Genomic DNA, 144,179 nt, shown 5'->3' with positions numbered 1-144,179 from the left:
AAGCCCCATCTGGAAAGTCAGTTGCACAGCAACATAACGAAGGAAGTATTTGCAAGAAATGTTCATCCAGAAGACAACTAATTTCAGAGCTGCTTTGACCAACTTTCAGGCCATAGGGCATAGGGCTGCTCTGCTTCCTTTGCTACATTCGGCAAAGGCTGTCATGGACCATGCTACTCTGTCAGCATGTAAGGAGTCTCATTTTAAAAGTGCTAAAAAAAATCCATCTGCAAATCCTGATTTTAATGTGAGGCGAAAAAGAGTATTGGTTGATTCTAACAAGTAGTTAAATTAACATCAATAGAGACTCACATCCCCCATAAAGTGGCCCTGGTCACTTCTGTGACCGTACAGAAGTGGTGGCCCAGCTGCTCACCACCACTCCATTGCACGCTGTTATCTTTAAAAAGAACTTGCCACGATGGGAGCAATTCTACTTCTTTTTTGTTGAAACTGTCATTCTTACAGGGGTGACTTGTTTTTTATCAAAACAACATATTTTCTTTAAGATCATATTTGCTTTGAAAACTGTATGTTTTCTTCTGTGATTATTATATAGTGTAGTGTAAAAGACTTCTATAGTCGTCTTCCTCTGAAGCCATATGTGTGAAAAAGGGGTGAAAAACAGCAGCAACCACCACCAAAACCTGCCAGATAATCCTTGTGTATTTGCATTCATTCAGGGTATATGAGAAGCTCAAGCATGCTCTGCCATTAGAGAGAGATATCCAAAGTCATTCTTCACCGTGAGTCACACCAGGTGCCACTCTCATTGATTTCTACCAGAGACTTGATATTTTCTTCAATTATGATACAAAAACTAGTATCCAGTCTTTAAAACAGCAAAACTTAAATTACACTTGTATTATCTGCTCCTTCTTTGAAATTAAAAGACTAGCATGATATAAAGAACAACTTTCCATACTTAGCTGAGTTCAGGGATGTTTTAATAGTTAAAGTTTTCGAACTTTTAAAGTTCAGTATGTAAGCCCTGACTCTACTGAAGGGGAAGAAAGGCTGGCATGATGCTGATGGTAGGGCCGCCTTTTTCACCTACCTGCCTCCCTTCCCTGGGTACATTTAGAAGGGCTGCTTTAACCTGAAGCCACCGGTGTATTGCCTGGTGTATTGCTATACACTTTTCCTTCTTCCCTAGTTTGCTGGCCATCTCCTCCCTATGGCCTTCGTGTTCATTATGTGGTGGAGGATGCACAGCTGAAAAGCAGACCAAATGCATGACATTAATTTACATGATTTACACTACCAGCTTTACTGCAATAGAGACACAGACAGATGTCTGCAGGAGGAAAGTGTCGACTCAGGTGCAATACAGATCTGTACGCCAGAAAGCTTGGCCCAAGAATAGAGATGGATAGTCTTCATTTTGAAATGTGTCAAGGAGTGCATATCTCACATATTGTAAATTGCCCATCCCAAGGATGTTCAGAGGGGGAGGATAAATTTTCAGTTTAGACTGAAATATTCAAGAGAATTCAAGTGTTGAATTAGAAAATGTTTGACATACTAAATGTATTCTTATTATTCAGTTTAAAAAAATATCTAAATTACTTTTTTCTCTGCTTCAGCTTCAAGCTGACCTTAGGCTAAGGTGGGAAATGAAAGAGCATTGTTCTCCTTGTGATGCAGGAGCCTTTTTCAGGTGAAATATTTTAGAAAAGTCCCAAATACACATGGTTTCTAGACACCCTGACCTTGTTTCAGTGTTGGAAATGTCTAGAACTAGGATTCAAAAGAGCACAGTAAAAGGACTTTGTAATTGCACATCATAGTCTCTGTACAGAATATGGCATCTGTCATGAAACAAGTATTTTCCAAGGTACCTCAACTCTACTACATTAGATGATATGCAGCTGAATTCATATTCTTGCTAGGAAGAGAAAATAAATGTTTCTTCAGATCTGTGTAGACCCATACTTTTTGTCCACAGCAGACAAAAGTCTGGCATCGTGCTTGTGGTTAGAACATAAAACTTTTCCCATTACATTTTTGATAACATATCAAAAAAACACTTCTTGTTACAAGGAATTCAGAGTTGTGACTTAAGCAAAATAAATGGGAATTAAATGAAACCCTCCAAAAGTGCAAAACTAAAAATTATAAAACCACAGAGAACAAAACAAAAATTCTGAGTCTTCCCTAGGGACAGACACCAAGTGGGACAGGAGGTAGTGATATACTGTGTGCATATGTATATTAAAAGATGCTTATCCCTTGACACAAGGAATCAAGTTAGATTTATATTTGTTGGGGTTTTGGGTTTTTTTACTTTTAGCATTAATCTGCCTTACTCATTTTTACCATAGTGAGACTTTTGGATAAATCATCTTTATTTTGCTCTGTTGATTTCAGCATTGCTGAGCCCACCATATTTCTCCCCTCTGTGTGGATTTCTAGGGAAAAAATGGAACTGGAAAGCTATGGCCTTTTCTTTATTTCAGACATGGTTTTGTCCCTCTCTGAAAGAAACTGATTCAAGTTAAAGGAGATGCCTGCATTTACTGCATCCAATGAGTAGACGTGTCTCTAGCAATTCTCCCTACTTACAAAAGGTGAATTGGTGGGGTGATGGTAGGTCCAGGTCCAATGTGCTACCATGACCTTCCAGCCCCAACAACTTTTGTCCTACGCTGGCATGGGAGGGACCCTCAGATCTTCCCCAAGAGCAAAGGCAGGTGCAAGAGGCGTATGCCCTTGCTGCCTCTCGGTCGCACAGCCAGTAGCTGTATGGGGGAACAGCAGGGAAAGGTAAACAAATGTGTTTGCCTAGGTAGTGATGCATGGCAAGGGATCTGCTTCAGCAGCTGCAGCTGTAAGGAAGGCGGCAGGTTATCTGTGTAGGCAGCCATTTAAAGGTGAGCATAACCTTTGGGTTCAGTTAAAGTTCTGTTATGTTTTGTCAGTCTGATTCTCTGCTCTTCATTTTCCCAATGGGTGATTTTTTTTTATGTCTGACCACAATGACACAGAGAAATATTTATCCTATTTTTCAACTCATGGTTAGAAAGTATGGAGTATATTGGCTCCATGTAACACATCACATTGGTGACAGAGCCAAGCACTGAATGTGGAAATCTGGAATCTCAGGGCAGCCTTTAACCCACAAGATCTTTGTTGCACTTGGAAGGAGACCACAGAGCCAACAATGTCTCTGCTGAAGTATCACTGGGAGTTATAGATAGCCATAACCTTTATCATTCACTAGCATAGCTGGATGTTACTCTGAGTATATGTGAAATGTGACATAGAATAAGAAATGCTACATGGAGAGAAGTTGGTTTTCTGCCATAATTCTGATCTATATTGCTTCATTGAAATACAAATAGCTGAAAATTCATGTTAACAATGCATTTTCCTGTTTCCAATATACAGGCTTATTATTGCTGTGTTGATAGGATATTCCCACTTGTTACTAGAAGGTATAATTTTAACAGCTGAAAGTCAAGAAATCCAGGAGTTTGTCCTTTAAAATAACTTTTTTACTACAGTAACCCTATAAACTATTCAATATGACATCATGCTCATTTCATTCCTAAAGCTGAGAACAATCCTGCAATATGACTTTCTATATTTTCCCTCCCTCTTTGTGGCATTCCAAGATGATTTGAGATATACATACATATATATCTATTTCCCCTCCCATGGCATTCTATACAGTCTTTGCAATAAAAGCCATAAGATTTTCAAAGTATTAAACCAAAAGACATTTAGAAAAAGAAGTTGACTTATGTCCTGTGTTATATACTCTCACAATATTCAGCAGCAAGGAACTGATCTTTGATCGTACTTCCAGATGAAATATTTTTGTTACTTTTTTTTTACCATATGAACTATTAATTGAACAATGATGCTTTAAAAATGTGCATATGGAGACAGTTAGATCCACCCCTGTTATTGTAAAGTGACTTGTTTGATGTTTCATATTGTTCAGCACAAGAACATCATTAGAATATCCTGTCTGGCAAGAGAGGCTGTCATTTGGAAAATGAACCTTTGCCTCGGATTTAAACTGATTTTTTTTTATTTTGTCTTTATTGTCAGTCTAAATCCAAAACTCCCCAAATATGCTGCTGAACTGTGTGCATCAGGCTGGATTCAGAGATCCCTGCTGCTTCATATGGACCAGACTGTCTGTGCCCAGAGGGCACTGCAGGCCCTGCTGTCCCTGTCCCCAGGACTCCCCGACCCTGCCCACGGCCCAGGACCCCCCGTCAGTCCCCACGGCATCAGTCCCTGCCCCAGTGATGCCACACCAGGGCCTGTCTCCAGGTCCCCACAGCCCTGCCCTGACTAGGCCAATTGACGAACTGGTGGCGAAGAAACACGTAGAAAATTATTATCATATTGTGAATGCCATAAAAATGACAAACAGGGCAGGTGCTGAGCTGGTATAAACAGCACAGCCTCGATGTGCGCTAGCTGTGGATCTGCTTGGTTGGCACCAGCTAGCAGGTACCATGCAGGCGTAGCTGAGATGCAGCAAGATGCCCTTATACACCCAGTAGGGAACATTCAGGCATTTCTGAAGTACTGTAAGTGGTTGCTATAACACAGCATTGGCAAATGCGCCTTTCTAAGGGAGGTCACTGAAAATCAGAAGGGAATTCTACCAATTTAATATAGAATTAGAGCAGGAAGCCCCTTTCTGCCACAGAATGATGACTTTGAATTGTAGCTACAAACATAAGGTGAGAAAAGTCAATGTTGCTCCAGATGTGCTGTGAATCAGCCACGTGGCCCTGCTCTGCACCCACCAGTTCATGATGATGGGCCAGCTCTGGGAAAGCTCAAGTGATACTGCTGTGAGTGATGCAGAGATATGGGTCTGGCTCACTGCCGTCCTTGGAGGTTTCCCACCTTATGGTGGGGAAATGACTTCATTACAACGCCTATATCTGCTACTCCTTCTCAGAGCAGATCACATTATATAGATGCTTTCAATGCCTCTCAGGCAGCAAGAAGCTACTACTCTGTTGACTTCTTAGCTGATTTGCCCTACACTGGCAAAAGTAATGGAATTTTATGCTATAAAGTTTTGGGTTTTTTCCTGATTTTTCAATGTAATTTAGAATAGATGGTCCATATCATCTGCCCTGTATGTTTATTAACCATTTTTACCTGCAATGAACAGTTTGCTCAGTGAGCAAGTTAATGCCAATATATTGGTAGAAGATAAGACTAAGTGTTATGGAAACATACAGAAATTGCATTAATGAACATAGCGCTATGCTCCGTTTGCAAATCAGCTCCAGTGTTTTGGCATTAGCTTGCTGGGAACTGCACTCTGAATATGGAAAACATCCCATTACTTGTTATTCAAATATGGAATCCCAAATAAATAGAAATTTTTTTTAAAGACAATTACTATTTTGAGGTTGCATTACAATCTTTTTTACAAAGCAGGTTTCAAAAAAGGAAGGGGGAGGGATGGGAAGTTCAAGCCCACATTGGAGCTTTTCCAAAGATTTTTATAGACTTTGGTGGTTATCTCCTATTATAATTACTGCACTTGGGAAGGATATCTTGGATATTACTTGGGTAAATCCAATCTTTCACAGTCTAATAAACTGAGGATAGTCACTGAGATGGCTCAACAACATACTCACCAATGGTGTTTGACAGACACCTTAATATTTATCCACTTCACTTGGTACATTGGTGTATGTGCAGACCACATCCCAGCTGATGATGTTTTGGCTAGATCATAGTATTTTGTATGGGGACAGTGAATATATTTATATGGTTTGCCTGAGAAACAGACTACTTTTTAGAAAAAACCAGCTTCCAGATATGTATCTTTGCCACTGATTGGCAATTGAGCCAATGCACGTGATATTAAAATGCAGTCTGATGATTTCTCATGTTAATAAAGTGGAGAGAGTCCAAATTGCCCCAATAAAAGCTTTTTAGCAGACATGGAAATGAAAAGTCTATATTACCCTCCCTTGCAATCAGTGTTGACTCAAGAAATGCGTAGGGTAGACTACTGCCTAGCACAGAAGCCCATGGATCACCTCATCCTACCGATCCTTCTAGCCCTAAAGACCTGCTACTGTGTCCCCATAAAAGAAAGTGGTTCCATTTGCAGTAGCAGCAATTGCCCCTTCCTCTAACTCCACCAACAGCAGGAGAAGAATCTGCTTTATCTGGGGATTCCTGTCACTCCTGTCCCCATACTTCATGCTTTCCTTCACAGCTGCTATCACACAAAAGGGTAAGGGGCACTGGCTAGGAAGGAAGACAGGAGAGTTCCCTCGGGAGACTTTATAGAGTTGTTGGTGTGGGGGGCTGAATCCTAAAAGTTGGTCAGGGTTCTTTTTACAGGCAGTAACAGAGAAGTGTTGAGCTGAGGGAAGAGCAGAGAAAGCATGAGAATCCTCATTGTCACCCCTTTATTGTCACTGTCCTCTCCTGTCTCAGAGAGAGCCTTTGCCTTCAGATTTCACCAGCTCTTTCCGCATACCTCATCTACTCATCCCACTGATACTACCCACCCACATCTCTCTCTCCTCTCTCCTGAATGACATCCCAGGTTACTGCCACCACAAAATTGAGTTTCTCCCTTTCTGACCTAGGAGCCCTCAGCCAGCTCCATCTTACACACTTTATTCATAAATGAACCAACCATGCATAGGGGATAAACATCACCTTATGATTTTATTTTTGCCATAAACTTTCAATTTGTTTTATCAGGTTCTACTGATTTTGACATTGACTGATACAATCTCTGATGATGCAAGAAGTTTATTTGAGCTCTTAGGAGCTTAGTGTTTCTGTTTCCCATCTTCTGTACTGAATTCTTGCATTCAGCCCTTTTGCCTTTTGTTTCTTTAGTATTTGCTGAAATGGATTAGGAATTAAAAACTTCTTTCTCATTTCAGGCTATCCTTGTACTTGGATTTCATTTTGCCCTTGTCAGTCATCAGTAAGAACAGCATGTAAATACATCTCATCTCACATCTATTCTGATCAGGTGCAATATATAGTGCATGTAGCTCATTTTTATTTTCTCTGGTTAAGTAAGTGAATCTGCAGTATCTTCTACTGGATCTGAACCAATTTAAAGTTTCCTGTTTCCAAAAGTGCCAGAACTGAAGGACCCTAATTGTCAGGTAAGACTACAAACCATGTACGGCAAAGTACCTTATTCCACTTCTCCTCCACCAGAGATATGGAAATGGATAAAAATTCACATACGCTTAAATGTATTTCAAAATTTTGTTAGACGTAAAGTCACTCCCTCTTCTCTCCTTCTTCTTAATAATTTTTGATCAGACTAGGAACAAAGTCCTCCAACGTCACTGAACAAATTGTTTTCAGTCTTCTTTTGGCACAAGTAGACACTAGAAGCACTAAAATATTGTGATTTGCGTGGTCAAGAACTAACTAGCCAAGATAACTTGCTAATTTGGGGGTACCTTTACTAAGCAAATCTCTGAATTTTTGAGAGAGAAGTTATCCCTGAGAACTACATAATGCACATTCCATGTCCCTCCTGACTCCTTTAAACTCTTTAAGCTCTTCTGAAACATAAATATATACTTATTGTTTAATAATAGAATAATTTTTAATAATAGAAGGCTCAAGAGATTGCTATGATACTCCAGTGTTACATACTGCAGATCCATTGTAACTAGTTGGACCACAGAGCCATAAAGCTTGAATAAAATTGATGAGCTGTGCCCTAACTTTTTGTATATTGAGCTTTTAACAGAGATAATATTCAGCTTCTGATTGATTGTTTTTTAAAGCTGTGACCACACCTGAAGAGCAATCAATAAAATAATATTACTCTCTGTCATAATTTATTATTTTATGTATTCACAGAAGCAGCTACATTTTTTCAAATGGTTAAGTAATAGCGGATGGGGTTTCAGGCCTGTTAATCTGGCAAAAGTAACGCAGGTTTGGGATTCTGAGCTAGAATATATCCAATTTTGCCTATCAGCAGCAGAAATATTGGCAACTGGTGGTTAGTTACTGGTCACAGAATTTTTATTTTTAATGACGAATAGCAATGCTTGAATCACACATTTATCACTGGGCTTGTGCAGCTCTGTATATACCATCTTGATGGCAACTGGGAGGCTGTTTTAGCTCTCAGCTTGATGCAGGGCTCTGTGACAAAACCAAGAGAAATGTCTGTTTATCAAGTAAAAAGGGCAGTAACTGGCACAGACCACAGAAATAGTTCTCCTGTTACTGAGTTTGTGACAGACCTATTTCCTCTTTAAATGGGGGGTGTTGACTGGGAAGCTATATTTCATGGTTGATGGTTAGAAGGTTGGTTAGAGCTTTGAGTAAGCAAATGGAAAATATTTGAATCAGAAGGAAATGAAAGGCAATAAAAAAGGAATCCCACCACATCTTTCAGCAGGGTAGCTGCTCACAGTAAGTGAAGGAGACTCTCAACTGAAAAATCCAATGCATTTCTTTCATAAAAGCCCTAATCCTTAAGGAAGCTTTACTCTGGTCTCCTTTAGTGTAGGAACAGACACGGGGATATAAACTGAGGGTGAAGGAAACCGTCTGGTGGGAAAGGAGACACATTGCCTTGAAAGGCAGCACTAGTGTTGTCTTTTGAAGGCAAGCAAGGCTGCCAGGTTGCCAACAAGATCATGTTCACATGACCTAACCAGTAGTTGTTGTCCCACGCAGCCACACATGAAAGGCTGAAGGCCTTTTTGGTCTTTCTAGCTATGCCTTATAGCCTACAAATACATTATCTTGCCCTACAAATCACTTTTAGATTCTTAAGTCATCATTGTTACAATGGCACTGCTACTATAGCAGGGAATAACACATACAGCTCCTGCTGTTTTTAAACAGGAATTTGGCATCCAGCTCCTCATCCATCAGTTTCATAATTTACCATTTGTTGTCTTAAGATGTCAACATAATTTTAGAATTAGAGAGATCACTTTCCAATAAGTTGGTAGGTGACTGCGCCACTCGATACCAATCAGTGTTAATCTGAATTGTGTGGCTAAATGTTCTACCTACTATTCTATAAACTTACCCCAGATCTTGGAACGCTTCCTCGCTACTGCCTAGATAATGCAATGATGGTGAATTGTTTCCTTTGTACAGGTAGATTTCCCAATAAAAGTGGTGTTTTTTTCCTCTTTTAAAGTGGTCTTTAAAAACATCCTTCGATGCAAAATGCAGTAGATGCTACACATGATCTCAGTAGATGGTTCTTGTTTAGAGACTTCCTTGAAGACTCTCAGTGGCCTCTTCTGATATTAAAGTATGCCACTAGGAATATTAAATTACTGTCCCACCTGTTTCCTATATTGTGTTATGTACTCTAAAAGCTCTGCCAGAAACGTGAACAGTTACTGTGTTATCAATAAAAGACCTTGAAATTACATTATATCGCATGCACAGGTATTATTTTGATATGTTTACAGATGCCTTTTTCTGCACCATTATTAGAGATATGTAATCTATAAGGGTAATATAGCTGCATACATCTGTTTGTCACAAACAGTGAAAATATACACAGGTAAAAGTTACAGTATTTCTCTATAGCCTGTTCTTTGTTCTAGCAGAATGCTAAGCCTTCTGAGTATGGGAGGGCAGCTTATTACAGTCACCATAGCCAAATTGTTTTCATCAACATCATTTCAGGGGCAAATAGTTATTCCCTGGGTTAATCACCAAGTTCTGCCAAGTATTATCTGGCTGTTTCCCAAATTCTTTAGTTAGACCTCTGAACATCCATAAGTTCTAATCCACAAAGAAGCGAAGATGATTGATAACATCTAATCATGATACCAAACTATTTTCAATCAAGTCTTCATAAACTATTTTCTGTTCTGCAAGGAACAGAGAGTGGGGCTGAGCTCTACTTTCACTGCGATAAACCTTTTTTTTTCTGGAAAAGCCAAAGAACTTTTTCTTTTTAGCTCTCTGATGCTGTCCATTTCAGGAAGCTTGCAAGGTAAGAGTTCATCTTCATCAGAGGCTTTTTGCAATACAGTTTAGACAGGCCAAGTTTTGCTACCAATCACATTACGCAATCCTTCAGCTGAGAACAAGTTTGCATCTCTCTAAACTTGAACAGAATCTGACTCAATACTTAATTTTTCATTGCTATTAGCAAGGTAAACTGATGGATTGAGAGAAAAAAACCAACAACCCACCCAATACCCTTTCGGCTGTCAAAGTAAGAATGTCAAAAGGAACCAGAATAAGTACTGCCGTTGCCACAGTAACACAGGAATTGTAAAGAAATGACTAGCCCTCTAAAAGCTTAAATGCATCCATATGCAACAGCTTACACGTACATATGTGATTTAAAGGATTCTTGGTCTTTTCCGTGGTAAAATTATATGTCTCCAATTGGAGGTCTTTTAGTATGTCTTAGTTTCTTTAATGGAAACCAAACATGCTAGAAAATGGCACATAAATTGCCTTCACCACATTGTACCACTAAGAAGAGTATAACTAGGTACTAATTTAGGTCATGTAAGGTAAAAGGGAGCCAGAAGTGACGTCTAGTTAGTTTTCCTGCAAATATTTTGACTAGAGCAAAGAGAGCCTGGGAAAATCTGTGTGGTGAGCAAGCAAGATATTTTAGCAGATAAACCTTGCCAGGCTGAAAAGCTTAGGGAAGGAACAGGATCTCCAGAGAAAGCAGGAGAGAGGATAACACTTCATCAGAAACCAAGGACAGAAGATAGAGCAACAAGAAAAAAAACATACAATATTCCCTGATTGAACACACTGGCTGGTCCCTCCATGAGTGATCTTTTAGACAACCCAGCAAAGGAGCTAATCTACCTGGGACCTTCTTCAAAGGCAGAATGGCAGTGGCCCATATAGAAACATGCATATTTGTTATGAAGGTATCTAATTTTTAAATAGCCGGAAGGAAAGTTTACTGAGAGAATCAAACTTTTTTTTCCTACAAAGCAAAAACAGTCTGTAAAATTCCTATTCCACAGGAAGCTGTGTTCTTGATCCAAAACAGCTATTTCCTATATTTACCCTTTTCTGGGTCAAGATCAGATTCTCTGAACTTTTCCACAGTCAGATTTAAACTAGCTGAAAATAAATGGGAGTAGATGCTCCTTTCATTTTCTCATAACTTTTCAAAATGCCTGGTGCTCTGTAGTTCTCGTTACACAGCTCAAGTCTTTTCCACTCAATTCAGCATGGCTTGTCTGTGAGCCTGGATTCATTTAATGGTAATTACACAAGTAGTCAGGGGTGCTCAGTCAGGACAAATAGGCAGCAGGCCTATGGTAACCTGGAGGCATGCAGCACGTGGAAAGGCAGGCTTGGCACACAGTGCCACAGCCAGCACTCCAAGGTTGTGGAGACAGATAAAGAGTGCCTAAGCACCCCAGTTTTGTGTTTCATGCCAGCAATACGCTATGATTACATGCCATCTGCCCACATTACAATCACTAACTCCATTTGCTGTGCTCTGCAACATATTGATCTCCCATCCCCGACCAAACTGTAGTTCTCTCCCTTGCTACAAAAGTTCTGCTCAGTAGGTTGTTTCCCTCTGTCACACTGTTTCCACATACGCTGCTTCTTATTCTTTCTCCACCCTTCTTCCATTCACTCTTCATTTGTTCCCATTCGCACCATTGCCCTGCTTCTCAGCCCTCTCCTTGTACACAGCCCCTCTGGAGGAGACAAGCCCAAGCAAGGTGAACCCAGCTCAGCTGGCACCAACGCTGGGCCCAAAACACTACAGCTGTCCCCCAGACCCTCTGCTTCCATACGCACATCCCTCTCATCCAGCACTTCCTAGCAGTACAGTTTTCCAAAGTCCCCCATGCAGTCATAGGCAAGAGTCCCTGTGGGAAACCTGTCTGTGGCACGTTTCCTTTGTTGTATTTACCTGAGAGAGTGGGTTGTGGTTATTTCAAAATCAACATCTACAAGATAGAACGTTAAGTATAATAGTCATGACCACCATAACCCACTCTCTCACGCAGATTTTGAAATCTACATCTTATATAGCTATGAATTAGACGTATTGAAGTTGAAAATAAACTTTATTAACTAGTTCTTCATTTTTTGGAGTGTTTTGGAAGGTACACACCACAATATCATACAAAATATCATGTATACCTTCCAAAGAGTATTTTGGCATGGGTTTGCATCCTTCTTGTACTGACCAAAGACTTTTTGTGGGTTTTTTTCTCCGTTTTCCTGCGGCACTCTTTTGAGAATCTACCATTGGCTCAAGATGCTGTGTTCCTTCCAGACCTCACTGACCAGGCTCAACGGAGCATATGGTTCACTATTCTCCCTGTCTGTGCTTTTTATCTTGTATTTTCAGGGTAGACTTTCCAGGAAAATACATATGATATCACTCATGTTATATTAATGATAATTAGCTAATTCTATGGCCATCTGCCATGCAATTGCATGGCTTGACCTAGCAAAATAATGTGACTCGGACTATTCTGCCTCATGCGTAGTTTCTGGAGTCTTTCACTTGCTGGTTGCAGTAGATTCTCAAATTATTTTTTTAATTGCATGACTTCTGACTGTAGCTCTGTACTTGTGTGGGTCTATAAGCATCAAGCCATATGTATGTCTTAACACGATGTGCTGTATCAGACTGCTGCTAACGCCTTGGGAGGGAGTGCTTCTCCACACTGGAGAGGCTGCTGATACTTTTTTCTTCAGCACTCTTTAACAGAATTAGAGCAATTGTAACTGTCTCTTCACCTTGGCCTTTTGCCCGTCTGTTTATGTTGACGACGCGATGTGATTGAATTCCCATTCACAGGTAAACTGTACAAATTCACTGGAATCACATTCCTCTGGGTCCTACTTTTTGGGCTATTTTAGCAGCTGAAAGGCTTTAATGTTTTCTTTAGTGGTAGCTGCAGGCGTGTCTGACAGCTTGCCTGATTCCCCAAAGCTTGAATATGTGCATTATAGTGAGGATTTCCCACTTTTCCTTCAAAGCGAGCTACGAATGCTGGGTATGCTGGGGAGAGGGAGGCTGGGTGTTCTGATGTGTTGGTCTGGATTTTCTCTGCTGCCTGTTGGCCTGCATTGCCCCACATAACAACCCTGGTCAGCTTTGATCACATTTGGAGAGTAAGTAGTGCATCTGGCTTTTGGGAGAAACTCCCTTCTCTGAGCTGGCTTACAAGTATTTTTGTGACTAATTCCTCTTCCCAGTGATGGGGGTACGATTACTTAAGTGCTTGTATATATGATGCTATGCTGGACACTTGGTTTAAGAGTCCGGTATCCTTAGGCAGCAGGTAAGGCTTCTCTCCTACTGTCTGGCTGTTCTGGCAATATGATGGACATGAGCACTTGTAAACCTACTTCGTGTAGTTTGCTCTAGCATTCCTACTAGCCACTGTGCAGAAACTGGCCTATATTGATGTTTGCTATGCACATTGTATTTCATGCAGATTTTATCACATTGCAAGTCTCATTTTCCTTTCTTGTTGCCATATTTTCATGCCACGAGGCTAATTGGATAAAATTTCATTTACAAATTTTTCAGCTCCTCCCTGCTCCTAAGCTATGGCATTGCCATATCAGTAGACTGTAGTAAAGGTGTTTTGGGCAATTAGGAGCAACTTCAGAACTATGTTTCCTTAACAGTTTACCATCCCTTCTTCTTTATATTGTTTCTTCTGCTTGAAGGGTTCCAGTCATGTTTTTCTTGTGTAAACACCATCTTGCAAAATAGTATTTTTCTAGTCTGGACATGCCTGTTGCACTCTGGGGAAAATTTTATACCTTAGCACTGATTTCTCCCAGGAATAGTATCCTCATTTTTGTGTTCTCTTCTTTCTTTGCCTCTGGTCCTGGTTTGTTTGAAAAAACATTTGTTTTTGCTGCTTTGCACTGCACCCCTGTCAGTTACAAGTAAAACCCCACCTTCTGAACCACCATATCACCCCTCAGCATCCTGCATTTTTATCTTTTGCAGAACTTTGACACAGTTTCTGTTGCCATAGTTACATGACCTAAAAGCAAGGCACTTACCAAGATACTACACTTTCTCTGAAAAACATATAGGTCATAGTTTTATCTCTTTTGCTCCCAATTGTTGATTTTGTTTCAGTGTGTTTTTTCTTGTAATTTCATGCCTTTTCTGTGCTACTTGATGACCTCTAGCTTCATCTACTCGATTCATGGTTAGCCTTTAGATGTGTTTTGTTCATTGACCTATCTCCAGTGATAGGTTTTCGATGGCTCTTTGAGTTTTTGCATCTTTTGTCTATTTCCCTATTTGCTAATTTCACAAGACAGGCCTCAACCATTCAGCTTAGGGTGGTTGTTCACTTGCTTTTCCAGATTTTTGAGCTTTAGTGCCTAAAGACATTTTTCATTTCTTACACAAGACATTTCTTAGGAACATCATGTATTACCTCAAGGATTTCACATGGCTTATCTATGTCTTCTCCAACATTTCTTGTCCATTACACATAATCCTGTCACTGTTCATATTTTCATTTTGCTTCTTTTCTAAGCCTTTGTCAGAAATTCTTCCATCAGGATCTAAAAAAATATCCAATTTATAAACCACAGGCCTTCATGAGATTTGGTTGCGGATCTGGGATGTTACCATGACAATATTTTCTCTCATTTATTTCAGAAATGTCCTTTTGCAACATTCTTCTATTCCTTCATTTCTGCAGCATTCCTACGTTCTGACTCCATCAACCTGCTGAGTTGGTTCACTTCTCCTACCTTATTCATTTTTATAACATAACAATGATACCAAAAGCCAAGGCAGTGGAATACTCAGGCTTTACTTCCCCTCTTATGCACGCCACTACTTATTCCCAAATCCCTGTTTTAAGTAGTAGTTTTAAATACTTAATTAATCCTTTGGAAAAATGCAAATAAGTCATCCTAGGAATAAAGTCTAGAAACAGCTGGCTTTGCTTCCCCTATTGACCCCAGTGAGGTGCATACCCTACCCACCAGCCTAGAAGATCATTCCTTTGCTAAACCTTTGTCTGTGATAGCCTCAATTTATAATAATTCCCTTCATGTTGTAACAGCTTTACTAAGGGAAAGAGCCATCACACTACTACATAGCCTATGACTGAACAAGTAACTACACAGCCCTCAGTGGAGTGTCCTGAGTCCCATCAAGGATAAAAGTTAGTCTTGGGTGTTCCTATATAAAAGGAGAGTATCAGTCCAACAGTTATTTGAAATGAAGGAATGTCTCACTCCTGGTTACTGAACGAGTTACGTGCTTGCCACCAGAAGACCATTCAATGCTGTTTATTCTGAGTTTTACAAGTGTTTATCTTGCCTCTTTCAGGGCTCTAATCTTCACTTTCCTTGGAGCTGATTTATCCTTCTTTTCCGTGGTGGTGTATTTTCCCATTGTATTGTGAAGGGGGATAGTGCCTAGGTCAAGACTGTGAATTCTCTTGCGGGAGCAGAGGGCACCAAGTTGTGGTTTCTCAACTTGCGGGAGCAGAGGGCACCAAGTTGTGGTTTCTCAACTTGCAGGTAGAATTAGAAAAAGCTGTATTTGGTAGCGTAGAAGCAAGCTAATACTGGCTGCAACTTTTTACGCTACATGGAGAGCTACAAATTGTCCTTAGTTATTCATTGCTCATTTCTCTCACCTGGAAGAGTGTCCACACCTACAGGAAATAATCACAGCTTCTCCCATCTCCACTACCATGCAGCAATGACACTGCTGGGAGGGACTGCGCTAAAAGAGATTACTCAAAAGGGAATAACACATTTAAATGTCTGCGAAACACTGTATTAGGCATTGCAATTTGTAGCGTCACAGTGCCTAGAATCCTCTGTGGAGAAAGGCTCACTTTCCTATTTAGCATCATATCAAAGTGCCTCCTAATGGAAAACTTATGGATTATAACTCTCTACATAATGCCCAACGGGAGTTTGAACATAGTGTCGCATGACCAAAGGCCAAGTGCCTGTTGCCTGCCGTATCCCACCCAAAACCCTCCTCTTTTTGCAGGACCACACAGCTTTGAGGGTTGCACAGTCAACATACCTGTCAAAAACCTACAATGTGTGAGCCAGTTCTATCCAGGTTGTTCTTGTGCAACTGAGCCGGCATAGGCAGGATGCAGGAACAACCACAAAACCATGGATGAAATGCAAAAAGTAAATTATTTATTTTCGTTACCTCACCAACCATGGGATCCCCGAAGCAGCACCCAGGCACAGGCATGCAAGTGGGGATGCAGGCACCACGGAGCTCAGTCCTTGCTAGAGGATGAGCGAACCTGCTGTTTTCACCTGTATTTCAGGGATTTGCGCAGGCGTAGTTTACCAATGTGCTTTGATCTTTCCCACAGCAGGGCAGGAATCTCAAGCATGTTTGATAGGGTGCCTCTAAGTCTATCACAGGCCTATGTTATCTAAACACAGATGTTCTACTTGTCCAATACAAAAGGCCAAACAACAATTAGTATGATATATGTGGTTTTTGACACCCCAGCTGCAAGTCACTTGAGCATGTTTACAATCCCCCTCACCAATCTTCCATTATTTTCCCACAGCAACTCATCCACTCCGCATGCGGAGGGAGGACCCAGTCCAGGGCACTACTCCCATCCTTCCCCTACCAGTGTCTTCAACCTGATGCTGCAGTATCTGCTGCTTGCCCAAAGCACTGTTACAACAGTCCTCTAGCTGCTTTAAAATAAATAAGCTTGAAATGACAATACTTGAGAAGATAGCCCAAGATGAGAATGGTTTTGCTCTCGCATAAGTTCTCACCAGGCCTGTGTGTAAGAGGAAAAGAATTTACAGTCATGACATATCCTTGAGCTTTCACTTTGGAAGCAACCCATTCAGTCCTGAGTCATCTGCACTTGTCTGATTTGATGCTTTTCTTCAAGCTCCTTGGCCCCAAAAAGGAGAGGGATCATAATGGAAGACAGTATTGTAGAGGGTTGGTGTGTTTAAAATAGCTGCCCTAGAAACAAAAAAAAATCCTTATTCTTTGCCTCAAGCTGGTGTGATTTTATTTAATGTTTTCAGCATAGCTTTAAGATTTCGGGGTTCATTTTGGCCTTCCCTTCCCTTCCCTTTCTTGCGAGCTGTACGAGTGTCTTGTGATTTTGGCAGGTGTTCTGGGCTTGTTCTTTAGCACAAACTCTGGACAATGAGCTCGTGAGTTCAGAAGCATTTGCTTGTCTGAGTTGGGATCTCTGGCTTGCACCTCATTCCAGCACTAGTTTTAGTGCCATACAGAGCATGCTGGCTGGTTTGAAATGATGACACAGGCAACACTGTGTGCTTAGAGGAGAGTCATTCCAACTGTCCAGGCGGGAAAACTAGGCCACAAAACTGACAAAACCAGATCTAACCTGCAGCTGAATGCTCAGGGCCAGATCCTCAGATAGATTAAATCATCATTAGGTCATTCATGTTAATGGAAGGATGTGCTGAAGGTTTTAGCTGGCCTGTGTATGTGCCTGTTGAAATGAAGAGGGCTTTCCAATAAGTGATGTGATTTTGAGTCATTTGTTTAGTACATTTTTTCTTTTATTCCATTTTTACTGTCTGTCCTTCACTTACCAGGGCACAGTCACCCCCTCGCTGGCCCACTCAAAGATTACAACTTTCCCCTTTCCAGGTCTTGGATAATCAAGCATTAAATAATTGCTAATACCAAGACAGTATATAGATTATTTAGTATCAAAAAGTAACCCTTGCTGGTACAGCTCTTAGTGCTTTCCTGTAAACAATGTGAAGTTTAAGTCCCTTTGCCCCAGCCACTGTCTGGGCAATTTATACAGAGCTTAGATCTTAACCAGACAACAAGGTTTCAGCTACAGAAGAGAACCAAACATATTACTGCTATTCAGGATATTTGTTTTGGCTTCTCTTTGCAAACAAGTATGAAGATAAAAGAACTCCAGTACGTAATTCTTTCTTACAAACTGTTTAGAAAATAATGCTCTTTGTACATTGGATGCTTCCAGCTTTCCACTCTGTCATCATGAGAATGTAAAGAAAGGCAACACATTTACCCTTGACAAAAACCACATCTTCTTCACAATGCCTGATTAACCTGTGGAAGTCGCTGTCATAAAATACTACCGAGGCTTTAAGAAATAGGATCATTTCAGTTATTAGAGCCAGACACATACTAGAAGCAAAATACTCAGTACTTCAGAAAACAGCCATGAAGCATTGAGCAGGCTTTTCTGCTCGCTGCATTTGAAATTTATTTCTGTCTAAAGCATTTGGTAGAGGCCTTCTCAAGAAATTAGTTTCATGCTATGATTCAGCCTGCCATAGAAAGTCTTGTATTTCTATGTTTTGATATGCTTATACAATATGCCTTTGCCAACTAAGTAGCAGAACAGTATTCAGGATTTGTATAAGACTTTTTATTCACATATCAAAATACTTTCCAAATAAAATTTATGGATATAGAAACTAAGGCTTAAAGGAAAAACTCAATTATTTTGGTGTAATAGATCACAAATAAAATACAGGTTTCTTAAATTAATCTAAAGACTTTTTCAATTCTTCCTGCTTGAAGATTGACTTGGAAAATTCATGTGCATTCTTAATTAACTTTGCTTTGAAAAGTCACATTATTTTTATCAAAAGCAATTTAAGATAGAATAAATTTTTCAAGAATAATTAATAATCTTACATGGTGCTAATGGTAATTAATACATTCTAACATAGCTGCAATGTCTTTTGGAAATGTGAATAGTTTCAATGTAAAGGTCCAATGATGTAATGATAGCAAGGCTTTTTGATAAAATTGTATGGTAGACTAACAGGCTTTTTAGTAGAAGGCGTACAGGGACATTAGAAAGTAAAACCAGGGGTTAGTAGACTTCTGGGAATCCACAGACTATTGCTAATTAAGATACAAGCTGTCACTAAGAACAATAAGCCTATTATCACTAGGATTAATTTGCTATATGGCAAAATGCAGCTCCACTGGAAAATGTGCAGGGACCTGCAAATCAAACAGGAGTGAAGGGTACTGCTCTAAACAGATCGCGTGTTCCTGCTACGCAACAGGCACAGAACTTGAGAGAGCCATGACTTTCTCTTTTCTTGTCTTTTACTTTCAAAATCCAAATCATGGCTGCCAAAGGCTGTACAAGTTCAAAAACATAACTGAAGACACTCGTGTTAGAAGATCCACTGAAGGCTATGAGGTACAAAGAAAGAGGCAGTCAGCTGCAGATCACTGGAGGCAGAGAAGGTATGCTGGGGAGTGGCATCGCATGGTTGTCCTGCTCTTGTGCTGCTTTCTATAGGCATCCACTGGATGTCAGGGATGGGATACTGGAAAAGAGAGATTTCTGGTCTGCCATGATAGAGCTGTTCTTCTGTTACGTGCCTTCACAGACAGGCATTGTCAGGGTAGATTCTTCTTGCACAAGAAAACTGTATCACCGCTTGCATGCTCTGTCTTCTATGTTCAGTTTTGTTTTGCTTTGTTGTTTTTTTACAACATCGCGTCCTGCCCCGTTTCTTTCAAGGACTGGAGAAACAATCATTGTTGTCGTTTGTGGATCAGTAACATCTTTTTGATTCTCTTAATTTCAGAGTGCTAAAAGCCTGAAAAGTGGGATGAAAGCAACATTTCTGGTAAGGAGTTTCCAAATGGTACTGCACACAGTGGCCACCAAATTGGGAAATCTGGCAGCAGTCCCCTCAGACAAATTTGCTTGACATTACAGTATGTGCATGGCCTCTGAGAATAGATTTCATAGTGGTGCTGGTCAACTTTCTCATCTGAGGTAACCCCTTTTGTCACTGACGCTGTTCCTCCACACTGGGCAATAAGTCAGAAAGTCACTGTCTCTGGACTGTTTGCTGAGCTTTAGTCTAGACTTAGAATCAAAAGTCTCTAGTTTCTGTGCTGCCCTCATAAAAGTCATTTCCTAGAACAATAAATAACTAGTCCAGGGTATCAGATACTTTAAAAGCTACGCTTTCAGTTACAGTTGGACAAATACTGCACATTTTTAATGTAAATAACCGTATAAAGTTTTAAATGGTGCATGGGTCAATCTCACACTCCTTTTACATTTGTTTCTTTGGAAACATAAAAGTGATGGAGTTTTAGCAGCACTTACGTTTGTGGGAACAAATTTTTGAGGTCATATACACTAACATATGAGCATTCATGAAAACTAGACTGCATATGTAACTACTCAGATCAGAAGGGCCTTTGGTTCACATCCCTACTCCAACTCAGTATTTGTTTGTGCAAGCTAATCATACCCAGAACTGCAAAGGTTTTTTGTTACCCCAAGGTGTGCATAAGCACCTAATAAGAACTTCAAAGCTTTGAGAAATTTCACTCTTAGGTTTAGGTCCTTAAAGGACTTAGATATGTAAAGATTGGCTTAGACACTCAAGTCTAAAATGTAGATTCTCAAAATCCTCAGTAGGTGTTTATGTGTTAAAGTCTGTCAGTGCTTAGGCTTCTGATATGAAAGCTTCACAGGTGCCCAGAAATCCACCTGCTGGATTAACAACCTTTCTCTGAGAGAAAGGAGTGACTCTCCTCTGGTTTTCAGATGTATGGCCTCACACACCATCCTTTAACAGACTGCAGTGTAATGAATCCAAAGTAGAAAAGATCAACCCATCAAAGGAAGGACTTAACGCTTGCTGCTGCCTGAATGTCTTTTTTATTGATGAGTTTCACTGTCGTCTTGACCTGAAGCTCCCAACTCTGTGCAATGTGTGAAGAGCCTCAGCATCTAGTCTGGACTATGGGTTCTGCTTGAGGTTACTCTTGTATCAGATGCCATAAAGCCCATGTTCTTTAATGGGCTTAAATCTCTGTACTCACCTGCATCTTGGGGAGCTAAGTGCCTATGCGTGTCTGGCAATTCTGCAAAGTGTCTTTCTGAATCTTTAAGCACCTTGTTATCTTGGAAAGTATGACTAGCAACTTTGCCTGTATCTGATCTGAACAGATCTAAGGGATCATCTTCCTGCCTCACAGAGTTCTTCCACTTCATTATTTTTATAAAGCACTAAACTATATTTCTGATGAGAAGAGGGGGTGAGCTGGCAAATACTGAACTGATCACTAGTGTGCAGCAGCAAAAAAATTAGATTATGCTGATCAGATACATTTGTTATAAATTATTCCCCAATTATGACTTGTTGTATAAATGCACCAGTGTGTAGTCTCTCCATAATTCCCATCTTGTCTCTTGGATGCTTTAGCACAGGAACAACAAAAGCAAAAGCATCTGTAAGATTAGGTGTCAGTGGTGAAATCCCTCAAGTAAAAACTTGCATTGACGTTGAGCTGCTATTTTCCCTTCCAGACTTAAATCTTGATTTTTTGGGGTCGTCTCAAACATAGGATCCAAAAATCGCTGACTGAAAGGACATCAGAACTGTAGGATATAACGGCTGATCCTCCAGCGTGCTGTCTGCAGGGTCTTGGTACAGAACACAAGGGCTTTTAGGAGTTTAGCACCTTGCCAGAGTAATCCGAAAAATGAAGAAAGAATATAATTCTACTGAATACAGAGCCCAAGTTTACTTCCCTTTATGTTAGCAGGCCTTTTATCAAACAGTAGTGGGGAAAAAATAAGGACTAACCTATGAAGCCATTTAAAGAGCAAAGTGAATGGGGCATACACGTGAATAGCAATGGAAGTAAGGATCAGAGCGTAGTTTTGGAAAGGTTTTCTAAATGTGCTGCAGACATTCTTGGCTGCCTGCAATCATCAGATAAGAGCCTACATAAGGATGGTGAAAAGAAGAATAATAGCCACATTTAGAGGATTTGCATGCCTAGATTAATAACTCAAGGCTAGAAGTTAAGTTGATCTGTAAGCGAGCAATATTTAGTAGGTGTGAGAAAGCAATTCCAATCATGTCTTGAACTGGAACATAGTTCAAATCCATGAAAAGCAATCAGTGACTCAGTACCATCAGCTTAGAAATGAAATGTAATGAAGCATTGAAGTTCAAAGAAATCTCCAGGCCATATTGAAGAGATCAGGCAGAGCCAGAAATAGGTAATAGAGCCTTGGCAGAACTTTGTTGTAAACAGTTCAGCCTCAGCTATCATCTGACATTCTGAAGACAGGACAGCAAAATGGCAACTGTTCTCTCCAAAGTGAAAATAAATGTATGGTTTTTTTCAATTTAAAGTGGCACTTGGTTCCGTAACCAAACAACATGAAACTCAAAGACATGCTAAAGGTACAAGCAGATGGATTTACTACATATAACAGTTCAGAATACCTAGAGCAAAATGACTGGTTACAGGAAGAAAAGTCACCAGTAAAGCCAAGAAAACTATCAGATGTGAGTCACAATAATAGAAAGACACAACAGTTTTTGTTATTTAATGATTTAGAGATATCCACTACTTACACTTGCAGAAGACTTGTAAAAGAAATAAATAAGCATTATTTTTTCCATTCTACTGATGTATAAACTCAGGCACAGACAGGTTTCTCTAGTTTCTCTCATCAGCAATGCTGTCCCCTGAGACACATGGCTTATCATAGGCTTGGCGCAACAGGTTTTTTGTGGGAGCTCTTTAGTAAATTACTAGGGGCATAACACTGATTTGACCCTGTTTATTCAATGGTTATCATAAACCATGAACTGTTCTGGGATATGCAAGCTAATATTACCTTCCCTAATCTCATTTGGCCTCAGCGTTAGACACCTGAGCCAACAGCTATTCTTTTCTGTCAGGAAGAGATTGATCGAAATGACAAATTGCAAATAAAGTTTACAGATTTTTCCTTTTAAACAGGACCAAACCAAGCGCTGTGGGGAGATTTTTCCTTTGATCTATTGGAATAGTCATTGGAAAGAAAAAACACCCTACTCCAAACTGAACATGTTGCTTCAAATCTCCTTAACAATGCAAGAGATGTATTGGCAGAACCTGTTTTGCTCCTGAAAAATAGCATCCAAAGAGTGAAGTCCTGACAATTCTTGTTTACATTTTTCAGCAGAAATTTGGTTTGCCAAAAACTGCACTACAGAAGAAAAGGCCTCAGTAACTGAAAATTTAGGCTTGTATTCATTTAATGATTTCTCCTGTCCTCCAGATGCCATTTTAAATGATCTCCATTCCTTATATTTTTAAGTAATTTCTAAGAACATTTTAAAATCCTATTCATTTAACTGGTTAGGATGTGGAAAAATGGAACACCGCACAGGGCAATGAAACTAAGGGGCCATTAAGTTTGCTAAGTGATTTTCTGCAAATTCATAGGTTCCTGAGCTCTTTTGTCCATGCTGAAGATGGCTGACTGGCTGCAAGCCTGATCGAAACCAGACTGGGAAATCAACAGGCAAGCAGGCAGGAGATGGGTAGACGAGTGACAAAAAGCACAGAGGTGGTAAGGTAGATAGATAGCTTACATTTATACAAAGTGCAGTCTGGCTTAAAGGCAGTCTTGCTTGGAAATATCCGTGGAGTATAGGAAGTGATGTCCTTATACTCACACATACACCCACCTCTACATATGCACAGAAGTAGTTTTTCATACTGCAACATGTTAGAATTCAACCCTGATAGCAACTGTGTAAAGCAAACTTCTGACTTCTCCCCACAAGGCTTGCAAATCATTTGCAGGCCCTCATTAAAGAGAACTTTGTTTAGCACAGTATGCTAAGAAAGCATTGCCACTAGATGAGAGCATGCTAAAGCTACAGCGAACCATTAGAATCAGGTATCACTTTTTCCATGTGCAATGCAAGATTTTCCAAGTCAGTGTCTGGAATTCAAACCCAAATATGTCTGAATCTCAGATGAGGCTTTTATCTGGAGGAAAAATACTCCCACGAGACAAGATTTCAAACTAAGAAGGGGGCAGGCATAAAAAGCAGGAATGCTTTACCTTCAGTCTCATCTCCATATTGGCTTGTTTGCCAGGATTGCAAAGCCTGCAGTATATCAGTGCAAGCCCTCCCCAACAACAACAAAAATGCCATGAAACTACTGAATATACAAGATTTCTACAATACCTGTACCTGTTCCTTTGCAGTTTTCTATGGTTGAATTCCATAAAAAATGCAGAGTGCTGTTGGCCCTAATCATTGTAAGCCCTAAAGCCTGACAGCTGATTGGCTTTGTTACGGTGCCTCCGTATTTGGAAGGTAACCAACACAGCACTGAACACACGCTAGCGTTCAACCTGCTAAAAGGGACTTTGAGAGTCTGATAGAGGTTCCCGGAGAGGGACTGCGGTACAGAAAACTCCTGCGCAGTGAGTTTAAGTGTTTGGCCACAGAAAGGTAGAAGATTATACAAGGGTGACTTTCCAAAATGAAGACTGTTCTTTTCTCCCCTACAATGTTGTCAGAAGGCTGCATGGACACTGGAAAAGTCCAAAGTCATCAGAAGCCGTTGGTAGAATGAAATGCGAATGAGATGAAAAGCGATTCCCAAATTCCAGCTACAACCAGAAACTACAAAACACCTCAAGCTCCTGCTTTCCTGATGTTTGAGAGTCTGCAGATAAGAATTAGGACAAGTGATGAGTTCAGTGGGGTAAAGCTCCTCCACGTTCTCCAGTGTATGAGGGAAACAGGGAGAGACATCTCTTGGAGCCAGTTACTGGTTCCAGACAGCAGGGTTCATCCTCTGGCACCCATCCAGACTATGTCAACCAATCAATTTAAAAAAGGGAAAAATGCAACACTGTCTTCCAGAGGACAAACAGCAGTTCTTGGAAACACAGCAAGGAAGAGGCCACATGGTGCACCACAAAAGGACCTAGCCCCATTAACCTTCCCCAGCCTCCAGGAGAGAAATCTTTCTGTGGCGATGATCACACCTCCCTGCTTCAGGTGATCACCTTAGATGCCAAAATTAGCAGTCTAGGGACTGCAGGTGTCTACACTTGATGAGGGAAGAGAGGTTCCCAGAGTGCATAAAATGAGCTCCTCCACTGCCTTGCTCTGCAATACCTTTCACCTTTCTCTGTTGACTACAGAAGGATCATAGATGATGAGTTGACTGACTTCTACTGAGCTTAGATCGACTTCTCTTCTACTGCTGCTCTGTGCAATGAACACTGAAAGAAATTCCAACTGAGCGAGTGAAATCAATATGCAGCTTCATAAACATTTCCACACACTTAACACCTTCTTCCCTCCCCACTCCTCAATTTCTCAAGGGTATTCTGGAAAGCTTTTTTTTTTTTTTTTTTTTTTTTTGAAGGAAAGCACATAAATGTTTCTCTTCCAACAGACTATCCTGACTTAACACCTTCTTTTGCAGGCCCTGGGATGGGAAATGCAGAGATTTCTCAACATGTCACTTTTTCAGACTGAAGAGCTTTTGCTCACAGCTGAGCGCAGCTGTTGCCGATAGGACTCAGAACTAGTGTTTGTGAGATTCTATAAACAATTCCAGGTTGCAGTGAATTGTGAGTCTTATTATTTGATAAATCATTTTAAAATACATAAAGCATAGCTTTACTTTAAGGCATAAATACAAGGGTTGGAATTAAAGCAGAGTTTTCAAACTTCACCCTGCATTTCCTGCCTGCTTGATTTCACAGTCTTTGCTTTGCTTTAGTGTTGGTTTTGTTTAGAACAGAAAGTGCTGTATCCTGATTTGTCAGCCCCAAATTAATAGCTTAGACCTCTTTCTCCCCCAGATCACTTAAAAACACCATCAGATTGGTTTAAAATCAAAATACTTAAACAAAAATAACATCACATTATCTTTTCATCTGCCTCCTTAATTTCCAAGCAGTTAATGAGCCTTTCTCAGTTGGATAGGTGGCAAATTCCCAAATATGTTCTATGCTGGCTGTACTCCCAGGTGTCTGGGGTGTTAGGATTCACAAAGACCCAGCAAGGACAAGATGATGGGTAAGGATATAGTGGGATGAAGAAAAAAAGTTCCTAGGATGCTGTGGACTACATGTTGGCTAGAAACATGTTCTACAGGTTTCACATGACAAAAGTTAAGACAGATCTGAGTTTCTGGAAGCTGTTACACGTTTAGGACAACATTAGACTTTTTATGATCAGTACCTGCTGGTCTTGGAAAAGATGGTGCATAAAGGCAAAAACAAATTTCAAAACCACAGGGCTGCTGAGGGAATTCAATAGCAAATCTATCCGAAGTTTGATTTTTTTCCAGGGATTTCTGAGCCTGCTTGGTGAGATGAATGAGGGCTGATAACATTACAAAGTGCATGGCTAGCTACTCTCATCTCTTTTTATGTCATTCAGGCATCTAAGAATGTTCCCTAAGACATCCTAGAAAGATGTGAAGGTCCTGAAGCACGACCACAGAAGAATACAGATGATCATTTGGCATCCTTGCTGTGCACTGTATGTCTCATTTCAGAAGGTGAAACTATTAGATGCTTCACCAAAATTCATTGACTGATCTTCAACAATCTGGTACAGGACATACACAGGGAGAGCCTCAGTGAAGACCCTGGAGTAGAAGAATGGCTGCAAGGGTAAGTGGACTTCATCCCTAGATCTTATTAACTCCTATTAGTCACTTCATTACTTAGTGTATTTGAGAACTTAGCCTCTTTGATAAGTATCAAGGCAAGTTGGTAGCAGCTTGTGCATAGAGTTGAAAAGCAACCAGACACTTTGCAGTGAAATGCTCAGACACCCAGAGCATTGGTGTAGTCTTATAAACCTTTATTATGAGAGTGCTTTGTTGCATCTATACTTAAGGTAAAACTGAATGGGAAGAATACAGCACACCCTCTCCAAACTTACAACAAATGTTTACATGACATTCCCAGTGTTTAGAAAGACAGCCTGAAATCATCTGAAATGAAGTAAAAATGAGTTCTTTTAAGAATGTTAGATCCTTTTTTTCATCTTTTTTTCCAACAGTTGATACTTTCAAACTTTCAGTAGTTGTTCTGTCATGGACCCGAGCACATCTCCTCCCTCCTGGGCCTTTGGCACCCTGGGCTCAGGGCCAATTTTGATAACAGAGGTGTCTAGCCTTAAACCAGTGCTGTGAGAAGCTGCAGTGGGGGCCTGCCCCTCTTTCAGGTGGTACATGCTCAAGGACTCAGGCTCTTGCTCTCCGCCTGAGCTATGTTGCTGGTTCACCTGTGCCCATTCTTGTACCTCCCTGATTCTGGCCCTGATCGTTACCCACTGGCTTGATGTTCTGTCTTGACCTTGAACCTGCCCCCTCCCTAATGGAATTCTGGTGATCTGGACTGTTACCTCAAGCTGGTTGTCATTGCAGGCCTGCTCTGTGAGATAAGATGAGGTGGGAGCCAAGAGTCACACCAAGGCAGGCAGAGGCAGTGACTGTACCCACACAGGCGCAGATCCATAGCAGTCAAGCAGGAGGAGCAGAGCAGGTCCAGTGTTGGCAAGATCTACTACTCAACATCTTTTTTACTTCAGACATGGGCAGCATTGCCTTCTGGCTTCCTCTAGGGCTAATGAAATACAACATCTTATGGATGATGCTGGTCAAAAGAGGGACTTGTCTCATATAAAATCTCATCTATATCCAGCACTGGTCCTTAGATCAGGTCATTGTACAGACTTTTGGCCTGCTGGACTCCTTTAACTATCATATGGGAACATATCTTGTGGAGAGGCAAAAATAATGGTGACAATTTACAAAAGACCCAGACATTGTGTCATTTCCTATTGGGGTCAGAACTAGCCATAATGATTCACAGTTACTATGAAGCCATAGAAACTCAGGAAGACCCATATGCTATATGAGATATGGCAGCCAACTTGCTAGCAGAACAGGTTGCTTGAAAAAAAACATATTACTGCTTTCTCCCCTGTGAAGCCCCCACTGTAACAGACTCATGTTTAAGATGTCCGTCCTAGACACTTAAAGCTTTCTATTTGTTGAGATGTAGATGTGCCAGGTACTATCTCTCTTTCTATAACTACCAGTTTCAAAGGTAGTTGTGTTCCCCTGGAATTATAAAGCCATTCGGCTTGTGACATACACCAGAAAGTACATGCTGAAGCTACTGTCTGCAGTTTATTCCCATAAAGAAGAAAAAGATGTCATTATAATCTGGACTATAACATCCTCACTCTTTTAATTTGATTTTCTCTCCGAAAGGACTTCACTTAGGACACTTGGGAAGCGTCCTGGAAAAGACTGGAGCACTCTTCTTGCAGTCTCAGAGTTAGGACTGGGCCCGATAGCAGATACTGTGCCACTGGGATGAAGCAATTTTTTTCTTTTCCCACGACAAAACCTTGTATTAAATGGCCAAAATGACCCTCTGTCATTAGAAGAATATGATGTGACTGTTCTGTAGTATCCCATAATGCTCTTTCTGGGCTTTGAAAGAACAGAAGACACACTCTGAAAAATAGGTTTGAGATGAACCTTAGAAGAATTTTATAAAAAGTAAAATCACGAGGACAGCACTTCTCTACTCCATTTCTTTTTGAACTGAACGTTTATGATCCACCCATGACAAAGAACTGCATCTCCATGTTAAAGACACACACTTCCCTGGCACTGTCTGGCTTCCATACGCTTTTTAGTCTAGAGGAGCATTTTTTCCTTTTGTGTAAAGAAAAGTACAACCTAAAATGTCAACTTGCTAAGCAGAGTGAAAGAGATTGTTACCTGTGTTATTTTGACACATCTATGCTAAATTAGCTCTGGTAGACCAAAATACGATTTTGGTTTTGAACTACGGCATACCAGCGTTTCCCTGTCTGCAGCATGTGCAGGGCTGAATCTTTTTCTAAAAAACAGGAAGAATCAAAAAAACTGTAACAGTCTTTGCCCATCAATGTTATTTCATTATTAACTTGGCCCTGCCTGATTTTTACAGCCGTGGTGTTGAGCTTGATTCTTTTGTCATCCTTCTTTATTTACTCCTCCAACAGTAGTTACTCATTGCCAGAAATTACATATGCTGGGCAGATGCAGAATCCAGATATTATTGTGAGTTTTATTTCTCCAGGACTGATATCTGATTTTACCTTTTGCTCCTTTCCTTGTTTGTTTGAAAGACCTTCTACTGCCCTTTTTGGCTGGTATCATGGCTTTGCAACAGCAATTTCACGTACAGTGCCAGCTTCTGGGGTCAGCTGAAAAGAATCTGAATGCTGTGACTCCACACCATCTCTGAAAAAAATAGATGTATAACTGCAGTCTTTGCTTAAACAATTCAGAAGCAGCCATTTTAGGATCTGCTCTTGTTCAGACTATAAGTAAGAGAGAATTTTACTGCTAATTTTTGGGAAGCAGGATGATCCCTTATGGTCTAGTTTCAAAATTTGGGGAAGAGTTTACTTTCGGATTTAAAGAAACTTTAGAGGAGCCCAATTATGAAGGATGAGCACAGAGGAATTTAACCAACAATCTTAGTAATCTCCAATTCTGTTGTTTCCTTTATGGGCTCTGAAACAGCCTGAGCAAGACACACAATATTCTATCACATAGCATTCATGTCTGTAGTGCAAGACTATCATTAGTGTGCAACAGAAACAAATTAATGTCTCACATTCTATTCTGGAGGACATCTGAGACAATAAATCATCTTATTTGGATTTGTATGTGCTTGCAAACAGCTTACTTGCTCTTTACTAAGCAGTACAGCTTACTTATCGTTCATTGATGTATTTCATCCCAAGTAATGGGTACTGTTACAGCAGGCTTATACTTTGATATTATTTATTCCATCCCTCCTCCTTCCTGAATTCTGATGACATTGTTGCAAGATGCATCCATGCCGTTCCAGAGTAAGAGCAATTCTGCAATGGTCCTTAAGTCCCATTGATTTTGACAGAGCTATTTATACTTATGCTGGGCACATGCTTGAGTATCTTGCTAAATTAAGACTTTAAGCCACTACATTCACCCGTTGCTTTCTTTCATCCTTGCATAAAAACACAAAACCTCTTAAATCTGATATTTGAGCATAATTTTTAAGACACAGACATCTGGGACAGCTTCTATTATAAATGTATCATTAAGCAATTCAGTGACTGGAGTATTACGCAGTTATCCTAGGCAGTTAATAGGTTTACTCAGCTGGTACAACAACCCACACATTACTCTGTACTAACTTCACTGCTGCTGAGTGAATATCATAAATCATTCATCTCTACCATTGTCTAAATAATAAACGACTCATCTCCAAGATGACATTCTGGGAGTGAGAAGCTGAACTTCCTCACTGTATCCAGATGGAGCTGGAAAAAGTTACATCAAGGTACACCTGGAAAGGGGTTATACAGAGACGTGTGAGGAATGACTAATGTAAATATTGCATTGCCTGGTCCTTCTAATGCAATCCAATAAGAATGCATAAACTATTTAAACAATAATGCTTTGAAAATTGTTATTATTAATGACACATACTGATGCTGGCAAAACAATAAGAAGGTACTTTCGAACTTTCCGGATTTGTTTTAGCACAAAAACAGGTGCAACCACAGGTAAGCGTTACTGAACTTGTCTTATGATGAGTGAATCCAAAATACAGAGAGGTCAACTTGTAGCCGAAAGTGATGTTAGTTTTCCTGATTCCCGGTAAAACCACTAAATATTGAAACAGATCCTCTGTGTTCTCACATCCCTACTGTGGCAATCAAAGTAGAATAACATGTGCCTTGAGGAGGAAAGTGAGGATTGCCCTCCTAGCTCCATCTCTCTCCCAAAGGACAAGGAATCCTGGAGAGATGGCGTGGTCAGATGTCTTCTGTTTCCTAACAGGGCAATCATTTCTGGATGGTTTAACTTTCAGTAGGTGCCATTTTTTGCCTTGTTTTGGTAGAAAACACTTTATCCCAAAATTAAACTATTAAAATTTATTTTGCTTTATGCAAATCAGCTAAGATAGTTAGCTGATGTAAAGCTTGGTTTGGGTTCTGGTAGCTCTCTCTAGTGAGACTGAGTCATCACCGTCAGCCTCAAGAGCAAAGCTATAAAACTTTTCATTACATAGTCTTTTTTCAATGAAAACTTCCAATTTTTTCCTATTTTTTTTTTAATTTTCAGAAATAAACTTAATTTGAATGTCAAAGAGATTTTTTTTCTCTTTTTTCCCCTCTTTTTTGCCTCCTCCTATAAGAAATAGTTGCCTACCACCTTCCCTCTGTTCTTTTATTTTTAGACACACTTCTTTGCTGTGCTGGGAATTTTTCAGCACTGCCATACCTTTGGAAAAATACGTGAGTGCAGATCTGATAACTGTTTCAGAATTGGAGCAAGTTTGAATAGTTGTAGAATAGCAAAGAAGAAAACTAGTTGGAAAAAAAAAAACAACCCAAAATAAACCTTGAACTTTGTTCATTTTTTACACTCAACGGAAAAAAGTAGAAACAGGAAAAAATAACTATTTGAATATTCTTTTCTGAAAGGTCACAAACATGTGGGTGGAAAAACTAAAGTCTCTACTCTTAAACCTTCAGAATCAAAGAAACTTCAGAATGGCAATACATTTTGTAAAATTATTTTTCCATGATTTGAACCAGGTCAGGACTAAATGTTCAATTCTGGACAAAACTCACGTCAACCCCTGTAGTAATGTTTAATGGTTAGAGAACTTGTATGAATCATACTATGATTTATACTTTATTATGTGCAGAGCAGTTAATAGGATATTGGGGCAATCGTCAGGGAACTGGTACAGTATCTTTTGTGTAGCTTGCCAGCAGGACTTAAGAGTTTGGATGATGTGTTAAAATACTCTTACCTTAAATCACAGAGATAGATACAGCAGTAAGCTGAATAGTCCCTATCCAGGAAAAAAAAATTGCCCAATCAGATACTAATGAAAAAATAGTATTGTGTGTGTTCAGTCTCAAAATGTTCTTTCTTAATGAGTACAGATTCATGCAAGATGCGCAATTGTCAAACCTGGGATTCAGATTTCCTCAAATTTTGCCATGTTTGAAATCCAGAACCAGATCTGAAGAATGATACAGTTCAAGCCTAATAAAATAAACACAGGTGAAGTCCATGAAGCTTACAGAAATCAGTGGAAGTTTTATTATGTGCTCCAATGGAGAAAGAATTTCACTCAAAGATGCGCTTGGAATCAGGGAGCCTCATTGTATTACAGTTATGCAAAAATATAACTGTGCATGACTGTGAATTGGTCCACAATCAGAGAAATGGATGAAGAATGAAAGGCCTATTAACTTTGTCATTAAAGTCCAAAGAAAATGTGTGTGGACTACATCTGTTACACCCAGGCTTTTCTAGATGAATGAACACCAGGATTAAATCAAGCTAAATTTCAGAAAGCTACATGTATATGGGATGGCAGGAATGCCTCTAATCATGCATTTTCATTCCCAAAAGGATTTTGGAGTTCTGCCATTTCAGAAGGGTCATCAGGCAGTAGCATCCCGTAAGGACAAACTGAAAACTCATATAACTGAATTATAATAATAAGTTAGCAGTTATTTATCATTATTCCTGTTAGGAATTCACAACAAAACAATTTTGATTACAATGTATAACACAAAAAAATCCATGGAAAAATGTGAAAAGAACAGTCTAGAAATCAAAACAAAACGAGTCTGACTTTTGGTGCAAATAACTTCGTCTGTAATCTTCTTTCTGTCTTGTAAATAATAAACGTATTTCTAACACTTGTAGGATTTGGATTCCTGTTGATACAGAGCTCTAACAGCAAGCCATGTGTGACTCCAATAAGACATGATAATATTCTGTCAGCTCATCAGTTGGACCTTTATACTGGAAATACCTGGCTCAGCCATTATGTGAGAAATCATGCCAAGGCATGAAAATAATGTGATTCTTTTAAAGAGAAAAGTTGTTTAAAATGTCCTGTCCTGGTTTATAGGCCAAATTCCTGCACTAAACCATCCAAGAATAATTATAATACTTTGGAGCTATTGGAAGGCAGATAAGCTGAAAGCATGTTTATTTTTAAATGGTATACTATATAAAAAGCATTACACGTCTCAGTAATTTTGACACATTCCTGTTTATTTTGAGCAATGCCTTCTGCAAATTACTTTGTAAATGCTAATCGATGTGATGTTTTGAAATCAGTCAGAGCCGGTGAACCTGACAGACCGCTTCAAACTGTCTGAGCGTACATTTAACAATATTTTGTGACAACGCATTGTTGTGCCAGAGCATTTTTTGGGAACACAATGATTCATCCTATTTACTTAGCTCAATGTAACAGCTAACAACCAGTATTTACACCATGCAGAACCGCAGCTGTCGTAAGCGGCGTGTGACAGGACCTCGACTCGGCCAGAGTGTTGGCGTGGAGCTGTGTCACTGCCTGATCGCTGCCCGAAAGCACCGCTCAGATAAAAGGAGACCTGGACGGTATCTAACTGATTAGACGATTCTGGTTTGCACTGGAAAGCCAAGGAAGCATAAATAGTTACCACATGGGGGGGTCCTACCTGAAAGCAGTGCTAAATGAGACCTGACCTACATCTGCCCTCTCCAATGGCTTAGGTATGTGCTGGGAGAACCAGGTAGTGTGATATATGGAATGAAAGGGATTTTTTGTTATTATTATTCTTTAAACATCAAAGAAACACTGTCTGCAAAATACAGCTAACAACTATCTGCTCTTTCACGCTCATGGAAATTTATTATTTTTCAGTTGTGCTTTCTCAAATTGAAATAAAACTAGTAGGGAGTGGAGAAATATGTTTTTCTTTGTGTATTAAAAATACTGTGGCTAAATCCAGCTTTCCTTGCACAGCTCAGCACGAAATCCATAGTACAATTCACATAAGTAGCCTTAGCAGGATCTGGTGCTCAATCTTCTATACAGGTAAAACCAAATTCCTATGTGAGTAGTGTGGTTCAGCAGAATACATTCTGCAACTACCCTGTCCATACAGCTACCCTTGACAAGGATGGGATGTGCTCATTAAAAGCAGAGCATATAATAGAAAATTTCCTCCATAAAAGGAGACTACACTTCCATGTAGTCTCACTGAAATTAATGGAAATTGCACATAAGCAAATGATTGATAGAATATTTTGACTACAGCATCACAGGGAGGAATGTCTTGTGAATGAGAGAGGAAGAGGTTTAACTCTCCCAGTCAAAACACGGTATTTAGTTTAAAGCAGTCATAATTTTAAAAGTATGTTAAAATTAATTTTTTTTCCCCTGTTCATTTAAAACTGTGACATTTTTCCTTGTTGCTTTTCTAGAGAAAAATCCAGCTACGGATATTTACAAGAATGATTACTCAACACATCATTACCGAATTATATATTTTCAGCTGACAGCTAATGCAGAATTTGTTTATCAAGAATAAGATAGTTTCCCTAGCGATGGTAAAATCCTGCAAAAGCTCTTTGTGTCACACTTTTATCCACTTAGGTATGTAAAGCCTTAGGATGGAGGACAGAATATATCTCTCAAATTGACTGGCCTGCAATAACAGTAGAGTACACTCTACGCCCTCAGGTTTCAAGCTGACATATATTTTGTAGTGTACATCACACCAGCCTCGTGCAGTAGCAACACCGAAGCAAGAATGAGCATCTAAAATGATGTTATTGTTCGGGAATGAACTACAGACCTTAGATAAAGTTGGCATTAGCAATTTTTTGACCAGAAGAGGTCATATTCTGAGAGGTTAAATAACTGCAGTTGTTAAAGGGAGTGACTTATTTAAAATAACCTAGAGTCTCAAGGGTAAATGAGTTGGAACTAGTCTTCCAGGTGGTTTGTGCAATGTGAGTTTTTTAGCTTACAGAGGTTTAGTATCATTTTAGTTTTTATGATGAAAACTGCTGTATCAGATGCGTATAGGCCAGGATTTGCCAGCCTGGAAAAGTGATGACAGAGTGGTGATAACAGAAGTCTGTGAGCAGCAGTAGGAATGGAGAAATTGAGTAGGAAGTGATTATTTATGGTTCCTTGCAATACAAAAAATGGGGGTAATTAATTGAAGTTACCAGCAATTTAAAAAAAAAAAAAAAAAAAGGAAGCAAGTTTTATGAGACTAAAATTAAACTCTGGAATCCATTGTTACAGGATAATTGTGGAGATCAAAGTAAAACTGGATTTAGAAAGGAATTAGAAAAATTCAAGGAAGAAAATCCATCAAACACAGGGATATAACTTCAGACAGGAAATATTTTGTTACTGAAATGGTATCTGCACACACTATTCCAATAAAGGAAATATATTTTCTATTTGTGACCAGATCATAACTGTTCCTAAAACTGCTTCACGCTAGATATAAATACTTTTGTATCATACATTTTTATAGATAACCATTTTTAATATCTAATTTAAGTTATTTCTTAAAATTGCCTTTTGGGGACAGGGTTTTTTTTTTTCTTTCTTCCTTTTTTCATCTTTGCTACTGAATGTAAAGAGAAGAATATTTCTTACTCTTTTTTCCCCCTGATTTTTACCATTTTACTTTGTTTTCTTAGTTTTGGTTTGGTTTGGTGGGGGTTTCTGGCAATTTGAGTATTTTTTTCCAAAATTTTGTAACTGGGTAAACACTACCAGAAGGGAAGGAAACAGGGGTGGGGTTTGGTTTTTGTTTTTTTTTTTTTTTTTTAGAAAACTGAAGAAAATCACAGTGCAAAAGAAATATAATGGTACTGATGTCAGGGGAAAATCGTAGTGGACCATTCCTAACTGTAGTCGGAAGAGAGATGCCTAAATCATAACTCAATCAGATGTTGACAGAGAAGGAGAGGAGAGACAGACACAGTCAAAAAAGAATCCCCAGAGAAGATGATAAGTCTGTAGCTTGACAGGGTCCTGCTCTCAGCCTTTCGGCCTTTAAACCTCTCGCACTGTAGCTAGCCATTAGTAAACAGATTGCTCAGAAGAGGCAGAGGAGGAACACGACAAGAACAGGGCCACGGGAGCCAGAAACACCATGATTAATGATGTTCTGCAGACATGCAAAAGCAAACGCACTCCATGTTCACGGCATCAAACTCAGCTGCAGTCTAACAATGATTCCTTAATTGTTCTCTTGGCATACGGCACATAGCTTTTCTTCTAAAAATCATTTTATATTAAAATTCCTGGTAAACCTTTTATCCGGACCAGCAGTGAACTAAGCAGTGAAGCTTGTCCTGGGAAAGAAATAAATTTGAGCAAAATGGCTGGAGAAGTGGTGGAGGAGAAGATTCAATCTGGAACAAAGACTAAGTATCATGCTGTAGCTACCTGTGCCACCTGAATCACTTGAGGAGTAGAGAAGTGAAGGAACAGTGAACTTCACACATGCCCTGTCTAAGGAGGCCATCTTCCTGCCAGCGAAAATTTGCCTTTGGCAGGAGCAAGTTTTCTCCTGAGGCAAGCGTGAAGGGTAAGGCTGGAAGTGGCAGGGCAGAACCTGAGGTGCTCTCCTGACCCCCAGCCAGTAGACCTACTCCTCTGCTACCAAATCACAACCACCCTGCTGCAGTGCTAGGTAGAGTCAAGGTCTGCCTTGCTGCCCCAGGGTTGGGAGAAAGAATATAAAGGCTCAGTTTTACATTTACAGTCACCCTTCCCCAAAACCAGAAACATCAAAAAATCTCACATTTTTGCTGTCCTTTTGGCAGTCACATGCCACCAAGTTTGTTGACAGTTGGTGTTCAGGCAGAAAATGAATGTTGTTGTTTTCCTGTCATGATCTTTGCCAGCATGGCTATCTCGCTGTAGTTTTAAGGTATCTAGGTGGCTCCTTTTGGAAGAATAAATTGATAGCCCTATCCTGCAGCCCTCAAATTGGGAGCCATTTTTACCTTTCACTAGCCTAGCTCTTGGAGCTCCCACCACCACAAGGTGCAATTCCAGTGAAGAAGTTTAACACAGAAAGCTCTAAAATATTCCAAAAACAATCTAGATGCAGAATAGTTAGTCAATAACTTAAGCTTTCAACTGAATGGTTATTCATTACATATCTTCAGCTATTACATCCCTGGTTAAAGAATAAAGAAAAAACTTGCTTTTCAATCTGCTGTCTTCAGAAGATGTTTGCTTGGAAGCCCTTGGTTTTCTTCTAGGATATTTTATCCAAAGATTGCTTTCAGGGTCTCTATTCTATTGTTTCACCATGAAAGCTTTTCCCTAGAATACCTTTTCCATTTCTTAAAGCATAATTTTGCATTGGTCTGCCCAAGACACAAAGGTTAAGAGAGTCTCTGAGGTCTGATCACAGAAGTGATGCCCAGTCACTCTGCCAGTGGGGTTGGCTACAGCTGAGGATGTTATTCATGGGAAGGCTGTAACCCTAGCAAAGCTGCAAACGCAGGTAACTGCAAGCAGTGGAGGTGGTCTTTCTCACTACAGTTGGAAGGGAGCTGCTCTCTTCTCTGCTTCTTTGAGGTGGATGCTTTGTTTTGGCACCTCCTTTCCTCTTGGACTGAACAGGCATTCAGGATTGACTTTCCAGGCACGCTGCAAGATCTGCCTAAGCTTTGGGAGGGCTGTGATAGGGTCTGGAATTTACCGGTGAAGGTAATTACAGTTTGGGATTGATTTAATCTCAGGCCTGTTGGTTTCTTACACTCATTTGTGAGAGAAGAAAGCAGATGGCTTTTTCTTCTATGCTGTTTTTCTCTAGCAGTCTAGAAAAACACTTACAACCCAGAAAAGATCCATTTTCTTATTAATGGAAAAAGGTAAATAATTGATAAAAAGGCAAACTTTATAATCTGTAAACCAGTATTTGCAGAACAAAGTGGAATACCAACCAGTCTTGCTACAGACATCAGCTTTGCATCCAGCACTCCTTAATGAAAATAAAATCCAGTGGCCACATCTAACTTATCAACTGATAACTTGGAGCTGCAATCAGAGGTTCTACCTGAGTAGCACCTGGTGGCACACAAAGCATTTATCTGAGATGCGTCGTCAGAACCTCTCATTTACCACACACACACAGAGTAAAAAGCGTTCGTTAAACAAATAAGAGTAGAAATGGGAAGATTTATTCTGGAGACTGTTGAAAGTCTAACAGGAAAGCAGATTTTATTCTTATCAGCTGGGAAAACAATTGCAAAATATAATCTTGTTTTGCCTGGCTTGCATTTTGCTCTCTTTCTTTTCATTTTTAAGATGATACCAGCTCTGACTTCTGTGAAACTTTTTCATTTGTTTCACAGTCCATTTTTTTCAGAAATTCTTTCACTGGCAGCTACCTTTGTGTCACTTTTAATTTCAAAGTTGCTGCTTAAAATCTGTTCTGTGGTACCAATACAATTAGTGGCATGTTGACTGCTATTCCTTCTGTTTTTTAGTACTCTATCAGATAAATTTTACAGTCCAAGCAGAGAATATGGAGCTAAATGGATCTTTTTACAGCAAACTGGAAGAAATATATTGCTAGCAATGTTACTGTGACAATATATGTACTGTAATATTAAAGCTATATTTTAAACTGAGAGTAGTTTGTAATCAATACCAAAGGTAAATGTAAAAAATCAGTGAATGTTAGTTGTATGTAATTTGAACCTCTGTAAAGTATTTCTTAGATTATGCACAATGCAATTGCAAAATAGAAAAGACAGTCACTCAAATCAATAAGGGCTCATTTGAAAGCTCGTTCCTACTCCCTTGGCAAATACTGCCATCGGCAAAAGCAAAAGCAGGACCCAGTGTGCTTCAACGTGCAGTTCATTGCACTGCAGTGTTCACAGCATCATGTGCCTATCCACGTCGAGATTAGAATAATAATCTTGAGTGTAGGGAAAGCTCCACCAATGTTGGCTGAATTCCATTTTAGCTTAAATCTGGTGGTCTAGGATATGCATTTAAGATGTATGCTTGCCAGTGACTGACTGCACACTGATATCAGTGAGAGAGGCATGGGCTGTACAAACTGGAGGTGAACTCCAAACACTACTGTTGGACTGCTATACAGTGGTGTTGTTCTGCTGAGGTCGCTGACGGTATATAGGCTCATTGGTACCAGTATAAGAAAGATGAGAATCGCCTTGCTATAAACAAGAAACTCAGATCATGAGTTTACGAGTTAAAAAAAGGAGGAAAAAAGGATTGGAGACCTCAGTCTGGCCTTGTCATGCTGAGAATGGCTTAAAATTTCACTTACAATACAGACCTGCCCCATTCTGCCACAAGCCTGATGGCCTCTTGATGTCAAATACTGTTTTCAGTGGTTTACCAACTCTCAGAGTATGCTAAGACTGAAAGCATTTGGCTATGCATCTGGACATCACAGGGATCTATAAAATTTCCTGCCTTTTTCAACTGTTAATCTAATTTCTATGTGTGAGGGTGAAAATAGAACTGCAAGTCATGTTTCAGTGCCTGAGTGATTCCTGCTCCAAGCAGCAAATTGGTCTTAGGCTGGTAAATTTTCCACTCTAAAAGGTCAAAGTTTGAGGGGAGAGAGGGCAGCATCGACTTTCTGGTATTTTTCATGCTGAATGGGAGATGACCCTTAGGAATTTTTAGCAGGCTCTTTTAAGGCTTGAAGCTATGACAGGGTACAGCTGACAAGTGGAGAATGCTAACGAGTAAATGCCACAATGGCAGATAGCAAAGACAGACACATCAGAATGAGGACATTTGGCAGCCATGCATTTCTCAGAGGTATTATGCAGTAAAATGAGGTGCTTACCATATAGACACAGGAGATGTCAACTCAGGACCATTGTCTACGGTGTGTGGTTACCCTCAGTACACATAAAAAGCTTCAGATTTAAAAAAAACAACAGGCTTGCAGTCATTGCAGGGGTGGGATTTCAGTTCATTTTCAGTACAAATCATACAGTTAACTGGAAGCAAGCATTGATTGCTTGGGGTGAGCCAAATTTCTTGATGATATCATATGAAGTCTGCTGGCATAGTCCTAATACCTTACGAGACCAATGGAACTGATGCAGCTCAAGGCTTGCTGGAGTTCCCTCCTTATAAAAGAAATAATACAGGCAGTTCTGGCAGTCAATACCTCCCTGTCCTGCCAAGTTCTTCTGATGCCATTTCATATTCATAATGCCCAGATTACTTTCTTGAGCTTTTTTGAATATCCAGGGTGGGAAGGGATGCTGAAAAGATGGTCTGTCAAGTACAAGCAAACTGAGATCTGTCTTAACATGGAGAAATTATCTACTTTATGTGACCAATTGTTGTGTTTTGAAAACAATATCACTCTAAGTTTTATTTCATCTTATTGAAATACGTATTTATCTGCAGAAAATCTTATCTACCTGTACCATGAGGACTGTGTTCAAACACACAGCTCATCATCCTTCTTTCTTAAAATGCTTTGAGTGATTCCCAGGTCAGACAGCTGGATTATTTCATTCATTTATTCATGAAACAAGAATAACTTTGATCACAGCTAAATAGGTCTGATTCAAAATACCAGGCAGTAACCAAGAGCTATACAATGAGAAATTGCTTCTACATTATTTAAATATGCTTTAAAATCTTTTTATTCTTTTTTATCTCAGCCCTGAAGAGAGATGAGAGGACTATCTGGAAATCGGTTCTGAATTGATGATCAGCACCATCGCGTCGTGCAAGCTGAAAATGTAAGGAACTGCTTAAATTTACATCACTGATATGAAGTTCCCCTGGGGAGACATTCTTTCCGCCATCTTCTGCCAGGGCCACAGTGAGAGTGGTATTACTATAGCCAGGCAATAGCAGAAGTTGTTGTGAGGGACAGAAGTTTACTTCAGGCACTTCATATCAGTGGAGTTCCTTTCTGCAAAGTAAAAACAGATTATATGTATCTTAACAGTGTAAATCGTTAGTGTGCACCCATCCCTTGATCATACAGAAGAATACTCCAGTCCATAGCACTGTTATGTACACTTTATTGAATCTCCACATTTTCTTTGAGGAGTGTTAAAAAAAATTGATTTTTGCCTACACCGTGAAACTTACTGAAGGAATTCTAGTACATAATGATTACATGACAAGTTCCTTACTTAAAGGGACTATGCAGGTCTTGGATTTCTTCCACATTCTGACTTTTAAGTGATCTTTGATAATCTATCTCGAAAATAAGAAGGTATTACATGACATTTTTGATTTTCAGAACTGTATAGTACTGTTATTGTTGGATATCTGCTGAAAGGGCAACACAGCAGGGTGCAAGAATCCAGGAAATTTCTGGAGTTTAGATACCATTCTTTAATACAGGTGCTGGATGGGTCAAGCATTGGAGGTGCCTCTGTTGGATTCCTTACTGGTGGATAAGTAAGTAGTACTGGTTGAAGTTATGATACTCAATTACAATCTTGGCTGTGATTACCGTGAGAGGATAGAGCTTGAAATCCCTTCAAGATGGGCAAGAAGGGGGAAACCAGGCAGCTACCTGCTACTCAGCCTAACCTCAGGCTCCAGGAAATTTATGGAGCAAATCCTCCCGGAAACCACATCCAGGCACATGAAGGCCTACCACACAGTATCCCACAATACCTTTCTAGGAACTCAGTGAGACATAGACTAGTGAAGCGGACTACCAGGTGGTGGAACAGGCTCTAAAGTTTGTGATGAATGGTACAAAGTCCTATTGATGGTCAGTCATTAGGTGTGTCCCACGGGAGGGACCTGAGGCCAATACTGGGATCAATACTGGTTAATGCCTACCAAAGACCTAGGCAAGGAGACGGCATGTACTCTCAGCAAGTTTGCAGCTGACAGCACGTTGGTGGGCAGATGGGGAGGTGGGGGAAGGCAGTCAATGCACTGGAGGGCAGGGCAGCCATTCAGATGGGCCTCAACAGAAACATCATGAAGCTCAAGAGAGAAAAGTGCAGAGTCCTGGGGCTCTGCAATGCGGGTGCTGCAGAGTCCTGGGGCTGAGGCTAGGCTGGCTGAGGAGAAGCCCTGCAGGAAAGAACTCTCAGGTCCTGGTGGCAGCAAGTGAAACAGGTATGAGTAGTGAGCCTATGTTACGATGGAAGATCATTCCTTACTGGGCAGTATTATTGCACCATCGTCAGGTCAAAGGAAGGGATTCTTGCCCTCTGCTTGGGACTTGTGAGACTATACCTGGACAACTGTGTCTGGCTTTGGGTTCCTCAGTACAGAGAAAAAAGAAAAAACTGAGAAAGTCTCACAAAAGGACACCAGGATGGTTAAGGTGACATACAGACAGAGACAAGGGACCCGTGTTTATTTGGCTTGATGAAAAGAAGGCTACAGAAGGATTTAATTTCAGTCTTCAGTTACAGAGAAGGCAGGTCCACACTCTTTTGGAGGTGCACAGGGAGAGGCTGAGAGGCTATAAATTACTTGAAGGAAAAAGGAGGAGATAAGAATGAAACTGTATCTGCTATTTCTAAACCACTAGTGACACCTAGTTTCCAAGAAAAATACCGGCAGCTACATTAACACTGCAACTTAGAAAAATGCATCAGATATTGTGTTTACGATGCTAGATTTGAAGGTGCTGGATAACCCCAAAGTAATAGATCCTGATATTAAAAATACGTTCATTAAATCTCTGCTCCAACAATAAAGGACACAGAGCTTGCAGTAGAAGGCACTGATGCTATAGCATATCAGAGACATTTCCATGTCTGTATTTGTGCTGTCAGACTAAATCATTCATTTCTCATTAAGGACTCACTCCCTGATTGTCCACACACTGTCCGTATTGACGTGCACTGACGACAACCTTTGGGGTGCTACCATCTGGCTTCTCAGGTGGGAACTCTTGAAGTGGAAGCAGCTTACTCATGTGCAACTCCTACCCTCACAGGCAAAAGAGATGCAGTTGAGCCAGGTTTGGCTTGAGCTGCTCTGCTTATGGTACTCCAAAGACACTAGAGCACTGCAAAGCCCGTGAGCCTCCTTTCCCTCACACCGGCCCCAGGTCAAGTTAAAACAAAAGCAAAGCGAATGTCCACTCTGGGCCCTGGAGGACCATCCAGGAACAGTAGGGTTCTCCTTTCTGGGACAAGAGCAAATCTCTGGCAAGCATGTTGGTTTGGAAATTCTGTTCACTGGGCACAGAAAGCCACAGGTATGTGACAGAGCACACAGGTTCTGACGGACAGAAGAGGGGAAATGTCAGACAACAATGCCATCCTCACTTTGCTTCCAAACTTTCCTGCCTGTTGCTCACCATCTCCCAAGAGAAATCAGAATCCCACTTCCATAGAAATGAGGGGCATTTACCCTAACTGGGCAGCAGCTGTGGCCAGATGTGACAGGATAGGAGAGTCACCTAGTGACAAAGCATATGGTGGCTTGGACCACTACCAGACAACGACAGCGTGTCTGGTTACTACATTATAATCAGCAGACGTCTGAAGAAACACGGACTTTCCAGTGCATTCACAGCTGACTCCCACACACAACTGCTTATCCATCACCAACCCTGACTACATTTTGAGTCAGATATGACAAAATGATGCCACAGAAAACAAGTACAGCAGAGGACCATGTCACTAACAAAAACTGGCAAAATTACTGTGCTTGAGTCATGTTCCTGAAGATGTTGCAAGAGCAAACTAAGAACCCCTACTGCCTGCACAATTTTCCTTTCTACATACCCTCGCCTCGTTTATTGTTCTTTCCTCAAAAAGCTCAAAAATACAGTTTTAATAAAATAAACATCCCTGGGGAACAGCCACCTAGCACTCTGGCAATTCTCAGGTGTGCCTTCAGTGCAAGGAACAGAGAAGAGCTAGTATGCATCAAAAAATACATGGATTTTATTTATGGACCCCTCATACATTTGGGGAAACTGTGGCTACTGAAGTAATTGATGTTTTTGACAACATAACTGAGAGCTAGCATGTAGAAGATATGGCTGATGGCTGTGTAGTAAGAATTCCAATAGACTTTTCCATCCCACTCTGCCTGGTCATTGATCAGCAGGAGTTTGGGGGTAAGCACGCTCCAGAAGACAAGAAGTACCCTCTGTACGGAAGGATCACACTGGCACACAAGTTAACCTGAGGTGCTCCACATGATAGGAGAGTCATGTTGTGTAGCAGGACAACCTATTGTGTTATGCGTCTCCAACTGATACGAGCCAAGCAAGCGAAGCCCTACGGTGTGGATTTGTACTTGAACTTGTACAAGTACAAACCAAGTTGTACAAGTATATTGCTCAGCAAATGTGAATAGTATAGTATATAGTCTAGAGCACTACTCCACCATCCTCCTGCTCAAAGCAGGGTCACATATGAGGTCAGACCAGGGTGGTCAGGGCTTTATCCAGCCAAGTCTTGAAAATCTCCAAGGATGGAGACTGCACAACCTTTCTGGGCAACCTGTTCCATTGTCTGACTGTCCTTGTGGTGAAAAAACTTTTTCTTTATATCTAGTTGGAACCTTCCATTTCGGTTTATGACTATTGCTTGTCAGCCTCTCCTCATGCATGTCCATGAACGGCTCCATTTTCTCAGTAACCTCCTCAGAGGTATTGGAAAGCTGCCATTAGGTTGCCTTTACTTCTCCAGGTTAAACAAGCCCGGTTTCCTCTGTCTCTCCTTCTGGGTTCTGTGCTCCAACCATCTGACCATCTTGGTGGCCTTCTGCTGGACTTGCTCAAGCTTATAAATATTTTTATTCCAGATGTGGTTTAATGAGTACCAAGTAAAGGTGAATTAGCGCTTCTCTCAACCCTCTGGCTATGCTTGTGGTAGCACAGCACAGTATGCTGGCAGCTGCCATCTCCAAAACCATGAGCTGAGTACACAGGAACAAAAATAAAGTGTCTGCTTCCTACGGTTGAATGGTTTCTGGGACATCGTGTCCTCTACTGGATCACAAAGGTGAATCAGCCTGTTTCCTTTGATTTAAAGTCAAATTTAAATTTGCATTTTCAGAATTTTTAAGAAGGATCTTCACACAGTATATCAACACATTACAGAGTTTTCCTTTTCCTTGCAAAGATAACATTATTTATTGTTAGGAATGTGCTTTATTACTTTTATGCTGTGACTAAGAGCTATATACACTCTAGGGCACATATTAATGATCCATTAATATATTGCTCAGATGTTTAAAATTACTCAGCCTAATGTTTCATGCCTTTCTGCACACCTGAGTTAATACATACCCTGGCGTGCTTTCTTGCCTAGTTACGGCACTCTCTCTACTAAGGAACACTGGGACTTGATTGCATCCATATATTAATCACAGTGTATGTTTACATAGTATGACTTCACTTAATAGCGTAATGATGAAGAAGCTGGATGTACATAGCTGTCTGGCTGAATGCCTGACTTAGGAAAAAGGGAAGGTTTTCTACAAATATCTTTACATGTCCACAGAGGGCCAAAGAAATCACAGAAATGCTAAAGAGATTTTTTTTTTTTTCAGATTGTACAATCTATCTTTCTGCATAAAATATGGGAATGTCTTGCTGGATCATATAGACATATCTCAGTGAGTGGTTTTTGTTAGTCTCCTAAGTAGCAAATAATTTCTGCCTTTAATGAATTACATTAAAAGGTGAAGTGCTTAGTGGCAGGAATTCATGAAAAAGAACCATTATTCACCCCGAGGATTTTGGCTCCAGTAGGCAGCTCCTGTAAGTGACTTCAATGGGCTTCTTCCTTCCATTTAAGCTTTCTTTTGTTCTCTGCCTTCAGGACTTCACACTGGTTCAACTCAAATTTTATTTATTTATTTATAATTTCTGCCAGGGATATGCCTTCTTGTTATACAGGTAACAAATGGGGTTTAATGTTTCTGAAGAAATGACCTATATGAATTATCATCTCTCAGTCAGGAATCACTTTACAGCTATATTTTGGGGTCTTCTTTTCGCATTTCTCCATTTTTCCTGCCCTTATTGGGATGTGGAAGTAGGATCGTTTACACAGAATTGAGTCGTAGGACACAGAAGCATATTGTGAGAGATGGAAAAATATTTTTGAGTACGAAACTTCAGAAACGGTTATACTGGATGGACTGGACACTTGGAACAATAAAAAAGAACTGATATGCCAGTGTTGTATTTTTGAGATCCAGGTAGCAATTGGTATGCTGACTAACACAAATTCTCAGACAGGAAACAAGACCAGAGAAACCTCATTTCTCCTTTAATACTATTGCATCTCCTGGGTGGGACTATTTGAGAAAAAGCTAAAAACATAGGTAAAAATGGCAAAAGGCCAGCCTCAAACAGAGAAAGATCTGGTCTGTTCTGATGCAAGAGCTGATTTCAGCTCAAATCCCACATGGCTGATGAGCAATGTTTAGTAAACCAGGATATACATAAACTGTTTTACTGCTCTATGTAGTGGTGTAAAATAAGGGTTCCTAAATAATTCCAGTGAAGCATAGAATATTATTAAGGATAAATAAATCACCCGGTTACATCTCTGGGCTTCAAGAGAAAATGAAAGGTGACAGCTGTTTGGGGGGAGTACCAGACTGGAGAGCCCTGGAAGAAACAATTACAGTTAAAATGGAGTCTGAGACTAAGACATGTTCATATCAACAAACCATGCAATGAGATCCGTAGGCTTGGTGAACAGCAAAGTAGTCAGGTGGCGTATATTTTTAACATAGTCTATACCTTTTGGATTTGGCAGGTGGAGTGCTGTTCTGGAGAGCAACAGCTGCCAATTCACACTGAACTACGTGATCACTGGAGTACAGACAATGCCCAGGCTTTGCCCATTTTGCCTCTCTGGGCACTCTCTTAACCAACACAAACTGACGCCTTTGCCATTCCTCTGGCCCTGTCTGAAAGATGAGAGATAAGAGATTCAGTATAGACAATCTGCTTTACGTATCTTAAGGTAGAGCTCATTTTAAATTTTGCCTTTTCTTGCCAGTTTCAGAGAAAATACCTAAACCTATATTATCTTTTGTTATCCTACCTTTAAAATGCTTAGTGATAAAAAGTCATGCTCCTGTCTTGTGGCAATTTCATTTTGATCATGCCTCCAAGAATACCAGGAGCTAAGCCCAGCTAGATTTTTGAGGGGCAGTCCAAGAAACAGGGTTCAATGTTCTGATGATCAGCTGGAGTGGTTCAGGCAGAGAAAGAGCACATGTACAGGTTTGTGGCTTGGAAGAGGTAATTTTGAGAAAGCCCTATAGCAGAGTCAAGATGCTGTGTGCCCCAGCACCTCAGTAGAACCAAGCCTTCTCTTTGAATTAAGATCGGATAATAGAAATGCTCAGATATTTGGAAAAAAAAATGCAAAGATGTGGACTGATGTGGTTTGTTTTTCTTTTTTTTACCTTTCCCACAATGCACCATAAGCATTGCTATTTTAGACACAGATCAGCCCTTCTAGTGCTTAAACACTTCCTAGGATTCCCTCAAGGTAACAGAACTTAAAGCTTCCAATTGTTGCTAGGGTTAAATTTCCCGCTTACGAAAGGTTTTATGTGGATGTCCTTGGGTGAGGCAAAAAGAGAAACAAAAAAATTTTTAAAGGCAGGTGAATAACATATGAATTGTTTCTGAATGAAAGCTGAGGTTTTCAAAGCTCCGCAGCAAACAAACCCTCCATTGTGAATAGTTCCTGTCTGAGAATCACTTCACTTTGAGTACGTCTCGTGGTAAATCTCCATTCACTCTCTGGATAAGCATAGCTTTTAAAATTACATTACTGATGTAAACATTTATGATTACAAATTTAAAATGTGATATAAAGATTTATGGGGAAAGTAAAATCTCAATTTTGCTGTATATTATGTTATACACTATATTATACATAGATGATAAATCACTCTCTCAGTGTTTAAGTATATTTATTTACAGAACAAACACTTATCTCAGATGATTTATTCTTGTTTGTAAAAGGTTCTGATAATCTGGGATGAAAGATGCAGAGGAATAAGTAATAAACATTTCTACAATCACTGCTAAAATTCTCTACCAATTTCCTGCTCTTTTTCCTTATCTTTCTGCTTTAACATCTAAATTTCACTGTTTGTTGCTACATACTTTTTAATCTAGCCTTGTATGTGAGAGAAATGTTTCTTTTTCCATAGTTGCCCACAAGTTTCTCCTGCTAACATCAGAACATATGCCTCCAGAAAATGGTATTTGAATGTTAGTTACTAGATTACCATTCATACTTCATTTTTCTAATGCTTGCATCTGTGTTAGCTCTGTCTTAATTTTACTTCACTGCCCAGTTCTACTTAATGCTAGAGTGTCCTCTGCTGTACATAGCAAAAATAGCAATATATTACAGGTTCTTCCATTCATGATGATCAAAATGCAGTGAATTGATAGAAAATGAGACTCTGTAGGGATCTGTGCACCTTCTCACTTAAATTTCTCTGTCAAAGCATTTTTTGCAAAATCCTTTCTAGTTCTGCAAAAATCATCCATGCTACAGATGATTTTGTGAAGAGAATTCACATTAAAACCGCCTAACACTCCCACCTCACCAATTTTTTATGTTTAAAAGGAAGATTTCACTAAGAACCAATATCAGGAAAATTGCCTGAAAACAATCCTCTGGAACATCTTCTCTGAATGTCAGACATGAAATAGGGAGGAAACTTTGTAACGTTCTAAAAATACTCTCCAGATTTTTTTCTCATAATTAGCTTTCTGCTGTTTGGTGGATATGTGAAAGGTTATAGGAATACTCTGTTTTAAGGGTGGATACTTAACCACTGCCAGGATGTCCCACGAGTAAGGTATATGCATATTTTTCTAATTAATACACACATAATTTTATAGAAATATTAACAATACTATCTGAGGAAGACAATAACTGCAGTCATAACTATTAGCTACAGAAAGAGGATTTGGGATAGACCTGTAAGAGTTAAGGTGGATAGTTCTCTGGAAATGTCAGTTAGTTGGTAATGTTGAAAATAAGAAGTGATGTCAGGTGTTTTCTGGAAGAGCAGCAGGAAGGCTAGAAATGCTCACACTAAGACTAGAAATGCTACTTGTATACAGCAGCATAGAGCACCTTCCATGCAAGGAGAACTGACTTGGATCCTTCAGCTTGAAAAATCACTGAAGATGATGCAATACAAATTCTATGAAAAAATGCAAAGAAAGGGAGCAGAGAACCATTTTTTTTTTTCACTATTTCCACAACAGTAGAAGTAGCAAGCATCCAATAAAGCTTTAAGGTTTGAATCAACTAAGAGGAAGCACTTTTGCACATCATCTTGCCATTGAACAGTGGAATTCTGACACAGTACTGTCAATGCCAGAAATTAAAAAAGAAGAGACAGGTTTTAAAAATGAGGCCAGACACATTTGTGGAGCACATGTCCGTCTGCAAATATGAAATACCATGCACTCCCTGTCACAGCAAGTTCCTTAACCTGCTAGGTGAAAGACATTGGTAGGCCTGGGTTGCCTTGGGGCCTTATTTGTGTCTGCTTTTTTATGTTATTTCCCAGGGCAAAACGCTGATGTCCCCGTTCTTTTGTAGTAGCCCAGCTCTGTTTCTGCTGGCCACGTCCCGCGCCCCCAGCCCTCATGAGGAAACGCCCTCCCGGGACAGCGGCTGAGGCACGGTTGGCGCGCAAAGGCTTCTGGGAGGGCGGCCACCTGGCGCGAGCCCGGCCGGCGAAGCGAGTCGGGCCGAGGGAAGCCACCCCCGGGCGGCCCCGCTCCCCGGCCCCCGCCTGAGGCGGGGCGGGGCGGGGCGGGGCGGGACGGGACGGGACGGGACGAGCGCCGCCCGCCGGTACCCACCCAGCCGCCCCGGAGCCCAGCCCCACCGCCCCGCCCCGCCCGGCTGTGGGCCTCTGCCGGAAGTGAGGACAGGAGGAGAAGGGGGGCGGGGCCGCGCCGGGCCGGGCGGCTCTCCGGGAGGTTCGGCCGCCGCCATTTTGTTAGCGCCGGGCTGCCGGGGCCCGCGGAAGTGGCGGCCGGCGAGGTGAGGCGGGAAGGGACGGGGCTCTCCCGGCTCCTCCCCCGCTGGGGCGGAGAGGCGGGGACTGAGCGCGGCCGAGCCGGGCCGGGTCGGCGGGGCCGAGGCTGAGCGCGGCCCGGCTATGTCGGCGTTCTCGGAGACGGCGCTGGAGCGGAAGCTGTCGGAGCTGAGCAACTCGCAGCAGAGCGTGCAGACCCTGAGCCTGTGGCTCATCCACCACCGCAAGCACTCGGCGCTCATCGTCAGCGTGTGGGAGCGGGAGCTGCGAAAAGGTGAGGCTGGCGGGGCCGCCGCCGCCGTGCCGCCGCCGCCGTGGCGCCGCGGTGCCGCCGCCAGGCCTTTCCCGCCCTCGGGTGCCGGGTGGGGCCTGCCTCGGGGGCGGCGGGTTTGGGGGAGGCGGCGGCCGCGGTAGGAGGAGGCCGCCCTTGGGTGTGCGGCTGCTGAGGGGAGGATGGCGGGGCTCCTCGGCCTGTCCAGCCGGGGAAGGAGGGAGGGAAGGAGAAAGGGCGGGCGGGCCAGCCCGCCTCAGCGCCTGGGGAGAACGGGGCTACTGGGGCAAGTGTTAAACCCCGGATCTCGATTTCGTGATGACTGTGGGCTGGGAGGTGCTTCTCTTCACTCTTTTTTTTTTTTTTTTTTTTTTTTTCTTCTCTCCGCTCCCCTGGCTCCTTTCTTCTCCCTTCCCCATTCCCCCTCAGTGAGATACGTCTGAGGAGGCGACTTTTCATATTTTACTCCCCTTCTTTGTGGAAGGAGAGAGGAAAGTGGGAAAAAGGAAGGAAGGCGGCAAGAACGTATTTTAAGGCTTTTTATTGTAATACTAATAGTTACACCTCTTCCAAGACGACCCTTTTTAGGCACTGTCTTTCATCATCTGTAACGATGGTTAGCTGTAATACTATTTGAGTTTCCTGACACGGTGGCTTTGTCCACTTATGGCAACAGCTATTCTTGTAGGGTAGTTGAGGATGGGAATACTCTGGGGGAAGAGCAATTAAATGTGTCCAAAGTGGTTTTCACTTCCTGTTCTTGCCAGATGGCTAATACCCATGTTAGCATAATAAAGATGTGCGTTTCTTTAGCTGTATTATTTGATATTGAGTGTGCAGACTTAGATTCTTACGTGGCTTTCCTTTTAACAGGAAAGAGCTTGCAGCTGTAGGCAGTGGTTCAGGGACCGAAAGGCAGAAATAGCATGTGAAGGTTTATTTGACCTGACTGGAAAATAACTTGATCTTAAGTGGACTCATTTAAGAAAAAGAAAAATCACTTGCTAGAACTCTACCTTGCTCTAGGAAATCTTCCTGTATTCCAGTAGCTTCCTTTGGAGCCCCATTAATATGTGGATCTTTAATGGGAAAAGTAGAAGGCTAGATTTTCAAGAGGAGAGGAAAAATAGGACTAAACCGTTACAGGACTTACGAAAGAGAAACCACTCCCTTAGTTTCATGCAACTAAGAGGAATAATTGACTTGCAGAAATGATGTGTAATGGAATATAAAGAGTGCATGGCTGGATCACAACTACTTCTTGGTTAGGGGGCGTAACTTCATAGCAAATGGATTGAACCACCATTAAAATAAAAATCTTGAGTATGAAGTAATACTAAACTTCACAGTATAGTCTGGAAATATGTTCCTATAAACTCCGTAGATTTTCACATGGCTGCTGTGTTTTTGTTTAAAATATGCTTTTTGTGTGAAACATTATCTTTTGAACTTTCAAGTGTGAGCTAGACTTTTTTTCTGTTGCCTAAAGAAAGACTTATTTGGTGACGTATTTCCTTTTATGAAATAAACATATTTTCACTATATGTTTGTTGCAAGTTTTCTTTCTTGTTCCAAGAACAAATAAATGGATCTCCTGTCTGCATCTGAAACATTTCACATTTCTGGGCCTTCTGAACAAACAAGTCAAATGTTTGGTGTTCTGAATGGTATCAGAAAGGTGTCTTAAACGAATTGGCACATAGCCAGAGTTTTGTTTGCTTGTCTTAACATGCACAATACCAGTTCATAATAATCTAGAATATTAATGCTTAGTCCTTAACTTCAGTATTAACATAATTTTCCTGTTATGCTGTTTGACTAATTGGGGAAATGAAATGTTTGAAACATGGGCTACGTGTTTGAAGGTGGCAAGGATAATGAGCTTCTTAAGAACTCATGGGAATGCTTTGCTTTTTCTCAGCTTTCAATGTCTGGCTTCCACTTTTAAGCCTGTTTTGAGGATGTAGCTCAGGAGCTTTGGATGAGTATAGTTGCTATAATTGGTTTTATCTTCAGTTTGTTGAAGTTGTCATCCAGCTTTTGCTGCTTCAAAGTTCTGGTGACCTCTTTTTGGAAGCCAGCCTTCAAGGGTCTGCGGAAAGCATGTGATAGTCTACCTCCGGTAGGAGTGGATTAGTTGCTTTCAAGGTCCTGCACCTTTTCTTCTGGGCTTTTAGGCCTTACGTGAAGTGTTTCTTATTTCATATGTTCCTCTACCGCTTCATTTGAAGCTGGCATAGTTAAGATACATGGAATGTATTTTAATTTTCCATCTCTGATAATAGCACCTGAGCTTCATAAATGTTAGCTTACATTTGCCTGGTGCTAACTTTTTGCTAATTGCAGCACAGAATTGTATGATGGTCCCTAATCCCCAAAGGGTGTATTTACTGGTCTAAGTAGACAGCACATTGAAGATGAGTATGCTGTGGCGAAGTGACTTGCATAAAACATCATAAAGCAGAATGCTGGCAATGAGGCCATAAATAGAGTAAGTTTAAGGTTCCTGACTTGCCCACCATCCAAGCCATAGAAACATGATTTCCTTCCTACCCGAGAGGAAAATTATCTCTATTTGGGGAATATGGACACAAAAATTACTGGCACTTGCTGTTATTGCCAGCCAGTAGTGTCCTGGAACTGAAAATTGAACCTTGCCTTTCTAAATTTCATTTCCTCTCATTGTATCCCTTTTTTATTGTCACCCCTGTCTCCATACCTTCCTTCTAGCCTGCTCCCTTTCAGGCTCATGGAACATTGTATAACAGAGTTGAACACAATACACTGTGATGCTACATTTTTTTCTGGATGCTTTCAGTTTTGATAAAAGATCCCTTGCGTCAGATCAGCTTGCATGAACCTTTCTGAAGATATCTCTAGTTATTCATAAAACAAGTGCTAGGATCACAGCTTTTTTGTTCCTAAATGTTTGGTTCTGATTCTTTTATTTTTAAAATAGTTGTTGTCTTTATACAATGTTGGAGTAGAGGTGAAAAAGCAGCTTTTCAAATGTGCATGTAACTTAGGCAACATGAAATCTTAGTCCCTTTCTGTTTACTTGGATTAATTGGTAGCAGCGTTCAGGTTCCATATTGGGGCATCTCTACAGATCATTGGTTCCATACTCCTTCATCTACAGGTTTTCTGCAGTTGACGTTTCATTGATTCTCTTGGTGAATTCTTGCATTGAGATGCAAACTTGGAGAATGGGCAAAAATTGCACATCTTTGTCATAACTTGGAGCAGTTATGTAACATTGGATTTGTCTTGCTGAACTCCAGTGTTGCTAAAGTTGTATCAAGACAGTCGATATAACTCTGATTAGTGAGAGTAATGCATATATGCTTTTTTCCTAATGCTACCATAACTTTTATATGTAGTTCTTAAAACACTGGCATGTAGAATGCATAAGGTCGTTCTTAGAAATAATAAAAAATTGGAGGAAAGCTAGTATAATGTATTCTACAATTGGTTGTGTTGTGATAGTACTGATAACTCTGAATTGTCCAGACATTCCTAGTAACTGTCACAAATATTTAAGGAAAGGATGTCATCTTCCACAACCAGTAGTTTGATGAAATTATGATACGGAGTTGCATATTATATGATTCAAGAGACTGAGTGTAGAGACGTGCTGTTTAATGACTGACCTCAAATATGTGCTAAGGAAAAATGTGTGAATGAACTGTGCCACTAGGGTGGGGCTGTGGCAGAGCTGGTGCTCTGCCTGGGGTATTAAGTGTTCCTGATTCTGCATCTGTGCAAGACCATTCAGGTGTCACTCCAGGTACTTCACGTTTTAGTGTATGTAGTGGTTTTTTTTTTTTCACTATATTACTATGATTAGTGGAGAATAGATTCTGTAGTTCATTGATCTTTTGCTCATTGATGAGTAAAATGATGAGAAAAGATTAATAGAATGCCTTTAACTTAAATGACAACTGTAATGAAATAACAAAGATTTCTCCTGTTTTGACAGATAAGCAGAAGTCTGCAATGACAACAGAACAGCTCCTTTTCCACTCTGCTGTTGGTTAAATATGTCTTTAAATATTTCTGATGCTTTTTTTGCTGACAGTGTCTTGTGCTGTGCTGCTGCTGAAAACCCAGCAAAACCAATAATTAGTTTTGAAATAGATGAGTTCCCTGATGGAAAGCTGGTGCTGGCGTAAAGACGACTGTGAGGATAGTGTCAGCCCTTTAGGCCACAGCCTGTGTTAGCACTGGCTTATGCTGATCATGAAATCATGAGTCTGCATTCTTTTGAATTTCATAGTTGATTTATGGAGCAAATAATTTGGTGAGGAGGCTTCTCTTTCAGTACTTTGTTTGTAGTAAATGTCTTGCATGAGAATCTCATGCAGTTTAGATTTTTATTCTAGAAAATTGTGGCTTTTTTTTCTTTAGTACTTGTGATATGGCAGCCTCAATATTGCTTCAAAGTAACTTGTGTGGATTAATTTTTGTGATAATGTTGCCACATAACCTAATTATTTTACAGAGACCTTTTGAGTGGGGGTTAGGTAGAATTTTGTAAAGGCTTGAAAAGCGTGCACTGAGGAAAATGATTCCGATTCAGCTAGATTTCAGATGTATGAAATGTAACACTCAAAGTTAAATAGTTAATTACTTAGTAGTCATAAGGTTACTCAGTATTTGAGTAGTTAAGTAGTAATAATTAATTAACTGTAATGTGAATACATCAGTCATTCCCTAAATGCAACTGGTGGGCCTGTTAAAACTACTTAGTTTTGTGTATCCATAAAGGCATTGACTTACAGGGTTTTTTTTAAACTAAGTAGTAGCATTACACATACAGTTTTGCTGTGTAAGCCTGCAGCTGCTGAGTGGCTGCTGAGAAAACCCTTAGGAACCCCCTTGAAGAGGGTCTTCTGAGATGGAGACTGTTGAGACTTATTTTTTTGTTATTTGCAAATCAGGTATGTTCTTTTGCATACATCTCTTGCTTCCTGGTTTCAGGATTGTCTGCAACTGTAGAGGTTTATTGTTTCTTTGTGTGTTTTGTTTTGAAATGAAAAATTTCAATTCCATAATTCAAAGCATCAGCCTTCAAGGGTGAATAGTAAGCAGTTGTTTAGTAGGCTCCATGTGATATTTGCTGTACTAGGTTAAAATGTGGTCTATTTAAAAGGGAAAAAATAAAATAAAATTGCTAAATTTTTGAGTTTGGTAATATGGGACTCTTTATTTTAAGTTCCAGTGAGTTGTCTGTAATAGCTTTTTTCCTGTCAACTGATTTTCTGTCAGCTTTTCCAGGTCCAGCTCTGTCACTTGTTAGATATTTACATGCTAGTGATACTTTGGTAGTTGTGTTGTATCTTTAAACCTAGTTTCAGATTCAGATATATGTTTCCTCAGAGCCTGACATGGCATCTCATAGATTAGTCTCAGAAACTGATGCTGAACACCGCCCCCCCCCCCCAATCATTTGACCACTTGTTTTGACTGTCATCTGTCACCCCACCCGTGTCACACTGATCACTGTCTTCACTGCAAAGCTTATCTAGGTTAGCAGAGCCATTGTATATTAAGACAGCTACAATTGTGTAAGTACATCTGGGCAGCTACAGAGGGACATATGTTTAGCGCTCGACTCTGCCGGTTTACCTGCTATTCCAGTTTATTATGCTTGAATTTTATTTTTTTGTTTTGGGATGTTGAAGTCATTCAGTGGTATAAGAAGCAACTATTTTTGCTTATTTATGGCTGTTTGTCTACAGCTTCTGCTGCAGGGACATATGCTAGTGTTTGGGTCCTCACTCATTATAGCTGCTGGCATTGATGCAATACATTTTTCTTAAGCTAGTGACTGTTGTGGCAGTTGCTCAATGCTGCTGAAAATTGGAAGACAGAGTATCTTAGCAGGCAAATTGAGAAGCCCTAGCAACATTGAAACCAGATTTGAAAGTTGTACTACATGTGAATTACTCTGATACTCAGTCAACTGCTTTGGAGCAGAACCACAGCCAAAAGTGGTGGAAATATATTGCCCTGCAGATGTGAAGTGGATTTCAGGAAACAAGTTCCTGATTTAAAGCAATTGTTTTCTGTACTATGTAATGTAGTTTTTCTGCCAAGAGAAGGAATCTTTCTCTACTGGTGGTAGTAAAATTATTTTACTTGGTGGTGGTATAGTGTAATTGGCCAATGTGATGCACTTGAGAGAATAAATAGGTTTTGTTTTCTTTTGTTTAAAAGAAACAAAACTATGGCTTATTGATTTCACTGGTTAGTAGGTGTTCTTGAGGAGGCCAGTAAGATTCTTAAGATGAAGGTGCTTGTGGGTACCTTCCTGCTTATCCACATGAATCTTCTCATCTATGCAAAAAGGGTTGAACATCAACCAACAGCAGACAAAACTTCGGGTGAACGTGAGTTGTTGAGTCAAGTTAGAGACATGTATTTGCTACATGTATGATTTACAAAATGACCTGCAGTCAGGAGCAACAGATTAGCAATATAAGAATCCTTCACTTAAAATAGTCACATTTGGATTGTGTAATCCAGCCTGACTAGTTGACTCTGTAGCATTAGTCTTGAAAGAATGCAGTGTATACAAATCTATGTTTATTTATTACTGTACCACTCGTGTCCTGGTATCTTACCTGTACCTGTCTTTCATCCTTCTGGTTCTGAATACTTAAGTTCAGTGTCTTTTTCCTGTCCTAAAACTGTTGTTGTTGCAGTCGATTCATGTCCATCTTGGTATTGCACCAGCCAGTCCAGGCAATGAAAGCAATTGGTTTGTTTCATGTGTTCAGGTGATTCAAGATACATTAAGTGCAGTGGGATGCTTCTGCAGGGTAATTACGTAGGAATGGTTCCCTTGGGTTTTGCCCAGCTTTCTGTCATCCCCATGGTAATTTGATGCTGACGGCCTCTTTCCCAGCAGTGGCTGTATGCTGTGTTCCCTTTGACTCCTAGCCGCCAAACTCAAAAGTCAAGATACTTGGACCTTCAAACCTTGAATGCACATTCTGTGGGCAATCTCATTCCCCTCTTTGAAAAGGAAACAGAGCAGTTCTCAAACTTTGGTAAAATTCAGTGACTGTGCAATGTTGAACACTTAGTTTAACTTTTTCATGACAGAAGGTTAATGAATTTTAAGATTAAGTTCTTGTTGTACAACATGCCTTTTATGGATTGTATTATCTTTGAATTGTTCTTTCTGGTGGTAGCCTCTGAAGTGACTTTTTACAGACATACTTTCAATCATGTTACCGAAGATGATGCACTTAAACAGCTTGCATAAAAACTCAGGTTACCTCTCGGTGTGAAGGGTCAGTGATCTTGCACTCAAGTTTCAGTTCTGCTTGACTTGAAAAAAATGAGTTGGATCTTGTGATAAAAAGCTTGAAAGCCTGTCAGATGTTTACAAAGATGTCATCTAACTTCTCATGCAAAGGTATGAAGCACGCTATGACACAGGAATTGTCCCAGGGATTTTGGGAGAAATGCTGACACTCATGTACTCTGCTGCATGTATGTAGACTAATGTAATTCAAAAGCAGTTGAGCCAAATCTTTATTTGAATCCATATTAGAGAACTTCGGTAAAAAGAAACTGTTTAGTGCTGATAACTGTTGTGGGATTTTAACCTACTGATGCTCATTTTCTGAAAATCTCTTGTTAAATGATATTTTCATTCAAGGTCAGTTGGCATAGCAAAGCCGGCCTGTAGAAGGTTAAAGCCTGATGTAACATTTTCAGATAGGTCAATAGTCTATACACTTGTAGTGGGATGTAAGTTCCTGTGTGTGTTTCTGTGGTTTCTTCTGGTATGTCTAAGACAGCAAATGTCTCTCAGCTCTCGGGAAGAGGTATAGAACAGCGTGAAACTAATGGGCATGTTTCTAGCAGTCTTCATGGGAGCTCAATTTCCAATGCCAGGAGGTAAACCTGGAGAAGACAAATACAGGTGATTATGCTGGCTTTGATTGCCAGAGTTAACCTCGGTGAAAATAACATGCTTACTGCCTTTCAAGGTAAAATAGTAGAGTTTCTTGCATTAAAGTGGTGGCTCTTCAGTGTTAGAGTTCTCTAAGTATAATCGACTCAAACATGCAATGTCAGGGTGTTTATATTGGACTGGTAGAGAACCAGGAATACCCAGGCTGGGCTAACAAGTATGTGTTCCTACGAAATATAGATTACCGAAAACTAAGGCTTGATAATGAGGATGCTAAGTCTCTCCACTGTAGATGCCTGATTACGCTAGTTGCCAGTGAAATACCATGAATACCTGCAGAGTATTTATTGGCATTTAAATGTCAGATACATTTTTGGGACAGACTTAGTTTCTGTTGCGAGGTGCCAATCCCAGCTAGTATCATTGTGGATGCTTTAAGAGTAATCTGCTTAATATGGCCCTTATACCAGCCAGCACTGTTGACCTGTTAAAATATTTCAGAATTCAGCACTTCAGGGAGCTGCTTTGACTGCTTTGGTGGGTAAATGGTAAATCTAACTGAAACAAGCACAAGAGTTACATGAACACTGCACAGAGCTTCTGAAAAGATGACTCAGTCCAACATGGATGCTTTCTTAGCAGTTTTATGTTTGCAGACTGTACTGTTGGTGTATCAGAGATGCTGTGGCTACCTACTTCTAACACTATACACTCTGACAGAATGTGCCTTTCAGATCCTTCTTTAAGATAATACCTTTTTTCTTTCATTTTCTTCTGACAGAGTGCTTTTGCTAATAGCCTTGCCATGTGTTGAGGACACTTTTTAAAGCAGTCTAACTGTTCTTTGATCCGTTTTGGTGTTCTGAGGTATATCAAAGCCCAGGGCTGAAAAGTTAAGTGTCACTGCTACTGAAGAGAGATGCTTTAAACAGATAATTTTCTTCAGAACATATCTGTCTGGCCTGGAATTTAATTTTGCATTTCAGACTTCAGTAGTTAATTTACAGTCATAGTAGCAATAGAACACTTCGGGTTTTTTCAGCTCAGAGTTATCAACCTCAGTTGCTAAAGGTTACGTTGCACTTTAGTCTCGTATGTAAGGCAGAGCAGTAGTAGGCCAGTATGTAACTCCTGAAGATTTGTGAAGTGAAAGGGAACGCTTGAGATGCGGCGTGATTTTTAGCTTTGGAATTTTGCGCAGAGCGTTCTTGCAGCAAGAGAAATTAAATTTTACGTCAAAATATTCTGTGTGAACATATGGATAGAATATTAGTCAAATTTCTAACCAAAGCCACAGATAGCTTAATAGTGTTTTGAGGATTTTTGTTCATTAAATGCAGCTTGCTTTCTGTTGAATTGCAGTAGGAAGCTGAAAAGGTAATATTAAAGGAAATAAGGTTGAAAGTTACTTTCTGGGTTTTAGCATGCTTTTTCCAAACACAGTACATTGATCTGTTTACTGCGGTGAATAGATAAAGCCTAGGCTTTGTGAGAAGCAACGTCACCTGACTTCATGGCACTGCCTACATCTCCTGTCAGTTGATTTGGTTACTTGTTGGAAACAAGGGAGTTGAGGTCTGTCACAAATGAGTTACATCACTGAGGATTAAAACATAACTTTTTTTTTCTGTGAAATGGGTGGACAAGGATCTATCCTGCATGCAGTTCAGAGGACATAGTATGGGGAACAGTCTGCTTCATTAGATCTTGAGTCCTAATTCTGGGCTCATTTAAGAAATTGCAGTAGGGCAGGGTCAGCTTTGGTAAATGCTAGTTAATTTTGGTGCATCCATGAGGCAAGACGTGTTTTCTAAGAATTTCTCTTTGAATAATTAAAAGCTTTCTATGTGTCAGAACTATGATTGACCTGAAGCATAGATAGGAGATGTGTTGCTATATTGTCATTCTGTTTTTAATAAAGAAACTAACTAGTGTAAGTTTATAAAATCTACGTTTTAGTTCAGCCAGATTTTGACCCAAATAGGTGAATTTCTGGAGTGTTTGCATGTGGTGACTTCACTCTTTGGAGCAGACTTTTAATAGATCCACCTTTTATCTGGCACTTCCAAACTGATTTTTTTTGCCACTTTTTAGTTTGCCTTCATTCTAAGAGATAAGTGCATTTTTACTTTTAATGCAGGGTTTTTTCCCCCCACTTAATCCAGAACTCTCTTAACTTGTTGGATATGTCTGTCCAAGAGGATGGGAAAAATTCAGTACTCCAAGGAGAAATCCTTCAGAGGAGTCCTTATATAGTGCAAAATTTATTCTCAAAAACATTTCCTTAGAATGGAAGCATGTCAACATTGAATTTTCTGTTTGTATGTGAGGGTGGTGGTTCTGCATGTTTGAGAGTGGAATGGAAATTGACAGAATCAAATCATATTGGGAACTAAGAACAAGTTTCAAGAAATCCTAGATTGGCTTTACCATAGTGCTGCTTTCCTCGAGAGGGCAGAAAAAACTTAAATCTTGTCTTTCAAGAGAAACCTCTTTTTAAAGTCAGAGCATACATACTGAGATTGTGTGGTGGTAATGGATATTGAAAGTTTTTCTGGTGTTAAGACAAGGTTAGAAGTGTTACAATAAGAGTTGCAGCTGTAAGAAACCTGTAGAAGATGAAGATTAGATGAAGTGTGATGGTAAATGAAAACAGCTGAGTAGGAACACTTAGAAAACACAGAATAGATTTTCAAAAGGAACTTGTAAATTGGAAGCTTGTAATCTATCGCACGCTAATGGGAATGGGGTAAAATGCTTAAGATGCTTGGAGAAGAGATATACGACAACAGCCTGAAAGTGATTTTTTGAAAATGTTTTCTTGATATTACAGCTGCAGGCAGCTGCATTACAGCTGATTAGGAGATGAGGGAGAGGAGTATCACAGTGATATGGAGAGATTGACTAGGGATTGACTGTTCAGTTTGCTCAAATACAAGAATGAGGGACGGTTATATAAGACTGAGTGAAATTCAAACCAAAAGACGGAGGTTCTTCACATGAATGATTGTGGATCTGTGAAGCTCCTTGTCAGAGGACTTCATGGGTGTAACAAATTTATGCAGGCTCAAAGGGAAGCTGAAGTACGTGGAAGAAATCCATGAAGGCTACCAAACAGGCAAATCACACTGGGCTCAGGAAGACACCTGAAAATAGTTGGGGGCTGAAGAACACTTTGGAATATCATGGTTTTTTTCTGTTTATTTTTGGAGATGGGGCTAGAGGGAACTTGTGTCATATTATGAAGGAGGAAGAATCTGAGCAAAGGGTTACAGTAGAAAAGAGAAAAAAAGCCAATGGGTGACCAAAGTCTTTTCTCATTTTTAAATACAAAATCAGAGTGAAATGTTGTAAGCAGTAATGAGAATAGGAAAAATACATTTGATTTGGGGTTTTTTTGTGTTTAGTATAAATGTGGATAAATAGGTATTAGTTGGAGGAACTAGAATTTCTGATTTTCTTGTTTATCACTCTTTTTATTAGCAAAACCAAATAGGAAGCTGACATTCCTCTACTTGGCCAACGATGTCATACAGAACAGCAAAAGGAAAGGACCAGAATTTACGAAAGACTTTGCTCCAGTGATAGTGGAGGCTTTTAAGCATGTTTCAAGGTACAGTAAACCATTATGTGCAGTACCCTTCATCATACTGTATTTGAGGGGGGTTTAGAGAAGTCCTCAGTTCATCTCTTCTGACCCAGCTAGTCCTTGTGTGCTGTTTCTGTACTTGAAGTCTTGTTAATTCAATTTATTCAATGTTCATTTGATCTTGGATAGTCTTAATGCTGTTGGATGAAGTTATGTAGTGAATTCATCTGCATTCAGTCCCATTTGCCTTAGAAGCTGTTAGCTATGCCCTACATTAAGACTTGCTTTCAGTCTGTGTTTATACGCTACAACAGTTTGATATGTTTCATTACTAGTTTTGCATGATTTGTTTTTTCCCAGCAGCCGTTCATCTAGTTCCATGAGGATGCTAGAGTCTTGATACAGAATTATTTTCACATGGTACACAGCAGTTGAAGCAACACAAACCTATTTGCAGTGTTTGCATAATAGGGTTACAGACCTACAGATTTATGGATTGAGCAAGCAAACACAAAGAGGGAATTGGGCGTTGGCTTTTATTTTTACGTGCTTGATAAGACACCTTGAGCTGATCTTTGCTTTCTTTTCTTTAAAATGTGATTTTGTTATTTTCTGAGATGATTGGACTTATGATACTTTGGTATTGAGAAAGTATGCCAAGGTACATCTGTGCAAGATAATCATACGGTGGCGCTGTACTTCTACCTAGTGCTGATTTTTGCTTTCTTTCTTGTAACAGTGAGTCTGATGAGAGTTGTAAGAAACACCTTGGCCGAGTGCTCTCTATCTGGGAAGAAAGGTCTGTTTATGAAAATGATGTATTAGAACAACTTAGGCAAGCTTTGTGTAAGTATTTTGTGTGTGTATGAAGATTCAGCGTCTTGTTTGAAATATTATTTCTCTGACTCCTCTGTTTGTTTTCATTTAGATGGAGACAGAAAGGTGAGGAAGCGCACATATGAACAGATAAAAGTTGATGAAAATAACTGTTCACCTCGAAGTTCTCCCACTGACCCTCCACAGGTAAAAACATGTTTATAAAATTCTGTATTTGCATATGGTTTGATATAGAATTTTTCAGTTACTCTTGGTTTTGAATGGTCTCTGGTTTTCTTTTTAATGAAGTACTGTTTCTGAGCAAAGGTGACTACACCTGAAACTTTTCTTCACAGTACTTTAGGTTACAAGTGGAGCTAAGAAGTTGAGCATGCTGTAACTTTAGCCACTTTAACACTAAACCAGAATATATGAACTATATGTCAGCTTTGTCCAAATCTGGATTTCAGCATTAGTTTCTACAATGTTTTAGGTTCTCATTTGGTTTCCAGGGTGGTAACCAGTAACACATGTATTAGAATAAGATTGTTACCGGTTTATCAGTAAAATATTTCTCAATGTTGCAATCATGATGGTTGGGAAAAGTCTTGTCTACCTTGCAAGGTTATGGCTTTTATAATTCTCGTGGGTTTTTTGTTATGGTACTGCCCCATCTCAAAAGGCTTTTTGTTATGGTAAGGAATGACTGTCCTCAAATAATCAAAATTTAGTATGTTTCTCTGTAACAGACATCTGGGCTTCTATGAACATCAGCCCTACTTCCAAAAGAAGTGCACTGATCTAGTCTGATGCGATAGTGAAGCAAAACTACAAGAAAAATAATTTCAAAAATATGTAGTAAAATGAAAGGTACTGTAAAGTAATCACTACTGTCAAAAATAAAAGATTTATAAGTAGTCCTATGCCAAGAATTTAAACGAAAAATCTATTTTAGGAAGGTGCCCTTTAAAACTGGGAACACTGCAATGTTTTTCTGAGAATTAATGGCTTAGTTTTCTTTTGTTTTCAGTCTGAGACAGGATAGAGCGTTGCTATAATGCTGATATCATAAATGCTTTTAAAATTACCTTCAAACTGATTCCATAAGCTTACTGTGAAAATCTGTTTTGTACTAGGATCTGTTTATTTAAACTAGTTCTCAATCTTGCATGCTTTTTTCAGACCACAGATCTCATTAGAGCATTACAAGAACTAGAAAACGCTGCCTCTGGGGATGCAGCAGTTCATCAGAGAATAGCTTCTTTGCCTATAGAGGTGCAAGATGTGTCCCTGTTAGACAGAATAACAGGTGAGGGTTGGGGATCCAGTAACTGAAATGCTGTTCTGAGAACTTAACAGTGTATAATGAAATCATGCTTTACTTGTTTTTCTCTCCTTGCTTTTTAGATAAGGAATCTGGAGAGCAACTTTCCAAAATGGTAGATGATGCATGTATGTTGCTGGCGGATTACAATGGCAGGTTGGCAGCTGAAATAGATGATAGAAAACAGCTAACTCGAATGTTGTCGGACTTTCTCCGATGTCAAAAAGAATTCCTTGCAGAGAAAGAACATAAGCTGGAAGTGCGTAATGTTTTGTTTTAGTCCATTCTTCACTAAAGCTTGTTCTTGCAAATGTTTTTAGTTTGCCTAAACAAATTTTCTCTCCAAAGGTAAATATTTAATCACCACTGTTAGGTCTTTGCTTCCAGCACATTTTTAACAAGATTTTTTTTTTGGTTCTAGTGTTCTGAATCTATTAAACCAGCTCAACATTAGGTAATGTTACAACTGTAATCACTTCAGTGTTTGTCTTTCTGTTTTTTAGCCTATTTAGTCTTCATTGTATGTACAGACTTAGTTTTAGTAGTACAGTTAGAAAGTCTAATCTTGAATGGTACAAACTTAATTCTTCATAGAGTAAATTTTTTCTTGTTCTTTTCATTCGTTGTTGTAAGTCTTAGTTATGTATTACATTGTTTAATATCCTTTTTGTAAATAGAATGGTCTTTCCAGTAGTTGGAGGTTTGTGAAGCCACATGAAGGATAAGAATTCAATTCCTGGTTTCAGCACAACTTTTTAACTTGACTCAAGCATACATTAAACCCAGTAAAATGTAGTTTTAGGTTCTACAGCCTCTAACACAGCTGGTTAGCAGCATTTTTAGCACTAGCACCATTGGGACAGGACAAATCATTAATAAAAGAAGGATGCAGAGTGAACAGCTCATTATGAGCAAATGATCCCCTAAGTTATTCTGTTCTTCACTATTACCAGTCATCTATTTTCCTTTCCTACCACACAATACTGTCAAGCCTCCTATTGAACATCCCACGTATGCTAAATAGGCCCATAATTTCATGTCCATTGCTTCCCAAATCCCTTGTCTCAGCTTTGACACATAGGTTCCAGCGCTAGCTTGGGTATTACAGCAATAGAACTGAAGCTGCACCCTTTTGCAAGGGGAGATAGCTGAACAGTTGCGGTGCCCTGTAACTGCAGCATATACATGTAGTCCTTGCATGATGCACAAATCAATTGCTCTTCATGTTTCATATCATACAGGCCTGTCAAGAACATTTTCTTCACTCTGTGGTTTCTTTGCCCTTTTATAACTTCATAACTTAAATTCTGATTTTGTGGTGTCTTTGTTCAGGAAAATGCTGTTCACAATGTATCTGAAGTGATCATTCAGAGCAGTTGTGTCATTCCTAGACTACTCTTATTTCCTGACTTCCTTCCTTTGCTCTGTGCCTCACAGAAAAGCAATTGATGAAGGTTCTTCCTATCAACTTCACTGTGTTTATCCTGTGGGAAGAATATCAACCAACTTCACGTAAGATAGATAGTATGCACGGTAGTGCTGATTGCAGTAGCAACTGATCCAACTGTACAATGGAACCTGGAAGATTAAAAAACAAGAAGCCATAAGCTTTTAATCACCTGCCCTACCTTTCCTCTGTCTGTGTGATGTGTTTGAAGGACAAGTTCTCGCAGTACCAGTGTAGCACTGATTGTCTTGAGACACTTGCTTCTTTTTGTAGATCATTACCAGCAATTAGACCCTGTTTAGGTATAGTAGACCACCGGGATAGTAAGTTGCTCAAAAGGCAGTGACTTAGTCCTTCAGACAAAAAAAAAAAAAGCTTGATTAATCAGAAATTACAAATGGAGTGCAGCTGTGAACAGATTCCACTCTTGTTGGTTGTTTTCAACAAATGCAAACCAGTTTAATTTCCTGATATTACTAGATCAAAGAGTTCATAGCTGTAAGAGAAAGCAGTTGCTTATTCCCAGGACATCATGGTCCGTAAAACTGGATTTCTTGGCTGAATTATTTAAACTATTAAAGAATCTCATTCTAATACAGCACCCTTCTGGTTTTAGACTGGTTTCAGAGGTCTTTCTTCAGAAAGCAGGAGCCAGTCTTCAGTATCTGTAGCAGTCTGTTTTAAACAGATGAAGTCCTAGGATGTTGAGGTATACTGTAAGAATGTCAGTGTGGTATAAATGCAGGTTACTAATAAAGAACTGTGAGCCAAGATGGTGTCAACCCAAGGTACTAATAAAGAGCTATGAGCCAAGAGATTGTAAAGAACAAGAACCTTAAAATCAAGCTTCTAAACTTGCGTTGAGTGAAGTGACTTTATGCTCACTACCAGTAGTGCCTTTTGGTTTTGGAAGTGCAGCCTGATAAACATTCTGAAGTTTTGAAATGTAAGATCAGGATGTCTTCGTGATACTGTCTGCAGGGCCAGATGACTTAGTTTCTCTGGTGTTTTTTGTTGGTTTTTTTTTTTATTTATTTTATTTTATTTTTAAGAAATGGCTATCTTCTGATGTAAATACCAAATACCTGTAGCCAGATGCAGTTGTTTTCTGAAGCAAGGACTCTTTTTACAGTCTTGGGAAATACCATACCTCAGATCGAGCCTTGCTTCTTGGCTTCTCATTTGAAGTAGCACTGGGAAAGGGCCTGTCACCTATTTCTTTGAGAATGTATTTCCTGGACTGTCTGTCCCTAGGTTTTGCTGCTCAAGATTAATTTCTGGTGAAATTTAATTTGTTCTAGATGAGCTTGTTTCCTTTGTTAGACTTCTGGCTATTGACTTTTTTTTTTGAGTATAACATGGTCTCTGGGTTGTAACGTACCAAGTCTTCATTTCTTTCTGAATTAGTATCACCCATCTGTAAGTATATTGCTGAGATCCTACCTTATTGCTTTGTCAAACACCCCGGTACGGTAGGACACAAGTGGTTGTATTCTTAGTAGAATCTAGAAACGTTACCTGCTGTTGACCTGGTTTAACAGTATTAGAATTTGAATTCCCAGCGGATTCTTGCTAACTTTAAACTTTAGCTGGGAGCTTTAGACCTAAATTTGCAGATCTTTTATCTTCTGAAGAAAATTTACAGGTAAGTAACTTTGAATAACCAGTCTTTCCATGAGTACTTTTTTAAAAAATAAGAGTTTCTCTAATAGTTATTTCTAAACAGAAGTGCATGATGCCCATCAAAATCAAGGTAATGTATGCATTAAATCTTGACAGGAAATTTTGACAACAGATAAATAATATGAGCTATCATGTCTGCATCAAAAGCTAACTGTACTGCTTAGTAGGTGACTTTCATAAGTCTGCTCTGGGTAAGTAGTGTCATCTTTAACTCTTAAATTGTTTTCTTTAACATCTGTCTAGCTTCTGTTGCAGGTGGTGGACATGGACCTATCTTCTAATGATGTCACCATCCATTAGTACACACATCCTGCTAAAAATAAATTTAAGAATCAAAATCTTGTATTGTCTGTTGTTTTTGAAAACTGAAGAGGAGGAATTCTATAACTACTCATACCAAACCTCTGCTATTTTCATCTATATTCTCACAAACATTACTGAGTTTATGCCTGAGATGGATAAGTATTTATCCACTGTGATTCATTTTTCTCGAGGGTTAAAACCTTCACATGGTTGTTCCTAAAACTCACAAGTCCTTTCGGTTAAATCATTTGAAATTCCAAATGCAGAAGTTTGGGTGTCACTTGCATTGAAGCTGCCATTACCAAAAGGAAAGAGCTGTGAAAACAAGACTTTCAGACTTTCGCTTTTTAATTTACACTCTAGTTCTTGGGCTTACATAAACATCAGAAATGAGAAGTGGTGGATGTAGAACTTGTCCTTCACAAGCACAATGAAGAACTTTGCTAATGTACACCTATCTTACATTTTTTTGTAGGTAACAGAGATGTATTTTAGAATTATTCTTATGCCCTGTTAGAGCCCCCCTCAAATTTAGGATTGTCCTAAATAGCATTTCCCCTTCACTTTTGTAAGTTATTGAAAGGTATAAATATTTAAGGTTCAGTGTACTGTAGCTGTATATGGAAACTTGTATAGAATTTATAGGTAGATGTGATTCTATCTCCTAGAGAAAATTGAACATTTTGCAGAAAGATTTTTGTAGGAACTCTTATCTCAGAACTTTGAGGACTAATATAATTCCCTGTTTTCTACTACTTTGGCTGACTCTTCCCTCTAAGCTTCCTTGTTGTGTTCCCCTCCTACCTCCCTGCCTGTTCCCTAGTTTTTGAACAGAACTGTTGGTTGATCTGTTGATCTCACTCAAGGCTGATTAAAAGAGCTTTTTATGTTATGCAGGAACAGAGAATTAGGTATACATAAATTAATACCCAGGTGTGCTAATCTCCTTGTGATAAAGACTGTCCTGTAGACATTCTAGAATTAATGTGGCCTTAAAAATACAGGGATGACATGAACAAGAGAATGACTTTATTTACTGTTTTTTCATATTGCTTTGCTTTTGCCTTTTCCACAATCTCATTGATTAGAGAGTAAATAGACTCTGCGTAAATTTCAAATAAAGGCTTTGATAGTTCAAAATCTTACACAACTTATTAACAAGTGTGGGCAGGGGATCATATGACTTTTTTCTATAAAAACAAGACAGCCTCCTCTCACCTTCCTTTTCATGTTATGGAAAAACATAGCATCGCTACACTTAGCATATACTAGATGACCCAGTTTCTTACATACTGTTTCTGTAAACTTACCACTGTAAATGGGGGAACATCTTGTCACTAAATCCAAATTTTTATGAAGGAAATGCTAGCCTGGGAGGCCTGCTGTGTTTTAGCAGCTTGCATTTAATTAAGACACTTTTATTGATGATGTTGCCATCTTGCATTCCTTATTTTCTACAGCTGTATAAACAATATTCATATCCTTGCACTCACACATCTGGTTATAATTGTTTGTGGTTTCTTAGCATGTTGAGAGAATATTATATGTTCAATGCACTTTTATTTCATGATTGAGCTTTATAGCTCAATATAGCTTGACTTGTCTTCCTAGAGGGTTTAATTTTGTCATTGGATTTTATGAGTAAATCGCAAGCAGTTAGTCATCCTAGTGTGTAGCTATGGAGTCAAAGGCTTTTTTTTTTTCCTGTTCAGTTCCAGCTTAATGTTTCAAATGCAGACAAAAATGTTAAGCAAAGAATTTGGGGATGGCAGTGGTATAACAGGCCTCTTGGGTTTAGGTTTTGTTTCTCAGTGCAAGACTGGATGGATATCCCTCCACCATGGCCTTCATGTTATCACAGGGTGTAGTGCTTTTCTTGCTGTTTTTTGTTTGTTTGTTTGTTTTTTAGACCCCTTATACCTAGTACCTTTGTATGCCAGCTTCTTTCTTTCAGTGCCAGATGAACTTAGGGTAATATATTCAGTAGTGCTGCTTACTTTGCAAGTCCACTTAAAATAATTAGGATTCATTTCTTCATAACCTTGCAGCTGAGCAGTTAAAGTATTTTGCTGAGCTTTGGTTGAAGTTGAGGAAGATTGATCTGTAGCATGAATCCTACGCTGCTTTCTGTTATGGGGTGGAATTTGCAGCATTGTAGGGGAAGTACCAGCATGAACGTGGCAGCACCACAGTAACTCAAATCTTGAGTTAGAACTGAGCTGTGCTGTACCTGCTGCTAACAATGCGATGATTACAGAACTGGTAGCCAGCAAATATCAGGAAGCGGGCAATAAAGTTCATCCATGCTCATCAGGACTGTTTTGAGTATTTAAGATCTGATATATGCTTGGCAGCAGAAGACTCCCTGTAGTGATACCAAACAGACCATGTTGTGTAGTCTCTTGACATTATGAGCCATCACATTCATTTCTGTTCAGGGTTACAGCTTCAGAAATTGAAGCTGGGTTGACAGTGCTTCCAGTCCAGGGAGTATATGACTTCTGCTGAAAGAGGTGTTTGAATCGATCCGGATATTCTTGGGCTGAGGGGAGCATGACTGTGGATCTCTTTATAATAAAAAAAGGCAGGAGAGCCTTCTCCAGAATTATTTTCTTTCTTTTGGGGGCCAATTTGAAGTAACTTAAACTGTTTTTAGAGAAACGTATGTAGCTCTTAACCATCAGGTGGGAAATGTGGGCTAAGGATCTCTAATGGACTGATTCTTTTCATTCTAGTTATCCCCATTTCTACCCTGTACTAAGTGGAATGTGATCCAGAAACAGGCCTCTGCTTCGAGATTTGTGTAGATTGGTTCAAAGCCCTTGCTCATAGGTTGGCTTTGAATGGCCGTGTGAGGTGCTTTGTGTAGTATAAATGCTCTGTTATCTTAAAGTTGAGTTGCACAGTGCAAGTCCTTTAGTGAATACAGTCAATGGGGTTTTAGTGTTTCTTAAAAAACAAAACAAAAAACCCCTAAAAAAATCACAAAACCAAAACCAACTCCCCTCCAAAAAAACCTCAACCAAACTTCAGTAAGCTCAGTAGTTTGGATTATCTACCTGAAGACGACTGGGGAGGATTAAGCAATCACTGCAATGCTCATCTCTCCTTAAGGTTTATTAGGTTAGAAGTTAAAGAACATGAGGGGATGTTTAAAATGAGACATGGGTTGTGTCTCTTATCTGCGATAGAAGTAGGCTTGCTAAGCATGCTTACAGGTTGCTAACCTGTCTTTTAAATGTGGTGGTTCTTTTATTTGAATGAGTGTTTTTTTTCAATGGCAGGAGATACAGTTGTAAAGGTTGTGTTATAGAAGTAATTTGCTGGACTAAAGTGGAGAACAGCAGCCTTACATCAAACACAGCAAAGCAAAGTCAAGTGGTCAGTGCATTTTGTTCTGCTGTGCTGTACCCATTTTATGAGAATAATGCTTATTTGCCCCATTTCTTATAACAAGCTTACAACCTCTCTGTACTTGAGCAATAAATATTCCCTTTTTATATTGTAACTTAACGACTGCAGCCTCAGATACCGTGGTACATAGTTTCTCAATTTGTACCTGAAAGAGTATTAGACTTCAGAGCTCTATGTTGTCATTCAGAGCAACAGAAACACTTGAAGACTTCCACTTTCTAAATTGAATTACCAGGTATTTGAGTATAAATCCTGGATTTTCTAACAGATTGGGCAGGTTGTAGGTTGTACTTTGCTCATCTTTGTAAAGTAAGGATAACCTTTTTCTTCAGTCCATCATGTTCTAAAGCATTGCTTGTCACATTGAAGATGCTCTGCTTTTGAAACGGGGTAATAAAAATTTACAACTTTTGTATTTATAAAACTTTTTACCAGTTTCACCCTTATGATTTGTGAAGGGTAGGGTTTTTTAACCATCACTTTGCAGCTTACCTGTTACTTTTTATTTGAAAGGAAAAAGAAAAAAGAGGAGGTACAAGATCCAGGTACTTTAATACCATTGAGGTACCTTTTGAATTCCTCATTAAAAAATATTGAGAGAAGATATTGGTCTTATCTAGGTGGGACTTGCTGTTGTTTATGAGACTTTTAGACAGAATGTTCCTGGCTGTTGCAAGCCAAAAACTTGATACTGTTAACCAAAATGAATGGATCTATTTGTTTCATCCTCAGAAGAACAAGTTTTGCAGGTATGTAATGGATTCGGTTTTTGTGCAAACATCTGAGATGATGGGAAATTGAAAACAGAATAATCAGTGCTCTATCTAGACCTTCTTAAGTTTTTGAAGGACAGCCGTAGATTGGCAAGTGACTTTGGTGCTTTCTGCAGCAGACATTCCCTTTGCTTTGATCAGATGTTTGCTGGAAGAAAAAAAAAACACAACTGGATATAAGAAATGGATGTAAGAACTGGATGTAAATACTGAAACTGTAGCACCTACGTATGTCAGTAGTAGCAATGTCTTTTCAAGTTAAGACTACGCTTTTTCTACAAGCCTTAATTTCCCATGCTAATATTGTTGCTGTTTAGACTTTTTAAAATTCTGATGTTTGTGTGGCTAGACCTATTAAATTTTAAGAACATATTTTTTTAATCTGTATTGTGAATACCAAGTCGGCAGAACTGTAAAGCCTGCGTGTAACCCTCCCACAACTAGAAACTTGCTTTTGGAACTGTTATTTGTTGAAGCAACTCTAAATAGAAACGTAAGACTACACTGGAATGACAGGTAGTAACTACACAGAGTAAACGTTGGGCTTTCTCACTCAGTTTGAGAGTTACAAAGGAAATGTTTGTAATCTAGTTTCAGAAAAGAAACTGAACCTTGTGGATGGAAAGGGAAGGGGAGCTATCAGAAAGCTGTGCTCCACGATTTGAGATGCCTTGTATAAACAAAACAGTAGAAATCTGTTGCTTTAGCTAATGTCTTCCAGCAGTTCTGTTTAACAGGAAAATAAGCCTATGTGTATTCGAGGTACTTGTGTTCAACTCAAACGCTGTGCTCCTTAGTGTTGTCTTTAAATTGTGTCCTAATTAAAGCCTGTGTCGTTAGGCTGATAGTCAAAAGTTACACTTGGAAAATTTTTCTGCCATCATTAAGATCTAGAAACTTTTTTATAAATTTTTTGCTCTAACAAGCTTCTATATGAAGCCTAAAGGAAGGACCGCACTCAAGTTACTCTTTACTATGACCTATACTGGTAGTTAGATTTTTGCTGCATTTCTGAGAGTGATTTGGCTGGCTGATTGGAAGGGCTGACGAGAAGTGCTTCTAGGAATCTCTGACAGAAGAAGGAAGAGAAATGGCTAGAACATCAGCTTGCCTTTTCTCTCAGCCTTCCTGAAACAACACAAAGCAGATTTCATTCTATCTCACAAACTTTTTATGTTTCCACTTAAAACCAGTATAGCATTAGACAGAAAAAATTATTTGCATGAAATCCGATGCAGAACGTAGTAGCACTCATGCATTTGTGGACAGGGCTGATACCTTTTTGAAAACTTGGAATGGGCACAGCAAGGAAACAGTCCGCAAGTGGACAACAACTAGCTGTTCATGAGCCAGCATTTAAAGAAAATTTGCATCCAGTGTAGTTACTGTACATCTTGGGCAGAGTGCTCATATTTACCTATGTCCTCACGTATACATAGGAAGACAATTCATCAGCTTCTGTAATGGTCTGAAGTGGCAAATATTTTGAGAGCCTGTTAATGAAATAATAAATTACCTTTTATTAGTTGTATTTTAATGTCGGCATAGGTGAAAGTAAAGTTCTTAGTGGAAGAAACATTAACTGGTGCAAACTAATGAGTAAATATAGGTGATACCTTTATGACAAAAACCTGTTTGCATTTAAAAAAAAATTTGCATTAGGAGTGAAATATTCTTGTTTTAGAATATGTCAACATTTTGTGGTATGTAGGGAGAGTGCACTTTCCATGGTTGATTTTTTTGAAACCCAGAGCTTGAATTGAAATTTATCTATTACTAAATTCATCAGTTATAGGTAAAATATCACTGAAAATAAGAACATTGAAGAATTAATATGAATTTCGCATGACTGAGATATGGATCATTTTTAGTTTTAATAATTCCATTGTCAAATCAAAATTATTTGAGTTCATATGAATCAAAATGAATGAGTTCATAGTTGAGCTGCTTTAATCAGGCACCAAAACTATTTTGTTTCCCTAGTTTAAATTAATGATGATCTTATGTAGTGGTCCTACTAAACTAGTCACAAGGTTTATTGTGACCATTTCAGACATCTTTTGTGGTCTGTATGCTCTTTTCAAATAGCTACTGATGATCTGAAGGACACCTTCAACTTTTCTGTTATTATAAATTCTCCACCTGCAGTTCTTAATAAGGATAGGAATAAGCAGACAGACATTAGCCAACAGATAGTTTTAACATATCACAGTAGTGAGGTCTTTTTGTTTGACCGGTAGCTCTCCAGTGTGCTTTTTTTAAGTAACTGCTGCTAATTGCTTAAGTAGCAGATCATGGAAGTTAGTAGCTTCCCTATCTTTTCAGCTAAGGCTAAGTGTAGAGGGCAGAATTACTGTTTGGTAGGACTCAAAGTGAAGCTGAATTTTATAGATCAAAAACATCACACTTACACCGATGTCTAAGTCAGTATAGTAAACCTGGGGAATTTTACTTCAAAAAATAAAATCCAGACACTTTATAAAACTGGCTACTCCTGGTTCTTGAAAAGAGCTCAGACTAGTAGGCCACTTCGTGGAGCAGTAGGCCAAGAGCCCCAGCTAAGAAGAGATGACAACTGTTAGGGAAAACAATGCTTCTCTTAGCTGGGCTGTTGCTGAAAAATCCAGTTCTTAAAAACTGTCTTTATCTTTCTATTAAAGAATGCAGGTGAAATACAGAGTTTTGAATAATGTTTCCTTTCAGCTATTAGAAACTGTAGTTTAGTTAATACTGGCCTGATTCTGAAAATTAATCTCCACGAACAATGATGGCCCTTTTCCCTGGAGAAGCCCATCTGGAAGGCTTACCTCCATACTGAAACAGACGCACAATGTGTGTGCTCTGAATCAAAATGCTGAGAGGGGAACGGGAAGAAGAGAACTGCAGGGCTTTCACACGATGCTACAGCTACTTGGTAGAAGTGTTTATTCTTGCATTGATTGGCTTTGGAAGCTAAGATTTACAATCATGTTTATGTTTATACACACACAAACTCTTAGTTCTTTTTTTTTCCTAGCACCTTGTTTCAAAATGTGTTGTTCTAGAAGGTGGATTATTTTCTTCATACCTAGATTTCCCTGATTGAGCAGGGTATGGTACAGGTGTCTGCAGAGGGGGAGAACAACTTGGAAGCTATGAATTAAACCATAGCCGAGGACAATGTGAAAACACCAGCTCATTATTGACTGTTTCTTGAAGCTGTATGCATTAGTTATGCTGGGGGGTGTAATGGAACAGTAAGAGAGCAGTTGGGAGAGCTATTTCAGCAGCAGTGAGGAAATAATGTATTCCACATCTGTTGCACTTGCTGAGAATTGGTCTCTTTGCTGGGGAGAAATGGGAGGAGATCATTGTCACAGGAGTGCTCAACATCGCCCAATAAGGGTGTGAAGGGGTCCTTACACTTGCCCTAAAATGTAATTCTAGATCAAAGGAACGGCCAGGGTACATTTACTTCTGCATGCAGGCTGAAGCAGTTGCGATGTTTTTCAGTTTTGCCAAAAGTAAAAGGATACTTCGGAGTTGTTGGTGAAGTTTTTCCACTGCCCGAATCTGGAATGCTGTGGACAAAAAATTATGGAAACAAAGAGAAACAGAACGCAGGGAAACAACTCAGGATGACGTATAGGTCCTGTAAATGAACTCTTCCGTTGTCTTGGAACTTCCTTCTACTAATGTAGTATGAAGATGTATTTCTGAGATACAAAGTGCATTAAGTTGACTTGATTAGAGGGCAAAACATTTTTCTGACACTTCTCAGCTACTGCTGGCAGTGATTGGTGGAAGAGGAGAGAGTGAATGGCTGTTACAGAAGGCTTATAGGTATTGTGGTAGGCGGATTTCCTGGGGGACTTGACTGTCGCAGTCATGCTGCTAGTCTGTCAATTCTTCTTTCTTTTGACAGGGAAACAGTCTTAATAATTCAGTTCCTTAGAAGTTTGATAAAATTAGTTTTGTGAACAAGTGGACAGAAGAGGGGCCCAAAGGAATGCTTCAGTAGCTCTCCTCCCCTCAGTCTGCTATCCAGTCGGCCTGTGTAGCGTGGAACCAGCCATAACCTCCGCTGCTCTTTGCCACAAGAATAGTTGGGCAATGTAGAAGACATCAAGGGGTATTGGGGTGGGAGGGGAGGGTTGGAGAGCACACAGTGGGTGGGAGTTACTGTGGGATGGAGAATTGGGCTAACTGGGATGGAGCTAGGACATTTAGCCGTTTCTTTACAGGAAGCTATTAGCATCACCATTCACTGAACGTCCTTTTACCACTGTGCTGCCTCGTCTTGAATAAATGGTACTATTGAGGGTGTAAAATATTTGGATGTGATAATAGGATTGAAACAGTATTTCTCTGAAAGTGTTAGTCTGAAGAGCCAGTGTTTTGAGCTGCTCTCTTCAACATCACTAGCTGCTTTATCGTCTTGCCTGATTTGCTATTAGATTAAATTCTTGTTTGTTTTTCACAAAAGCATCTTTCTGTTTAATTTTCTTTATCTGTGAAATTGACCTCAGAGCAGGTTCTAAATTCTCAGTGTTTTGGTAATTCAGAAATATATTATGAATTCAAATTGATTTAAAAAAACCCTTTTGCACAGTTATCAAATAAAGTACACTTCTCCATCAAGAAAATGAAGAAAAATCTGCTGTCATAACTTTTTCAAATTGAAGAAGAGCTTCAGTATTTGAAATGGGATGGTACATATTTAAATGGGAATAATTGGAACACTGTTGTCTAAGTGTCAAAAAGGAATTTTAGTTCCTTGTGTTTCCACACTTTTACACTACCAAACTTGTAAAACCCCACTTTTTTTAAGCCAATGAGAATGGCATTTTTGAGGGGCAGGAGAGGAATGCACTGTGACTTTTTGGACAGAAAATTTAATTAACATAAGAGACAAATATGTTTCACGTTTTTGTTAGTGGACAAAATAAGGACTCTGAGGAGATAAATTACTGTTAACAGCATTATCTGGCCCCAGCCTTAAGCCCCTGAATCAGACTGGTTTCTCAGTGCAAAAGAGATCAGTTCTCTGCATAGCTGCACGCGTTTGCCATAGCGTACGCATCATTTGTAACGGGGGGGTGAGGGAGGAAGCTGAGAAGTAGAAAGAATGCCACATGCTTTTTAAAATAATTGTAGAAGTTACAGTAAATGTACACCAGAGGGCTGGAATATTAATCAGTATTTTGTGATTTAGTACAAGTCCTGAAGTATTTGAAGGTATTCTGTGAGTCTTTGATTTAAGTGTAGGCCAGCATTACCTAATAGATAGAAGTCACTGTAAAATTAAGCCTTTGATCTTCCTGCAAATGAAATGCTTCCCTCTGTTTTGTTTTTTTTGTTTTGTTTTGTTTTTTTCCTCCTCCCCATGCATCCAAACCAGATTTTTGTATGCTGCTCCATCTTTGAGGCCCTGTAAACCAGATGCGGAGGTTCAGTTTTACAGTCAGCACATGCAACAGTTCTAAAGCTCTGATGCATTCAGAGTTCGGGGGTAGGAAACGTGTAGTGGCTGATTTGTTACTTATTACATTGCAAGAGGGAGAGAATCAAGTTTTGAAAGACACAGAACTGAAGGTTGGAGATAAGCATTTGAGCTTTGAGTTCCACCAAAATATTTTTGTTTTGAAGTCAATTCTGAAAATCACACATTAATGGCATGTCAAAAATAGCAATAAAACAATGTGAAGAAGGCTGGAGAAGCAAGATTTACATCTGACTGTGGTCCTAGAGGTCAAGTAGATACTTACTTCTCTCTAGTTCCTCACATGTTAGATTCTCATTACCCCTTTCCATTCCTAATTGTGTATTTCTTTTCATCCTTTGTTTCTCTTCAGTCGATAGCATTCAGATAAGGTTCGTTTTACTCCAGCCCAAGTACTTCATTCGTCAGACGGCAAAGGAGGTAGAGGGACAATATCGTTTGTTTGTTCCAGATTTGTGCCTGTAAACAAGTCCTTGGATTTTATGTGGAGTGCTGAGCTCCTTGTAACTTCTTTAAAAACAAGCCTCGGAGCTGTCCTGATCTCGATAAATGTGAGCCCTTTGATCGTGAAGACAGTAGAAGGCAGAAGACAGAGCAGACGGTATAACTCCCCCAAGTGTTACACCTGGCAATGTTTCAAACACACAAAAGTTTTAATGTAATTTATTTCTAGGTTGCTAGTAACTACCAGAGTAGGAGGAATGATTCTGCAAGGGCAGTAGCTAAGAAATCGGTCGTTTCCTGCGTCACTTCCCAATTCGCTATTTGTAATCTGACCCGTTGCTTTATTTCTTCTTTTCTGCACTGTCACTTATTCTGCTTTCTCCTCAAACCATGGTCACTAAGAAAACACTGACAACGTTGCATTCATATAAAATCTCTTCCTTTCCCTCACTCCACCTCGTCTTAGCTGTCTTACACATCAAGGCTCAACAGTGAAGCTGAAGCTGGTGCTATTCATTGCCTAAGAGTTCAGAATATCAAGGTGAAGCCTGGTTAAATTCTAGATTTATTCTAGAAACATAAAATCTCCCATTTTAAGTTACCCATTTTCTGATGGAGTTAATTGACATCCATCAGCCATAGCGCACTGTGGTCAAAAGGTGGTGGTTCATTTATAAGGCCAGTTTATCTGATAGATAAATTGAGCAAGCTGTGCCATCATTGTACCAACTTCCATTCTGGAATATTTGGCATCCCACATACTGATAATCATTTGGCATCCAGAAAAAATTAGGAGTTTAGTTAAACTGATATTTCATGGGTAGCTTCCAGCCTATCTTTTCAGTCTTTCACTCATCTATGATTCCATAATAACCAATGCAAGCAACAGATACTGCATGGGTGCCCGTAAATCATGTTTTCCTCTTTCCCCATTTTCTGCTTTCTGCCCCAGGAAAACTTTTTGTTGTTGGTGGTGATTTTTGTTGCTGCTGTTGTTTTTTAAACCAGTGGTACCTTAAACAACCTTTCGTTTTAAACGATTTAGATCTAGAAGCTGTATCACTGTAATTAGTATTGCGTACACTGACTGTTTAGCAAAACAATTTAGTATGCCATCTTGAAAGCCAGGCATTTCTTGTACTTGCTGTCACAGGTCATGTAGTGAACTGAGTGCCATTTCCAGTAGAAAAACACATCGTTTGGCTTAGGATGATATTGAATGCAACTTCTGTAGGGAGAATTCAGTTCTGTCTATGTGTATACCTATTAATTTGCTTTCTTGGCCGTAACACAATTACTGTGCTTAGCTATGGCATTACCTGAAGATGTAGGACCGGAAAGTCCCTATTTATAATATTCTTATCTGTGGAAGAAATTCAGTGTTCTTGCTCAGCATTGTTATCTCAAAGCCTTTTTATCCTAAGGCTGAAAGATCATGGAATAAAGCACAAACAGTGGTGCAGGTACAAACCCAAAGCAGAAAGTACAGTCGCTACACGCTGGTTTGGTTCTGGGGAACCTGCATGAACTTTTTCAGGCAACACGTTGCTCTCGAGCACTAATAATTCCTGATTTTCTTGATTTCTTCTTGTGCAGTAGTGCTGTCTTAGAACACAGACAGCAGCAAGAAATTGAACGTGATTAGGCTACCCTCCAGAAAGTAATCTTTAAGCCACTACTCTTGGTTTCCTGCCTAGCTTCTCGCCTGTAATTTAAATGGATTGTCAATGCATTCTCTTGCTGCAGTGCCTGTAAGCAAAAGTCATCCTAATGCCATTGAAAATGTAATGGGCTGTTTCTTCTGCAGCCATTTTGTACCCATGTTCTCAGCATTTCTAGAAAGAAGCACCTTAAAACTTCTTTTTTTTACCTCCTGGCTGATTAGTATCTTCTGCTTTATGCAGAGAGAAGAATCCAGGGTAGTTTTGTGGGACACCGAGATCTTCCTTTATTCCCAACCCATGCTCCAGTAGAGCTGTTACACTTAGTGCTAATCCTTGAGTCCTAGAAGGGTGCTGCTTTATTATCGGGCTAATCAGTGTTACTAAGATTGGACTCCAAAGGATCATGAAACTGCTTTCAAGCCAGGTAGTTGAAAATTGTTGTTTTGATGCATATGCAAAACAGAAAACTATTATTAGCATAATTTTTTTCAAATCTTACAGTTCGAGATAGAGAAGCTTCCTGTCACTGTGCTGACTAGGAGCATCTCATTTATTCCATTCGTGTCCTCTGCACTCTATGTATGCATGTACAACTTGGCAAATATCCTAGCCCCAAATCCTTGAAGCCATGCTGGATAACAGCCACTGTAGTCAGTGGAAAATTAATGTTTTTTTCATGCAACATGATCAGAAAAATTGTACACACTCAATAGCAGCTGTAGGTTTTAACTTTTAATAGTAGGGGTTTTTTTTCTAACAGTAAGCAATAATTCTTAGGCTTCTGAGGGTAATTCAGTATGTGGGCTGTAGAATAATCTTGATCACTTAAACTTCAGTTTTGGAGTTGCCTGCAAGTATTCATTGTCTTCTGGTATCTGAATAGCTAACATCCAGTTAGATAATAACTAAAAGAGCAAGAGAGTTTACGGAAGCTACTCTTAAACACCAAAATTAATAAAGACCCAAATGTATAATCTAGGTTTTAGCTATCTTCAGTTCTAAAATACAAATGTAAAGGCTTAGCATTTAAATATGTATTTGTTAATTTAAGAAATCATAATTGTATTATGTGATTTAAGATTTAGAGCAAATTTATTTTCTGCATGTGAGCCAGTGCCCAAGTTTCAGTTGGAGAAAGTTGCTGGAAAATACTGAACTTCATTAGAACGCCTATATAAACAACGCTACCAAAAACGTAAACACCCAGACGAACTGTTGTGAGGGAGAGCAGGCAGGCTCTCCGTGCTGCAGCAGAGGGAGGGATGCCGTACAATTCTGACATCTCTGCGAGGTCCAGACTTGCATTAGAACAGTTTCCGCAGGAGACGTGTTCTACACAGCCTGCAGAGTGTTTCGTGGCAGAAAAGCTTTCTCTCATGCTGCTGCGTGCAGACTGATTTGTTAAAGCGTGTTGCCGCTTTTTCATGGCACGTGTGTGTTTAACAGTATTTTTTCTTCCAATATTTGAGTGTCTAGCACGCTTTAATGCTACGTCAGGTTTTGCCATTTTGCACAATGAACTTTCTCCTCCAAAGTTCAGTTGGTCTGGGAACGTAATGAAATAAGCCCTACACAGTTGCAGTTTTCAACCTACGTATGAATGAGTGTGAGGAGGAGTTTTTTGCTGGCTTTACTTGGCCCCCTTGTCTTGACTCCTCTTGATAACGTAGCTGCGAGCAAGTCACTTTCCCTGAACAGTGGCAAAAGCGTGGTTTTGTAGGTTCTTTTTATCTGTGGAAGGAGGGACAGCTGTGCTCTCTCTGCGCTATCAGCAGTTACTTGCCCTCTCTCAGTTGTTGCTGCAATACTAAGGACATGCTAGAGCTGGTTGGGAGTCACTGAGGGGCTCATCTGGGCTGCTAACTTGCGGTGCCTGGCTAGCTTGATTTTTTTCACCTGCAGGGTGCCAGTAGAGAAATAACCTTTTACCTTTCAAGGTGAGCCCTTTGGAAAAAAAAAAAAAAAAAATGACTACATGGTGACATTTATGGTCACTCTTTAAGATGGTATTTTAAGTTTGGGTGCAAGTCTATATTTTATTATAAGCCATGGTTAAATCATAAATCATTTACCATAAGCGTACCTTGGATTTAGTGCTGTTCATTATCATACGTTTCTCTTCCTACATGGGGGAAATGTTGCCCCTTTGCATGACAGTTGCACTGCAGACTGAAAGCAAAGTGGCATACCCAGGCCTAATACTCAAGCCCTCTCCCTCATAGCAGGCTGGAAACATATACCCACAGGGCATTTATGTTGTTCTTCTTAAACGCTTACTCTACCCCACAACTGATTGTGTCCAGCAGACCAGAAATCTTAAAACATGTCCTAGCAGGCTGGTTTTGCTGTGCCAGCCACTTGATCCAGCTCTTGCCTGAACTTTAGCTGTAGGTTCAGACCTGCTGGTTTTGTTTCCCTTGATGGAAGTCCCAGTCATCAGATGCTAGGCATAGGTGGTTTTGGGGTTTGGTTGGTTGGTTGGTTGGTTTTTTAAATCATGTTTACAAGAGATCTGGAAACATGAGCTTATGGACAGACCAGTCATAATGGTTTACTGAACAAGTAGGGAAGAGATGGACAAGTGTTTTAAAAGTTCTTAAATTGCCCTACAAGCCACGTATATTCAATTTGTATTCAAGTCAATTTGCCACAATGGTAAGCCCTTTTCTGCAGCAAGAGTAGTCTCCATTGCTACTTCAGGTCTTGTTTTCTCAGGGAATTTGAAGCAGCTCACCAGCGAAATGAGACAGATGTAATTATTTTGCAATTTGGACATCAAATCTGATAAAACCCTTGTACTTCTCTGCTTTCCTGAGGTATTGTAAGGAAAAACAACATTTTAAAAGATTTTAGGTTCTTATTTTAGCTTGTACAAATGGAAGTAGAGCCTGAGTTTTTCTCTGGAACCTTTGATACAAATTTAAAACAGTATCAAGTTTGTGAGAGTGAATTTTGTATGAATAAGAGAGAAATTTGGAGTGTCTGTCATGCAGAAAAACCCAGGGTACTGTACCTGGTGAAAATGTACCGAAGTGACTTGCATACTGACATGCAAGAAGCACATGACAAAACAGGGAATTTAAGTGATTTACTACTCTGTATAATTCCATTTTTTTCAACACTCTGGAAACCCAAATAACCAGTTTAGGAAAAACAGTAAAAGAACTGATGAAGAAGAGTACCTGTGTTCAGATATTTTATTGCTGCCTACTGAATAGTCAGAAACTCAGTCATTAGAATCTTTATCGGGAATCTGAAATGCTGTGCTTTGTAAACAATTATTCTTCCCTGTGTTCCCCTCCATTCCAAAACTACACATTTATTAAAAATTGGATTAAAATTGAAAAAACGAAAGATTTTTTCACATTATTTGCATTTTCCTCTGTAACATGTCTACTGAATTACTCATGATTCCATTTGTAAATATCTTAGTAATACATTAACAACATTTAACTTATTATGTTCTGATGACCTGATCTTCCAAGGTCACTTCATCCACAACTGGATAGAAATACAGACCTACAAAACAGAAGACCCCACAGGTACTCTTAGAGCTTCTATATAAACCAGAATAATAATTTTAAAGACCTTTTTAATGAAATACAGATAGCTTGAATGGATGAAAGATGTTTTAAAAAGCTAAGACATTTCAGATAGAAATGATTGCTAACCTCTGGTACATGTTTTCTTTTTTCAGTAGGATGTGCATTAGTGGGGTTATTGCAAGCTGCAGGCTTTTGGGAAAATAGTTCATAATGGGAAAGAAAACTTAAGGAAAAAGACTGTACATGTCTTTCCTTGTTCATTTTAATGTTGTTTACTTGTTCTGTGTTCTGCTTTCTCTATAGACTTTTTCTGCTCTGGTTGCTCATAATTTCTGCCCTGACAACCTCTTTTTACACCCTTTTTATTATAAAATAAAACTAGCTATTTGAGCAATTCAGAATTGGGTAAGTAATGTCAAAAATGGGTGGATGTGCCAAATTTGCTGCCTCAAATTGGTTGTTTGATAAGGGTCTTTTACATTGTGAATTTTTCTTATAATTGCTCTATGCTTTCTATTGGTATCCCTTCCCTTACGCAAAACTTTCTCATCATAATATTTTAATACTAAAGCATGAGGGTAAGCACTGTTTTTAAATGATAGAACTTGTATCTATGTGCATTGTTAGGAAATGAAGATTCTGCTCCTTTCTTGTTGGCTGTAGAAGGGGTGCAGTTGCTTGCTTGCTTCTTGCATGGTAGAGTTTTCATTGGAGATATTCCCACAGGACATATGAGGGGCAGTTTCAAGAAGTAAGCCAGAATATCTACTGCTGCTGTGTAGTTCTCCCTTTCCAGCTTTACCTTTCTCACGCTCCCATCCCCATCACTAAACACTGCGTTTGAAGTATCTATTTCACGCTCACGAAAGGAGAGAAAACCAAAATTACCATGCAGCATATCAATAGTTTGTCTTACACAGATAATTATTCTCATTAGTCAAGTAAAGTATAGTTTCAATTCTCAAGTGATGCTGAGCACTTTCAACTACATTAAAGCAAATCAGGTTCGTGAATGCTTATCTTTGAGCTGTAACTAAATCCTCTTCTTTAGAATCCATGTCTCTAAAGTGGATGTTTCAACCTACTTAATGAAATTGTGAGAATGAGTTGACAAGTGTAATATGAAACTGTCTAGCTGATAAAATGTATTAAAATGTACACACATTGGATGACCCCCTGGCATTTCTTGGCTTATTTTGAGAACCATTCTTTAAAAGTCTCTTTAAGAAATAGCCACATGCTCTTCAGGTAAGACTGTTCTAGAATTGTAAGGTGGCTGTCCTTCACAGCTGTTTCTTCAGGTTGGATAGGAGTCATTTATGAACTGGGAAAATAAAAGACAGAAATAAATAATTTAAAAAAAATTAGTTTGAACAGCTTGTTCAAAACATCCAAGACCAGTTTTGCACAGATAGACCTGCACCGATAGATTACTTAAATGAACCAGGTCAACAGCCTGGGCTCGCCTGTAGCAGAAAGTTGAGGTCTTCTCTATCTGTATTATTTTTATTTATTTCACTTGAAATATAGCTAATACCCAATCTCGGGTCAATAAAACACTTTTGATTCAAACACTTCTCATTCATTTTCTTTCTTGCTCACAGGTTAACACTGAGTGGCTCTACACTGCAGTTGCAAAAGCTATATACATTAGCCTGCTTTAAGCTCTCTGCTGCTTGGATTAGACTGCTACTAGTACTTAGCCTTGCTACAATAAAACTAGGTCTCATGGTTCTACTTTCTGTAGATCTGTCTTTGACAAAAGAAAAGGATCTGAAACAGTGGTCTCTTGGCTAGTTATAGATAAATGCCCTACCTAGTGACCTACAGTGTTACTTACATTCTCGGATTCACTTTTCATCTTCAGAATAGTTACATGTAGTCTTGGCTTTACAGAATGTTCATACTTTAAGATGTCCATTTGTCTCTGTTAAATAATGAACATCAAAGTCCACGTTTCTGTGGTTCAACACCCCACAGCATTAGCTGTAGTAAGATGAGTTGCACATGTGGAATCTGAAGTTGGAACCAAGACTGTTGTAATGACCTGCAGGCAAGGGTTGCGTGAAATGAGGAATGTGTGTCTGGCGTACACAATTTTTACAGTTCAGCTGTTATGTACAGTAAATATTTGAGCCTGAAGACTTTACACAACCGTTCTTAAATGCATTGCTAAAGCCATGTTTTTTCTAATAGACCATCAAAATTTTTCATTCATAGATTCTTTTAAAATTGAACCCTGATATCCTTTAATGTAGATTTCCTTCAGGTCATTTGTGAATAGGTGAAACTTTAAGAAGCTATGTCTAAGCCTGCAGCCATTTAATTTTTTTATTTTCTAATTTTCAAAACTGTTCTGCTTTTTCCCTTTTAAGTGTGTCTGTATAGAGTATCAACTTGAATACTTGTTTAAGCACAATTGCTCAGAATTGTTCTGAAGTGCCTGACTGCTTGTCATCAGAAGTTTTCCAAAACTTCATTCTGTCAGCCAAGATTTGAAACTTAAGAATTCAGTGTAATTGAAGCATCTCTTGGAAATGTGTAGCTTTGAGTTTATTATAATAGCTAAATTTTCAATCAGATAAAAGTGCTGTATCAGATAATAAAACACAAGGAGACCAAATTTAACCTCAAGCAGGCATCTTTCATTTGAGCTGCTGCTCATATCTGCCATCCTGAAATGCTTTAAATTAAATCATTGTCCCATAGACATTCTCTAATGAAATCAGTATCTTTAAATAGTGGTTTATTTTATAAATTAATATTCGTCACTGTGGACCTTTCATGATTGAATGGAGGTAAATCTAAACTAAGTAAGCCTAGTAATACTCCTGGTAATTAAGCTTATAAATCCCTGTTTTCTTTTCTTTAACTTCCCCAAACATTGACCAACTTTTTGCCAACACAATCTTGAAGAATAAATCTAGGGACAAGTTTGTAATAAAACAATCTTCAAAAATTACTTTTTCTTTGAGATGATGTAATTCATGTTCTTTCTCAAAGTATTATGGAATGGGGAAATCCTTCCTTCTGTCAGGGGCATGCATTTTGATATACTAATGAATATCAACCTGAATTTAATGAAATGAAATTGGAAAAATCTTACTCTTAATATGCTCACCAGAGATTTATTAAAACATTACTAACTTCCATGAGGAGTTTCTCTGCCAGAGAGTTTTCCAGCTTGGGCTAAAGAAGACTTCTCCTGCAATTGCCACTGTATACAGTTGTTCTCTAGGCTGACCATGGGCCAAGCATCTGACGTCAGTGCAGAGGAACTTCTTTCACGGGTGGGTTGTCCATGGCTCCCATGAGTCTAAGTAATGGGGAGGTGAAAGCTGATAGGTTTGAATGCAAAACTTGGACAATTTCCCATGGAACTTGACATCAGAGGCTGCAGAGATTAAGAAGGGATCGAGGACTAGGCATTACAGTAAAGAATGGAATAGGAGATCAGCTGGCTGAGAAGAAAGGGAGTGACCAGCCAGAAAAGCATGTCATGTAGGACTGAAATGGCAGGAACTGGAATTCCTTTCGACTAAGAGAATGGAAGCAAAAAATGGTATGAGGTGATAGATCTGATGGAGATACTATATAGGCAGAGAACAGGGACAGGCTGTAGGAGAACAGGACTGTATAGGACTCCCCTGTATAGGACTGGGGAGAAATCGGTGGAACTGGAACCAGACGCCACCAAAACTATAGACAAAGTGATAAGTGCAGACCAGGACTAGAGGGGGAGGAATTCAGATATGGAGTCAGGAAGGAAGGAAATGGGAGCAGGTAGGCAAGAACCAGTTGTGAGGGTTTGTAGTGCATGTGAATACAGGCATGATGGGAGTCTGAGAGGCATTGAATGGCCTTGCTGGGTAAAGAGGTTGGTTCTAGGAACAGCATTCAAGGAATGGAGATGGAGACCAGGAGTCAAGACGGGTGAACGAGATTTGAGACCCACGTTTAGGCTGGAAGGAGCTGGACAAAGAAATTGCATTTTCAAGGAATGGGAAGAATAGTTTGTCACCACTGTGAAGGACTTCACATTTCTGATAATCACCCTTCAGATGGGAAATCTCCTGGTAAAATGCTTTCTTCCTATTTACTACTGCTGCACTCAGGAAGTTATGATTTGAAGATGTGCCATGTATTCCTGTCCGTACCACAGCCTAACAGTTGATAGTAGACCAAGCCACTTAATCAAGCTTTCCCCAGACACTCACTAATTTAGTCTGTGGGTTTCAAATTCTGAGTTCATTGCTTCCTGTTGCTTCATTTGCAGACAAGCTGAAGAGTCTCTAATATTTTAACTTAATTTAGAAAATTTGCTTTGAAGCATTAAGTTCTTGGTAATTTTAAGTACTAAGAAAAATGGGATACTCAGAGGATGCATTTAATTTTGAACTGTCAGCTCAAAGAAGTTTTCCGAAGAATAAATTGTGTTTTGTAATGGTGAAGTATGCCATTAGAAAACCTATGAGAATATTAGTAAATCTGCATACAGAGCAATGCGTACAGTAAGTAATGCATGGGGCAATGCATAGAACAATAAGGAATAAACAAAGCAGTCGCTCATTGCTTCAGTGCTATTTATTTTGCTCTAAATGCGGTAAGGCCTAGTGGAAAACTGATAGATGCTAATATACTGGAAAGTTGAAGATTTCTTCCAAACATCTGTTTTCTAGTAAACAAGCAAAATGTGTAATGGAAGGTTAGCCAAGTCAGTCCTTTCCTAAGCTGGTCATAACTGTCCTTGATTTTTCAACCTTGTGTGTGTGTGTGTGAAGCATATAGATGTGTTCAGACTCTGTCCAGTGTCTTAAATGAAAGTTACTTCAGGGTTTTGTTCATCCTTAACACTGGTGAATAGGTTGAGCCTTTAAACATACCGGTGAAGAACGTGAGCCATGCCAAATTTTTAAAGGCAGCACAAAATTTAACCCTGCTCATCTCTTTTCCATAGTGATAGTGAGGCTTGTCTGACTCCTTCAAGTCTAGTTGTCTGTCTTCCTTGCAGAAAAATACCCAGACTGGGTGAGGCATTAGATTTCAACAAGGTGGAGTCTATAAACAAATACTGTGTTTCTGAACTTGAAAATCTAGATATCAGGGTATCACATGCCATTTGCCTTCGACTGAGCCTTTGAAGATTTCTAGTGGTTTCTGTGCTGTTGGACACAGCACATGAGAAGCCTTTGCTCTGTGACACAGCTCCAGCATCTGCACCTGAAACTGGAAGGTTGGAACGGACCTAGAAAGTCAGAGATCTCAGTTTTAAATACAATGTACGTACAGGCCATGGATGCTGATGTACACACATGCCCTCAACACCTTAAAAGCCTTTTAAGCCTTTTGGGTTTTGTATTTCTGTACTGAGGGTATTTATTTCCACCTTACCTTTCTTTCTGTAGCTAACAAGGGTGCAGATTAAATATTTGTGTTTTCTGCAAACCTTTTATTCTTGCTTTGGAATCAGACTTTGCTTCTTTCACTTTGCTATACATTTTCTGCCACACAGTATTTTGATGCATGCCATAGCCTTAGTGATCAGATGAGGGTTCCAAGTCATATTAATGTTGTAAAGGGAAAGCATATCCATGAAGTTTCAAGTTGTTTTAGCTGTAGCACCTCTCTACGGTAACTGCAGAAACTCTTAACTAAGATCTATTTCAGCGTATTTCAGTTGGAAGGGAAAATATTCTCTGCAGTCTCGCAGCCTGTTTGGCCTTCCCACACTTTTATTATTCATGATGATTGTAGTGTCTAATTTAAAATTATTTGGCTTTTTTGCCTAGTACTTATTTGATAGAGATTTACTATTAATCTAGGTGTGGAATCCATATGTTGTTAGCATTTCTTTCACAAAATATCCGTGTTCTACACTGTCGACTAATGGAAACTGTAGTAATCAGTGGGATTCTAATGAGCAAAATAAGTTCTTCTAATTATCTCATAAACCTACTTTTATGACTGGAAGTACAAAAAAAATATTGCTTGAAAGTAGTGTTACCTTAGCTGAAGAAATTGAAGAGACTTTAGTTCCATACATCAGGTTGCCCATATATCCCAAGAGTAAAGTTCTCCATAGGTAGCAAGCAATGCAAATTATGCTCAGTGTAGCAAAAGAAATCATACTTCTGCCTGTTCTTGACTGTTTGAAGTAAATAGCTTGAATCTTGCCTGATTTACACAGGGGTAATTTGAAGTGTATCTTAAAATCAACATAATGAAAATGAAATTTAAATTCTCCGTGAGGATTTCTGCAGTTAGAAGTCTCAACAATATGGGTAAATTGGTACTCACTTGTATGGTATACAGCATTTCTAATGGAGCAACAATATCAGAAATAACACCTAGATATCCCCAGTCCTGCTCCTCTGCTTTCATTAAGTCACACTCTCAACATATAGACTGAGGAGAAAAGTTGTAGGTACATGTGCATGCTATTATGATAAAATAATAAAGGCTGTACGTGTAACAAGTGTTGCTGATAATGAGTACTTGATACCTGTATTCCAGCAGTCCAGGGCTACTTAGGTCATGCCAGGACTATATTAGCAGCCTTGAAAATGTATAAGCAAACCCTTTCAGAAGTGACTAGTGATTTCAAATAGAATCGAACTGTGAAAAGCAGCCCCTTTGAAAGTACCTCACTGTACTTGAAAATCAGCCCTCTTTTGAACTTGCTCATCAATCACAAAGACTGGACATTTCCAGTGATTTCTAGAATGATTTGGGGAGTGTCATGGAAAATGAGGTGCTCTGGATAAGGTGAACAATATCTCTACTTGTAGGGGAGGACTGTCATGGACATCTAACCTGTAGTTGCAGATCTCACATATGCTTTGGATTACCAAAATTGCATTAAAATTGCATTCTGTAGCTTATACTGCATCAATAATATAATGAACTATAAAACCTTATGTAATTTTTTTTATTTACTCTGAGCAAACTTCCTCAGAGGTCTCTATTTCTGAGAAGGCACAAAGAACAAGTTTTGACTCCCTGAGAGTGTGCGTCATGCTAAAGGTGTTGGTGAGAGGAAGAAGACTGCATTACCTGGGAGACGGAATTTATGAGGACATTTTCCTTAGTGAGAAAAAGCAACCTACTGTCAGTAATATTGATCAAGCTGATATTCACTAGGCAACAAGTCCCAGGCAAAATTTATATGGAAGATGCTGGATGTCAGAAATGTGATGTTACTATGGAAATGATTTATTATCAGCTAAAAGGAATTTTAATGGATCAAGCAACTGGCAATCTAATTTAAGGCACATTTCAGGTTTTGGAGTAAAGTCTTGAGAGAATGTAGCTGCTGAGTGTGTTCTGTGCGTATATGCCTAGCATGACGCTTCAAGCTTATGAAGGGATACTGATTTGCTGCTTCACATTCTTCATTGACAGAGAATGAACTTAGTCAGGATTCAGCTGATTCAAACACGATTTACAAGAATTAACTGCTGGAATCATTTTATAGTTAATTTTTTTTACTAATTTTGGGCCTTTTGACTGTTTTGATTCTGCTTACAGTTCTACTCTTCCTCTTCTGTACAGCAGTACGTCTTTCACCATGGAGGCCAGATCTCCTAGCTTTAAGCTTGCTCAAAGCCCTCGTTGCCCAATGCTCAATCTCCAGCCCTCCTGCTTCTGAAAATAGTGATTCTGGTTAACTAGTGTTCTGTATATTGCCAAATTGTTTGTTTTACTAAACTATGAAACCTATCTTTTCTTCTGACATTAAAATCTATTCCCTAAAATAATAGTCAGGAGTGTATCTCTGCAATCCGGACTAAAAGAGATAGTGAAAAGGGCAAGAAGTATTCTGTTACTGGCTTTTTACATGCTGGCAAAGGACTACGACTCTTGGACAGAATCAGCTCACTGAGGCCTCTGGATGCTGCTGTAATACTAGATATGAAACAGTAAAGTATTTGTGGCCTTTGAGCATTATTGTAAGGATACAGCATCAGGATACAGCCCTTCATTTCCACAGCCGCGTCCTGAAGTCACTTGCGCCAGAGAGAATGTTTTGGGCAAGTGTGAGCAAGTGACGGTTTTCCTAGGACCACAGGACTTGCAGTTGTAAGACTTTTTTAGTCGTCTATCATAAAAGGAACGCTGTTTTGCCCTGTGTGCCATCACCAAGTGTTTACAGTTCTGCTGACTAGGCATCTGTAGTATTTTCACTGTGTTTAGTATCTCCTAAGACTCTGAACTGTATGTAATATTTAATTTTTAAATATAAATAATATCAAGGAATTGATGATCTTAATTCAGGGACACTTTTTTGTCTCTTTCTATGTAAAGATTTAATTATTTTTTTTTAGCTATGCATTACCTTCTCATTAAGAATTTAAGATTCCTTGTGGTTCTCTTACTGCCCTTGGTAAGAAGGCCACACTGCTGCTAATAGTCACAACTTTGTTTTTATGTGTGTTGGACCTTGTCCAATAATCTTGATCATGCCCCAGGTAGTTAACATTTGTACTACTGTATTGGGTTCTACTACCAAAAGATCTTTTCATTGGCCTTCCTTTTTACTCCATGATATTAACAGTGTAGAAAAATGTTTAAAATTATGTTTAGACCTTGTAAATAGCGTGATTATTATCTTTTATAGACATTTGCGCAGTGTTTTTATACTCGCTGGAACTTTCATGTGTTTATATTTGGCACTTTTACAGGATGATGTAGATTTTTTTTCCCCATTATTATTTAGAAGTGCTTATAATCATGAGATCTTCGTTATCCACGGGCTGATTATCCAAGTTGTAGGTTAACTATTTCTTGTTATTTCCAGCCACTCACAGGCTGCAGCAAAATCTGCAGCCACACTAGAAAGCGTCTGCATTTGATGTGTTGTGAATTGCAGTATATTTTCACGAAGCACCGTTTTGCCTGCTAATGCTTAGTCTCTTCTGCTCTCCAAAGAAATGTGTTTCCAAGTTTTTGAAATGTAAATATTCCTGTAAATTGTACCCTAATCTTCCTACATATTGGAGTAACTGTTTTCATTTTATACAAGCTGGTATTCTTCATTATGTCTCGTATTCTTGATAGATGGGCACTAACTATATTCTAGTGCATTGGTTTATAATATTAAATACTTCATCGTGTATAATGTTGTTTCTTATGAAAAGTGCCTCATAATCGTTAAATATATGAATTATGAGTGGTTTGACCTGTATTCCAACACAATGTGAAATCCTAAGTCCCAAATTCAAAAAGTTTCTGAAAACTCAGGGTTAGATCCATAAATGTACTGATACAATATTATATTATATTAACTTATAACAGTTAATACAAAATGCTTATGATTGGTCAACTTGGTGGGGCTGATCAACAGGCCTGATTAGGTGGTATTTGGTTGTTTTTTATTCTTTCATCAGTATGAGCTGAAAGCAACTTGTTTGACATAGTAAGTTTATACTCTATGACTGATAGTAGAGTATGTGTATCAGTTATCCTTAATACAGTTTCTAAGAATAATCCCCTTCTACTAGTCGCATAGAGAAACACATGTAGTTGTGTTAACTGGAATTGTGTTTTTTGTTTAGCATTTATGTACTTACAATTCAAAGCAAAATAATCCCATGGCTATGCTTCCGAAGTCAGATGCTGAGAAAATGCTAGAGCTGATGCCTCTGCCTCCAAAATACCCAGTTCTCTGCGTTCGCACCTGTTAAAGGATGTTTAGTCATCTAACTTGCAGAAGGAATACTTTATTTGGAAAACGCAAAGTGCAGTAAGTAGTAGGGATGGTATTAGCAAAAGAACCTCATGTTAACTTCTTCTGCATTACAGGAGTACAAACGCAAGCTAGCCAGAGTGTCCCAAGTACGGAAAGAACTCAGGTCACGCATCCAGAACCTGCCTGATCTCTCTCGACTTCCCAACGTCACGGGCAGCCACGTACACCTGCCGTTTGCAGGAGACATATACAGCGATGATTGATTACAAGAACATCCTTCCATAACCTCTACTTTTCTGTGAAATGAGGGGTAGGTTAGACTGATTGGTACTCTTGTAGTATTATTTTTGTATATTGTTGGAGAGTGTCAGTAAAAATACTCTAATAATTTATAAAAAATGGTTTAAAAAGTTGATTTGTTTACTATTTTATTGGCGAGTGAACATAAGGGTACATTTATAAAAGTGGCATCTGTGTCTATTACATTGAAGAATGGATAATTATCTTATCTTTTGTAAAGATTTTAGTTGAGTGCCCTGTAAAAAGACATGCTAAGATTTTTCTTATGTACCCTATATTTAATGTAGATCAACATATAATCAACACAAACTTCTAACTCGAGACATTTCAGTTACTAGTGAGGGAGTGAAATGTGGAAATCACAAGCTTATGTTTGCAAGAAGGTTGATGCAATTTAATGCAAAGTTAAAAGTGATCTTACTGTCCATTACATTTAAATTACCCACTCACAGAACAAGTCAGGTGGGTTTTTTTGAAGTAAATGTTAGTAACCACTTTTGTATTGGAAAACATAAATCATGTTACACTGAGCAGATCTTTAAATGACTCAAAATATTGCAATATTTTAGTATCATTTAAAAGTCAGCATGAGAAACTATACAATCGACCAGTTTAATTATGTTTCAAAATTGTAATTTTTTTTTTTTTACAGCTGCTTATTTTCTAAATTGAGGGACCATTCATTTGTACTCTAATCCCTTTCTGGAACATCCGTCTCCATCTAAAAAGGTTAATCCCAGAAATGTGAAGCCATTTTATAGCTTTAATTAAATTGAAAGGTCATTCTCTAAACTGTCCCAGTTGTTAAATGCCCATTATTAAAATTTGACAATGCTCTGTACCATCCATACATGCAGCAACACGATGATACGGCCGTGCTGTACATCCTTTTCCACTGAGAAGCCCCAGAGGCCAGCATGGGCTTCCAGCCCCAAACCTCCACCCGCTCCTGCACACATTTCTAGATCTTGATCGTCTTTTCTCACAGAACAGGAGGAGACAGTTCAGGCCTGTGTATAAAAGTCAAACAGTGGAAAATTACTGCCTAGTGTCTCTTTTTCAAAAAGTCCTTTGCATGGCACAAATGTGGTGTTTGTCTACGGATAGCTGGATTTGTGAAAAGTCCTTGTTACCATACTATGCACCAGCTTTTAAGTTCACTTAAAAACTTAAAGATACAGACAGGCATCTGGCAGATTGCCAGAAAGTTTAGGCTTTTCAGTCAATCGGAATTAGGCATGTAATTGTTGAGGAGTGATTTAAAAAATGCCTACCCATACCTTTGGCATTTAGATGACCTTAAAAACCTGGGCTGCAAGTGTTTGAGTTGGATATATCATCGGAGTATGTAATGATTGCATTTTGTTCATGGGTTTGCACTTGTCAGGCATTGTTTTGCATCAGTTAGTTACATTCACAGTTTACAAGTTTAATGCTCCTTCTCACATGAAAGCATTTTTTTTTTAGAAAAATCTATTCTTCCTTTTCAAAAAGCACAACAATTCAAAATAGTCCTGGAGTGAAATTGTTGAAGATAGTGATCTGTCACTTGTTATTGACTTCTACAGGGCTAATCGCTAGAATACTTGTTGGATGTGAATGAAGAATAATCTTTCTCTTTAAAATAGATACACTTGGACATAAGCACCTCAGTCCAATTATCTTTTCTCATGGAAGTTGCCGTGAACTAAACCTCAGTTAAGTAGGGAAAACCCCCCAAAAGATAAAAATACAACCTGTTGACGTAGCATTCCATAGCATGCAATGTAGAATACTAATTTTATCCAAAATTCTGACTGATAGATAGGGATGCTGAAAATAGTTCATCAGAGCTCACTAGCTGTCCAAAGATTTGTAAGTTTTGAGTGGCAATTTTCCACTCCATAGGAAAAAAGAGCTAACTATAATGAATCCAGAGGAGTGTTTCTTTAGTTTAAGAAGTCTAATATGCAAAATTAAATAACACTTATTGGCATCTTTTCAGCATAGATTCTTGATATGAAAATGAATGTTCAGGTACAATTTTGATGTTTTAAGTATTTCTGTTCTAGTATGTTAAACTCACCTCATAAATTCTTATATACTTGTATGTGCATTACAGTTGCAGTTAAAGCTCAGTCTTGCTAAAGAATAGCACCAAATTAGTGATAAATATTAAAACAGCTTAATCTATTAAGAATTATAAAATAAATCATAAAACAAGGAGAATAAATAGTGAGTTCACAATTGAATCCCATCCATGGAAAACTTAATTTGTGCCCAGAGGTGATTATAAGTGCAGCGGCATGGCTTGTGCATTGAAGGATCTAAGTCTTGGATACTCAAAGCCATAGGGAATTAAGCTTAAACAGTCTTTCGCTACCTTAATTAAAAATAATTATAATAATAAAGTTGAATGCTGAATTTCCTTGATCTCTCAAGAGTATTAAAAAAGGCATGACACTTACTCCACTAGACTTGTTTTTCTTATTCACAACTCTTAGTGATAATGTTGCTTATCTACAGATAATGTAGAACTGATAAAAGAATGAGGAAAAATTTCAACTTCTTGATGTATATAAGTTTTAATTTTGAGAGAGTGCTATTTTCTGGATATATTTTTCTTTATTTTACTGTGGAATTGTTTACTTCAAGGAATATTTCATAAGTGGGTTTTTGGAAATGATCCCTCAGCATTTGTGTGGAAAAGAGGACTTGTGGAAGGTAAAGGTCACTCTTACAGCAAGTGTCATATGTTAGTGGCTGAATGGTACATTTTATTTATATGGGAAAGGCATCAGGTATCAACTAGCTAGAAGATTTATATTGTAATTGTAATAGTATAGCAGGAGATAACATGGTACGATACAAATGCAGCCCTGTAGTATCAAAAAATACCTCCAAATTCTCAGGTTCCAAAGTTTAACATAGGTACTTCTGACATCTCAGGAAGAAAAGAGGCTGGGTGGGGAAAGGAAGGGTGCCTAGGAGCTGAAAGGGAGAACATGTCTGGGTGGAAATGAAAAGCAAAACATATGTCAGCTTTTGTCAAAACGGAAATAACAATGTGAAGCTGGGCAGCACAATGTTTTAGCTGTAGATGGGACTATACAATGGAACTGCTTTGGGGCGTTACCACCCTGGGAAAGAAAATGTGTGGGTGTACCCTGCCCACCTCTTCTAACGTGGTCTGACTCTGCTCAAACCAGAATGCCCAGCCTACGAAAGGCACAATTATAAAATATCTGAACATTTTTCATCTAATAATAAAAGCATAATGACTAGATTATTTGCTTCACTATATTGCACTTTTATTGAGCATTCTCCGAAAAAAGCAAAGAGATTCCTGCAGCTCTTTGCCATATGAGAATGCTTACCTTGGAGGTCACTGGGGCTGCTTGTATATTCTAGTGTTTGCAGGCTCAAGCTGTGTTTTTGCAGAATGTTTTGAAAGATATCAGGAATATTACCCCACTCCTATGGTTTTAAAAATAAATGTGAAGTCCTTAGTTACAAAAATTACCATTCTTAGAAATTGTGTTTCATTACTCCTTTTGAAAATTAAACTACAGCCTGCAGTAACATTAGCTAGTCTGTTTCACTCCGTTAATGTTTGTATTAATATATTAAAATGTCTCAATTAATCCCTAGCAACACAACCCAAACTACATGCTTATTATGTATTTTATCCGAATAGTCTTCTGAATGTTGAACCAAGAGCTTTCATTAGGATAAAATTACATTCCTGTTTACCTGAAGTTTAAAAAGACAATGTGTTAGGACTTCCACAGACTCCTACTGCTCTCACACGTCAGTGGTAACTCAGCCTGGTACTTCAGTGATGACCCACAATACATACGTAGGCTGCAGTAGCCCCCCGTGCAGATGACCGGGGAAGACATGGAAGTCATACAGAGGCTTGATGGGCCCTCTACAGAAGAGCTGGATTTCAACCTTTTGAAACGTAAGCAAATAGATTCATGGGTGTGGGTTTTTTCGGTGGAAAAATTAATGAACTAGAAAACCAGCACGTCTAAAATTTGACAGTTACATTTATAAATATTTAGGGCCAGTTCTGCTCATTATTCATGCATATAATCACAGTGACTATTCTTGCAAGTAAAGAAAGCAGACTCAAATACAGTGTCTGAAGTGGAATTTCTTTTTTAATGAATGACCAATTTTGTCTCGGCTCCTATTTCAGTGTGTCATTTATCTTGATTAAGTAGTAAATCTCTTCCATCTTGTTATTTAGAAATCTAATTCTGATTTCATCTTTACAATATTTAAAGTATCCTACTAAGCATGATGTTTTTGTGGGAATTTGCAAAAAAGTTCAATAGCACTCGTTACTTGTTTGCAACAGAAATAGACTCATTTGTTAAAAGCTAACAAGAAAAGTTTGAAATGTAAAGATGTTTCATTATTGTGCTTTTCTGACAGAACGTGTAATCCTTGTGTAATTTATGTCCTCAGAATAACACCTGTATGTACGCTCTTTCATATTTAATAGAATAAAACATTGTGTAAAAACATCTTTGAAATCAATTTTTATTGCTTGCCTACTCAGTCTCATGATATGAAATGGCTTTAATGTAAACTGCTCCCTAGACTTAGGAGTCAACCAAAATCTCATAGTGATGCTGGCAAAACGGTCAAAACTAATTTTGAAGTTTACTACTCTCTGTATTTTGTGTGACAATTTTCAGTGAGGAAGCAGTGCATTAAAAAGTCAGAGCTCGTATCTCTAGAACTGTAAATTTCATAAAAGAAATACTGTTCATATACCATCTAGTTTGGCCGAAGTGTGCGTTTCTTCAGAGGCGGGGCTGGGCGTGAGGGAACCAGTTGTAATATGCCAGTTTGAGCTTCCCAACACTCAAAAACGGGAAAATGGCTCAAGCTGATGTTTCAAAATAACACATGCTTTAGTTGAGCTGGTTATATCAAGACACACTTTGTAGCATTTTCAACGCGTGGTATGACGCTATTACTGTCGATGATATACATACCATTGCGTAAGTAGAATTTGTATGAGCTGGGAAATAACTCTCGCTCTATAATTAAGTACCTGTACGCAGGGCTGTACGCTTAAGAAAACCTTCTTGGTCTTGCTTTACGAAGTCTGGGTGAAATTCTGCCCTCACTGAAATCAGGGGGCCATTTCCCCTCTGTGAAGAGTTGTCCTTCCCGCCCCCCAAACACAAGCCAGTGAGGCCGCGTGGCAGAGGTCTGGGGCAGGCTCAGCTGTGGTCTCTTGCAGCCAACAATTAACCTTCAGTGTTTCGTCGAGTACAGGAATGTAGTGTATTCTGAAGGGAAGAGTGTGTGTGGGGGGGTGTATTTGTATGTATACACATCTGATGTGCGTATATATATTCATCATATATAAAAATATGTATGTATGTACATATGTGTGTGTCTATATATATATAAGTTTTTAAATACACTGATTCTGTGACAGTCCAGTAACAGAAAAAGCCTGTATTAGAGGCTTAGGAATAACATAAAAGCACTTCAGATGATAGAAAGCACCAACACTGTTTCTGCCCAGCATTTTGAAGCACGCTTGTAAAGCAAGGAATGGCGCATACTGAACGATTTTTTTCCTTTTTTTCCACAGTGAAGTCTGATAGCTTGCAATAGTGATCCCTTATAACAACACGCTTGGACATGTCTGACAACTGGTAATTAAAAGAAAAATGTATTTTTTGGAGCATGACAAGACTCTGTCTACGTTAACAAATAGCACATTGCAATAGTAATACACCTGGAGTGCAGAATACCTGAAGCTCAGTGCCTGGCATCCACGCTACGCTTCTTGGAGATGCGTACTTCGGACTAGCTCTCCTGTCGTCCTGTGGATAGGTCACCCATTAGCGTTCGCAGCACCTCGGTCGTGCCCCGGACCACGTCTTTTATCCATTGTCTGTAGTTTTATCCAAAAGGAAGGCGACTCGTACTCCGAGACCACTCGGTATTGGGTAAAAAGCAAAGTAAACAGGGACAATTGGGAGATCTGCTTCGAAAGCGTACTCCCGATCTAACACGTTCATGCTGGTGCACCTTAAAACGTAGCAGAGGCCCATGCTGATTTCACGTAAGCCTCACAGGAAGCACAATGGTAGAGTACCTAATGTGTGTACTTTTAATATAAAAATTTATTGCAAAACTTGTTTTTCAAATACTTTTGTATTACGCACATTTTCCATCAACAAGATGATTGAAGTATTTTTCCAGAGGACTGGACCACAAATACAGCAACAACAGGTGAATTAACGCCACGTTCTACATTGGAAAAAGGCCTAACTCCAAGGGCCATATTTTGATCAAAGAATGACAGTTAATTTGATCCTACACATACGTAAGAAACAAATGGCAGTCAACTTTTCAAAGTTACTCTGCAAGTGTACAGAAAATATAAAAAGGTTACATGACAATCTTTGAGACTGTAAGTAGAATTTGCAGCAAACTGTTCTCCCCTGCCCTGGACTGCTTTCAAGCCTACCAACGGATTTGCTGGTCCTATTTCTTAGGCGGTGTTCATTGACTCTGAGTACACTTAAAGGAAAATATTCATTAGAATACAAAAAAAAAAGGAAAATACAGACCTTTAAACCCAAGAATTTAAATGTTTTTAACCGATTGATTCTCTTTTCAGAGGGGAAATCTGAAGCACGATTTGCAGAACTGTCACTGCAGACTGTACGCAGGGCAGGCTATGAACTCAGTCCGGAACGGTGACTTTCTACTGTCCTTTCTCACCTCCGTGCTGAATTGAAAACGTAAAATCTGACAGTGGAGACCGCTTTAACCTCGACAATTGTCTATTCACATCAAAACTTTTTGGTGCAACAAGTTGACTACTGTCCAGGGCAAACCTAGTTTTCCAGATTGAAGTCCAGGAAGGAAGCAACTCTGAAGCTCGATAAAACTGAGAAACATTTAAGAGGTTCTCTCCTTATTCATTTCTGAATGAGACAAAAGTGACCCATTTTGGTAGCACCAGAGCAACTAGAAAGAAGCATCCTGTGTTCTTTATGACTGTGCCATTCTCGTAGCTGTAACAAATCAGGGCACCAACAGCAGTCTAACGCGGAGCTGTCAGTTGCTACTGAGAGCATCCCACATTAGAGTGCAATTTTACAAGGTTCTGCGTTATCCTGCGACCAGTATCACCTGCAGCCCAAATCACAGACAACGTTCTTAAGAAAATGAAGAAACTTAATCTGGTGATAGTGTGTTTTCTCTCTCTTTGTATGTGAGTGCTGTCTTAAAGAGTAATTTACTTTGGAACCTTTGTAAAGGTTGTGTTAAAGGCTGTGCTTAAATTACCACAGGTATCAAAAGACAGCGACACTACCGGACACCACATGAGACCCTTGAAAATACCGTACCTGCAGGAAGTGACGGTGAAAGTGTCTTTGTTCTACTCAAACATGCAAAGCAGGGATGAGATCTTTTAAATTGTGATGCATTATCTTGAAAATAGTGGGAGAGTGAGGTGGAGCAAGCTGCAACCTCCCTACCCCCAAATTGCTTCCAGGTCTGCCAACTTATCCGTTAGTCCTGCTGGACCCTCTGATGGATCCAGTATTGTCAGCTTCCTCAAAGGATAGATCCTGGCTTTTAATTCTTGGCCCACTGGAGACTGCAAAACACGTTCAAGATTCCCAAGCATATGAGAGTGGCTATTTTCTCATCTCCCTCTTGCGGACAACCAGTCCCCTTAGAAACAGAGCTTGCTTCTAAAAAATACGGTCGACGCTTTCACAGGGTACATGCTGTTAGCTTGAGTTTTAAAGAAATCACTTTGTTGATTTACTAAAACTGGAACAATACTTATTGCTGTAATCTTTATTACTTGGAAATAATGTATAACTAAAGTAAAGTCAAGAAGGTTTTCAAATCTGCCTTCTGGCTTTTCTCTTTTTCTTCTAGGTTAAGCATCCGTTTTAGCTTAGAAAAGTGAAATTTGGAGTTTCGGGGAGTCTTGGAAGCAGAGCTGGTTGTCGCCTGTCCGGATACACATGTTCTGAAAAACAGAAGACTCAAATTATTTGTCTTGAAGGCGAGGAATCAGAATTAACATAAAGTAACTATGAAAGTGCATATATATAATCTGAGTGAAAAATTTTGAACGCCATAGTGTATTTTCATGTGAAAGTGAGTAGCCAGAGGTATAACTTTGGTATGCAAATTTTAAGCCAGGCATTTCACATTAATGACAAGAACACAATTGTGCGTTCTTCGCACATAGTCGCTTTTCATTAGAATCTTTGATTTTAAAGGCTGGAAAGTTAAAATTAATCTCCTCAGTCAGACCACTGAAGAAAAATACTTAGTTATCAATTTAAAGTTTATTAAGTGACTAATCTGAAATCAGTACCTGACGCCCTTTCCCAACAAGACATAATACCGTAATACGCTCTACTCAGCAAAGTGCCTCTTTGTACCTGGGAAGTGATGAGGGAGTGTTTCCTTTAGATCCCCACCTATTGCAGCTTCCCGGTGTCACTTTCTTTGCAGACTGAATTTTTACATCTGGTGTCCTCAGGCTAGATTTAATACTTGGGGTGCCAGAATTGTGTGTCTTGGTAGCCAGAAAATCCCTGCTTTTACCGTAATGTCTTGTTGTTTTGTTGCAGGAGTTGCAAGTAACCAGCTATGGAGAGAAGAAAGGAATTATCAACCATTCTTTCAGTCCTTCCACCTTTATATTACAAAGCCATTGTAAGAATCATCCAAACTATTCTCCAGATATCATGACCCAAATATTTGCTTAAGTGAAACATGAGATATTAAAAAGCAACATGTACTTTACACTTAGTATTTTCATTTAGGCTTCTTAAGCCAAACACATCCTATGGGTTTATCTAGAAATTACTCCAGTCCCCTAGCAACTCATTTCAGGAGACCCGTAACTCTGAATGTAATGTTGTACAGTGAAATATGGAAAACAAGCCCGTCAAAACAGAAAGATGTAACAGCACCTGAACTGGTTATCTTGAGTATACATAATAGGTATTTGTATTTTGCTAAAAACCACGACATACAGCGTGATCTAAATTCATTAGCATATTCTACCCCAATGAAGTTATATTACACACTTTCCAGGGAGCCTTGAAATAAAATATTTAAATTACCAAGCTCTCAAAAATAGTCGTTCATAACTAATAACAGCAAGTCTCAGTGAACAAAGAAGAGGCTTTCTGTTAGTGCAAAAATAGTTACTACAATATGGAGGAAGTTCTAAACAAAGGGCACTTTCTCTTCTGTTTACTTCTAGGCTGCAGGGAACTTCCAGCAGCACAGTATGTTGCAGAGGTGCATCAGAACAGATAATGTCACAGAGGCAGGCAGATACTCCTAACATCCCTGACTGCCATGGCAACTACCCCGATTAAGAGACATGAGAGTAATACAGCCAGACAACTTTTCCAGGCACACAATTACACTGACTGAAAAAACACAGTTACGTGATGTTTCTGGTTAAAAAACACACTCAGAATGTCACAAAAAAGCCTAGGCAGTTTTGAAAACATCCATACCCAATCATTCTTCATTTCAAAGTCTGTAAATTTACCTAAATTCAGATTGCTTAGGAAGAATTACATTTAGAAATGCCGAAATGAAACGTTTTCAGTTAAGTGCTTTGACTGTCTCTAGACATTATTTTGTCAGCCTAACAAACTAAAAAAGAGAAAGATCATTACTTATACAGTTCAGTTATTGATGTATTTTTAGTTCTCCTAAATGAAATTCAGATGGGGAAAAAAAAAAACCACAGCATTGCATGATGATTTAGCACTCCACGGAATATAAATGGAGGTGAACACCTTACAGTGCAAGAATTAGCAGATTAATCATAGCACTGCACAGATAGTTTCCATTCCCTGAATTACATATACAGTTAACTCAAAAAATTTTAAAAGCCCTGAAATAGTTCATAATGTTATATGCCTTTTTGTGGCAGAAGTGTTCTCAAATCAAGTTCTACTTGCTAAGAAAGGTATCAGAGGCACAACCTGTCATATTGTTGCTTGGTTTAATTTTCAACCACACTCGAATTTTCATTTTTGCAAGTCTCGGGTATTAGATTATAGGGATCTACATTGCTAATTTTGAAAGCTGTCAGTTGCTGACAGTATTTTAAATACTTAAGACCAGAAATACTTAAATCATAATCCACAGCACAAATGCAAACAGAACTGAGCAGAACACCAGTGCAGCAAACTGTAATTACATCCCAAGATCAGAATATTATCCAGAGTTTAAACTGGATCTATTTAAAACTGAATTTTAAACTACTCATATGAATACACAGTGCGTCCTAAGACCCTCTCCAGCTACAGAATAAATCCAAGAACTCAACATAATTCCACAGGACACTGTTCATCAGTTGTCTAAAGAGACAGTTCTTAATGTATGCTAAAGGTTTGTGATCCCAGAGGAACAAAGCAAACATTCCAACTTCTCAGATGCCCTTTCTGCTGCTCAACTATGATCTACAATTCGGAGGGAGTAATAGCAAGGGTGCCTTTCTGGAGCACCTTTTTATGCCCTGACAGCTGAGAACCTCTGTCGTATTTCCTCAGTTTAATTTTGTGTTATTGACTCTTTAATAATTTTTGCTTTTGCAAATTTTACTCCCCAAACCAGCAGACTCTCATCTGAGAAAATGCCGAATGTGTCAGCAACTGCTGGGCACAATAGGGTACTGTCTCATTTATTAAAACATCCATTCACATAACCTGTTTTAATAGTAATGCATGCCTTGGCAACACTAGATTAAACGTACACTGTTCTTCTTCAAATAATAGTAATTACTATAAAAAATAGTGATTAAATCTCATATTCCCGAGTAATTTTAGGAAAAAGAACCGAAGCCCCAAAAGCAACATTAACTTGTTTAAATTACCTCTGTGGTTTAGTTTTAGTTTTTGGACAACTGAAAAAACTGACCATGTTATCAGTCACTCAAGCCCTTCCTCACAGCTGAAACAAAGGCAGTAAATGTCAAGCTATGCATACCGGCAAAACCAGCCTGACTTCAGTCAACGGCATGTTTTTCTTCTTAGGTATGTTTTGGGGTATCCTTAGCAATGGATTTCTAAGGATTCTAATGGATTTTAGGATCTACATGGCTGTATTAAGCTTCTGCATCTAGTAGAGTTGCCTGGTCCTAGTTCTGCCACATTCATAGGCAAAAAGGAACAGGCAAAAATCTGCCACTCCTGCCATTTTTGCAAAGTTATGCAAATGATACAGTAGCTGACAGTGGAAATGCCAGAGCTTCCCGGCAGGAAGAAATTACTTAATTTTCAGCAAGATCTTAGACATCTGCAAAGTCTACCCAGACTGCTGATAAAGAGATCACAGGGAGGGGAGAGCTGTTTGTGTAGCTTCTCTGACACATAGCATTGGGGGTTTTTTGTGGGGGGGATCTTACTGTTCTTGTCATTGTGCTCATGATCTCTCTATTGTGGAGGGTAGATTTTAAAAGTTTTGGTTGGGAATAGAAGTTATCCCAAAAGAAAGGAAGAGTTATATGCTCATGAAAAAAAGGAATGTGTAGGTGTGAGCTCCGCTTCTAAGAGAAGGATTTCCATATCTTCTTTTTTATGCCACTGAAAGGTTTCAAGGAAATACCAGGTATTTGGCAGTTCCAATATCCTTACCAGAACACTTCTTGACTCCCTGTACTTTTTCAAAAGCTTTATCTGTTTCATATTAAGTTTATGGTTCTTCGCCTCTCGTTTAAGAATTTTCTCTATCTGTGGAGTCACTTTCATCTTTGGTTTGAGACGCACCCGGTGGCTATCAGGAACCAGGAACTGGAAGCAGTAAGGACATATCCTTTCTAATCCACATGCATTATCTGCAGATGAATAAAGGTAAAAGAGAGTAAAACTTGAAATAATTGTTTTATAGGCAAACATTAACATTGCATGTTTCTATTTTAACATTATCTAGGTAGAGATATTTTTATTGTATGTTTCAGATACAACCAGAACACAAGAGGAATTGTGTTCTGAGCACAATTCATGCTAAATTTACGTACAGCCTAAGTTTACACAGTATGTAATAGTAAATTTTGCCAGAAAAATGCAATTCATTCCTAAAAATCTTTAACAACGGAGGGTCATGATTCTGCAAGGAGCTCCATGCAGGCACACTTTTTTGCCAGATCAGTGACACCAAAGCCTTGTAAAGCTCTTTGCCCATTCTAAGTGCAAGAAGATGACAGCATCTCAGCCTGGGATGACAAAATGCTTTGAGTTAAATTTCAGACCTAATATGAAGCACGCTCCTGCGTCTGCCTTATTACTTCCTGCTGCCAGAGCCGGACTCGAGCACCTCTCCCTAAACCCCTGAGCAAACACCTGGACCCTGCCATCTATCAAGTCTGCCATTTCTGCCAGCAGCCCCAAAGCACACCCTGGCACAATTTTGTGGGGGCAGCACAGGGGAAAGTGGAGAAAAAGGGAAGGTCTGCCCTCATTCTTAGGGCCACACTTCTGCCCTTCAGCTGCCCGGGCAGCCCCTGCGCACTGCTCTCCCACGGCAGGAGCCCCCGCTGGGCTGCACTGGGCTGGCAGGGCTGCCAGCGCACGGCGGGGACGGCGGGAGCCCCTCTCCTCCTCCTCCTGCAGCGGGGCAGCGGCCCCGCCACCGCCGCCTGCGCCCGGGCCCCCTCACTCGCCTCGGGAGTTGCGGAGCGTCCACCTGCGCGAGAGAAGAGCATAGCGTCACGTCGCGCCGCGCCGCGCTACATCACATCATCACATCACATCACATCACATCACATCACATCACCCCGCAGCGGCCCCGGCCACGCGGCGGCGCGCCACGGCAGGCGCGAGGACCGGGGGCGGGGCTCCCCACGTGCGTCACCAGGTAGCTCTCCCCCCCACCACTTCCAGCCAGCCCGCCCGCCCCCCCCCGCCGCCGCTGCTTCGCGTCCCGCCCCTCCCCTCCCCACCCCGCCCCGCCCCGCCCCGAGGGCCGCCGCGTCCCGCCGCGGGCGCTTACAGCAGGAACCGCGCCTGGCCCGGGCAGGCGCCCACCAGCCCCTCCGCCGCCACCTCCAGGAACCGCCGCTGCTGCCCCATGGCGCTGAACCCCCGCCCCGCCGGAAGCCGCCGCCAGCCAGGTCCGGCGGCCGGGGGCAGGGAAGGGAAGAAGGGGGGGGATGTGCACTTTTCGCCGAGGCCCGGCGGGTACCCGCGGCCGTAGCACCATCGTTCCGGGGTCGGACGGGCCCGCGGTCCCCCGCTAAGCGCGGCGCGGCGGCTTTACCCGGGCCGTTCGGCCGGGTGAGGGGGAAGGGGCGCGGGGCGAGGCAGCCAGTGGAGCAGCCCTTGTTTCGCCCCCGGCCGCTCCGCGCCGGCCCGTGGCCGCCGGGGCGGGCTGCGGCAGCGGGGGAGGGCTGCGTTGGCGAAGGCTTCGTGACCGGTGTGCGGGCTGCTGCCGCCCTCCCCGGGAGGCCGCGGGCCCGCCATCCGCTGGGGCTCGCGCCGCCGGCGGCCGTTGGGGCGGCAGCAACGGCTGCGCGCGGCCGTTGGCGGGGCCGCTGTGAGGGAGCGCGGGCGGGCGGCGGGGACGGGGGCGCCGGCCCCTCCCGGTGCCAGACGTGAAGAAGCGGTAGAAAGGGACACCGGTGCTCAGGAGCCGCTTGTGTCTTCAGCGGTGGTGCAAGTTTGCTTTTTTTCTGTAGGGAAGAAAACTTTCACCTCAGGGGAAAAAAACCCAGATTCCTCTCTCGAGGGTTGTCACGTGAAAAATGTCAGCCAGCAGCTCAAGAAAGCCACTTGGTGTTCAGAAGTGCTGAACATCAGCGATCTTCTGCTCTGTTTGGATGCCTTTTTATGAATTTTGGCAACTACATACTTTGCTTTATCACTCTGCAAATGTGCGCCTATTAAAAAGAAAAAAAAAAACCCTCGGCTTTTCGATGTTTGATGTGTGTTTTATTAATTCCCTTGGCCTCACTCATTTGCTAGACATTCTTCTTCTTTGATCTATTGGTAATGGTGTTCATTTAGGAGAGGTATTCATCTGAGCAGGCTTCAATACTCTATCAAGGAATTTGAATAAATACAATTATTTCTTATTTTCTAACATGGAGTAGCCGAGGGCTTTACAAGTAGAAAATCATGGGAAAAATTGAATTTCTGGGCTTCCTTTAATAGGGGAGCTTTACAGTACAGTCAATAAATCTGGCCTCGTTAATGAAATATTCATAATAGCTACAATTAGGACCTCTGCTGGCTTTATTTTTGAATTAAAAACACATTTTTCAACAGACCTTTCAATATTACATTTTTTGTGGCCAAGTTGCTGGGTTTGTCGATAGTAGTTTTTGTGTGAACTCTACCTTTCTTGAGCCAAAGAGCAGTCATGTCACACGACACCTGTTTAAAACACAACCAGTGTTCATCAGTCAACAGATTTTTGGCAAATGAAATATTCCCGTTTATTAATAGTGGTGGGAAAAAAATGAACATATTTTTGAACGCAGCTAAGCAAAAATAATTTAAACGGTTTTTTTTGGGGGGTGGGCCTGTTTTTCTCATTTCTATACCGCGCGAGGCTGTCTGCTCCCTGGGGCACTCGGTGGCAGAGGGGGAACCGGGAGGCAAGACCCCGCCGTGTCCTCTCCCAGCCTCTGCCCAGCCAAAGGGAAAGGTGCTGGGGACCCCGCTGCTGCCTGGAGCTGGGACCTGGCTCCCCCCTGCCCCCCGAGTGCTGCAGGTGGGCCAGAGCACCTCGGGGTAACTTTTTTTCTTGTGAGAACAAATGCCTGAGTGACAAGCACGGTACTGGGCTAATGAAGCAGTGACTAATGCAATGCAAAGGATTCATTTTGATTCCTCTCCCTTCCCCCCAGCCTGCTCTTACACTCTTCTTATCCCTGCTTCTTTTTTTCTTCCAGTCTGTCTGAAATGCCGATACTTTTTTTTTTTTTTTTTTTTTTTCCTTCTGCTCCTGAAACTGCACCGGGCCATTCACATTTTTACCTTTGGTTTGCAGGTTTCTCTTTGCATTATAGATCATCTTTGTCCAAACAGCAGTGCAAACCGCACCTCCCAGTGCCATTCATATACAGTGTACCATGTGGCTTGTCCCAGTACCTGCCTCGTGAGGCAGAAACTGTGTTTCTCATGTTAGGTGTGGTGCTGAATGTGCTAAAGGAATAAAACTAGAGACAAAGGGAAAATGACCGAGAAACCATGGCCTCCAATTCATGTCTCTTTACAGGCCCCTTTCTGCAGAGCTCCCATCAAAAGTCCGTATTTCTGTGCACCCGGTGCTGGCAGGACCAGACCCTTAAAACCAGATAACCCTCAGCTCCCTGGCACAATATTTATGGCATCAGTGGGGTGAGTTTACCCACATTTCAAGGCAGAATGCATTTGTCTCTGCTTTTTCCTGGCTTTTGTTCACCGAAAAAAGAACACATTAGCAGACCCATGTTACTAACTGCTTCCTGCTTCTGTTGTTTAGTGTTTTGTAGCTACCGCGGCTGACCAACAAGCCGTAAATCTTGCATGGTGTTTTGTAACAAAGGAAAAAATAGAATGATTTGTGTTGACTTCTGGTCATCGTGTATCATTATCGATTTGAGGGAGGGCGGCGGAGGAAAGCGTACTGTGTATCTGTTGCCTGCCGCTTCTCCAGGAAGGCGGTGGTAGCTAGCAGTCAGTAGAGGGCAATAGAGAAATACAGTTTGTGATACCTAAAGGATTTGAAGCACTGATTATGTGTTTACAGAAAAGAAAAAGAAGAAAAGAAGAGCCAGGAGGATAGGTTGTTCAGTTTATTACTGGAGACCTGACTGTGACAGACCACCAAGAAAACAAAATTTTCAAAGAGAGCAAAGACGACCTTCTGCAGCATCTGCGAGTCTCTCCTTGTTTCTTCAGAGTTACGTAGGATAACTTACCCCGAACTTATTGATGACTGCATGTTCAGTGGACTCGGGAATGGACTGGGAGATGCGGGAAGGCACTCTTTGGAAGGAACAGAAGAGGAGGCATTTCAAAGATCCTGCAGGTGACTGAGGTGAGCAAACTCACAGCTTCTCTTTCAGGTGAGAGAATAGGTGTTCAGTCAGCTGTATAAAAGTCATGAGCAAACTGAGTGAGTGATTGAAATTATATGAGAATTTTGCTTTTTCAGGCATGCTGGTGCAAGATTAATTTTATCTTGGGGAAAAAAAAGCATAATGATGCTACAAGGATAAGCATTTCTAAGCATACGTTATTTTGGAGACATGCTAAAACTGGTGAATTGGTTTGTGTGTAATATTTTATATTAGCACTGTTTGAAATATGCTCATCATTTTACAAGGCTTATATTCCTAGACTCTAGTTTACAGAGAAATATATAAAGAAGACGTGACTACTGTTGTTTCTTTTAGAGAGGATTTTTGCTAAGCTTTTTGACAAATGTGACTTGGAGGTTTGGAGAAATTTATTAAGATATTTTGGATGCATGGTAGGAATGCCCTCAGATTCTTCAAAGGTTTTATTATCAGAAAGATACTGAGAAGTGATAACAAAGAATATAGCAATAACAAAAATACTTAAGCCACAGAAATCAAGGGGCTGACAGAGGGTTGGGAAAGCAGAAAAAAACAAGAGACTAAGTTAGGAAATAAGCGTATGAAACACTTTTCTGTTGCCAAGATCTCGGCTGGTGTCACCATAACACTTGGAAAATATCCTCAGGATGCTGGGAACCATTAAAGCAGTACAGATTATCAGAGGATAAACTTCCACTTCAGCTGCCACTGGTACCAGCGGTGACCAATAAGAAACGTTTGGGAAATGAAAGATGAAGAATTGAAGCATTGACATTCTGGGGATATCACAGAGCAAGTGCAAGGGTATCTAGAGGTCAGTCAGACAGTACCCATCTGAAACAAGGCAGGCTGATAAATAAAAGGAATAAATCATATTCTGAAAAATACCATTAGCTTTGAAAAGCTCGTTAAAGGAAAAGTTATCTAGTGATCCTCCTGAGCCTGGATTTATTTTATAAGTAGTATGATAGGTAAGGCTATGGCACAGTGATTTATCTGTGCTTTGAATGCCAAAATATGTAAAAGATTAATATGATGATTGTTTGTTTATAGGTTGTTTAGAACACAGCTTCCTTGCAGAATGTACTTGAGAGAAATGAAAGGTAACATATATATATAAAGCATGTCACTATTTTCCATGGGTTGGCAACATCCATCTGACAGAGAAGGGACTCAACGAATATCAAAATCCCCCTGATTTTGAAAGCTACAAGTTGCAGTTCTAGTCCCCAGTTTTTTCTTCCTTTTATTCCGTTTCCAGTGCTCTAGATTTTCTTGCACACCTGCAAATCCATTCTCTCATAAGATAATAGAAATTAAAGATTGTATTAAACAAAAACCTCAAAGAGAAACATACTTGCAGTTTAAAGAAAGCCATACTTGTCTACCAACTCTTCTTCAAAGCGGTCTCTGGTAGAAATGATTAGTTCTTTATCTAAAATGTGAAGCTCTAGGGCAATAAACATTCTCTTATAGCTGGATATCTATTTTCAGTGAAATTAGCATGATTGCTTGTTGGTGTTTGCTGAAGAGTTTTCTCACGGGTCTTAATTCGAGAGATAGAGTCAAAGGGAGTTTAGCCACGCAGGTCAGCGGCTGGGGGTGAGAAATGGGAGCTACTGCTTGTTCAAGTCCAGGCTTTGCTTTGCCTCTGTGTGACTTTGTGGTGCGTTGGGCCTTTTTATGGTCAGCTTATGAAGTGGCCAGCCTGGCATCTTGCCCACGCTAAGGGCTAGGCTTTGAATGGCAGGCTGCAGATGTACAGGGAGGCCCTCCTTGCGTAGAAGTTATGGGAAAGGCCATTGTCTGGTTGCAGTGTCCTTCAGTATGCAGACAAACACACTCCTATGCCAGTTCTGGATATAAGTTCTTGTCACCTTGAGTCCTAAGAAACTGTTCCTTCATTTTCACTCATGAAACAGTTGTCTAAAAATGTTGAAATCTCAAGCCAAAGTTCCACCTGTGAAAAAGACGATGCTAATTAATGTGTTAATTGTCATGTAAACCATTTTGCTTAATGAGATGTGAAATAGCCCCTACTGTTAGGAATATCAATTTGCACAGGAGTTTGTCTCAAGCACTCAGGGTCTGTGCTGCAGCACAACCCAGGGCTGCTATTTCAGCCTCTTGCCAAAATAGGAACATTTCACTTTCTGATGAGTCATCTGGGTTTCACTCAGATCTCGTAAGGTTCCCCCACCCTGTTCTTCTTTGCTGTATAGTCCAGCCCCTGCCCTAGAGGCTTTGCTTTCCCAGCGAAAAGATGGGGTGGAACCCTCTTCAGCAGCTGTCAGCTCCATTCCTTAATTAACTTGGAGGGGACTGCTCATGAATGATACGGAGCGTTTTCTCTGTCACTGGAGCTGAACGTGCAGCATTCCTAGCCTTTTCTGGCCTGGAGCGTGGGGGAGCAGTGCTGGCAACTGAGTTGGAGTTTGCCACACGCTGTGCTAAACGTTACCTGCATCAAGACAGAAAGATAACTAGATCAACGAAAGGAGGCAGTTATAGGTATTTTCCATATTGGTCATATTTACTTAAGAGCAACACAGAAGAGCTATATGTCTCAGGAAAACATTTCTTGTTTGTTTTTTTTTTCCTTCTGGTGCAAAAAAGGGATAGGGGAAGTCTTCATTTTTTATTTCTTTCTGCTTTGAATTATTTTATTTTCCTTTTAATTCTGAGTGACTTGTTCTAAGATGGCACTGGTTTGAGCATGAAGTTGGACTAAGTGACCTCTAGAGGTTTCCAACCTTACCCTGTAATTTTCAACATTCATGCTGTTATTTTGGATTCTTCCTGACCCCAAATTACCTGGGAGAGGAAAAAAACCATTACTATTTTAAGATAATTTTCTTTCCCCCCTAAGTTATTATTTTAATTCATTTGAAAACAGACAAGAGAGACTAAAAACCAGGTACTTCCAATAAATAACTTTGTCATGGAGTAGTTCTTTGCAGTTGTTGGTTTCCGGGTTTTGTGTTTCTGGGTTTTGTCATAAATGCTTTGGCTATCATGTTCAGGCTGTTTAACAGAATTGCTATTATGCAGAAATTTAGTCAGCTGAGGGCTAAACCGTTTGAGGGCTGTAGTCCCTGCTGCAATTGAAAAGCAGCTTCTCACACCCGTTTATAGTATCCGAAGTTGCTCTCATGTCTGAGAAGCTGCCATCATTGCTCATTCTTCCAGTTTTATGCTTGGTGAGTCAGGTGGTAAGAAGAGATGGAATATTTACTGCTAAAATATGTGAAATAATATGAACTTGAAAGATTCATATTAGTTTTTCAGTAATCAATTTTGGCTAAATTCATTCAAAATTAAACTGTTTGCCCAGCTGACATCCTTAATTGATCACCCTCGCTGAGACTGAGATCTTCAAAGCCATTTACAACAGCTAAACAAACATATCTTCCATTAGCTTCGATTATAAAGCCAGATAAAGCATGCAGAAGATCCAAATCTTTAGAGGTGACAGTGATGGATATAGTTTAGATAGAAGAGAGGTAATAGAATCAGACTGATGCTTAGAGTGAACTTGAAGCCAGAGTTTCACAGTTGAATATGGGTGGGTGGTGCAGTGCTCCTTATCTGCTACAAAACTGCTGCTGAGGCACAGTGGTAGCACAGCATACTTTATCTACATTGGGAAGGCAGCACTTGAGTCTTCATTGCTAGTAATGTGGCATTGCCCCCCAAAACTTATTCCTCTTTTAAAGGAAAAACTGGAATGGAGAGGATGTAACTACTTCATAAGTCTGAAGCAACTGCAAAGAGGACAAACTCCACATGACAGTAATTTAATTAGGCTGCGGTATTATTGTCCTGACTAGTGATGGAAAACAGGAAACTTCTTCAGTGAGGTTTGTATTATAACTGCATATTTCCCCAATACTGAAAGGGAGCTAGCCTTTCTAAAGTGGGCCTGTGTGCAAGGCCCTCTGCTTTCCTGTGCTCCTCAGAGATTTTGTACAGAAAACAAAACAGCAAGGGGTAGATGATTCAATAGAATATTTTTTTCTAAAACCCCAGAGGTCTCTGCTTGAGCATCCCAAGTCAGAAAAAGCTCGAATTAGTTGTATACACATATGTTAAACAAATATCATCATAGTTGTTGTTAACTTGCTACTTATTTGAAGCGTGGGGAGGGGCTGATGCAATCTCCAGACTTTTTCCAGAAGGCCCATAGCCATATGTTTTTATGCATTCTTTTCATTATTATTAGATAATGCTAACAGTAGTGTTCATGTATGGTCTGCATCAGCCTCCTGAAAGGTCATTTTGGCCCTCAGTGAGGAAAAGGCTTGTTTTCCCTCTTTAGAAAAGTCATTTTAAAGCGGCCAAGCTGATGGCATGGCAGGCATAACAAATTTTGTCAGTTCATAATGGTGCTTAGTTTGTGCAAATGCAAATTATTTTTTTCCTTACTGTGTCCTTAAGGAAAGTTTTCCTGATGAAAATATGTGTGTTTTGGGTTTTTTTTATTAATCTCACCCTTCCTTCTAAGCCAGTCTGAGATCTCTGCATCCCTTAGCACTGTTTGGAAAAAAAGATCTGGTTATCATGAGAGCATGGGTGAAAGATAGGACAGTGGAAAGCCTGAAGGAGTAAAGGTCCAGGTAGAGAAGTACTGGCAGGTCTATGAAGAGCTTGTCACAGTGCCTGTTGGCTCTCAGCTTCTGTTTTGTTTGCTCTGCTGGTTAATCATTTGCTTGAGTGCTTAGGTACCATGGTGATGGACACACTACCAGTGCCACAGACCCAGCATGCTGCATATTCATTAAAACATTATTTTTGAAAGGAAACCCAAAATAAATACAACTTTTGAAAGTCCTCATCATAGCTAACATTGCCGTTTACTTTCCTCTAACAATACAAATTAGCAGGGTAGGATATAGGCTTCTTCCTTCCATGTTAGGTTTTTCATTCTGCTGTTGATATCCACAGCTTTCTCATGATAACTTAAGTGGTTTGTAAGGCTTCAGACTTCTTCCATATGTTGACTATAGCACATTTGTGCATTGGCCTTTCTGTGTAGCTATTGAGATGTTTGTTCCATTGTCATCAACATTAAAATCAGGGAAAGGGCCTTGGAATAAAAGCCAAATTCATCTTTGGTCTGTTAAGCCCCACCAGTTTTGCTAGTGTGACCTGTCTGAAACTAGGGGTATAAAGTGCAACTTTGAAAATCCTGGCCAGCAACCAACTGCTGGAATGCCAATTGGCAAGCTATTCTTCCTTCTTCTCCAAATACAAAGCCTTCTGCCTGAATAGCTCCTATGCAGCATCTCTTCTGCAGTGTCATGTTTTAAGGGCTGATCCTCACACAGACCTCTGTTGCTGTTGTTACTTTTTATAGTGCAGTGCTATTTATATCTCTGTTTGAATATTTATGGTGGCCGCCACGGGAAAGTTAGCACTGAAAGCTAGCAATAGTTTCCCACAGAGGGCATTACTGTGCTAGCATCCCTCCGAGATAACTGCACAGAATATAGAAACAAATGTTACCGCTTTATCATGAGTACCTTATGAGTTTGCTCCTGGTTTTGGTATCCTGAATTGCTTCACAACGCTGCTCTCTCAACACTGGTGCCTGGAGCAGGTCGAACTAGCATACTGGCAGTCTATGAACCCCCAGCACATGACATGCCCAGCAGGCAAACTAAACCACAGAGGAGGGAATCGGGTAGAGCTAGATGTAAGGTGTACATCCACTGGAGCTGGAGAATTGTTCCTCAAACTCCACTGATCATAAAAGCTTGCTTTAACTTTTGTTGCAGCCCTCAGGAAACGGAAGAGACATCCTTTCCCTCTTACGTTTCCCTCACATGATAAAGAAGTACCAAATATTTTTTTCAGGCCTGTCTTACCATCTGCTCTGACAGCAATTAGCTCACCAATTGGTGTGGGCCGAGTTCCATTAATATATGGTCAAAGCGTGCAGGAAGTGATGCAGGGATGCTGTTTATGTCTCCCTGGCATAAGGTAGGAAGGGCCTGTGAGGCACTGCTTGCCAGAAGTTGGAGACACTTAAAAGCACTGTGAAGACAAAGCAACACCATTTGAATCTTCCATATTACCGATACAAAAAAAAAAAAAAAAAAAGTATAGTAAAGACACTAAATGTGGCAATCCTGTTAACATTTCTGGGCAAAGGGTGAGTGAGATTGGTGGGTCAGGACAACGGTCTCCTCCCTAGCTTGCTTCCTGTAAGATCTGAGCTGATGTTGTAGGGGTGGTGGGAGAGAAGCCAGGACTTACCCTTTATGGATTTAATTTGGAAAGCATTGGAAATGAGTTCCACTCCTCTCTATCCTTCTGCAGTATGGGACTTTCCATCTTGGCACCATCCGGTCCTTGAACTCTCTAAGATCCACAGATTCTTGTAAAATGTGCAGGCACAGCAACTCTGCTCTGCTCTGGTGTTTTACTGGGGAGAAAGAACAACAGCCCTTGAGGAAAGTGGAAAACGAGTGCTGCTTGCCCCCTGTGCCTCTCCTGACCCCAGGAGCTAGTGCAGGTAGAGTCACACCCCTCTCCCAGGTGGAAGCTGGGCCAGACTGCACAGGAAGGCACCAAACAGGGTGCAGGCTAGTATTGTGGGGTATGAAAATAATACCTTAACAATCCTGGTGCCTGTAGTACTATTGCAAAACTGGGCTGTGGCATCAGAACATAGACTGCTACTATTGAGATGACAAACATCTACAGTGCAGAATCTGTGAGTTGTCCTGTAAAATGCCTTTGTTGCTGTGATGTTGCCAGTCGTGCAACCTGCCAACCATTTCCTCTTTTTCATTAATCTGCAGTAATTTCTTTGGTGTTCCTTTGCATTAAATCTGAGGGGTATTCATGGCATTCACAGGTATGGTGTAATTAACTCCCTCATCCTTCCCTTCCCAAGGATGTTCCATTTTTGAGAACCACCCTAGAAACACGTGTGAGTTGAGTGTGGATAGAGGCATCTTCTGCCAGCATATCTGTGCACTTGTTTATTTCCATTGACTATTGTCTGGAACTTGGCAAGCCTTTGGAATCTTTCCTGGATGAGCAGTTCTGGATTATTCACCAATTTTTTGTGAGCTGAAGTGAAAATAAACATGAGCTTGACTCTGAGCTCAAACTCAAGCCCAGGCTTTCCCAATGTGAGCCCAGCACTGAGAGTTTTAATTTAGCCCTTTATGGATTATGATCCAGCAGCAGAATTAGGTTTTGAATTTGAATGGCATCCAGGTTCTGTGATACTCATGTAAATATACTAGCTTAGTGCTTGCAGTATGTTTACAGCCTGCTATTCATTTCTAATTGGTGGCGTTTTCCTTTTCAGCTACAGTGAGACAAGCTGTGGATTTTACCATTGGTATTGAGTTTGGCACCTTATGATGGTAACAAAATCTGCAGATGTAGAAGCATGATAAATGCTCAGATATGAGAGTCAGAAATGAGTCCCTTCTAAATATTCTTAATATCTCTTGGAATGGGCAGAGAAAGAATTTATGTAGGTTGCACAACTGCAACAATTGACTGTTCACTTTCAGAAAAGCAGATCCGTGATCTTTCTGTCCTCAAACATTTGGTAATTTTGGTATAAAACAGTAGACCAAAATCCAAACTGAGTTTAAGTTTTCCAAGTGTCTAATTAACAACAGGTGTTGGTACACTTGGAATTAAAAGTATGTAAGGAAAGGAAAGCAATCACCTGGTCTAGTGCTGAAAGGGTTAATGAGGAATTAAGGACAAAAAAAAAAAGACTGCTAGAGTTGTGTTTAATTTTTCAGTCTCTTTGCCGTCTGCCAGTCCTTTACATGAGTGCTAAAATTTTTATAAAAGAATTAAGAATATATTTTAAAGACCAATTTAAGAAACTGAACATGCAATATTAACTTTGGAAAATTGCAGCTCTATTTTCTGACACAATCTTACAATTGTGACTAAGGGAAAACTCAATTATTTTTGGAGAATTGGATGTGAATCTCTCTTTATCCATTCTCATCTTAACAGATTGACTTGGAAACCTTCGGTTTCAAAGAAGGTAAAGGTGTCAGAGTGAGTTCATATGGAACAGATGGGTCTTCTGGAAAAAGCCTCCAATTTGATAAACTTCCAGAAAAATTCCCCATGACTGGCAGGAGACAAAGTACCTTTGTTGTGAATGTTTGCTGCTCCCACTGAAGTTGATGCTACTTTGGGGACTGACTTCAGCTGAGATTAGGACTTTGGTTATAGACTGGTTGAAGATGAAGACGCTGATCATTAAAGCTGTGTCAGCTTCTCAGCAATGAACTGATGTTCTTTTTGGCTTAAGTTCAATGCTCTTTGACAGAGAACACTTGATTTACATTAAGTGTTTCTCAGCTATTCTTGTGGGGGTATTAAGCTGATGTCTTGCTACTATTTGTGGAGCCACCAAAGAAACAAGCCAAAAGAAAAAACAAACAAACAAAAAACCCACAGAAAACATTGATGTAAGTTTGGTGGCTGGTGTTGAATGTGCTTGTCCTTCCCTCTTGCAGCTGCAGAACATACTGGCATTGCAGGTGGGTTGTCCGACAGCTCCCTTTCAGACCGTTGCCAATCCTGCTTCATGGAGCAGCCAACAACTGCTTCCTGAATTGTGCTTGCACCTGTTTCCTCTTCTTCTGGAATAAACAGTTTTGTCTGAAAAGAGCATTGACAAAGGCCAAAGTTGCGCACCCAGCCTGGCCCACTGATATAAAGGAAATCACATTTTCTTCATGCTTGTAGAATGAAAGTGGCAGCTGTTGCCATGGAAATAGTCAATTTATGAAAGAAGTTTTGAGGAGGCTGAACATCACCACTAATCTAAGAGACTGCAGACAAGACAAAAGGTTAAAGTTGGAGATGTGCTAATTAGGAGATAGCTGTGTTTCTGATACTGTGAGGATGGATACAAAGGACTTCTATATGATAAAAATGCTGTTGTCCTGGCTAATCCCTTGAACCTATTATTTTGAACACATAACACAGATTAGATTCATCCCTAGTATAAATCCACTGATTTGTGTTCAAATAAGTGTAAACAATGGGTATAAATAGTCACTATGTCCTGGAAAGGTTCTTTCAAATGCTTCCTTAAAATGTATTTTAAGAGTTACTTTTTCACATTCCCTTTTTGGAGACATTTTCCTGGGTTTTGTTTTGTATCTTGCAAGTACTGATGTCCTCTCTGTCCTTTTCTCTCTGCTCCACACATTTTCTGAGGTGCAGAAATTACTGTGGTTCTTCAGCTTTCTCCTTAAATGTGCTAAAAATGTTATCAGCAAACAGAGAAAAGGCTTTGTTATTTCCGCTGCACTTCCTCTGTTGATTGACTGTGCCAAGGCAAAGTGAGTAATACCGTAAAGTCATCATCTGCAAACAGGAATGCTTGGGGCAGATCCTCTCCGCTCATACAAAGTGCCAAATCTTCACTCTCTTCAGGAGAGATCCATCTCTCCACAAGTTCTGAAAATACAGCAACATACTATTTCTGTTAAATTTCTCAGCTTTAGAGCACTGAAAACCCATCTGACAAACTCCATCTGAGCAGCTAATAACAATTTTAAAACAATCTCATAGTGTGCGCTGGATAATTTCACAAAAGACTTAATTATTCTTCATTAAAGCTCCTGTTGATTATATTTGTGTGAGCCGTAGCTATTCAAATAATCTTGGGCCCTACATTCTTCTATTTATTTATTTTCACTTATAAGTAGCCTGCATTATCGCAAAAGCCTTTATCTGTGTAATTAGTTTTACATGGACTTTGTAATGAAGACTGTATGTGAAAAATGGAATGGTAAATGGTGTTGGATATTTCCCCCAAAATGGCACCAATAACATCAAAGCAGTAAAAATATCACCCCCACACTATTCATGGAAGAGCTAAAGGACATTCTGTGACCAGTGGACGCAAGCAATGGGTCTGGGCAATTGTAAATGGCATTACAGCATGTGATACTTCCAAATGTATCTCAAGCTCCAACTTGAAGGCTGTAATTTTGCCCTAACTCTTCTATCTGGGAAACTATTTGAGGAACTCATAGGCTTATTGCTAGGTCCTTTCTTTATAGCCTGAATGAATGTGTGACATGTATACTGCCTCTTTTTTTTTTTCTTCTCTCGTGCTATTGTTGCTCTTTAACTTAAATAACACTTCTCCGACCTGGGGGTGTCTTCCTCAAGGCATTTCTAGGCAGCAGTTATATCCTTACCTCTTTTCATAGAATCATAGAATCATAGAATGTCCTGAGTTGGAAGGGACCCACAGGGATCATTGCATCCAACTCCTGTCCCTGCATAGGACAACCCCAAAATTCACACCATATGTCCGAGGGCATTGTCTAAATGCTTCTGGAATGTTGTCAGGCTTGGCACTGTGACTACCTCCCGGGGGAGCCTGTTCCAGTGCTCCACCACCCTCTGGGTGAAGAACCTTTTTCTAATACCCAACCTAACCCTCCCCTGGCATATCCTCCTGCCGTTCCCTTGGGTCCTATCATTGGTCGCCAGGGAGAAGAGATCAGCGCCTGCCCCTCCTCTTCCCCTTGTGAGGATGCTGTAGGCCGCGATGAGGTCTCCCCTCAGTCTCCTCTTCTCCAGGCTGAACAGACCAAGTGACTTCAGCCGCTCCTCATACGGCTTCCCCTCTAAACCCTCCACCATCTTCGTTGCTCTCCTCTGGACGGTCTCTAGTAGCTTTGTACCCTTTTTGAACTGTGGTGCCCAAAACTGCACACAGCACTCAAGGTGAGGCTGCACCAGTGCAGAGCGGAGCGGGGCAATCACCTCCCTCGACTGGCTAGTAATACAGTGCTTGATGCACCCCAGGACACAGTTGGCCCTCCTGGCTGCCAGGGCACACTGTGTTGAAGTCGTCACTTTTTAGCTCAAATAAGAATCCAAAGACCTGTTGAAGCCTTAGACTGCAAGCTCTGAACTTTAACTTAGATACGCTGAGCATATGCTGAACTCCTACCTAGCTGTGTGAAGGAAGGCCCTGAAACTGGTGCAAACCAGGAAGATAAGGTAGCCGAAACCATCAGCAGAAGCTGCAACTATTCAAGATAAGAAAAGGAACGTCCTGCCTGGAGACTAGGAAAGGATCCAGTAAGCAACAAGAAAACCCCAGACCCAAATATTACTATTGGACTGAACCGTTGCATGAGGGGAGGGGAACTTGGACTGTAAGGGTATAATTGCCCAGGGATTTCTTTGTTTGGGGTCCCTCCCCGGAGGCACCCAGCTCGAGCTGCTCTTCACCGCTGTACCACTCAATAAATTCAGCTGGCATACATCATGTCAGAGACTCTGCTTCAGGAAAACCTAGGGTCAAGCCTGAGGGGAGAGAAAGCTCCTAAGGGTGAGTGTGTGTGTGAATGAGGAGTCAAAAAGGGGAACCGATCAGCTCAGTGGAGCTGCCTTCTGCGAAGGGACTCCGGTCCTAGCAGTTAAAGTCTTGGGTGGTGTGTGTGTGATTCCCTGAATGGTGTGTGAATGCTCAGGCAGTTGCTGCTCCCTTAACACACTTGGCTCATGTTCAACTTGCTGTCAACCAGAACCCCCAGATCCCTCTCCGTGGGGCTGCTCTCCAGCCTCTCGTTCCCCAGTCTGTATGTACATCCAGGTTTTATTTCTAGGCTAAACAACTTAGCTCTGTTAGTATCTTTGGATGGAGGATCTTCATTCCTTCACTCATTTTAGAAGTTACTGCCTGCACTTTTCCCCATTTGAGTTCATCTTTCTGGAATATGTATAGGATTTCAGGTGAAGTACTTTGGACGTGATCACAGATGTCTCCCAGGTTCTGAAAATCTCCGTCCCCATGTCTTACAGGCTCACTTGCCTTTTTCTTCATGTTACCCATTTAGTCATCCTCTCATTGGCAACTACAGTCCTCATTTGTGTCTGCCTGGTCATCTCCCAGGTTATGTTTGAATTTTCTGCACATGACCTTGCTGTTTACCCTATTTCTGTGGCTCCCATCTTCAAGCTGTTCTGTTTGTATAGTTTCACTGCTCTTCTGTATTGACAGTACAAGAGCGCCCAGGTACTCTTCTACCTGGGTCACAATGATCAAGCGCTATGAAAGGACAGCAGAAGCCCCAGGACGGATCCTGAAGACCCTCACTGCTAATCTCAATTGACTTGATGCGTCCCTTCTTAATGGCACTTGCCTGTTACTACTTCTCCTTTAGGTGTTTTTTAACCACCAAAAAAGTCTTCTCCTTAGTCTTCAGATTCCTTAATAATGTATAACATGATGTCAAATGCATTCCTAAAGTCCTGAAAGATGAGATGTATTACACTTCATCTCTTCAGAAAATCATTTACCTCATCTATGAAAACTGTATGGATAGTTTGTATGGTGTCCCTTCGGTAAACTGCTGTTACATTTTATCCCTTTTCTCATTTATCTCTGTGCCTTTATATATTGTCTCCCTCAAAATGTATTTTAAGACCTTTCATACTAATGAGGGCAAATGAAATAGCTTGTAATTTCACAACTGCCTTTTCCTCTTATTTTTCTTCACTTTTTTTTTAAGGAAAGAAAGTGTATTTACTATTTTTCAGTTTCACTCCCAATGTACTGGTGCTATTAAAAATATTTGTCTCTGGACCAGCATTACACGTGTCAGAAATTTTTAGAAGTCAGACATAGCGATTAACCAGACTTCAAGCTTGATGCATTTAACTGTTTGAGTCGAGCTTTTGTGTTAGCTGCGGTAGTTTCTGTTTGCATACATATTCACCTCATCTTTTTCTCTAAATTCAACTTGAAACTTCTTATTGAAAACTGTGGCAAAATACTTATTCAGGGCCTTTCCTTGTTTTGTCTTTAATCTCTACTCCATCCTTCCTCCACAGTGGCACAGCATTTTTCCTTGTCTTTTTTTATTTATACTACCAAAGAGCCTTCTACTATTTGTTTTCATGTTCTTTGCAAGATATAACTCAGCTGGGTTCTTGGCAGTTCAAACTTTATATTGGTACTTCCTGACCTCTCAAATGTTTTTAGTTTGTGGACAGTACCTTTGTCATTCTGTGTGGCCTTTGCTTATTTCCAGCACCTTCTTTTTGACATGGTTATTCATTCAGGTTAGACCTGGGATCTCTTCTTACGAGGTCCCGCTAGTTGCTGGCTGCAGCTTTGTAAAAGCTACTTGTTCAATTTACTGTCCCTTTTCTGCACTACAGAATAGACATAACTTGAGAGAGCTTAAATGCCATTTTTATTGTCGTTTTACAATGCTTTACTATGCTAGTGCAATTCTTAAATTCCTATGCCTACCTTGCTTCTCTCTTACATAAATAATCCTACTCGTGTCATAATCAAAGCTATGAAGATTATTTGTGTGAGAAAAGGGTTGCAGATCAGGGTCTGCATTCCTTAAAGTACTTGCACCAGGTGCAGCATTTTCTTTTTTAGCTGAACTGTAAAAGCTGTTTAAGAGATACACATGCAGTATCAAAAGAAGTTCAGAATATTTTGGAAGATGAAACTGTTTGGAAACTGAAGGATACAAGGATTTGTCCAGGTGCCTAGTATTTCTCTAATAGCCTTGTGCCACTTGACTCAGATTTTATTTCTGTCTTTTTAAGTATTGTTAGATTTTCTTTTGGCATCCTGGTGATTTACAAATGTACAAGTACTGTACTGAGTGCTCAGGGAAATGATCTTTCACAGAACTAAATTGTTGCATGGAGAAAGTTCCTTGGTAACTACTAATTACTTGGATTTTTGTCAGGTCTCAAGATATATCATGGCTGTGTTGTATTAACACTGGAAAAGCATATTCAGCAGCAGACTCTGCCCCAAAGAGCTTGCAAATGAAATATGTAAAATACATTCAGGGCCAAAGGAAGTAAACTTTTTTTATGGCCACTGTGAAATGTGGGAAATAAGCCAGTGTCACTTACCTAGGGCATGACCAGTAGCTGAACTCAGTCTCCTTGACTTCTCAATCTCTCTCTCAGTTGCAGACAGATTTTTCCTATTTTCATCCACTACAGTCATTAATAAGAGTAGGAAATTTCAATAGGATACTGGGAATGAAAAGAGACAAAATTCCATGTATTTTCCTGCTGTTTCACTTACTTTAATAATCTGTCACTATATGACAAAGTATTTGGTAGAAGGAGAAAGCGTGGTATGTTCTCTACTAGTGCCATTGCATTTTTTAGCCAGTCTAGTAGGGAAGTATATATATTAGGTGTTAATCTGTTACAGGGAGAAGGCAGCGGATAGGTCAAAACCTGATTTGGCTGTTAATCTACAAGCTTTGAGCAATAGGCATGAAATGACTGAACAAAGAAGTAGATGACAATGCAGAAAATATTTTTTGGTATATAAAAAGCTCCCTTTTAGATTGAGCCTATTCATAAGTAATATTACACACAATTCTGAGAAGATATTAGGAAGTCTCAGTACATTTAGATTTTCCGATTAACTGGTGAGCTGCACAAATGTGACCTGAATTATGACTCTCCTGTGGTTTCTACTTATAAATCCTTTTACCACTACAAATAAGTTATGTAATACGTTGAAAATAATGAGTTAATGAAAAAACAATATATTTTTTTTAAATTTAATGGACACAACTACTTTGAATGGTATCGTTTTTTTGCTGTGGAAATGAAAAAACACCCCTCCAAATCTCTTCCGTGTATAAATACATCCATTTACTTCAGCAGCATCTCAGTGAATCTAAGTTTGACCAATAAAACCTAGCTGGAATGTCAGTCCTCTGTGTGGCAGAAAGATTCAGGAGAGATTAGTGAGGAATCTGTATGTGATTCAGTACTTACCACTGTGTCAGCTTCACAGCAAGGCAGGATCCTGGGTCATAGGAAAGAAAAGGAAACAGAATTTTGTTTTGAAGAGTGCTATCTCATGTACGTACAAAGCTATTACTTCCCTCTCTGGCAGTGAAACTACATATTGTATATACCAAAAGAACAGCAACAAATCTCACAGAAGTGCTCACATAATGTTATATTAAAGAACTTCAAAGAAATTCTGATCAAGATGGTACTCAGGCTATGAATACCTACAGAATTGTCAGGTACCAACACAGTGTTGTAAGGATAACTACAAGAGGGTTTCTGCTGGCACCAGTGTCGCAGTTACTCACCCAACAAATCTTGTGCTCAGTAATTCATCTCAACGACAAAAAAAATCCAAATTAATTTTACCACTGGTCATGTTTTTTCCCCAGTCTCTGTTCTAAAATAGCCAACACAAATCTTTGTTTTGTTTTCTTGTTCTGATTGTTTTTTTTCAGGGAAGAAGGAGGTATTCAAACAATTGGAAACTTTTTCATCTAGAATGTGGAAGGAATAGGTTAAATGGGGATGATAAATCATGCTAATGAAAAGCTGCCCCTTCCAGTATATGTGCTGGCTTTCTCAGCAAGATTTTCAGAAAACAGGATCTTAGCCTTAGGATTTGTACTCCTGCATGAACTTTTCAGGAAAACAATTCTACTACATCAAGGACACTCCCTCTGCTAACAGCCTGATAGAGTGATGGGTGTTGATTTAAAACCCAGAGAGAGAAAAATAACTGGTTTAGTTTTCAGACATGTAAAATGTACAGATCACTAGTTGAAAAAATGTATAATTTCTTTTAATGTTATTTGTTAAAAATAATGCATATTTTTGACTTGGCTTATATGTCTATGTTGATTTTTCTTAGCTGTGGAGAAAGAGCTACAATACAAATAATGTGGCGTAGGTATTTACTCAGCAGTCTGTCCAAACTGACCTGATTGAGGTGAAAATTTTTCATTGCAGCCGTTTTCTATTCATGCATTAGGAGATTTGTAGTGAAAGACATGTTCTTTTTGCAGGTTTATTTTAATAAAAAACAAAACCACCTTAAACCCCAAATATTCAACCACAAAATCATATTATATTTAATTCCAAAAAGGCTCCATAATACCTTCTGAGTATTACAATTTAGATGGTTCTTGCTCCTGTTCTACTTAGGGGCCTGCTTTCCTGTCTGGACCTAATCTTCCATGACGTGCCACTGTCTCTGTTTTATGGCTATGGACATAGCCTATTCTCTGATGAATTGGGGGAAATACAGTCTAATAATGTAGCTACACAAGGGAATGAGAATATGAGTCACTCATACTTTAATATCTGTGAGGGCCAAAAGCTTGTATTTAAAGCTCCCCTGGAAAATTGAATTCTTCTCTGCAAAGGCAAAAAACACAAATATTTTTAATTACCTCTAGACACCTAGTTCTTATTTACTGTTGAATACATATGGTGACTTCAGCAAAATTAGTTCACAGGAAATGAGCTTGGAATTTGAGCTGTGCAGAAACCTGGCAATGCACGTGAAAGGCTCAGTCTGAATTTATATACAAATGACTTCATCTGATGGAGGAAGAGAGGGGAGATGGTGAGTTAAGACCATGTTGGACTGTTGGTATTCTTCAGCCATACTCTATTTGTACAGAGAACTTTTTTGTTGATGGCTCTATTAATCCTTTCTCTCAGTTCGTAGCATTTGAGACAAAAAGCATTTTTTACAAAACTGTTGTGCATGTGGCATGGCCCACACAACTGAAATCCATCTGTGAACTACAGTGTCAGCTTGACATCAATTACTGTCTGTGGCTCTAGGATAGGTATCTTTAAGCATCAAACAACAAACAGAAGTTGTATTTGAAAGTCTTGAAACCAGCTGCCAGTCTGAAAGCCCTCCAATTTGGGTAGAATATTCTCAGCTTGGATTGCTTAATCAATGCTCTGTTTTCACTTCATCGGAAAAAAAATAATATAAAAATAAAGCTTCTCTATTAACAAATTGTTTGCCATTTCCAAGCTGGCTGCAGAGGTCTGTGCAGTCATGTCTACTGAGTCGCTAAATCTTTATGCCTCCTCCTCTTTGGAGAGTCATTAAGCTTAGAAGCATTAGCCTCTACAGGGCTGATCAGGATGGCTTGTTTTAAAACACGTCAAAACTGTTGGACAGCAACTTGTTAAAAACCTCCACATTATGGATCATTCTGATTGACTGGGCATAAATTAGTGCCAGTCCTGTTGCTATTATTTTTAACGCAAGTTGCAAAGATGCTTACACATCATAATTGAGCCTTTAGGGTGGGGTCGGCACAGGTATTCAGTGCATCTGAGCTCTTCCGATTTTTCTTTTTATTAACCCAAAATCTTTTAAATAGTCTGTTTATTAATTAGAAATCTGAGTAACTGTTACTCAGTGCAACTACAAGACTGTTGAGAAACGGATTTTCAGAAAGGCTGTTCACCCACATCTTCATTGGCTTTAGCTCAAGTTAACGGTGTCACTGCTTCTAAAGCTTGAATTTGTACAGGGTACACCACAGCTCTGCAGTTAACCTACAGCGCTGCAAGAGACTGTTAACTACAAGCCAGCTCTGCAGACCAGCACTTCAGACCAAATGGGTTTGCCAGTAGTTCATGTCCACACATGGAGCAAATGACGAGTGCGCGTATACCTATGCCCACCATGACTTCCATCAGGTGACCTGCAGTGCTTCCCGTTTGTACCGGGGTGTTTCATCCGCTTTAAGATAATGAGCGACCTGTGTCTTGGAGGGGGTACACAGCAGATGCACGTTCCAGCTGACGTGGCCTCTGGCAAGGGGCAAGTGGGGGTGGCCTGTTGAAAACCTCCGTGCCAGAATTCACTTGAGCTTGTCCCTTTGGTGAGTTCAAGGGGAGCGGGAGACGGAGAAGAGGGGAGCAGCCATCTTCCTCTCCCACCTTGTATTTCAGGGGGATTAGTCCCTATCAGTCCCTGTCCACAGGAAAAGCTTTTTGTTCTCTGCCTTTGTATGCACCATGTGAGGGTGTGAGCTATGTCTTTTCTCTCATCCCCTCCATTATACCACAGAGACAGACTCTCCTCTTCTTCTGTAACTGGGCTTTCAGAGCTCAGCAGCAAAGGTGCAGGCCCACACCCCACCAGAATATGACTTGACATTTTGTTAGTGCCAGAGAGAATTGGTCTCTAGTATCCAAAGGCAGATTTTAGGACTTTTTTTGAAGACTATGCTCCAAGTTAAATCATTTTGTTGTCTACCAAATTCAGAGGGAAGAATGACATCTCTGTTTCCTGTCTTGTATGCTATAGATAAAATCTGACTATGTAATATTTATTATACTTTGAACTTTAAGTATTTCCTGCACTTTCCAGGAAAACTTCCTTTAAAAAAGCCATAAGCTACTGACCATTATGTAGAAATGATTTAGCAATTTATTTTTAGTAACGGAGAAAGTCCAAAGAAAAAAATTCATGGCCTACTGGGACAATTTATAAGGAAGGAAAATTAGGAGGAAAATCATCAGATAAATGACATCACATAGTTCACCCTGGTCTAATTTGTGACTTTTCAGATTTTGAGCATTTCTTAATTTGATTTGCAGGTGATGATCTGCTGCCAGAATAAATAAAACTTCAAAATTGCTGAAACTGCTCAGCCATTTGCTGTGGTATCACTCCCACATGAGGAACCTGTATCATCATCTTTCTTCTAGTATCTTCTCTCCAGTGGTAAGTTTTTCAGACATACAATCTTCTTCTGCATCAGTAATTTTAAGAAGAGGGAGTGAAATGAGTTCTGAAAAGTTCAGCTCCAGTCCTAGATTTTGTTGCCAGAACTGGAAGCTATCGTCTGTAAACCTAGTTGTACTCATGTTGAACACATGTAAGGTTTGGCAAGGCTGTGAAGTATAGTAAATACCGCAGAACTAAATTACAGGTGTCACTAACTGTAGTTTGTATTTCCTTTGTCCCCACGAAGTGGATGACATTTGCACAGTGTGTAATTTCTCTACTTGTCTTATTATCTGAAATTATTTTTTTCAATGCTGGTATCTGTATTTGCAACTTAAGACTTTCAAAGTGATGTCAGTCCCTCTAAATAATTAAAAAAAGAGCCTCTCATCCAATATTAAAAACAAACAAACAAAAATCCATTAATAATTCTGACAACTAACCTTTGCAATGGAGACCTAATTAGTTCTTATTGAGCTTGGTCCAAAGATCATTGAAGTAATTTGGAGTCTTTCCATTAAAGTTAATTGACTTTAGAGCAAAGTTCTTTCTCAGACACACTGGTTTAGCAACATAGGGTAGCAAACAGTCACCCTGTAACCCATCAGCAACATCACCCACAGGCAGGTTGTGTTAGGTGTTCTCTTTGACACTGTTTCTGGTAAAGATGTCGCCTAAGTTGGTGATGCCCCTGTAGGCATATAGAGGACGTGGAAAAAACTTTGTGTCCTGAGTACCTGTTTATTTGGCAGTCACCAAAGCTTGCAGGTTTCACTCATTCCAGCTTTACTGTGGAGCTTTCATCAGAAGTGTCAACATTAACAAGATTTTAAACTGCAGGCGAATACAGAACATCATTTGATCCTGGCAAAGAACTGTTTGCCTCAGCACTTGTGGGATAATGTAGAGTAAGCAGGAAATCATTGATGAATCTGTAATGCAACACCAGTTCCAGGAGTGCTTAGGCAAAATTGCTGCAAAGAAGAAGGAAAGACACCAAAAGTGTTTAAATGCGGAGATAGATTCAGACCTTGGGAGACCTCTAGGGAGACTCTTTAAAAAAAAAGGAAAAACATAAAGGAAAAAAGAAAAAGGGGTACAGAATTATGTGCTTAACTCCTTCATTCAGGCTTAATAAAAGCTATATAAGGAACCCACAGATGCTGAATGTTTACTGAACCTTAATCATCCTGGAATCATCCTTGCAGTTACTCTAGTTTCATGCTTGTGGTACTGTTGACTTCCGGCCATTACCCACGAGTTTCCAGTGAAACGTTTGCACGTTCTATCAGGCCATTAATTCTCATCACTGTTAAATACTTTATTTGCTTTTGCTGCCCATAGAGATAATTAATAAACATAGGATAAAATTTGTATAACATTAGTAGAGCAAGGTATTTAATCTTTCTTTGTACATTTAAAAAACGTGGCAAATTCACTAACAATATCCAGCAATACTTCAACGGTGATTAGAGAACTTCAGTGAAATTGCATTGTCAAAATGGTACAACACATCTGTCAACACAGGCAGTTGGTCCTTAGAGTAGCATTTCAGTGCATGCTTACTTGCTCCCCATCTCTCTTGTGTCTTGTATCTGGCTGCCATAGTTCAAATATAGATCCGGTGGGGTCCATGCAGGTTCTTCCATAGTGGTGGCTGGGACTTGTACTTAAGACCTTGGCACTTGGGAGATGCCTGCTTGGTTTCCATCTGTTATGTATTTGCTCTGGGAACATAGGTGAGCTGCTCTTGGGTCAGTCATAATAGGGTTGACAGAGCTTCTTTCTTATGCTCTGGCTGCTTGGATAGTCTGCTTTGTGACAGGGCTTTGTTTCCTACTATATTTCTGCACCTAGGAAGTAGGGTTCCAATTCCATTTGGTGCCCCAGGTTACTTAACATAACAAATTTAATTTAGTCAGTTTCAAATAATGACATCAACATAAAAAAACTCCCTATCACATTAGTTATCCTCAGAGTATTTCACTCCCTTTGCAAATTTATTTTCTAACTAAGCAAGGTTATACTGCAGTGTTAAATACAGTCATCTGTTTGGATGAAAGTAGTTGCAAAGCTCGGGCTAATACTCATGAAGTTTAGCTTAGAGTGTACATTCCACCTACTGATACCAAAAATACCACGTTAATGTACCAAAAATAAACATTCATTTAAAGAAAACGAAGAAACTTTTAAATGAGCATTCTGAAAATTTCAATGGCATTTTGCAGTCATTTGTGTTGCGTGATTTGTGCTTGAAATATTGTTTCCTACTTTCTCTTAAGTATACTTCTCTATTGTTTAAGATGCCTTTTACTTTGCAGTGGCTATTGGTTTTGGAGGTAGATGGAGATGCTTGTTAGTCTTTTATCATTTGCAGCAGTGGGGATGTCACTTCAGACTATATTGGCCTAAGATGATGTAAGGATCTTTAGCTTCATGTTTATATCCAGGCCAGTGGACATCCAAAAGAATTTTAGACTCCAAGGTACCATCAGAAAAGTGGCGGGCAGTGTAGATGGGCAAAGAAGCTGATATGTGGGCAATGAAGCCCTGCCTGTTCCATGACAAAAGGGTCCCACAAGCCTTTTCAAATCTGTAATAAAGTGCATGCTCAAGGGATTAGGCAGGAGGGAAGAAGAGAATCTACTCTTTTTTTTTTTCTGAACTCACAAAAAAAAAGGAAACATTCTCTCTCAGGCATAACCAAGATGGAAAGCAATGTCTTACTGACAGAGAAACAAATATTTAGTGCCATGATTTGTTGGTAGTGTTTGTACTTGTTTCCTGAGAAATACATGGAGCCTCTTGATAATGCTAGATGATAGCAATCTGCCCCGTTGGGCAGATATGTACATAATAGATGGTGCCTGAGGCATATTTGCCCACATTTGGTGAATTCTCCTTTTGTTTATGTTACTATATGGTTTAGTTTTATTATATTAACTGTTGAGAACAGTATCTCCTTAATGTCAGAAATCCGTACCTTATTTATAAGTATGCAGATTTTAATAATGCAATAACAGTAATGATTTTTTCTAGTGTATGGTAAAAATAGTGTGTCATTGTTTTCCTGTGGTTGAAGATACTTTAAAATTGGTGGACTGGTCATACTGATTTTGAAATAGTCTGGTTTTGCTCTTGTTCCAGATGATGTAAATTCATGGAAAATGGTTTCAGAATCTGGCTAGACAATGCTTTTGCTTGTTTGAGAGTCTATGCACGATGTTTAAGAGTCTTGCTCTATGCTCTCAGCTGAGATTGAGATGAGGTCATTTTCCTTGAAGTTTTGTTGTTAAGGTTCCAGATCAATACAGGACTTATGTTTGCATGTATTCAAGTACACAACTAGTCCTTCTGAAATCAGTGAATATAGTTCTGACTTCATTGATGTCAATGCCAAAACTCCCACTCACTTCAGTGAGGCCTGAACTAATCACGTTTTTCAATGGAATAGTTTTGGGGCAGGGGAAGGGAGGGTTGTTTTGTTTTTTACCAGTGAATGAAGGGTAGTCAATATTTTAAGATTTTATAACAGGCACCGTGCAGATATCCATGGAGAACTGTCAGAAATAATTATTTCAGTTTTGTAAAAATCTTCTGGTTTAGTAATGCCAGTTCTTTATTTTGTCCTGACTTTTACATTATATATTAATGTTAACCATATTACCATGACATGAAATGTAATCTAAAGTGGTTTAGATAGCATTTGGATACAGTTGATTTAAAGCTTCTTACTACATCAAACTAAAACCATTCAATCATATAAAAATAAATTGTTTTGTCATTACCAAAATGGTTTTTTTTTAGATTCCGGAATCTCTTTTCTTCAAGACATTTGTTTAGTGGGAAATTTTGAAATAGTGACATTCTTTCTGACTTAGAGCATAATCAAATTCTGAAGGCTCAGGATTTCCTGCAGAACAGAAATTTCAATTTTGATGATCTCTCAATGCAGCGAGTACTTAATACACTGTGGCTGTTTACCAACTCACTGAAAAGCTGGGTACTAAAGTGCTGTGTAAATTTGGAGCTTAGCAGGCTAATGTTATTCCTGATCAAAATGACATGAACATATGATCATACTGCTGGTCAAATACATTGTCTGTGGTGCCTTGATTTTTCAGAAGATAATGACTATTCTTATGGTTGCTCTTACTCAGGCAGTCCTCTCCATTTCTGGTTGACAAGATTTTTTAAATAGAACCCAAGCTTTTGTAGAAAATAGCATGTTTCTTTTACCTTCCTTCTGCACTTGGAAAACAACTTCATGACCTACAGTCAGAAGTAAGTCATAGTCACAAATAAGTCATAGTTCTACTATTAAAAGCTCTTGTAATAGATTGATGTGCAATATAGTGCAAAATATACTAACAACAACTCTTTATCCACTTATCTCATAACTGTATCTACAGAACCACAGTGTTGTTTTTATTTTACTGTAATGGTGATTGGCTGGGATTGACTCTGTCTTTACGCTATTTTATGCAAATATAGTGCCCTCAGTTTAAGTGAAATGCATCCCAATTTATACATGTGGCTGCAAAAAAGGACTTTTGGATATTTCATCGCGTATTGAAAGTGCTGAACTTCTGGGTAATACAAATGCCTGGCTGGTGGTAATATTCTCGAAAGGTTTCTGCTTGCTTCCTAAAATATCTGCATTATCAGTAGTTTTGTTCACACAGAGTCATGAAAGTCCTTTGTTCAAACAGGGCTGACTATGGTGTAATAGCTGTCCCCAACTGTTTGATAGGAACCTTTCACATAGAGACTGAGTGACGAGCAGCCACATAAATCTTCCTCACTGTTGTAACGGACCTTGAAAATCTGCTAAGCCTAGGAGGACAAGGGAGGTCAAGGAGAGGATGTAAAAAATAATATTAACATGTCAGAAGCGGAAGCAAACATAGGGAGAGTTTTGCATTTAAATGAAATTTTATATACTCACAGGAAGCAACATCTAGTGGTTAAAGTATAGAATTGGGAGCTGAGTGATGCCGCTTCTATTCTTGGCCATGCTGCTGCAGGTTTTGTTCCAAATAGAGAAGAGCAGAGGTCAAAACTCTACCTGTATAAAAGAGCTTTCCATTTTTAATAACAGCATGAGATTAAGGCCATATCCCAGAGCATTAAAGAGACTCAGAACTTTGATTGTAGATAAGATTTTTATGAAAACCAGCTCAGAATTTCAAAAAAGGGGCAGATCAGAGTTAAATGAAAATGAGTATGAGAGGAAAGTCATATTCAGTCTGAAATCATGTGAAGAGAGGTATGTAAGTATAGTCTGGGGTCGGCAAATGTAGAAAGCACCAAGGGTAGTAATGGCACAATAATTAGTTAAGGGGTCATAAAATGTGTCCATCTTATACACCCATGAAATTTCTATAGCTGCATAGCATAGGATATTAAAAGCCTCCTTTTGTATGAGTGTAAAATTACTTATATAGAGAGATTTGTGCAAAATTCATGGTAGAATTCATGATCTTCACAGGGTTTGTGCCTGCAGTTGAATGGGAATGGATTCAGACAAGTTCATGCCCTGCTGTGCTCAGCTGCACAGGTGATGTACACATATGAATCTGCCACATGAAAAAAAACAGAACTTCAACTGAGACAGCTTGGAAAGATTGACCGCAGGTATGCAGAGCTTTGTCCTCATTCTCTATCTCCTAGCACACCTTCATGCCACCACCAGGTTCTCCACCTATCTATCTGTAGTGTCCAGGATCTTATTGAGCAATTTAGCTATTAATTTACAAAGGCTGAATTAGTGTACCCTAGATTTCTCTTCTGTTTACAGCCTGCTGCTCTGTGTTCTAGATTTGGAAGCTAGTGGTGCTTGGACACGCTGAAAGTGTGAAGGTATGTATTTCCAAGATAAGAAAATATATAGGTCTTTGTAATCACATATATGCAGAACCACTTGTCTCTGAATATTAGGTGTAGTCTAAGTGTCTAAGGTTAAGATGTTCCTGATGTGCCTTAAGTGTTGCTCCTCTACATGCCTAGAATGTCTCCAGCCTTGACATTGCCGAGCAGTTCAGCATCTGTCTTGCACCTCAGACCTGTCAGGATTTCAAACTTAGAAATGGATGTCTCACCTGCAGGATCCAATGTTATAGATATCTTTGAGCATGGCGTTGATACCTTCAGTCTGGTCTAGTGGCATTCATCCAGTATTTGGGAGATCCCACTTCAAATCCCACCTCTGCCTGAGTAGATATGAATTTGCATTTTCTGCCTCACGGGGGAAGCAGCTGAAACACCAGGCTATAGAGCAAGCTTTGAGAAAGGGTGATGGGACATGGAGCCAAGATTGTCCTTCCCTCAACTGAAGCTCTTCCAATTTCTAGGAAGTGATTAAATGCTCATTGGATGGGGCGGGGGAAGAAGAATGAATGAACTGTACCAAGAGATAGAGGAGAAGGGGCCAAACACCTTCAGACATTTGAAGGATTTGAAGCTGGGATTTGAGATCCCAAGTAAGAGCTCCAAGGAGGTTGGAGAGAATCTTGTCTGTATTTTGTGAGAAAGGGGTGGCTTAAGTGTCCCTCTTCAGGAGAGGGTTCATAACTATGAATTGCAGAAGAAGAGAAGTGCCAGCTGCAGCTCAAGATAGCAGCTGTGTTGGGGAGGAGGGGGAGAAGAGAGGGGCACGTCCATCTCCGGCAGTGCCACTTTGGCCAGCCTCAGCAGGTTGGCCTTCCATTTGTCCCATGCTGAGGCACCTAACTGTCCCGTGCACTATCTAATAGCACATTAGTATCTAAGTCAGGATAGGGATTGTAAAGTGTCAAAGCATCAAAGAATATTGTCTTTCTGAGGATATAGTCCATCATATTTTATACATCAAGAATCCCAGTGATATCTGTAAACCTCTTTTTGTAAAGCTCTTTAAAATCTCCAAATGAAAAATGAAATGGCAGTAGTTTTTCTATTCAGAATGGATTAAAAATCTAAGAAAGGCAAGGTCTTAGAGGAGAGATTATCTTTTATTAGATCATCTGCTATACTTGGAAGAAGCAGGCCAACTTTCAGGCATGAATCTCTTCATTGTCATCTTGATCACCACTCATTACCACAAGGTGTTGCATAGTCAACCTCCTTGTTTGTCTCTTATCTTTGTATCTCTTTCTCATTTTATTGCAGGAAGTTATTTTTCCTTTCTGTTGCTGATTTTGTGATTATTCTAGTTAGTCGTCTTGCCTGAAGTGTAATTTTCAGAAGCTGGACTGCATTACCTTTTACAGCTCCAGGGACTTCTTTGCAGCAGCAGAATACCGTGTTCCATCTGGTTTCCACTTCTGCCTCTGCCACGTGAATGCAGAGAGCCAGAGAAGTGGACCCAGCATTTTGCATTTTAGCATGCACACATGCAGGGTGTATATTTAATGATTAAATATTTAATAGTTAATCAATAAATTCTAAAAAATGGAGCTCTAAAAAGAACAGCTGGTGCTTAATTTATTGAAATTGAGTTACCCCAATGCACTTGGGTTCATGGTTAAAAAAAGTTAGTTCCCTGAGGGTTAAAAAGAAGAGAGAAGCTGGGATCAGAGAGGAAATATAATGACATTATTTTTTTCTGTATTTCCAGAATGACCGTCAGCTTTCTGTGGAAAGTCAATCTGCAGTGTTAGTCTTTGTGTCCATTCACCTGCCCTTCTTTGACTTCAAAGATTCTAGTCTGGCATCTACTAGTTTCTGCAAATGCTCTGCAGAGGTGACTGAACCTCTGTTTTCTCTTTAAGATCTTTGCTGCCTTTCAGAATTCATACATGGATATGCATTCATGAGAAAGCAGAAGCTGGGTGAAAAAATGAAGTAGGTTATCAATGAAGTTTGGCTGTAGCATTCGCCTCCAGTAAACTAAACACTCTGTTGTTCTCTATTTAAGGATGTCCCCAGGACCCAGTTCAGTTTTGCATCTGTCCGAATTCAAGGGATTCTGAGAGAAGCTTTTGTCTCAAGCTGAGTGCTCAGGCTGGGGTGCAGCTACTGAAGCACTAATGTACCTATGTATTTTTTCCTTGTAAACAGTTTTCCTAAAATTTTCATTGATTTTTTTTATTTTCAGCCTCAAAAGACAAGCAAGTCTTCTCCCAGTCCCCAAGGGTTCATGAATATACTGATTATATCCACATGAGGCTAAACTGTGACAAGCTAATACCTGTACCTTATCGTATGAGTTCAGTGAATTATTTATGGAGCAAAGCATTATTCATAGATATGAATAAGGGTAATGACACCCTGGCCTTTTGTTTTCCCCTTTTCTTCCTGGTCCTTCTAATAAACATACAAAATATAAGGAGGACTTCAGGAAACTTTGTGCTTTATGGGAGGAGTCAAAATTAAGAATTGTGATGATACAACCTGAAAATTGCCCGTGAGAATAACAGGGCATAAAAAGACAATTACTTGCAAGGCATTGGGAGCTTGGGAAGAAAGTATCATAACAATATCACATAATGGCTCCATTATAAGACTATAGATGCTTTGCAGAGCAACATTAATAAGCTCCCCTAAAACTTTGGGGAAGGTTAAACCAGTCTAAACTCACTTGCTTCCTCGGTCTAATTTAGGCATACATTAATGTCTCTACAGTCACTTGATGCTGAGTAGTGGAAGGAAACCTGCTATAATCCACTAAATATGCTGTGTGCCACGTTAACAAAACTATGAGGATTAATAAAACACTTTAAATATATCACAAAATGAGTTAAAATTGCAAAATAAATTATAATACAGTAAAGCAAAATAATAACAAATGCAAATAAGTAAATAATAAAGTGAAATATTACATTTAAGAGTAAAAGATACTGAAGCATTAACATTTTACATGGGTTTGCTTTTTAGAAATTGCTAAAATGATGATTTAGGATTTGATGCAAAATTTATTGGCCAAGAATTGTTTCTGGAGCAAGGCACCACTGTTTGTTCTAACATCAGTAAATTCATTACAAAGAAGCATGAGTGTATAAAATTTCTTGGTATTACTGAGTGCTCTGAGCTCAGATAGCGTGATCAGTGGAGCCCTCTCCACCCATTTTCCCACCTCCACTCCTTTCAGCATTGTAGATATGCTTCTGCATGTCACCAGGACATATTAAAATGTAGCACATTTCTTAAAAGCTATTCAGATCCTTCTCTTTTATGCAGGTGCATGAAAAATGCTTTTGTTGGCTCAGGCATTGATAAAGCAATAGCAATTTCTGCAAGCTTAACTATTCAATTTCATTATTTATTTGGAGAAATTTTATGGGATGGAGCAGGGGAAGTGAAATTGAGGGAAATTTATTGCAATTTAGAGTTGAAAGAATTTTGTAATTAGCATGAAATAAGAAAGAGAAAACAGAACTTTCCTGTATTTAGTTACTGGTAAGATTTGGGGGGTTTTCATATGAATGTCCTTTCCTTCCCCCTAGCAGATGTTTTCAATGTATGACCCATTGCTCAGAGTGTGAGCACCACTTGCAAGGCATCTGTAGAACTATGCTAAGAAAATCAAGTCTATTGAGTAAATTTTAAGGAGCTGCAAGCAAAAAAGGTTGAAAACTAATGCTATATGATAGTACCATTACAGTTAGGTAATTTTTTTCTAATATCATTATTAAGCTCTTAAGGTCTTATGTAAAAACCTTGAAGTCAACAGGAAATCTGTTACTGACTTCCAGGGACTTAGGATCAGCATCTCGGTTTATTGGAGTTTTGTTCATCTTTAAAGGCTAAAATGTGTGTAAGAAAATGCTTGAATGGCAGTGATTGGAATTTCCTAACTTGGTCATTCAGCGGACAAGGGTAGGATGCTAGAGACTGGCACTACTGAGTGTTGTATTGATGCTTTTCCATTGACTGGCTGTATGACCTTTGCACACTTGACTTGCCCCTTCAGGCCACAGTTAATTTATTGTGAAGAGTCAGAAAATACGAAGAATCCGTTTTTTTCCTTTCAGAATCCAGTAGCTGTGAAATTTAAAATGAAGTATTTTCAGGGATTCTTGGACAGGGGAGGAGACAGAATGCTTGAAGGCAGCAAAGCAGAGGTTTCTATGCCTGCTGACGGATCCAAAGTGGCTGGTAGCCAAAAGGAGGAAAAGAAATTGCATGTGAAGATACCTGCACAAAAAGATTGTTTCCTCATAATAATGATATATTCTTCCAGGTACAATGGAATATAGAATACTCCACTGAAGATGATGCTGTTACTGCAAGAACAGAGCCGAGTTTGGCCCATGAGGAGCAGAGATCTTTCCCCTTTTCCCTTGTGGAAACTGCCATTCACAGGAAGACGCAGGGAGGAAAGAAGAATGGTGTTAGAGAAAAAGGAAGTTATAAGAGTGGGAGGCTGCCATGGTGATGACCAGTCTTCCACTGCTTTACATCCTGATGTGTATTACATTGCGTGTTCTGGGTTTAATTATGGTGCTGGAGTGTAGTGCTAATAAGGCTGCACAGTTTTGTCTTCTCCCTCTCTCTGAGGCAGAGCTAATTAAAATAGGCATTAATTAATATGTACTTTGAGGTCCCTGAACTTTAGGTGATTAAAATATTATAAATAATATATTATAACTTATAGCACATGGATCACTATGAAAGAGTTTAATGTCACTGACTGTAAAATGTGACTGATCTTGAATGCCCTGCATGGTAGGGAACAGAGCAGTTTGACGTGACCACCTACATCTCCATGGCCCTGGAAGAGGTCAGTTTAGCTGTCAGTCCCTGGGCTCTCTTCTCAAGCCAGCCATGGGAGACATTAATGGCAGAAACTTTCCATCTTTGATCTCACTACCTTTTTCTGATGCAAAGACTTTACCTTTTAGTCAGGTGCTTAACAGGCTATTGCTGGTTTTATATCTGCTCTAGATAAGTTGCAGGTTTTGACTAAGGCATTTTTTAATGGCTTTGTGCTTTTAGTTCTCTAATTATCCCACAAAATCTTTGTCCTCTTGTTGTGGGTGATACGTAGGAGATAATTAAGGATTGAAAACATCTTTACTAGCTTCACAATGGCTCTTGTAAGTTTTTTCTTTGCGTCCATTGCTGACTTTTTATGATGGTTATGATCAAGCATGTGCACAGTGAGCAAACTAGACCTCTTGGTCTAGAATACTTATTTAGAGTATAAATTCAGTGGGAAGTAAATGTGGCAGTGAATGTTAATAAACTCTGTTAGTACTTGATATATGTCAGAGTCAAGACTGCCTTAGTACTAAATAGGGAAGGTCCTGGTCAAATGAGACAGCTTTTAAATGATCAGCACAGTGGTGCCACCCTTACAGCCACCTCAGGGATGACAATGCCTTCTCCTTCACACCCCTGATGAGAGGAGGAGGTTCACCTCCCTGCTAGGAGTGATCTCCTTCAGACAAATTAGTAAGTAAGTTAGACAGTCCTCTCACTTTCAGGAAAAGGGTTAAAGATCTGCTTTTCAAAATGACCTCTGCTCCAGCCTTCCACCCCCACCCCCTCCATACACACAGTAAAAGCCTCCTGTTAGAAAGGACTCCAATCAAATACCCTGGCTATTGAGAATTTTGAACCTGTATCCAGATTTCTAGGCTGCTGTTTGGTGCTGATTTCTTCTTATAATCACCATGGCAGCAATACTTAACTCATTCTGTTAAAAAAAGCAGCTTTTTAGACACTTTGTCTATGAAGCACCATGCCCAAAAAAAAAAAAAAGGAAGATAATTTTTATAGTTTATTACATGACAACACAAAATTGGAAGCCTGCAATCAGTGGGAAGTAAAAGCTTTCAAAAATAAAGCTCCAAGGTGATAAGTTAAAATTGCTGGTTGTCACATCTATCCTACTGCTTTTATCCATAACTGCTCTGTTCCTTGTATAAGCCTGGCTTTATTAGCATCTGCTGGAGGCCTTCAGACACCATAAGCCCTTGTGGCTCCCAGGTTAATGACTGGTATTAATTACTACCAATGTAGAAATTTCTAAGGCCGCATACCAGTTGCTATGTTTTATCTCAGGTGCATGTAAAAATCCAGTCGCTAACTTCATTTAATGTCACTGGCTTCAGCACTCAGCGTTACTCTAAGACAAGGCCATTTACAAGTGCCATGTGTAGCTGGATTTGTATTTGACTGTAAAAAGGGTCAGTTTGTCACAGCAAAATGGGCCTTCACACAGGTTTCAAGGGGAAAAAGGGAGCTGCTGCTTTGGTCTTGCCTCCTCTCTGAATGCACAGTCATTCCAGATCTTGCAGAAATGAAGGAACAGGATGGTTGATCACTTATATAAAGGATAAGGAACAAAGATACAACTTTCCAGACTTCTTCCTGGCCTAGCAGTATCTGTCTTGTCTTGTATTTTAAATACAGACTGACTCAGTATTGCTTTTCCTGAGCCCGTCTTCAGTGCTATATTCACAGAACCACCCATTCCCGGGAAGGTCTGAGACAGCCGTGGGTGCCACCTCCCTGCAGGTAACCCAGTAGGTTGGTCCAGCCTACAGGCCGTCTTCCATGGTCTCTAAGGTTTGCAAATGGACACTTGCATGCTTTCTCCTCTGATGTCCCTCATGCTGGGGGACTACACTCTGCAAATATCCATCAACATTTACTTCATCATCACACTTCAAAACTATTTTCCTCTGTAGTTCCATTTATGAGTTACCAACAGAGTACATGACTGACAGCCAGTGGGCTGACAACACAACTTCCCACTGGCTAGGGCTATCTCATTCTGTTCTTCCCCCAACAGGTAAATGACTTATGAAACTCCTTGCCAAAGGATACGGTAGATAATAAAAATTACAAGGGATGACTGAAGCTCATTAAAATAAATCCACTGAGCATTGCAAAATGCATAAAGCCCACATTCAGAGAAATAAGGTCCTGAGCTAAAATCGTTGAAGGCAGAGGGAGTATTAGCAAGAAGTTTCATATATGGTTGTCCTGTTCTTATGGTTCCATAACCATCCACTTAACGGCCATACTTTGGGGCTTTTTTTATCAAAACACCAGAACAAGAGATTGTCAACAGTCCCAGGAGCAAACACTGTGTTCAGAGATCTCTTAATGTCAATTCTGTAAAAACAGGGTGCTCTCCTGGAGTGGAAAAACCTTTGGTCTAACTCACAGTGGCCATTCTTAGGTTTTGCTTTTATGTATCTAAAATGGGAATCAAAATCAGAGTATTTAACTCTCTGTTACCCTTTTTATTGTTTTTCCTGTAGCACAACTAAATTAATTACACAGACATACACACACACGATATTGAAACAGTGGCACCCAGGGCAAAAAAAACCCAAACCTTAAGCTTTACCCTCACATCCCAATGACAGCAGAGATGCTCTGATAAGATGTGAGTTGGAGAAGGTCAGTGCCATCTTGAGCTACGATCTTGTGTTGGAGAGCTGTTGTTTCAATCAGAAGAGGGTGAAGCACGCCCTAGTGCGTCTTTTACAAATAATTTTGTGATGGTTTCCCTGTGATTTATTCAGTGGCACAGTGTGAGAGGGCTAAAACCCACTATGGGCTTTAGGTGTTTTGTCCAGTGCATTTTCTACCAGTAGAAATTTAATAGAATCATTTTCTGTCTTTGAAATACCAGATGCCGTATTGATCTTTCTCTTATAAATGCTGTTATGGATTTTGATGCCTCCCTGCTTATAACAAGACACAGAGATTTGTTGTAGAGCATGTTTCTGTATATGTTTTGTAAATGAGCATAATTCCGAGTGATGGAGATTGCTTTTCTTTTTTACTTAGGTTTGAGCTAGAAAAACAGTATTTACAGGAGGAAGAATTTTTGAACATTTGAACCCCAGAGAAGGTTTTTATTCAATAGTTAATTTCTCCTTTACCTGCATTCTTTTATGTGGGACTACAAAGGTAATCTGCCTGTCTGAATACTAGAACAGCTACAGGGGCTAATTTTACCTGTCTGTGGCCTCTTAAGGAGAAATACAAGTCCTCATTTACTGAATACTAGTATTTCCTTTATTGTAATTTTTTTTGTTGCTTATACAAATATATTATTTTACAAATTTCCTGGACTGCTACTTCCTCCCACCTCTATAAGCAGTATTTCCCAGGCTGGAGATGAAGACTTCCCTGGGTGGACTGACAGATGATGGCAGTAATACCATTTTATACACAAATCCTCAAAGATTATTTAAGCACATATTCTTCTGTTGAAGCTGACAGAAGGTTGGTGCCTGGTGGATTGTAGCCCTGCTGCACTGGAGTGCTGGCGAAAACTGAAGCAGTATAGCTCACCACCAGCTCCATCACAAGGGCCAGCTCTCAGCATCACATTCCCCTGCTGTATCGTACCTACCCACAATCTGCGCTGGTCGCCTCATGCTACTTCTCGCACACAGACAGTCCAGACTACTGCAAACGTCCTACTGAAACTCTCGCATATGCATAGCTGTAAACCTTCTCCAGCTCTGTCCTTTCATCTGACTGACTGCAGAAAACGTACAGAGCTCCAAGTTCATGTCGCATCCCACCAAAAACTTCTCTGCTGTCCATTGGCATCCAACTCAACTGTATTTGCTGTCACTGGAGAGCCTCTGCTCTGGAGCTCAGCACACATTGAACCGAGCATTCTTAGCGTGCTCTGGTCACCATTTACTGTCTTTAAATTAATTTACAGCCAATTCAATTGAATTAAAATCGGACCACAAGCTCTAATCTAGATTTACTCAGAGATGCTTTACACAGATGGCACATGCATTCTGTCTAAATGCATGATGCTGATTAATCTAAGCCATTTTAATTAACTTAAATACAAAGTCCAACCAAAGTATTTTTTGTTGCTGCTGGTTTTTTATTAACAGTGTTGCAGAAGAGCTATTGACACCTGTGGCAACCAAAGACTATACTGCTGAATGATTCCCATAAGGAATGTGTAGAGACTTAATTCCTTTATTTTCTATTTCCCTTTTCCCATTTTCACTCTCACAGCTATTTTTGGGAACCTTCTGTTCTGTTATCTGTTCATTTCATTCCCAGTATTGAACATGATGCCCCCGAAGTTGCCCAGACCAAAGCACCTTTGACCCTGGGAAATGGAGAAAGCATTAAATGATATTCAAGAGAACCTGTTCAGTGTCTTTGATCTATCTACAGCACTTTGGACGGGTTGTTTCCAGAGTAGGTGCAAGGGTGATGTCCTTTGCCTCCTCCTCACCTCCTTCCACGCGCCTGCCTTGGAGGCAGGCAGTGGACGATGTGTGTGAGCAGGCTGTGAAAGCCGCTCACTGATGTGCTGGTCTTGCTGGGGCGCGTGCTCTGGAGGGCATTTCCCAGTTGTACCAGCAAGTGTGCTTTCAGGCTCACCCCTGTACAGCAGACATGTTTAGTTTTGAGAATATTTAAGCTTTGATGCTGCCCTTGCCAGACACTGTAGCCATGGTCTGTGTGACCTCGGACTAGTTACTTACTATTTTTGCATGTCTGTTCTTCTTCTTTTGCAGCTAGCTGCAAGAATAGTCATTGAAGTATATGAAGTGCTCAAGTACACTTCAATAGTGTGAACTTCAAAAAATGCCTTGTATGTTGTTCCTTCCTTAAGTGAATGCTTTTGTTCTCCGAGAGGGCAGGGTAACAGAAGGGCATCTATGGACAGGATGTAGCAGAGTCTTTTATGTTCTTAAGAACTGCAATGGACATGCTTGTGCTCGTTCAGAGTCGGAAGGACTTTGCACGAAAATTTCACTGAATTAGAGAGTAATCAAAGACATGGAGAATACGGCAGGATGGTTTTCTGGTAGCCTGTTTCATCAGGCTGTGTCTGCCTACATCCTTCACTGCCAAGCAAATGCAATAAAAGAGGAGGTCTGTGCTGAGCAGACAGGTACCAGACATGTCCAGCGCAAACAGTTTCTTACTGACTTTGCCCCTTCACCATCGTGGTACCGTGGGACCAGTTCAAAAGCAAATACTGTAGTCAACTGTAGTGTAGACACTTCAGTAAATGGCTGTGCCTGAGTGCCTGATACAGTCACAGTTACAGCCTAACATGCCTGACCAGCAGCCAAGTTAGAGCTGACGTGTGCCCTGTGGGTAGGATTCTAGGTGCAATACTTGTATAGTGTAATAATTGAGTGTAATTTTATATGTTCCATAATTTGGTATGTTCCCACACAGTTCAGCATAGCTGTCACTAATGGAAAACAGAGGGACATGAGCTAATTAATGGTGTTAGAAGCTGAATTTGGTAGCAGGTATCCACATGGGTTTGCCATAGCACCGCTGGCAAGTCATTGCGTGAGCAAAAATTACCAGCGGGGGTGTTGTTCTTAAATGTATCAATTGGTACATGGGTAAACACACAGCCGCAGGCTGAGAGGTAGCTGTACTACTGCAGTGGAAGAGATTGGGAACACGTACACAGCAGACCCCCGCCTTGGCGGGACGTTTCCAGCTGATAAGCATTTCACAGTCTGAATCCCACTTTCCAGACTGGTGAACGAAGCAGAGCTTAGAGAATGGAATAATAAGTTGGTTTTTTTTAAATCTTGTCTTTTTCCCTTATTTGTGAATTTCTGCAAGAAAAGCGACTGCAGTCCCAAGTTTTGGAATGGATCCAGCTATCAAAGTTCAATGGCGTAGTGGCAACTAACTACTTTAATTCTGTTTGAAGTTAGAGTAATTTAGCAAGAAGGGAATGTATCGCAAAGAGCTATTCAATCCCACACATACATTAGACAGCAAATGGACTGTACATTATTATTATATCATTTCAAATTTCTGTCAGTTGTGCTGTGGGAACAATTTTTTCATATAGAGTATTTAATTCTGGAAGCAATAGTCAGTGCTTAGTACTGGAAGGAAGTAGCAGTGGACAAAACCACCTACAGACCGGCAAATTTAGAACATCTCTAAATCCATCAGCGACTCCATTATTCACCATGTTTCAATTACGTACCGCAGACAACGCCGACATGGGCTTAACCGTGAATGTGGAAATCAGTTTCTGGGGAGGTGAAGTTTACAGGCTTTATTTGCGCTTCGGATCCGGAGGCTGGCTGGGAGGAGCGACGTGGCAAGTGCTGCCTGTGGCTGACGGCACCTGGGAGGCTCGTGTGTGTGTGTCAGTGCGGCACACCAGGCACACTGTGTCCAAGCCTATTTTCTGGCACCCTCTGAACACCAGCTCAAACCCTGCAGAGGATTTTTACATACGTCCGCAGAGGCCCATTCATTCCCAGCTTTCAAATCTCATTTTCA

At 39.9% G+C, this 144,179-nt stretch overlaps 2 protein-coding genes across 8 annotated transcripts; one reads left to right on the top strand and one right to left on the bottom strand.

The window, feature by feature from the left end:
• The first annotated feature begins 49,596 nt into the window (after positions 1-49,596).
• Positions 49,597-98,027, top strand: RPRD1A (regulation of nuclear pre-mRNA domain containing 1A). Of its 6 annotated transcripts, XR_014228165.1 has the most exons (9): positions 49,597-49,959; positions 61,370-61,499; positions 62,215-62,321; positions 62,404-62,498; positions 63,474-63,600; positions 63,699-63,874; positions 92,172-92,368; positions 93,011-96,301; positions 97,961-98,027. XR_014228165.1 is itself a non-coding variant. In XM_082311885.1 (7 exons), exons 1-7 carry the CDS (start codon positions 49,809-49,811, stop codon positions 92,319-92,321), a joined length of 936 nt encoding a protein of 311 aa, XP_082168011.1. In that variant the 5' UTR covers positions 49,597-49,808; the 3' UTR covers positions 92,322-96,825. The 6 variants fall into 6 exon arrangements, 3 of the variants coding, with proteins under 3 accessions (XP_082168011.1, XP_082168012.1, XP_082168013.1); XR_014228166.1 differs by having other exon boundaries at positions 92,172-96,301; XR_014228164.1 differs by lacking the exon at positions 61,370-61,499 and having other exon boundaries at positions 62,215-62,274; positions 92,172-96,301.
• Positions 98,028-98,517: 490 nt separating this feature from the next.
• RMP24 (ribonuclease MRP subunit p24) lies at positions 98,518-105,492 on the bottom strand. Of its 2 annotated transcripts, none has more exons than XM_082311922.1 (5): positions 105,373-105,492; positions 105,044-105,066; positions 104,019-104,218; positions 100,794-101,002; positions 98,518-100,372 (listed from the first exon to the last, which is right to left on the bottom strand). In XM_082311922.1, exons 1-5 carry the CDS (start codon positions 105,450-105,452, stop codon positions 100,219-100,221), a joined length of 666 nt encoding a protein of 221 aa, XP_082168048.1. In that variant the 5' UTR covers positions 105,453-105,492; the 3' UTR covers positions 98,518-100,218. The 2 variants fall into 2 exon arrangements, with proteins under 2 accessions (XP_082168048.1, XP_082168049.1); XM_082311923.1 differs by having other exon boundaries at positions 100,210-100,372; positions 104,151-104,218; positions 105,373-105,479.
• Between the last annotated feature and the right edge of the window lie 38,687 nt (positions 105,493-144,179).

The sequence above is a fragment of the Platalea leucorodia genome (assembly GCF_965183815.1).
Source record: "Platalea leucorodia genome assembly, chromosome: 1".
Lineage (NCBI taxonomy): Eukaryota > Metazoa > Chordata > Aves > Pelecaniformes > Threskiornithidae > Platalea > Platalea leucorodia.
The sequence above is the reverse complement of the archived record's forward strand: the minus strand, read 5'-3'. Positions and strand labels throughout refer to the sequence as shown.

What these genes read in the sequence shown, in the direction of transcription:
- RPRD1A (XM_082311885.1), top strand. Translation starts at nt 49,809, where the DNA reads ATGTCGGCGTTCTCGGAGACGGCGCTGGAGCGGAAGCTGTCGGAGCTG. An exon ending in ACAACTTAGGCAAGCTTTGT is followed by an intron (nt 62,322 to 62,403) that starts GTAAGTATTTTG and finishes GTTTTCATTTAG; the next exon opens with ATGGAGACAGAAAGGTGAGG. An exon ending in CCTGTTAGACAGAATAACAG is followed by an intron (nt 63,601 to 63,698) that starts GTGAGGGTTGGG and finishes CTTGCTTTTTAG; the next exon opens with ATAAGGAATCTGGAGAGCAA.
- RMP24 (XM_082311922.1), bottom strand. Translation starts at nt 105,452, where the DNA reads ATGGGGCAGCAGCGGCGGTTCCTGGAGGTGGCGGCGGAGGGGCTGGTG. An exon ending in GACGCTCCGCAACTCCCGAG is followed by an intron (nt 104,219 to 105,043) that starts GCGAGTGAGGGG and finishes ATTCATCTGCAG; the next exon opens with ATAATGCATGTGGATTAGAA. An exon ending in GGGAGTCAAGAAGTGTTCTG is followed by an intron (nt 101,003 to 104,018) that starts GTAAGGATATTG and finishes TTCTCTCCATAG; the next exon opens with CTGGTTACTTGCAACTCCTG.